At 38.6% G+C, this 144179-nt stretch overlaps 1 protein-coding gene across 3 annotated transcripts; it reads right to left on the reverse strand.

Moving 5' to 3' along the window:
* Window positions 1–277: 277 nt before the first annotated feature.
* On the reverse strand, window positions 278–100031 carry CTDP1 (CTD phosphatase subunit 1). 3 transcript variants are annotated; one of them, XM_018081672.2, is made up of 13 exons: window positions 99973–100031; window positions 87370–87453; window positions 83918–84011; window positions 82395–82523; window positions 80910–81060; window positions 75613–75703; window positions 74359–74525; window positions 71680–72774; window positions 63114–63255; window positions 60637–60867; window positions 54468–54633; window positions 32744–32922; window positions 278–727 (listed from the first exon to the last, which is right to left on the reverse strand). In XM_018081672.2, the coding sequence occupies exons 2-13, from the start codon at window positions 87408–87410 to the stop codon at window positions 586–588; spliced, it is 2628 nt and encodes an 875-aa protein (XP_017937161.1). In that variant the 5' UTR covers window positions 87411–87453; window positions 99973–100031; the 3' UTR covers window positions 278–585. The 3 variants fall into 3 exon arrangements, with proteins under 3 accessions (XP_017937161.1, XP_017937162.1, XP_017937163.1); XM_018081674.2 differs by lacking the exon at window positions 278–727 and adding an exon at window positions 34118–34160 and having other exon boundaries at window positions 32887–32922; window positions 99973–99992; XM_018081673.2 differs by lacking the exon at window positions 82395–82523.
* Between the last annotated feature and the right edge of the window lie 44148 nt (window positions 100032–144179).

A 144179-nucleotide genomic window follows, 5' to 3' on the forward strand; every position in this document is an offset into this window, starting at 1 on the left:
TATGTATCCTCTTAGAAGCAAATGACAGGTGGATCAAGTGCAGAGTTTACAAAGCTTGCATATTATGTTCTCTGTTTCTATACAAATATAAATAGTTCTTTTTTATTTCAAAAATCCTTTTATATTTGATAGCTTTATTTGTGGAAAAGGATGACCAGTTCATCAGGTTCCTGCTGTACTACCCAGACAATTCCATCTCCTTTCTCTCCTCCTTTTTTTGAAGACTGTAACCCATAAACAACAGCCTGAATTATTTTTAGAAATTTGATGTGTTTTAAATCAATCTTTGTATCACTGTCCTGTACATGAAGGTTCTATAGATCTCCTAACATGTCTTTGGCATAGCACACCATGTCCCACTTAATACTTTTTTTTGTTTAAAAAAGTATATTTTCCTTTAGTAAAACAACTTAAAAGCATCTAATTCCAATTTTGTAAAATAATGTGTCACCTCTTGTGTTGCTTTGCAAAATATACACACACATTTTGGAAAAACATTGAGTACTGACATAAGGGAGTCTTCTGAAGTCTGATCTGTTTATAAGAAGTAAAATATAATTACAAACTCCATCTTCTGCATGAACCTCACATGAAGTCATTCAATTCAGCTTCAAGTGCTGCTGCCATTTCATCTGCTTCAGAGCTGCTTCCTTCCTCATCTTCATTGCTGGATTCTTTACTGGAGTCACTGGCAGCATCATCATCATCTAGTTTGCGCTTGTGACCCCTGGAAGGGCAGACAGAGATAATGTCCATGAATGGAGGTACCTCAGTGTTTACTGAGAGACTCGTATTCAACATGAGAAAAAAATGAGGCTAAGGGACTCAACTTTTTTTCAAGCCTAGACAGAAAGTACAGCACTTGCTTTTAAATTAACAAACAGCAGTCAGTTCACAAAATTCATTTTTTAATCGCTGTCGTTATTGTCAGCTGTAGGTGTAAAGAACAAAGTACTGTTAATTTTGTTTCTTCCATCCTTCTGAACAAGGAATGAAAACAAAGTATAAGACTATTCGAAAATAATGAGATTTACTTTCCTCTCGCATCCCAAAACAAAGAAGAAAGCCATTGTGCGAATGTGATATTGCCAAAATACATTATATGTTGTTACATAGTTTTGAAATATTCAAGTGTCTGCTTTTTTTATAAAAATAAAACCTTAACTGATTAACCAAATCTCACTGCACCAGCATCTACACTTTCATACTTCCAAACTTTGGGGGTCTCATGGTTCCCTTTTGTGTCTCTTTGGATTAGTACTGCCAGACTGAACAACACATTTCTTCACATCTCCGGAGAATGAATTGGTTTAAACAAGAAGCTGATGTGCACCATACCTTGCTGAAAGAATCATGTTCCTGGCTCTGAAAGATCTCAAAGGAAAATCTAACGCTTCAACTGGGACATAGTCATAAGCAAAAGAATTTGGATTTGTGGAATCCTAAAATCTCTTTTCCTTGCCAAATGGAATTTTATATCAGACATGTACTTCTGAGACAAAAATAAAGTTGAGATTCTGCATTGCACAGAATTCAAAACGAGCTGTAGAAACACGTTCAAAACCCTTCCTGATCATTTGATCAAATTTCAAGCAGAAAAATATATGCAAAGGGGATATCTCTTAAATAAATGTCCTTTTTGTTGCTGGGTGGGGTTTCATTAAGAAGAGAGTGAACCCACTTGCAATAATGAAAAACTAATAAAATTATCTTCTATCTTTTAGCAAAAAGCAGTAATTTAACAATAGTTAAATTACTTTATTTCTGAGAGCATAGAAAAATAGCATACAGCAAGAAAGACCTTTGATAAATACTGACATGAACTATGCATATCCAGAAGAAATAAACACAAAGATTAACAGTCAAACTTGTGAGTTTGTAAGCAATGTTGAAATACAAAGTCATTTTTATTTATACAGGCATTCCTACTGCTGTTTCCCAAGACACAGGAATGCTCACTAGCCCAGACTACTTCATTTGTAGGCTGGTTGAGCGACACTTGGCCTCCCCTTTCTCAGCTTTTCAGGGAGATGGACAAGAGATCAGGAGGGGAGACCAAATCAAAATGGGAAGTGAGTTTTCTTTTCTGCTGCACCTGTGGGACAAAAAGATAAACTGATGCTGCTTTACAGTGTTTCCTCACAGTGATGTTATGTGGATTTTGCTGTTCAGTGCAGGGTGGTAGGAGTGATGCTCCTGGGAGGTAAGGCTGAAGCCCTGTGATTCAATCTGGGCTCTAAATGCCTAACAAGGAAAAACGGGATGAAGTGAAAGCCTTTCCTGAATACTTTGCTACTGAAACTCATATGTGGTGTGCTGAGGGAGTTTCAGGACACTAAATGCAGCCTAATTCACAATAAAAAGCAGTTTCTCAGGCATAACACTGATTATTTCCATGTAGCCTCTATTAGCATGCAGTTTGGACAAGGAAGCTCCCATACTTAAAATGCCCAGTTGGAAGAAATCTTAGTACATTTTCATTAAAAGCTATACAAATGTATGGAACTTGAGTTTCACTTGCTGGTTTCATGATGATTTCAGCCTTCAGAGCTAAAGCACTATTTTAGGCATTAATGATACCATTAGCCAGAGAAAAGCTAACTGGGAATTAAAGAAACCTAAAGGAATCTTACTCAGCAAAAGAAGAAACAAGTTGTGCATATTTAACAACTAGTGGATAAGAAGTATATGTATATATTTCTCAGTGTTGACTGAGAAATGAAGATAAATAAAGTCATGGAATCTATAGCACAATGTCCACAGCTGAAAACATTTGTATTCATCTGTTTGTAAGACTGCATCTATGGAAACTATGGTATTTATCCACTGAAAAATGAAATTACAGTCTGACAGCTATCAGTTACACATACGAAACATGTCCACTGCAGATGCTGTATTAAAGAACGTGTCAGGACAAGCAGGTTTTTAGAGTCATCCCAGATACTGTAAGTTTATCAAGACAAAAACCAATAGCACAGAGCCCGTAGAAAAAAAAAAAGGTCTATGAAGAAATAATATCTCACTGAAATAATATCTCGCTGTCAGTTGATTATGTTTTGAAAGTGTAGAACAGTTAATTTACTAAATAATTATGGCAAAGACTAGCAAATTAGTAATTTATGCAACAAAGCCACTTTTTAATTTAAATGTACTTCATAGTGAGGACAATCAACAAAACACAGGGATCTGAAATACCCAGTGTAACTAGTTTATTAAAAAATGGAGTTCTAGTCTACAAAAACACTTTCCAGAAAACCTGAAGGGATGGTACTTACATATTTTCATCCCTCATTCAGTTGTATTAAACAGTATCTTTGGAAACGCAAAAGACTGAACATCATCTATATTGTTGGTTCTTGTTATTTCAGCAAGGCTGGAATGACAGCTCTATTCAATCTAGATGTAAAAAATTCCTCACTCACAGGGAGGAAAAAGCCACGAAACAAAAAAAGAAAATGCAGCCAAATATTAGTCCTCTGCTAGAACCCCCCCAAACCTCTCCTGAATGTATTGTTTTTACTATGATATAAACACCTTTCAGTATCTGTGTACTGTAAACTGCAGCTTCACAGCTATTCCAAAAACATTGAAGTAAGTATCATGAAATCAAATGCAAAGCTAACTCTAATAGAAGTATGAAAGAAGAGCATCAGTAACACAGAGCTGCATTTTTTCTTTACAAATTCAGAAACAATTCTCCATTAATAAGTTCTACCTTCAGAGGAAAAGCAGTATATCCCCATGGCAGCATATCTACTAACATAACAATTTGAAACATAATATTTTAATTACATTTTTAATTATATTGTTCTCATTTTTTGTGCCCACTGCTTGTCATTTTCAGTTTCAGAGCCATAGTGCACAGCACTTCTGAGTGGAAAAGTTAAGCACATACAGGATTCCTTCTTACTATTTAGAGAAAATGTTTCAGTAGTATGCTGCAGGCTTCCATTAACCTAATTTGCATTTTTAAAAGGAATTTTGCTTGACTGCTATTAAAACCCAAACATAACCATAATAACTTTACATAACTTTTATAATCTTTAACTTTGCATATGAACAATTGCCAAAAGACTGAATGTAGAACTTTAAATATCTGACAATTCTGTGAAAAAACTTCTGCAATTCACATTTCCTTTCCCTTTGCACTAGTATTTTTCTTTTATAATGCCCACTACCAGGAGGTCCACCAATTCATGTGCTTGAGAAATCTTTCAAAAAGAGATTTACATTTAAAACCTGCCCACATATTTAAACTAATTATCAAGATATTTAAATCAACTATAAGTGTAATTCACAATGATATTAAAAATGAAAAAATATTTGTAATTATATATGTATAAAAGTGGTTTTAGGCAAATTTAATCTATAGAATGCTAATGAGAAATATACGTAGTGGTATTCCAAATGAAGAGACAGAATTACAAAATTGCAATAGCACATGGTTTATGCATATAAAAAATAGCACATGAAAAGTTACTGAAAATAAAAATTTATTCAGTTCTTGATCTCTTAAAATGATCACTAAAATACAATTGCAATATACAACTACAGGTCAAATGAAAACTTCATTCTTATAATTTCAATTTAAATTTAGTTCACTGAAAGAGCCATAGGGAACAAAGCAGTGAAAAAATGTTCAGCACCTGATGCTTCTACAGTCTTAAGGCCTTAATTTATAGTTTGTTGGAAATAAATAATATTTGGAAAAACACTTTTCTTCTATTAACTGAAAAGCAGATTGTGTTTGGTTTGTTCTGCACCCTAATGGCACTCCTTTAAGAAACAGTGCTACAATAAAATAGAAACATCTAAACTAGCAGAGGAACTCCAAGGGCAACATAACCCTTGTTTATAACAAAGCAAATGCAAAACTTTTCCAAAGCTCATTTTAAACCTGCAAAAGAAAACTATAGCAAATATTTAAAAAATTGTTCACATATCCTTTAAACTCCAAATATCCACAATCCCCAACTCTCTCTGTAAGATGTAAACTAAATTATTGCAAATTGACCTGATTTTTTTCAATAACTCCTAGAAGAGGTGCAGTAACAAAGTAGAGTCTGTAGACTAAATGTGTTTAGTCTTTTACAAGCAATCAGCTTACAGTACTGACATTATAAATCAGGACTTAAATTTGCTACCAAATACAGCCAAGTTGCTGTCTAATTGGAACACTCACAGCAGCCATAAGCAGTTTGAAAGGCAAAGGGCATTTGGAAATAGCATGCTGCCTTCCAACAGCATTACAGCCCTGCAAGACAGCCTACACTGCCACAGGCACACCTCTGAAGTTCAACGTGGAAGGTGTGTCCTGTTTTCGCACACACCTAGAGCACAGCTTTCTGTAAACTCCTTCCATAATGAAAAGAAGGTGATGTGGCATTTAGTAATGCAACTGGAAGTTGACTACCTTCCATAGTAATTTGACTATGGGAATGACTTATCTGGATAAACTAGTTCTGTGGCAATATCCTTCAGTTATGAAGAATTAGGGCTGGTTATCCAGGAAAACTGTTCTTCAACCAACTTTGAAGATGCCAGCCCAGTACTTGGCTAACAAAGTTAAAGTTCTTGAGATCTGAGAACACACAGACTGAAAATCAAAGTTGTGATCATTAATACGTTTCATGGGACAGACAAGATGGTTAAATTTTCAGGGAGATGTTCTAAGTTTTGCAGTTATATTTTCTTAATATGAGATACATGGCAATATCTTTTAAGATCCCTTCCAAGCCAAACCATTCTATGTTCTTTTCTATACACTTGACATGAGAGTGAGCAATTGTCCATAGCATGCCTGTAACTCAGGTGTCTGCCCTCTGGCAATTTCTCTCATTCATCTGTGCAGGAACATGGAATTTTCTGTCCCGGTGCTCTTTCCTGGCACAGCACAGCACACTGCCAAGCATGCTTGTTTTAAGAGCAACAAATAGCACTAGCCCCACACTGGCAAGCTGGAGTGTGTGTTTTCACTTTTCGCTTACGCTATGACAAACAGGACAATATTTAGTGTAACAGGAACAAATGCCAGACACCTCATATATTTCCTCAAGAACTCATCCAATGCTGTCGGCAGGATTACAGGATGATCCAGAAATCTAATATGCAGAAAAATGCACTGAGAATGTTTCTTGCACAGCACTGGGGTGCAGAGAGAGTCCCTGCAGTTGGAGGAACAGCACGCGTTTAATGCTGCTCACAAAAGCGTCTTCACAGGCACCCACCAATTCCAACTGACAGCTCCAAAGCGTATTTTAACTAACACAACAGTAAAGTGAGATCTAATTAAATTCTGTACAGCTTCAGTGCCTTTCTGCTTTAAAATCTAGCACACCTGTGCACAATTCTAATGGTGAGAAACTGTTTTGGAAACTGAAAACCATCTTAACAACAGCTTTATAGTTAGTTCTCTGAAGTAAACACTCAATGTATATCTAAATGGAAAGAGTTTTTAGAGTCAGGAAGTCACAAAAAATTTAAAATAAAAACAGAAATTACTACAATGTGTCAACAATGATATTTTGCAAATTTTGCTAAAATTGTCCATTTGACAAGCCTGTGTTTCCCTGATATTTATATCAAGGGGAAAGTTTAATAACAAGAAAATCACCGCAATGGTAGTTTCTTAACAATGTTTTCTTAATGTTTCCTTAAGAATGGTGATTTCTTAGCAACTAAACATTTGATTGGGATATTTCAAAAACAAACAGTGTAGCAATAAAACTTTAAAAGGAAAGGCTGATGTTCCCTGCACTGAACTAATTTAGATACAGATATTAATTAAATTGGGTAATGGAAAACTGAAAAGTTGAACATACAATTTTGCTTCTGAAAGATAAATAAACTGTGCCTCTAAAATATTACTTGCTATTTTATTAACTTCAAGTTGTTTAAAAATAATCCACATAGTTGTTACAAGAAGATATTTATGACACACAACATTGATTATTTCTTCAAAAGGCAACTGTGACAGTGGCAGTTTTATATCACACAACAAATATTCCTGTCGCTGATGTGTAGAAGACAACAGAAAATTAAATATCCTTTTGACTATGTGGAATGCCAGACTATTACCTGACACTTCCATAATGGAAAATGCACAGATGCACTCTGGCATATCACTTCTTAATTGTTTGCAGCAAATTCTCTTTCCAGCTTCTTCTAGTTTACAAGTATCATCCATTCTGACAACAAATGTAAGATTTGTAGCTCTGTAGAGATTCTGGGTAGCTCTGGGAGGCTGTAATAGGAGATACCAAGAGAGGAGATACTTCCTTCCCAGTGCCTGGATGGGCATTGTAAAGCAACTCTACTTGGATTTGGTTTGAAAAAAGTCTTTTGAAAATGGACTAATTCTTCAAACTAACTTCTTTTATAGGAAGTAGTGAGAGATAGTTTCAGATAGTGATGAAGAATAATGTTCTCACTAGAGATCTAAATATGAGAAATTGTTTTAAGAAATGGTAGCATGCAATAAAAAAATAAGATGAAAAGTGGGCAAAAAAATATAAGATGTATGGGCAATTTAGAAAATTCAAAACCATACATCAAAAGAAGGAGTTAGAAAAGAAACAGCACCTGATTTATCTGAGAAAAGTCAAATTGCTTTCATTTTTCTCACAGGAGCACATTGTACGTGCAGGTACCCCTGTGCCAATATAGTGGAGTACAACTCCAGTTGGAAGACCCAAGCACTGCAAAGTAATGCTTGGAATCCTGGTTGGATTTGCCAGCACGGCTCAAACATTAAGAACACTCTTCAAGATGCATTATTGGGCTTCTTAACAATTTAGGATGTAATTTAGCAGATAACACGCTGACTGTGCTAACCAAGGAGGTTGGAAGTGGGATTTTGTATATAGCAGCTTTCAAAAATAGATATTCATAGATTATCTTAATATATATGTTAATACATATGTTAAGGGCTACACTAAGTTATACTGTAAGATAAGATGATTTTGTCAAAACCTTTAACTCTGATTTTTACTAACTCTTTTATTACTTTGTCCTTCTTTCAATAAATCATTGAGATTAAACTGCAAATAGCTAAACTCCACATCCTTCTAGGATGTTCATTCACTGAGTTTGCTCATTAGAATATTAACTAACAATATCTCTGTTTCAACATAAAATATAAAAAATAATACAAAACAAATCACTGATTCCGTATGGATACTGGTAATAATGTCATCTCCACTGGAACACAAAAAAACCAGACTTCAAATTCCTTTAAAACTTTATCAGAAAACTTCAGCACTTCCAAGGGCAAGATATGTTATCCTGGCACTTCTTATCCCCACACCTCCTCCTTCCCCAAATTCCAAGCCCTGGCAGCTTGTATTTTTCTTTATTTATTGGTCAAAACTGTATACAATAAATCTTCTTTTCCATGTAGTAAAACACGTTTGTGAAGACTTTGTTTTGGAGACACAACAGCACTGAAATACAAAGCTACAAAGAACCTAGAAAATAATTTATCAGCATTTGGCTTCAGACATTCAAGCGTGCTTAAAGATGTTTTAGAAAAGCTAGTAAATTACAAAATGAAATTACAGTGACAGGAAGTCACTTCTTGGTAAAAGAAATGTTGAAAAATTTGTTAGAAATTGGGCTAGAAACTGCTAGGTTTCCATGAGAAACAGAGGAAAGTTGTAAGAATATCTCACAGAACTATGTGACTTCTACATCAGTTTTATAAGGTTTGCATAAATGATACATACAGCGTACCAATAATAAAATACATTCAAACCAGAATACTATCCATCTTTCTTTAAACGTGCACTACCATTAAACTCCCTAAAAAGTGGGTCTGCATTAATTAAATCTGGACCTCTACAATACTGGGTCATTGAGAGCCACAAATTCCATCTGGATCAAACAGGCATATGCCAACCAGCCTATCTGCCAAATGAAATCACACCACTGAGAATTCACCGTACCTGTTGTTTTCACACTATGACAAACTACCCGGTGCAGCAGATCGCAGCTCTTCTGCCTCACAGTCACCATCCCCTCTACATTCTGCTCCACAGTTTTTTCTGTCGGTATTTCTGGAATAAAATTGAACTAACAAAAGGCAGTTTATACCTGATCTGTACTTTCTGATGCAAAGTTGCAAATTTTTATGATGGTGCGGTCCAAAAACCAGATTCACAGTTCAGCTGCAGCCTTTCCCATACCACTAATGAATAAGACATCTGAAGGAGAAGATGCTCATTATCTATTATCAGTCCAGAGTAACAGGCAGAGTAACAGCACACTGAGCCTGTGTCCCAGTTACAGCTGGGATAGAGTTAATTTTCTTCCTAGAAGCTGTACTGTGGGGTTGGATTTAGTATGAGAGTAATGTCGATAATACACTGATTGCTTAGTTTTGCTCAGCAGTGCTTACCCTGAGCCAAGGGCTTTTCAGTTTCCTGTGCTCTGCCAGTGAGGAGCTGCACAGGAAGCTGGTGGGGAGCATGGCCAGCTGACCCAAATTGGCCGAAGGGATATCCCACACTACAGAACATCATGTCCATATATAAAATGGGGGGAGTTGGCCAGGAGGGGCCAATCCCTCCTGGGGGACAAGGCAGCAGGTGGTGAGAAGTTGTATTGTGCATCTCTCTCTTCCCTTAGGTTTTATTTCTCTCTGTCCTTTTAATTACAATTATTATGATGCTGTTATTATTGTAGTATTTTATATTTCAATTATTAAACTGTTTTTATTTCAACCCAGGTAAATTATCAATTTACCTGGATACATGGATGCACACAAGAGGACTGTGTGAAAAGGTGTTTCTCTGGGCTCCAAATGACTAGAGAGCCACAGCACTTCAAACATTTATCAAAAACTAAGACTGCCACAAGCAGTTCTCTTTCTAGTTGCTGAGAATGAGACAGCCACACTGATGCCGGGACAGGAGCAAGGTCTGACATGCCAGGTAGGGGCCCGGATGGAAGAAAGACCAGACACTTCTCTGTGTGATTTCAGGAATAGAACTATTTTAGAGGCCCATTCCCAAGTGACTGAACACACTTCACAGCTGACCTCATTCAGACATACCCCTGCTCCTTTCCAGCCTGCACAGCTGGGCGACCCTTGGGGGTGGGGGCAGCAGCGCATGTGTGCAGCCGTGGCAGAGAGAAGCCTGACCACATATCGAGATTTTGCACGCAGTTCTGTCCCCACAGCTAAGGTGCAGTTCACACACCCTTGCTAACACAAGGAACACTAAAAGCCTTCTTGTATTACCATTCCAGACACAGTAGTCTGAAGCAAACAGCAACATCAGCTGAGACACGTCTTATATTTCTGTTGATTGCATCTGCAAGCTCTACAGGTTCTCTGCCTAGAGTAGGAACGTACTTTGCATGAGCATTTAACATGATCTGGTTTGTCTAATGCTTTATTTCACAGTAACTGGCAAAACATATACTGTCATGCATTCAGTTTAGTTTTCCAGTAAATATTTACTGGGATAGCTAAAGACACACTCAAGCAACACTGGTAGTTTGAGAAACAGCAAAAGGAGGCTCTGGACAGGAGACATTGCCTTCAGGAAATGGACCTCTTCTGTGCAATGTGGTGGCAATATGCTTGGGTAACACGGAAAAGGACACTTTTTCCTGCTGTGACATCTACTGTTGGGTGGGGAATTAAATCAATCCATATTCTGCTTTTCATGTGCTTCGCTGATAATAATGCAGGGACAAATCTCCAAAATCGGCTTGATACAACAGTCTTCTGAAGTAAGCTCGAGTTTTGTAAAAAATATGACTTTGTTTTTCCCAATGGAAAAACCTACTAGGAGTTCAAATCATTAATAAACTACTAACAAATGGGAGTATCTACTCATTTTGATTCCTGGATTTTCTCCCCCTGCATTAAAAAGCAGCACTGCTCTTCTTCTACCAATGTTTTTAGCGTGTGCTTCAAGCAGGCACATTAATTGTTGATATACACTGCTGTTTAGCAGCCATTACAGACTTGCAGGGGTCAAGATTAATGCACATTAGTTATTATGTGGAATTTAAAGTACTTTTAGAATTCATTAGGGAAATGAGAGCTATTTTTCTTGATCGGAACACTGCTGCCTTACAGAATTCCTGCTAATGTCCTAGGTCTCAACAGTGGCATACAATGAAGGATTAAAAACCTTCACTGACAGTTGTTAATGTACTTCTTGGTTTCCTTACTCTCAAGAGATATGTAGATATCCACATATCTTACTAAGGAAAAATTTAAATTGTTTAATAGTTCATAAATTGTACTGAAGCATTCAGCCTGACTAAAGAAAAAAAAGATGCTGCCTAAATTACCTGAAAGACAACCCCTGGCTATTCTTTAGTCCTCATGTTAGCTTTCTTATCCACACACAAACTGAAGCACTATGTTTACTACTTGCCTCACCCTGAACTTCTGCTTTACATCTTCCTTATCCCACTCCATTTGCCACAGATGCAAAACAGCATTAATATCTATGGACTGCTAGAATGGGGCAGTGTGGGGGGGTGGTAAGTCCTTAAATAGCCACACAGTGCTAGGGGAACTGTTATGTGAGTGGGAGCAGGATACTGGAAACGGGTGTTGGTAATTGTTCCCGTGCAGAAACAGAAATACATCCAAAACAACCTGATGCTCAAGTTCCTTATGTGAATCCAGAGCCCAGAGGAAGGAACTGTCCCCTGTGTGTGTCACAAGTGCTTTGAAGACACCATGACACCTACTCCTCCCTTTGTGAGTGAACACTAAGAGATGAGGTTTTTCAAATTCATTCAGGTTTTTAATTCTCCCCTTATCAAGTCAATAACTCCCAACTCGATTCCTATTATCCTAGTTTCTTGCAGCCTTCATTTCTTTAAACTTATATTGTACTCTAGGCATTTATGGATCTAGGTAATACCTTAATGAAATGCTTCATCCAATAGCACCTCTCCCAGTTGGACTACAGAAACCAGCATTGGGTAACTGCACTTAGTGTGTTGTTCTGAAAACTCTTAACTCCTGTCTGTGAGATTGTTTTGAACAATCCCACAGCCAACAATCTCAAGGGGTAGCATTACACTATCAAGAGTTCTCCTTAAGTAGAAGGTAAACAGCCAGCTCCCAGTACACTGGGTTAGGGTTAGGCTGGAATGTTGTCAGCACAGGCTCTCCTCCTCTTTCACCTCATGCACCTCTGCTGTAGGCTCCTAGGACTTGCTCAGGGCTATTCCTACTCCAAGGTAGTTAATCCATATGCTTTCCTCCAACTCTAACCTCAGCTTAATGTTCACTTAATCATGATATGCTAATTAATGCAAACAAAACATTTGTTCTTGATTCTGAGACAAACTCATCTTTACTGCAGAAACACAAGAAAAACAGAGCTAGATAAAAAGACAAACGTTGACCTAATTTCTTCTCACTAGTCCAGATCACTGCTGAGGCTTAGGGCTAGGGGCCTGGAAGGGTGCCAGGATCCTCCCTGCTGCACACAGCTTCATCTCCAAACTGAAGTGCTGTTTTCCAGTGCTTTGCACTTTCTTCTTTAGCTTGTCTCACAGTTAAACAAGAATCTCCTGCTGGAAAGCACGTCTCTTCTCTGTTCTTTCTCTCTGATTATGTGAATACCTCTCATCACTTTTCAGCCCTCACTCTTCCCAAAATAATAGTAACAAATGATTTCTATAGTCAGCTTCTACAAAATCCAGCTCTTGTAGACTGGTGCTTCTTGCAGATATATTATAGAAAATTATTTTCCCTCAGGCTCTAGTCACTCCATTGTCCCAGGATGGAAGCTATTAGTTAATGGCTCTGCAGTGATAAAAGGCAATGACTGCAGAAAGACTTATTTCAAATACAGTGATGCATTAGTGAGAAATCCATTTCATTACTTCACTCAGAACTCTAAGTTATACACAGATTCACTAAATCATTATACACAGCAAGATTTAAAAATGAAAAATGCAAGAATAATGGCAATTCCTGTACATGCTTTGGCATTTATTAGCACATTTAAGAAGACAAGGAGAACAAGGTAAATACTTATGCCTGATGACCTATATTACGGTTCCAAACTTTTGCTTCTGTATAAACTAGAAAAAACTGGCAACTTAGATTCCCAGTTCATTTTGCAGGTACCAGCACACTTCTTACGGAAAGCACAAGGGAAGCCTATTTATTATAAAAGTAAATTGAGAAAAATAAAGATATATTTTAGCAGCACTTTCCCAATTCTAGTAACATACAGACTTTAAATTGCCTGTGTGTCCTTCCTGTGAAGTATTAAAGCTGCCAGAACTTAAGCATCACCTAGACTTACATGATGCTTACAATATTGAAGTAGGAAAACCCACTACCAAAAAATGGTATTGATGACTTGGTATATAGAGAATTTCATTAAAAACATACTAACACAAACTAGCTTTCAAATCTGATACTTAAAACAATATAAGAGAACTTTATGTTATTTTTCACTTTTCTGAAGACACTTCTCTTCCTGATCTCAACCGCATATCACTACATTAATTAACAGGCATAACAACAATATCACGTGCAATCCAAGTAATAATAACTGCACACACAGACACAAGTGAACTGAATAATACTGTATCATTGCATCTAAACAACTTCTAGGTATTTCCATAGCAGACAGTAAAAGAAGCTGAAGGCAGATGGCCATTCTAACTAGACTGTATTTCAAAGCATTTTCAAACTTCCCAACTGATGTGGTCTAACACAAACACAAGTTTTATAACCCAGCACTTTGTGACAAAAGCAGTCTTGTGCAGTTTATGTCTTTTGGCAATCTGCATATTGTGGAGGGAAATGTGATGATACCACAGAATTATGTTAAACTATCTCACACAAGTTCAAAGTACCACTGTCCAGCTTTTTAGTGAACGATGAAAAAATCTTTATAGTTCTGTAAACAACTTATTCTTAATGTAAAACTTATTAGATTTAGGTGATATTTTAAGTGGAGAACACCACACTTATCCCACTAAATGCTAAAGAAACTTGGCAAAAAAGCAACATCATACCCATATGGAGAGAGACTTTGGAAAAAAATCTCTTAGAAAAAGGAAAGAAGGTTAAAAAACTCAACTGCAGTTTATATTTTATATGTCTGATGTGCAAAAAAACCCCCTCATATTTGTAGATATGAATCTTACTAAGCAACCATTTATTCAAGTTGTTTAGGAATGCTGTACAAGAAAAATAGCTCAGATATTCTTTCCAAAAAGAATCATCCCAGTAGAAACCAGCAAAACCCATTCAGTCCCCCTGAACTTCAGCTATGTCACCTGCCATGTAAGATTTATGGAGAAAACTCACAGGTATTAGTGATAATACTGATGTTTACAAGGACAAGATCAGCATCACTGACCATGCAACAACACTGAGCAGCACACTCACATGCATTCCATTCTGCTGCTGCAGGTGTGAGCCCTCACAGAGCAAGTAAGCGTTGTCCCTGCATGCTAGAGAGCACAGCCAGCTCTCTTAGGAGAAGTGCCATGGACATAATATGCATACCCACAGCTCTGGTCATTTTAGGACTGTGGGAACAGCCCAGCTACACATTCAAGAGCTGCCTCCAGATTAATCCAGGCTCTAGTAATGCACAATATAATGAAGTCAGTTGGTTTTCCCATTAATTCTATGCCAAGGTTTGCTTGGTTGGGTCTGAGAACTTTTAGATTGCACATTCACTTTCTGAAGGACTTTAGGAGGATAAGTGTCTTCATTTTAGAGAAGGAAAAAAAAAGCTGCAATGGAAACTTAGCACCCTGAAACTCTGAGCAAACATGTTCAAGCTGTGTACTTGCTCCTTGTAGGAAACACAGAGAAATACAAGACCAAGACTGAAGTCTCATGATCGAAATGTGAACCAGCACCTTGGTTAATTTTAGCTGCAGTTAATAGTCTAGATGTGTGAAAGTTCACACTCTCACTGTTCTCTCCTGTGACTTTTTTTTTCTTACCCAGTTAATGATCTGAGGCTTTCCAAAATGCATGTTCCTCTTTAATAGATATTATATTAGACCTTTGCAACAATTCAAAGTATTTCAGAATTTGTTAGAAATAACTGTGAAGGGAATGATGTCCTTCTGTGATTTCTCCTGAAGCAGACTTTGTATCTATCACTTGTTCTGTGTGTACCAATGACATACATATGCCAGGAGGACCTTCCTCTTCAACAGTTGAATCGGCAAACCTTTTTTTCCCTATGGATTTATGTATTTCTGAATATAAAGCAGATGTAGTTAGACCTGTATTTTCTCAGCAACCTTTCAGTAATTTTCAGATTTTGCAGTAAACGGAGATGAAACCAATCAGGTATCTCAGCATCCTCCTGCACAGTAAAATTCCACTCTTCCTTTTTCACACATTAGTAATTTCAACACAGAAAAACTATTTTATCAAGGAGAAAGAAAAAATTCAGGATACATCTCTGACAAACAGAAAGAAGGAGAGATCTGTAGCATTTCATGCAAGAATACAGCAAAATGAGAGATAAATACAAATATATAAAAGAATTAAAATTGTTTCTCCATTTTGACATGAATTGTAAGCCTAGCTCAGTAGCTGGAAAAGTAGACTTTCAGGCAATTATATCTCAAAAGCTTTACTGAAGAACTCCCATTCAAACACATCTTTGTTGAAGTTTCAAAATCAAAAGTTTGAGCGTCAGGTGTCAAAGATCAGCTCTGGAATAATTTGTAATTCATGCAACCCCTTTCATTATGGAACAGTAACTTAGAAGAACAGGATGAAGACGTTGCTTCCACTGAAGTTCTAACTATAACAACCCATTTGTTAGAATCCTTAGTCTCCTGCAAAACTCGGTTTGTTACTGCAAACTCTGGATATGAGGAGCAGCTCCTTTTCATCTGTTCATCATACTAAAGTACTTTCAAAGCTAGGCTAGTACTTTAAACACTGTACTTTTCCCAGTACTCTGGAATTACTATTACCCACGCTATATAACAGCATTTTTTTTTTTAAACAAAAGGGGACTTGAGAAAAAATTACTATGCAATTCTAAGGTTTGTATCACCCTCTGAAAACTAGTTTACCCTGTGCTTACATCCTCCCCATCGCAGCATGGACAGTGACATGTTAAAGGCCTAGTCATGCATACACATCACTTCCATGACTCTACTGGAACTGTACCTTCTGGATAATAAAAAATCTGCACTTAAAAAAGTTTCCTGCTTTCCACAGGATTACGAGCATGCTTATGTGAAGAAGAAAAGCATACAAATGTGAGCAGTAGCTAGCTCTGTGTGTGTTGTAGCTTTGCATCTGCAACATTACCTTTCTATTTTAATTTAAAAACATATTTCTTCCCTGAAAACTGTTTGGAAAAACCTGAGATACCTTAAGGGGAAAAAAAATAAAGTATATTTTGAATTGATGTGTGCTTCCTCACATTGGACCTCTCTAGTGACCAATAATTCTTTTTGCTACTTTGTTTTTGAAGATTAGTGAAATCTACACGTTTCTCCCATTTGTCAAATAAATCCTAAGTAAATTCATCTGAAACATGATATAACACTTCAGAAGGCACAAATGTGCATCAGGGACAGGTAATCTCCCTTAAGTATTCCATAAGGCATCCATGAAGAATTTCTTATACCTTTAGCTTCCCTCACAGAATCTTAGCATAACTTTATAATAGAAGTGCTAAAGAAACCTAAGGCTAAAGGCTGTCAACATTGTTGTTTAATCTCTTAAATGTCACAATCAAGAATCACAGTAAAGGAAACTAAAGCAATGCATGCTTCCCAAATGAAGGTGCAAGCACAAAGCTTGCTTAATCACCCCACATACCTTTCCTAAATCCCCAGATTTTAACAGTATTCAAAATTTTCTTTTTAAGCACAAAGAATATACAAGATTACATCCCAGACAAACAAGTGAAATATATTTTAACAAGAACACACAATTTCCTACAAGATTCACTTATGAGTCCTCAGGGCAAAACTGCTAAGGTTGAGCAGCACAGATCTTTCTGTCAGACACACGTTTATCCCTCAGAGCTGACACCTGAGTTTTGGGGAGAGTTGCCCAGTTCCTTCCCCTTTTTATTTTTTTATATAATTGGCTAAGATATACTATAACTAAATATATACATATATTAAAAGCTAATTCTTTATTTATGTGGCAGTTATAGTATAAAAACTATTGCTTTTAAAATGCTTTATCTTCACCACGTACGTAAGATATAAATCACTTAAAATTTCATATAGAGATTGTAATTTGAACTTTTTTTTGTTAGTGTAACATAGCTTTATGTCTGTGCTGCCCAAGAAGTCATGAGTTTCAGTCTCCCTCTTACCATATTTTATGATGCCCAGATAAAATCAAAATACGGTTTTATCAATTGTCCTTTCAAAAATCTTAAAATTACTTCAAATTCCTTATGTAATGGAAACAGATGACAACTTTCTGAAGCCTAAGGAAAAAAAGAAGACAGATGACACTGAAGGGAGAAAATAAATGATCAGGAATTCAGAGAATATAAAAGCCTAAGCCGGCCAATGGGAATTATTAATTAATGTTTTTATTTATAGAAAGATGTTATGGCATATTCATTTAGAAGAGTGGCTTCAGAAAATGGGAAGTCTAACCAATTACAGAGCTGTAAAACACTACCAGTAAGACTAACTGACAAAATATCTAAGACAGGCACTTCTGTACTTAAACTCTTAAGACATTTAAAGAGTACGACTCAAACTTCTCTTCCTCCAACTTGGGAGTCACTGAAAGACATACCTAAAAGAAAATGCTATCATCCCATTATCTCTGAAAGGGATAGAAAGGGTGCACCACAGCAGGAAGAAACTCCAGTCATGACTCTGCCACACTACACGTATGCGGTGCTTTACACCCAAAGTACATAATTTTGATTTACAAGAGTCTATTTTCCTCTCAAATGTCTTCAGGATTTGATTTTGCCAGGTTCTCTTCCCTCTGATCCCTCCAGAACTATCTGGTTCCTTACATCAAGCTACCATCCCTGGCACTTCACATATTTTCTATTAGTTTCCCTAAAATTTTTATCTTCCTTTCTTCTTCTTGTGCCTTCTTTTCTAATTTAAACTCTCCCTCAGCATCACAAGAGAAACCTGCCTTTTTGCCAAGATATCCAACCATATTGAAAGTGATGAAATGGAAGGGATCCCCAGCTCAAAACAACATTGCAAAGTGTTCTGCCGGAAAGAAAAAGATATTCCTTGATAAGCAATATGGATGTCATAGGCATTACACTCTAATATTCATCTCTTATAAATTATACTTGTGTCCACAGCTTCTGCAAATAAAGCATCACATTAAAGTTCATATCTTCCTTTATGAACTGTGAAGGACATTAAATCCACGAGGAGCTGGAAGGAGAACTTCACAAAAATAGGCAATGGTAATAGTTCAAGGGGTTGTTTCCTTCAGTTGTAGACTGAAGGAAAACTATCTAGGCTTGAGAAAGTTTGTGTCACTGTTGTCGACCTCTTTCAGAAGATGAGCCTTTCTACTGAGAACATGACATTCTTTCCTCTTCTTTCTTCCACACTTTAATGCAATACGTCAATAGTATCTAGTGAAAGCTATTTTTATTGGGAACAGTTTTTAATAACTGGCTGCTATTGATCAAATATTTTTACCAGAAAACTATTCTTACAAAGAAATGTTCCTTAGTTTTACAGCTGTACAAAACAGGGGCAGCCAGACTCTATGGGGAGAGTCACTTCCTTCCCCTTCTTTCCAGCAAGATATACAAAGATCAGATCAACATCACAGGATAAGCTGGGTTATCCTTGACAATAGAGAACTCAGGTAAATCAAGTATTATCAGGTCCAGCAGCACAGTCCAAGAGACATCAAGCAAAATTTAGATCCATTGATAGAAGCTAGGGCACTGCAAGACCCAGATTTATGTTACTGCAGCTCCAGAGAATGTTCTCAGATGGGTGCAAAAGTAGTGGAATAAAGGAAAACACATCTCAAAATAAGCCCTTCAGAGATAGCACACTGGAAACATCCTATTTGTATTGCATGGACCTACCTCAGTTCTGGGGGCTTTATAAGCTACCCAAAAGAGACTACCCAGCTGGCAATTGTGCAGCTTGGAGGTGTCAGACCTGAATTTGTACTATGCTCGCTCAACTTCAGCATTTCAGTGTCCATAAGTATGCATCTAGCTCCTAGCTACCTTGGTCAAATATTTACCCCATGTTCCCTATTCCTTCACTGCACAGCATGGCCTCAGCCTTCCTCCTACAGCACTGCACACCACTGAGCTCAACCAACACAGAAGCCAGTGAGGAAAGGTGTTTTGCTGGATCTCATTCATAAATGAACAAGTGAGTGCTGAGGGAAGTGGGTGATGTCATTGTGAGACCACTCTCAGTCTTTAAGTGATTACGGTGATTGAGAGGTGCCTGATGACCAGAGGAATGCAAATGTCACTCCTATCTTTAAAAACAGCAGGATCAAGGGAACTACAAGGCAGGTCAGTCTCACCTCAGGCCCTGAGAAGATGAAGGAGCAGCTGATCTGGGAAACTATTTCCAGCCACATGAAGGACAAGGTGATCAGGAGTGGTGAGCACAGCTTCACCAACAGGAAACTGCTTGGTCAAACTCAAACTTCTATAATGAAATGACTGGCTTGGTAAATGAGGGGAAAGTAGAGAATACTAAGGACTTTGACACCATCTCTCACAAGATCCTCATAGACACTGTTGATGTAGGGATAGGGTGTGGATCTAATCAACATGTACAAAATCCTGAAGGGATAGTGTAAAGAAAATAGAGTTAGGCTCTTCTCAGTGGTGCCCAGTGACAGGACAAGAGGCAACAGGCACAAATCAAAATATAGGAGGTCCCCTCTGGACATCAGGAAACAGTTGCTCACTGTGACGGTGATTAAGCACTGGCTCAGAGAGCTTACTGAGGCTTCATCCTTGGAGATACTAAAAGCTGCAGCATCCTTGGAGATAATAAAACCCCGCCTCTCTAGCTCTTTTGAGAAATCCTGTCTTACACAGGATTGTCATCAAACAGCAGAAATTTCATGATTGCGCAAAGAGCCTGATGCAGAACAAATGCTAGAATAGACTTGCAGAGACATGAAATCATTCATCTTACCTGCTATGGGAGCTACTCCCAGTGCTGAGCACCTGGGCACCCATGTGAGGGCCAGAACTTGAGAAGACTGTACTCACCTCTGGCGCTCTCCCTCCCTTGCTTGTTCTCCCCATCTTTCACCCAAATATATTCCAAAACTTTTGGAAAAAACAGTGGCATGCTGGTTCTGCCTCCACCACCACAACAATAGAGCACAGAGATGGGCAGACAGCTAGATGACTTGCTATAATGAGATCTACTTTTCCCATAATTTTCATCCTCCATTGCCTCAAATACAACTCAAACCCATCCATTACATTCTTCCCAGGTCTGGCTATGCCAGTCATAATCAATCACTGCATAGTCTCCAGTGCTTTACAGACTGATGCATCAGGTCTCACAGAGAAAAAAGGATCATAGCTGAACAAATCTGGGTTATACATTACAAAGACAAGACATTAAGAGATCTATCTTTGCAAACCTGCTGAAAATTTGAATCTCTTCCTCCCTGACAACTCATGACACCAGAAGATAACAGAAAAATCAGAAAATAAGAACAGCTTCCTGTGGTTGGAAGGGTTTCCAGAGTCTCATCTGTCTCATTCTGAATTTGGGATGGCGGTTCCTTATGAATTCTGTAAAGGAAAAACTTCTCAAGGGATACTCGAGGTTTCTGGACAAAATCTACAGAATCCAAGAGACTTGCTTTCTAACTGAAGCATTCCTTCTGTTCACCTGGACATATCTATATTTGTGCCTACATTTTTGTATGTGGACAGAACACAATTTCAAGCAAGAACACACAACACTATACCATTGAAAACACTGGTAACTCATGACTCAGGCTCTACAGAGAACAGAGTGAATAAGTGCATCATACATTCCATTTTCTGATTTTCTCAATGCAGCAGCTCACATATCTAAAACTGAAGATGGTACAAACTGCCTGTTAGGTTCTCCCTGAGTGTGTAAGAAAATGTGTTTGTACACACTAGAAATAATTAAGCTGTTGGGCTGCTTGCTTTCCAAAGTAAGCATCCTGAACAGGAGAACAATCTTAGTTATTGCAGTTTTTCACCTTTAAGTCTTCCTGCAGGTTGTAAATACAATTCGTACACACAGTCAAGAGAAGACTTTGTAATATAAATCATAATTTTTCAGTGTAAGTGGATGACACTAGAGTCTTACAGACAACATTATAGGAGTAAAGCCAACTATAAAACTGCAGAGAAGACTTCTCTGAAAAAAAAAACTAGGCAAACTGCAATAACTTTTTTCTCTAACACGTTGAATATTCAAATTCATTTTCTCAAGTATTTTTCTTAGTTTTCTTGAAAACCACAGGCACACTGTTTACCAACAAGACTAATTTGCAGCTGCAAACACAACTGTAATTTAGTCTGCAACTTAACTGAAGTTATAGTAGGTATATTTTTAGTAACAGCTTGAAAATTTAGGCCATTAAATTCATTAACAAGCTTGAAGATATGAATGACTCATCTACTTAAGTGCTTTTATAAAAAACCTAAGCCATGCATTCATTTGCTTATATAGCTGATTTTGCCATTCATCAGTGTCACGCTTATAATTTAAGTAATTTACAACTTGAAATTTTAAAATAAAGCAATGTACTGCAATGTCCCAACATTTAAGGGATCAAGAAATAACTACAAAATTGTGTTCACTGTCTAGATATGAGACTATCAAAAGTGATAAAAAAAGGAATTGAACCCTGTAAGTGTATAGAAGTTTAAACAGAATAATTCCAGTGACTTTTCTACTATTGCCCTGTTGACACTGTATGTACTGAGAAAATACATTTGGCATTTATGCATGTGGTCATACAGCTGATTAAACTCAGAAAGAGGGTTTTACTCCGGACAAGCCCTCAGCTCATTTTGCAGATTGAAGATGTATTGGGGGCTGGTGTATGGAGTTAAACCCCAGCTTATAATGATCTAAAGGAAATTATGAACTCCAAGACCCCTCAGGGAGGCACACCAAAGTTTTGCTTCAAAGGTGCACTCCATATCTGGACTAAAACATGCACACTCACCATCATCATTTGCTTCTCTGCTGAGGGCTGAGTACCTAATACATACACAGGAACTTCATTTCCCATAACTGCTTTCAAACATTTACCATCACATGTACTATAGTTTCCCCCTCTGATTTATCTCTGAAGAAATCTGAAATAAATATCCATTTATTTTATGCTTTTGCTAATTTTGTTCTCTAAATAGTCACAGTAGTTCAAACTATACTTGATGATTCATGAGCTTTTAGATTTTTCCACATGAACTTTTCTATATGAGATCAAAAAGTTTAATTCCTTTAAATTAGGAAAAAAATAAAAAGCTTCTTTACCACAGGAGCATCAGAAAACTAAACACAAAAGCTAAAAGTGAAGGATACACAGACCAGGTCTGGAGGTTTAAGACAGTAATGTAAAGATCACTTCTCTTTAAAAACTCAACAAATTGGTACAGATTTTATCTTAAAAATCCCCCTGGGGAAAAGTCCTCTCAATCAGAGAGCATATAACAAATGAAGAAGAAAATTATTTTTCACCGAGTTTGTAATTTTGAGGTTATTTACTCGTATTAGAGAACTCCAATCAGTTTTTCTAAAAGGTAATGTCAACCTCCCTTTCTAACACCATTATCCTCTTCTGTGTCAGATCTCCCAGATACCCTTCCATTTGTAGAAATTATTTTTTTCTTTTCCTTTCTTTTTTAAATAGAAATGTAACATTCAACATAACAAACAATTTAGTCAGGCATGTCTGACTTTTTTCCCTCTACTATCAAATAAAATACCATATTGAAAATAGCACCACACATTCCTTAGACCACACCTATCTACCAGTAACTTTCAGCATCTTTCAACCCCTCTGTGGGTTTACAAGTGTCTGCATTTTCACTTTCTACTGACACCCCAATGCTGTAAAACCCTGATATAACTCTCATACACACATTTTTCAATCCAACATTTCCATATGGTTTAAAGTTACATGATATAACATGCCATAGATACAATTCATAGCTTTGGAGAAGGAGGAAAAAAATACAACCTCTAGTTTTAAAGGGCATTCATTATAGCAGAATGGAGACTTAACTAAATTTAATATTGAGAAAAAACTTGAAAATCACATTTTTGGCACACAAAAATCTACAGAGACCTTTCTATTAGTAAAAACTTCCTAGGAAGATTATACAGAACAAAGCAGAGCAAATTAGGTATAATCCTTTCGCAGCAATGGAATTTTGAATCTTTTGTGAAAAGCAATCTATATGAAGCATTATAACCCCTCCAATGCATCCAACAAAGTGAACACGTTAGCCAATTAAGACACGGCAAATGAGTAAAATATTTGTTTTGCAAATATAATTTCAAATGTTTTGTATAAAAGAGCTGGATGATTCAATCTTAAAGTCAAAAAGATTTCTTGAACGTTAAGAAAAGACAACTCAATCGGTAAAGTAGCTTTGAAATAGCATGTAGCATTAACACCTTAAACCTTTTACAAAAAACTATTTTCAAAGGAATTTCTCTCTGCGTCTATTTTGTCCAAATTCAGAAAACTTCTGAATTTCTCAGTGTATGTAGTTTTCAAAATATAATGTGAATGTAAAGTTGTAAGATTCTTCAATATTTTCCTTCAACATTGAGGGGGCTGTGTCTATAAACCAGGCACAGAAATACATATTTAACCCCTTAAGTCACCTGAAATGTAGATCTAAAGAGAGAATCCCTCGTGACTTTGACCAAGTCTGTGTGTTCCTTGTACTCCTTTCTACTCACATAAGAAAAAATCTTCAGAACAAAAGCAGACTTTAAACAGAAGTGAACAATAAATAGCCCAAGGCTGAATACTGTCTGACCTAGCTAGAAGGGACAGCACAGTGACCTCAGGAGTTAGTGGTATCCTTCATACTCTTAACCCTGTTCTGTGAGCCTGGCAAACTTTGCTGGAGAGAAAAATGTTAAGCTCCAGATAAACTCTGTTTGGTAGCTTTCTTACAAAATAGGTGTTCTCCCTAGCGGAAAAACACGGGAATGTTAAGCTAAAAAAGAAAACAGAACTGTGTAGTCCCTCCCCACAGGAAGCACTCCTTTTCCCTTGCTTGACTAAATGACTTGCCTGCAACAATACTGCTCTTGAACACAAGGTAACTATAACTTTCTGATATGAGGAGACACTGAAGAACAGCAAGTGGTCAGCATAGTAACTTATTTTCTGAGCCATGAGTAACAAACAGGCCTCACAGTTCTTTTGGTTGCTGCAGACATAAAAAGTAATTTTACTCTAACAAGTTGATCTTAGCATGGTGGAGGCAAAAAACCAACCCTTTGCCCTGCCCTTTCCCCTCTGACAAAAAACACAGATAAGCACTGCCTGCAGCTAACAGCTTGCTCAGGGCAGAAGTCATGCCTGATCTCCCATTTTTCTATAATAACTAGAAAGGAAAAAGCAAGTAAGTTTCTCTTACCAGTGAGCTTAAACATATATTCTGTAATACTTTTACAGAATAACTCAGCATTTTACAAGAATGATGCTTAACCTCATTAATGATGAGACAAAGCTTCCCATCTTCTAGTCACACTGTTATAGGACTTACATTGTCATAACCATTCTAATGGTTATTTTTGATATTGCAAAAGTCTTCAAATAGTCCTTCAAAAGAAAGACTGGCTTAGGAAACTGCCATGTTACTCTCACTTGCAAATGAAGCACAACCCATTACATATAGATAATATTTGTGAGGCCACAGCATAAGAATGCTATGATTTGCATCTTTAAGAAAAAAGAAATCTAGTCTAAAGATAATAAGTGGGGTGATAAACAGAAAGATGCAGGCAAGTAGATGCAGTTTTAATAGTAATATTTCCAGCTCCCGATTCCTCCTACTGCATTTTTTAATTCTCCACTGATAGTTATAAAATGCATCCAATATGATGTTGGAGCAGTTGAGTTTGTCAATGACTTCTCTCGACACCTGCAATTACATTCTAAGACTGTTGAACTTTTCTGATTCAAAATCCACTTAATTTTCAGGTTTCAGTTAAAGCTCCAGAGATCAATGAGTAAAGACACATGCAGAATAACTCCCAAATATTTAGTGAAACTTTATGATAAAGATTTCTATAGGGAAGGAATCACTTAAGAGCTTGGACAGTTATTTCACTTCAATCAAATCTACTTTTCATGGAAACAGCTACTCAAATGAAACTGTGGTCTGTAACTACACTTTTCAAGTATAAATATCCTTTGCACAGTTTGCCCTTAAAAATAATCTTTTCTACTTTATAACAAAGACAAGGGGCAAAGGGTGGGATTTATCTTAGCAGATGCAGACATTCAAAGTCATCGAAACAAAGTATCTCCCCAAACTACTTTTTCCTCTGAGGAAAAACGGGGATAGAATGCCTGGTTCGGAAATACGTGTATTTGGAGTGCGACCATTTTACCAGGAATTTGAGAGACAAACAAAGACAAATCTGAGAATCAACCTAAGCAGTATATCTGAAACAAAAGTACCAGCTGTCAAAAGAAATAGCGTTCTAACAACTTAAAGAATGCAGTTAAGTGTGGATGGGATGCACCTCAGTTAACTAAAGCAACCCTAGTGAGCCTCTGAAGGTGGTCACTAGTCAGATCCTAACCATATCAAAGACTGCGGCTAAAGGATGCCTGCTTTGCAGGACATCTCTTTACCTTTAGAATCCTAAACATTCTGGATTACAGAACTTTTATAGTTTCTCTAGCAGGAAATATTTGTTATTACTTTACTAATATCATAAAATGGGGATGGGCTAAAATGCGCTGAACAAACAGTTGGGAGAAACAAAATACCTGGAACTTTGCCACATTTGGACAATTTTCAAGAAGGTCTAAAAAGGCATAACCTTCATAAATAAAGAATCTATCAACTGAGATACAACACTCCAAAAATCAAGAGTTACCAAGCCATGTACATCTTATTTTTTTTTCAGTACAGCAAAGCTAGTATGGTTTTTTTTTCTTCTCCTTTCATATTAAACTTTGTCCCCCCTCAGCTTAAATGGCTGAATCTTTTTTACTCAATTCTTCCAAAAGCAATGAAGTGTAAAGCACAGAGCAAGTCTGAAAGTATTTTAGCTCTAACAGTTTGTCTGGCAAACTTAGATGCCAGTAAAATGGAGTTATGCAAGAAGGCAGTGTCAGGCAACTTAATGCTACTGATCTCACCTATTAAATTGTTTACCAAAAGACCATTTCTGCAAAGATAAATGCCTTCCATCACAACAGCTTACCACTTGCCAAACCCTTCATTCTGCCTGGTTTGCTTTTTAGCCCTTTTAATCTAAGTAAGCCCAAAAGGACCTCAAATTTAACAGGCTCGTAGGTGTTACAGCAGTGTGATTTCTACTTGGTACAACAGCAAAAAGTTTGGTTTGGATGAGTATTTTAAGTATTTACCCCACATGAAAAGAGAACCCCATAAAACCTTTACCAGGCTGCAGTTTAATAATTATGCAGTTGCTCTTTGCTACCTCCTCACACCCCTACAATACATTTTTACAAGACAACTGTAGGTACATCAGCAGTTACATTTTATAACCATAGGCATTTAATGACAAGCCTAACTAATTAGGAATATTCTGAGAATATAAGCTGATCCTAACATACTAGTAAAATAGTGTGAATAAGTGGAGTGAAAAAGGGGAGAGATACAGTATAAATACTTTAACATCAAATTTTCTTTATGAGAAAATGTATATACATAAACTCAAAAATATTTCTGTGCTAAGAAAAAAAGCAAAGTATCAAATACAAACACTCATTTCCAGCGTGTTTTTGATTTTATGGCTTAATAATAAGGATCTAACAACGCCTTCTGAATTTTTTTTTTGTTTGTTTCCCTTTATTCAATCCTCTAGAACCTGGATCTACACTTTTCTAGCTGGCAAACAGTGAAAGGAACTTGTTCATTCAACACAGTACAGAGGGCAGAATACTTGGGACTAGACACATTTAAAAAAAAATCACTTTTAGGGGAAAAAACATTAATTAAAATGGCTTAAAAAAGCTTTTATTATCCCAGTATTGATTTTCTCATGTGGAAATTCTGGGTAACACAACAGTTTTCAAGTAAAACCATTCCTAAATGAAAACTTACATTTAACGTTTACAGTAGACTCTAATTCAAAAATGATATTTAAGTACAGAAGCAAATTATGCTTTGCATGCCCAGAGTCCTCTTCCATTTTAGAGTCTTCATCAAAATCACTTCCAAACAGAAATGACATTAAAATTTTGCAGAACAGCCGGCTCATGTGAAAACAGCAAGATGTGCTGCCAACAGGAGTGCTTGTCTTTAGAAGCTGATCATGGACTTCAGTCTGGAGAGTTTCACAATTGCTTCCGGGAAAAAACCTAACTGAAACTGCAGTAATTTTTTAATTGCTTATGTGGACTACATCAAGGAGCCCATTTGCTTCCAAACTGTCAGAAATGTAAAGAAATTCAGTGATTTAAACATACTCCTAACTTGCTCCAGCTATGAAAACAGTTGCTGTAACAAGAAAAATTTGTGCCATGAGGAAAGAACAAAAATTTCCACTTTGGAAGTTGAATGCAATCAATAGTTTTGAGAAAAATGAAGTCAGTAGTAGTTTCAGTTCTTAATGCCTCAAAATACCCCTTTAAATAGCCTTTTAAACTTTTCACAAGAGTACTGTACAGACTCGAAATACATGGACCAGTCCAGGTGTTTTACTCCCTATATAAGTTTTAAACCCAAGAAAAAAGGAATTGTGGTAACCTTGCAAAAAAATCCAGTCAGAATTTTGTTCTGTTATGTAAAAAAATATGAACCACATTGTGTTATTACCTGAAGCATGTTTTCTTCTTCCAGATGTTTAATTTGGAATGTTGAATTAGATTGAACTTACAGCAACCAGATGAATCATGAGAGACAAATTTGGGCTGCTCTCTGTGAAATAGACTTGAATCTTCATAAGTGCAATAATTTATAAAATTGGAGATATCACATCATCTATATTGAGCTTCCTTTACTTGCTCCACCTTAAGAAAAGCGATTTCCAGGGAAGCACCTTCAAGCTGACAAATATCACTTATCACTGCAAATTCTCAGGGCAAACCAGCCTTTCCCACAACTGGGAGAGGAGATGGTTAACTGTCAAGGATCTCTAATTTTCTAGAGTTGAGGTCTGTTTTTTTCCCTAGTCAATAATTATACGTTCTCTTCAAAGGCTGAATGGGTTTCCTCCTTTGTTAAGGAGACATACTGGATCTCACTAAAATGGAGGGAGATGCTCATTAAAATGCAATATTTGAGTAGGAAAACTACATTTATTTACCAAATTACATTAAGGAACAACAATGAGTTGCTGCTCCTATCAAACATACTTTGATTGATTTGGGATTCATGATACCATTGCCAAAATCAATAAATGGGCTGTATTTGCTTCCTGTAGTTTTCCAGCAATCTTAACTCTACGCAGAGATCTTAAACCCCTTAACCAAGGCTGCAAGATTCAACCTAATTCACCAACGCTTAACTGAAATGCTGCCTCTGCAACACAAAGATAGATGTAATAAGCTTTGAGGGAACACAGTCTTTAAAGTGAGACATTTTCATCTGTAATCCCACAGCCACTGGCATGGCAGGCCCACAGCCAAAACCGTTGCAGTTCTAGAAATGAGCTGATACTCCAGTTCTGGCCAATTTCAACAGTAATAATCTCCTGTTCTTATAGAGGGAGTCTGAACGGGAGATTTTCAGAAGTGCCTCACTATTACACATGGCAAAACTCTAATGCTCCAGAAACATAAGTAGTTTAGAATGACCCCATATCACAGAGATTCAAACTCCGAAGCGATTACTTGGGAGAAGCTATATCAATGAGAGTAAAATAAAGTTCAATTTTCTTCAGACAAAATTTTCCAATTATCTGAAACAGCAAATAATTGTTTACTTTTTTTTTTTTTTGTTCACTCTGGAATCAAGGCTAATGTTTTCTGGAACATCCAAGCACTGACCACATACAGAAATTTTGACCCCCTTTCATTTTGCAGTTAGCCATCACTGAGCGTCCCCTTAAATAAAATCTACTCCAAGGGAAAGGAGCTAATGAAAGATTTAATTCTTAAAATTAACTTCATACAATGTATTTTTCTAGGGTGACTTTACACAGAAGCTCTTTAACAGACAGATTACTTTATGATGCTGATGCAACAAATGATCCAGGAAGCAGGAAAGGATGAGTTTAAACCATCAATAACTCTGAATTTAGATCTTCAGCTTTTCTATATCAAAACAACAGTATACTCACATCACCTAGACGGGAATTCTGGAAGAATATACAGTGTAACACTACAACTTTACTTGTGAAACAATGCAATGAGTTGTTTGGGTAAGAAAATAGATGAACCATCATTCTTTGGAAGAATGCTTGAATTTCTACAATTATTTCATCAGCCATATTTGAGATGTGCTGTTGGCTATTAAAGGTACTTTCAACAAGCCTTTGGCCATATACCAGTTAGTTCCTTAGTATGTTTTGGATAGTTTGTCACTGAAATTGTTTTGAAAAAAATCCCAGACTACAACAAATGTAAGTCTGACAGCCTGGGAAGCACTGAGCTGTAAAAACTTAAGTCCCAAGATTCTCAAAACAGAGTGTCTACAGACTGAGAACTGGAATAAAGTTACAGTGACAGTGAATGTACTGGTTCAATTAGAATGAAAGATGTCATCAACAAAACTTTGCACAGGAGTTTGCAGCAGCCTTTTCTGTCACTAAGAAGAAAGGAAAACTATCATTTCTGTCTTCTAGAGGAGTGACTGTTATAAGGAAGTCACTCCTTACATGTAGTATTATATTTGAAAGAAAACACTTGGGAATTAAAATATCACTGTTGTTTTTAAAAGTCTAGTAAATGGGCACAGAAAAGACAGTTGAGGGACTTCTGAGGCTCTGAGTTCAATTTTCCTTGATTATCAACTAGCAAAGGATGTAGGAAAATGATATGGTTTGAAGTTGGCTCCCTGTCAAATCTCCAAACCTCACCACAAAAACTCCGCCTGCCTCCTGAACCAAGGGAAAAGAAAAAAAAAAAACAACCAAGAGAACCAAAACAAGAGAGAGACAGCTAAAGCAATATATATAAGTATATTTACACTTATATTACAGTTATATACAATTGAAATATATATACACAATTTCAGAAGGGAAAGGGGAGGGGGAAGGGAAAAAAGGAACAAAACCAAAATAAAATATACACAATCGATAGCCCAAGATCTAGCAACTAAAAGAATTAGGAAAAGAATATCTCACTACTCTCCCTGGACAACAGAAAGTCACGCTGGCCTAACCAGGCCTCGCTCCCCAACACGGCAGACTCAACAGCAGGGAACCTGCACCTCCAAGCCACCGGAAGGAAAGAGAGCGAAGGCCTCTCCTCCTTTCTTCTTATAGCCTGGCTTACGTAAAAATCGTAGGGAATACTGGGTAAATCTGGGCCCTTCCTTGGTTACAAACTGGTCACCAAGGAAGGCCTAGACTAAACTACCACAGAAAAATACTGCATTTCCCCTCCCCTAGTAGCTATAAGTTTTCCCAAAGATTACTTTTTTCCTCCATGCTTGAGAGCTTCAAAAGTGGTCCCAATCAGAGAAATGATCAAGGTATTCTGTAGATATCAAGACTGAAAACTAACATTAAATTTAAGTGCTAGATTTTGTCTTATAAGTGCTGTGGTTCCAGTGTCACTAACTACTGGAGAGGTACAACGGAACAATGCTTACCAGAAACCTACAGCCTCTGCAGACCTCATCTCTGCTAGGAATGAGCTGAGCCAGAACAGAGGAGTACTGGATCGTATCTGGACTGTTTTTCTCTTGTTCATCTTTTGTTTTTCAGAGACTGTTACATTACCCTTCCTGTATGGTATCTCTTTAGCAGATACAACACTGACTGACCATGAAAACATCAATTTAAAGCTTCAAACTTGAAATGTAATTGGGATGACTGGCTCCTTTCTTATAAAGCAGAATTTCCTGCCTAGTAGACACTGGGTTAGCATCTGAACCAGCACTTTGTATGTTTTCCAGCATGTCATTCAGGCTCAATCCTGAATGCAATTTAACAAACTGACAAGGAAACTCTTAAGAGGTCAAAAACAGAAAAGTTACTTAAGAAGCTGCTCAAAGACTTTATCCCAGGAATAACACTACTATGTCTACATAGCTTCTGAGTGAAGAAGTATTGCCAAGCTTACTTACAATCTATCCTGTACACAGAATACAAGTTAGAGCAAGTACATTTGTAATTATCTTTTTACCCCATACATAGAGAATAGTATTAAGCAATATTCCTTAATAGGATTCTTTTTTCCTTTGTTTTTTAGAAATTGATGTATTTTCTACACAATGAAACATGACAGTAATACTGTCATGAATTAACAGTGACATGCCACCACCATGACTCGCTGCTTCAAATTACATTCAAAAAACACTCATCACCTGCTTGCTTCCTCTTCCAACCTTTATTTAGGAGATAATTTTTCTTCTATCCATTTGAGACAAATTAAACTCTCATACCTTTAGATTGACTTTTTCTAAAGAACAATCATCAGAAAGATTGACAATAAAGTAAAAGGTTGTGCAAGCTTCCCATGTAGCTCCTTCTCCAATAAACCCCTGACACACAGAAACATTGCTACCCCAATCAAAATCTCCTCATAAATCTTTATATACAGCATTCTGTCGCAGTTTTTGCAGTTTTTCCTCATACCTGCTTTGTGTGCTAGAACAAAGCTCAGAATAGTTAAAATAATGTAAATAAGTCGCTTAAGTCCTACTACTTATATTAACCTCATTAAGGAAAAACTATCAGAGCTTAAATTCTTACGGCTGGGAACAGAGTTCAGTTAGAGAGAAGAAAGGAATATAACACACATCTGAGTCATGTCTGCACTTTCAGCACCTTGTGGTATGGGATGATGACTCCAGCAATTCTAAATTAAAAATGCTATAATCTTCATCTTATTCTAAATTGTTAGGCTTGAAAACTAGTAACAGGTTGTAAATTCAGAACCATTCATTAACATTATTAAAAGAAGCACTTACTTGTTGACAGACATCATTCAACAGTCAATGCTGGTATACTAAAATTAATTTTGAAGAAGAGACTAGCAAGTTTAAATTTCTTTCTGAGTAGAGAAGCATTTTAAGAACCTCATTGTTATCAATAACCCATATAAAAGTATCTAAAAAATTCAGGATGAAAAAAACCACAGCTTCCCAAAACCACACTTTATTTTACTTAAAGTAACACTGCAGAGGACACAGTCCTATATCTGACACAGGATCAAGACTACTTTAAAAGCACAGTTGAGTAGACTTCAGTTCTTTCTGAACAGGTTGGTTCTCAACAGACATTTACTGAGATGACTTCCTTAAATCAATCCCAAAACATTGCAGAAATAAGCATGACAATTTCAGACTTACGAGAAAATGTTACTTACATACAGAGGTTAATGACAGATTGGACTGTCGAAAAGCATGCTGAATAGTGCCTAAACACAATAAAACATTAATGCTGTTTCTTATATTTGAAAAATTCATACCTGGGTATACTGCCTGTTAAGCTTCTTTCACTTGATGATGATGACGATGATCCAGGTCTCTGATCTGTTTTCCTTCCTAGAGTCTCTGTTGCACTAGTTTGAGGTTTTTCACCTTCCTCTTCTGGCTTTTTTTTTTCACTATCACTTTCATCACTGCCTTCTCCTAAAATGTCATCCACCTGCCAAAGAGTAGAGAGTCAGTGTATCTTCTAACAAACTACTCTGTATCAATCTTTCATAATAATTGGGTTGCTCTTTATTAATCATCAAGAATATGCTTCAACTTTCCTTGGCCTTCCCCTTGTAACAACTCTGGCAATATTCTGTTCAAATTGAATATATTCAGTTTATGCTTAGTTTAAGATAAATACATCTATACACATACATGATATAGTCACACAAAAAACTATTATAAAAGGAGTGCTGTCTTTTGAAATTAAAGAGATAGATATTTTATACTATTGTTAACATGTTGATGCATGTTTTCTATTACATAAATTTTATATTATCATAACATATAGAATCATTTGGGTATATTAAAATCTCTAGTAAGTATTCTTACATTTACAGGTATTCCTTGATGCATATATAACTTTAAAGAAGTCTATTCCTAAATAACATAGTATAAATGAAGCAATGGACAAACCCCATTTTAAACAGATTGTCTGCTTCTGCTAATTAATAAGGGCAAATCTAGCAAAAGGTTTACATATTTAGTTAAATAATTGTTTGGCCTTTGCTTCTGAAAAGTTAGCATAAGATTTGAAAATCCTCTAAAAACATACAAATTTGTTCTGACAGGTCTGGATCTGCTGAAACCAAATCATACTCATGAGCCACCCTGATGAGCTTCAAAAGGTTATATTCTCTTTGAGTTAGCATTCAATCTTCAGAAAGAGACAAAACCACGAGAAAACATATGTGAAGTTCTCACTGTCTCTCTATTGTTGTGAATGGCAGAAGACATGGAAACAAGCTATGTGTGAGTATTTCTCTACTGATATTTAAGAATTTTTCTTAGAAGCATCTTATCTCAAAATAAGTTAAAATTTGCTTCACAATTACTCTGTTCTCAGTAATCCTCACCTGCTTTATCAAGAAGAAAAACTCTGCATATGAACATGGACCAAGAGTCAAAAGTTGCCCTCTGTTTATCAAACTCATTACAAGGTATACTTGTGAAAAACTATTTCTTCAAATATCTATTTGTTTCAGAGTTCTACAACTCAAGCTAGTACTGGATTTAAAAATCCAGGCTATACTATCCTTGTCTTGAATGATTTCTACACAAAATGAAAAGTAACTTGCAAGATTCTTAGATCTACAGTTTAAGCTGTTCTTCTATTTGCCCTTGTTTTGGTACATTTTCACTATCTGAAACATTGCTGTCCAATGCCCAACTCTTTCACTGTGAAAGCTGCAAAGAAAGTATAATAAAAATGGAACCACATACCAGTTTAGTGTATCTAAACACAGATGACAGTTTCAGGTAGAAACTGTAGGAATTATTATGTCAAGTCAAATTACATTGGTCAAAAAATGTTTTTCCTATGAGCAGAAGTTGTCATATGCACAGAAAAAGTCTCAAGTGTTTAAGTATTACAGTTTGGGACAGGATGGCAGGGAGATGTCCCCTGTATAGTTTTGGTAGGAGACACTCAAAGTAGCCAACACGGTCAGCAATTGACAGCCCAGTGGCAGCACAGATCTACAGCTCTAACAACTCCTTTCCAGCAAGTCTTTAAAATTACACTGCTTCATTTCAAAAGCAATACTTTTTCGGATAGCCTTATGTTTAAAACTACATTCTCTCTACTAAATATGTTAAGCTTTTCAAAGGACAAAGTTAGGCTGATAGACATTGAGTGTTACAAATGCTTCTCTCATACTTAAGTTTTATAGTCTTTTAAAATCTACTTTGTGTGAAGTTTTGACAGATTAGCAGTCTAGTTATTGCCATGTCTGTTTTTCTTTCACTCTGCACAATGACAACTATCCATTTGAACTCTGAATTACCATTTAGTATTAGAATTACTGAGTTAGTTGTACACATATATGTTCCATTTCTCTGAAAGGGCATATAAAATGCATGTATAAATCACAGAAATATGGCAAATTTTGAAAATCATTGCATATGCAAACAGTGTGGAATGGTCCTTACAAACTACTTTAACTAGAAAGGTACCCAATACACAGATTCTGCCTAATTATTGACCAAATTGCAAATGTGCTGAAAAATACAAGTATTACATCTTCATCTTCCATAATTTTCAAAAGAAATGAAAAACAAACCATGTTTTCATTACGGCAGTGAGATTTAAGCCCTTCGCACTTGAAAAAATTAATAGGTAAAAAAAGTGCATTAACATCTAAGCACCAACTATCTATCTAGGCATCTATCTAACTAATTCATTTATTTAAACTTCAAAGAACAAGGAAACTTAATCTTGTTCAGAACACAACAGATGCTGATGTACCAAGCACCAACTGCAACTTCAGCTTATATGATTTTATACAATTAGTAAAATGGAACATATAACACTTCACAAGAAAATGCCAGCTAACACCAAATCTTACTGATAAGATAGAGCGAGGGGATGCTTACTGCTTAAACACTACCATAGCAGCCATCTTTAAAATAAAGACTTTTATAATCCAGCAAGAATGATTAACAATGAAAAATAATGATTCATCTCTTAAAAATGACAAAATTGTTCCATTCAGCAAGAGAATGAAAAGCCCGACAATTCTTTTAAACAGCCAATTATAAAAGCCACAAAAAGTCCTCAGCTGACAAAGACCAAAGAGCAATGAGATTTTCAGTCTCATTCTCTGATTGCAAGCTGAAAAGTACTTAAAGCTTTGTTAAAAAGAAAGTCAAAGCCTTCTGTAGTATTAACAAACCAGATCAGCTGGAAAATGTTTTTACTCCAGAAGTTGAGTTTACACATTCAAAATGAATCCAGACTCCAAGAAAATGCCAAAAAAGAAACCGTCATGAGCAACCTCAATTTGTTATAAAGATTTTGGCAATATTTTGGTATAGTATTTATGGATATGACAGAAACCTACAGTGATGCCTTAAGGTTTTTGGAAGTAGCAATTACATAAGCAGTAATGCAAATGGCATATTAGAAAAAGAAAGGAGGTGTGAATAAATTTCAATTCTTGTTTTTCAACTAGCAAGTACTTTAAAATCCAAGTTTTAATAGAACTGAGAAGCTACCTTAGCAACAGGACAACACTACTTCAGTGATCTCTCTTAAAAGTGGTACAACAGTCTGAAACAATTCTTTACTGGAATTACAGAAAATTCTACAAAAAGGAATAGGTTTCATAAACAGCTGTAAATTTTGTGCTCCAGTTCTGCACAGAAGATACACACATTTCTGCCCCCTCCACAGTCTTTCCAAAATGACCTTTGCTCCCACTGATCACTTAAATTAAGGGAAAATCAGAAAAAAAACCCCAAGTATTTACAAAGAGTTCTTTAGGTATGTTTCTACTGCCACAAAATGACTGTTCATTGTTAGCAATGTAAACAATTAAACTGGTATTGACAGTAAGCACAGCTAAAAATCAGCTCCATTTCAGCATGAAACCTGCATGTCCTGAGCATGTATTTGAGATTGTGTTGAATACATTGCATCTTAGGACGAACTCGCAAAAACTAATATAATCTGCCATCTGAATGCACCAAAAGGTTTCTATATTTCAATACCTTATATTCCCCCCACAGCATATCAAGTAATAAAAAATAACTTAAAAATGAAAATCAGATGTACACTCAAGTACACCAGTAATTACAGGTATCTTCATGTAAAACACAGTGTTACCTCACCATACTCTTTAGAGATACTTTAAAATGCTGCTGTGTTCGGTGCCAGGGACCATGATGCTCTCTTAGCAGTTATTAAACATAAAAGCCAGCAGACCACCAGCTCCATCCAATTAGTGAGTAAATGGATGCTCTGCAAACAAATACAAGACTAAAAAAGACAAAGAAGTGTTTTGTGCATGAATTCAAATTTCACTAGCTTTTTCTGCACTGCATTTCCTTTAATGCTCTTTCAATTACCTGAGTAAGTTTGACTCTCAGTGTTCCTATTCTGGATGATATACCTACATCAATAAATGCGACCAATACAGATTTCTTTTAATACATATCTCAAACTGTAAGTGTAAGGTAAAAGTTTATATATAAATATTATATAGATTATATGATATACACCTTGCTTTTCTCGTGGTATATTTTTGAGTGGGAGGTAATTGCCTTTTTCCTCTGTGAAGGGGCATTAACCATGTACAGCTTTCTTCAGTTTAGGTAGTAAACAGATTTCTGAGTTATACTGAAAATCAGGCCTTTGGAACGAGAACAAAACCAAACCTGTAACTTGTGCTTCCTGGTACTCGTGGTCTGGAATTGTTTTCATCTACTGTTATCAAACTGCACATTGAAATATTAGCAGCTCTTGGTAATGACCTACCAGTTTTAGGATGAAAAGCAATTATGTGAGAAGAAAAAGCTTTAAGTCTTAGCTCTATGCTGAGCATAGTTCCTACACCCAAATTTGAAAAACGGCAATTTAAAAACCACCATGTGCAAGTTACTTAGAGGAGCTCCCACTGCAGTTCCTGAAGGTTGGACTGAGACCCTGCTGGGAAATGAGCAGTGGCAATACAGCCCCAATAGCTGGAGTTCACAACACTGCTGACAGCACTGGCTACAACTCCTGCACATATTTTAATTGTAGCCCTGGGCAATAGAGCGTGCTCCAAAAAGGCAGATACTGCAGGAAAGAAAACCAAACACATTGCCTGTATTCATTTGACCACTTAACTTTTGGAAATGAAAAGGTACGGTAATTGTGACTACAGCCGTACAATTCACTACATTTGAGTTTTACTACTGCAGTTAATACTTTGACTAGAATGAAATGTCACTTAGAGATTACTAAAATGCAACACTAATAACAATCCTGTATCATTGCTCATGATTGAGACCTCATTCTTCAAAGAATGCCATTGAAAAGTTCTGAGTAACTCTGCATTTCCCACCTAGAAATAAATTCCTAGATTTGAGTAGAAAATTCATAACCATTCTTAAGAACATCAAGAAGTTCTATGGCCAGAACTTGAAACTGCTAAAAGAAATGTGAGGTAATTCTTGGTAATTAGGATGCCTCAAGTGCTGACTTAAGGACTGTAGGCAGGCAGTCCTTCTAAAACATGAACATTATTATAGGACAAGGGGGAATAGCTTTAAGCTGAAGCAGGATAGATTTAGATTACATACCAGGAAGATATTCTTTATTGTAAGGGTGGTGAAACACTGAAACTGGTTGCCCGGGGAAGTTGTGGATATACCATCCCTGGAAGCGTTCAAGGCCAGACTGGATGGGGCTTTGAGTATCCTGGTCTAGTGAAAGGTGTCTCTGCCCACGGCAGGGAGGTTGGATTTAGATGATCTTTAAGTCCCTTCCAACCCAAACCATTCTATGATTTTATGATTATTAGTATAATGAGAATTGCCATTTTCAATTAAATCAGTAACACTTACTGATATTGGAACTAGAAAAAAAGCCCATTCCTAACTACCAATTTGTGAAATATCAATTAAATTCACATGGACTAAAAGTTACTAATTGTAAGATTCACAACAATTTCTTAATTCAAAGTCTCTAACGAGAAAACATTTCAAGGGAGACAATACATGATTTCTCCAGAGTCTTCCTGAGTCAGTGACATTGCTGCAGCCTGGAAGCTATGGCTTTATCCGATTATAAAGCCATCCAAAACTCTAATCTTCTTTCCTTTATTCTGTTTTCAAAAGAAATCCTCTGCCAAAAGGTCATTAAATAGTAATAGACCTGTAAATCTACACTGTAATTTTTTTAAATGGTGAAATCCAAGATAAAGTAAAAATTACCACAATACCTATGGCCGGAATACAGTTGTTCACCCATCCAGGAGGATAGACTTGATGGGAGTCACTGAAAAACAAGGACAGCATTTCAACTCTGCCTTGTCTGTACACGAGCTTATGACTGGGATGGAAAGGAGAGAGAGCCTGAGCCCACTGGAGGCAGCAAGTATGGAGCTCTCTGCTTCTCTGGTTGCAGCATTTCTAAAATAAAGATAGCCTAGCAGAAATAAGAGCTCTGGCTGCTAAATGCAATGATTCTTCAACTTAGACTGCTGAAAATATCCATGCTAAAATTCCAGAAAAGGCTCCAACTACATAAGTTAAAGGCCAGCGCGTAAGAGGATGATCTACGGCCACCCTTCAAAGAAAGAATGTGTTTTTAGTCTGTTACTGACCATTACTTATGAAAAGTTCTGGCTTTAGGTAAGACAAAAAACAAGTAGTTGGAAAAGGTTTGTCCTGAGGTTCTTTGCATGGGAGCAATCCTCTGCTGACAAGGGGGAACAGAATACTGCCTCCTCAGCAGCAAACTGCTTCTCAGGTCACTTTCATAGCTATGAACAACTATGGGCTGCACCATGACCTTACTGGACTGAAAAGAACCCCCATAGTTTGAGATCATGAACGTTTTTTTCCAAATATGGAGAAGTCTAATAATTTTTAACTTACCTTTAAGCCTAATTTTTTCTTCTGTATATGAAAACTTTTCATTTTTTCCTCAATGAATTGAAAAGCTTTTTTACATATATTTTTACTACCCAGATACTTAGATACAGCTAGCTGAGGAGCAAGATACTACCATATATGTCTTCAAAAAAGCTAGAAGGTATTTTAGCATGCTTTTAAGAGGTGATGATGTGACATAATGCATGCATACAAACTTTCCTACAATATACATAGTCTGTATTAAGAGATTTGGGCTGAATTTAAGTTACTTTAAAACAAAACATTTTCTTATACAAAGATGTCACCGGAAGGACAAACTGCCTGAATTAGGTTAAGTTGTCCCTCAGTACGTAAAATTTAAGGGAGAATGTGTGATGTAACTTAGTCTCATTTCTTCCGAGTAACCTCAGAAGAACTTGCCTTTCACATTCTGTTTCATCTATTATTTTTCTCTGGCATTAGAGCATTTCTCCTCCTTTCAAATTTCTGACTTTTACAGTAACATAATATGCATTTATGCACGTTCTTCAATGCCCCTTTGTCTCAAACACTTCAAATGCATTTTTCACTGTTCTCTATCACAATTACCACTGGCTCACCTGGGCAGGTGATAAATCAGTAAAACCAGAAGTGTAACAAAAACCTAGTCTCGTTCATAATTAAAAAAACTCCCTATTTTTCCTTTATTTAAATATGCACACACTGAAAACTATCTCTGTACTATCCTGATTTTGATAAACGCATGCTTTAGGTTGGGATATAAAGTCTGGCAGTGTCGTTATACCTACTTTGATAGCTTGGAAAACAATTCCTGTAAACAGTTTAAGGAATATTACCAAACCTTAGGAAAAAACCTTCTATGAAATTTATTTCACATATAATTTATTTAGAGATTGTCTTTTATGTCCTGGATGACTACATATAAATTAAAATGCATTCTGCTGAAACAAAAGTTGGTAAAAAAAAAAAGCTATACATTTATATACTCAATCACGAACTACACATTCTTCAGTATCCGTTTCCTTGCTGAAAAATCACGGGATTTGTCTAGTAAACATGTTCAATACTTGCAAGCTTGAATGAAATGGAAACCATTTGAGTGCTCAGCATTTTCACTATGCAGAATATTAATTTTGCTTTTACTGTTTTAATTATCCCATCCTTTTTTAAAAAAAACCTGATGGGATAACTCAATTAGTCTGTAAACACCTAGAATCACAGAATAATTTAAGCTGGAAGGGGCTTCTGAAGGTCACCTGATCCACTTCCCTGCTTGAAGCCAGACCAGTTCTATAAGGTTACTCAAAGCTTTGTCCAGGAGTGGTTTGAGTATCTTCAAATATGAAGATCTAAGACCACTCTGGGAAACCTGTTCCAAAGTTTGATTACCCTTGAGATGAAAAGATTTTTTCATTATACGCAGTCAAAGTAATCCACGTTGCAATTTGTGTCTGCTGCCTCCTGCCCCACCTTTGGGAATGGTTCGCCTCCGTCCTTTTAAACTCTCATGCTGTTGTTGACAGATGCTAAACTCTTGTCACCATCATTAAATGAGTTGCCATGAGATTGAAAGAGTGCATTTTTTTTAAGAAAACACACTAGTTTGGATCTTGGTGGGGCTCTAAGCACGAGTTTTAATATAGCACGGTTTTTTCTATTAGGATAGACAATCAACCACTAAACTTTAAATATTCATTTCTGATCTCTGAAGAGCTGGTACTTTAATGATAATGGCAATAAAGACATCAAGACTATGAATTAAAAAAAAATAGGGAGAAAGTTGCATGCTGGAATTTAGCCTTATTTTCACAGATTCAAAGCTTCTAATTTGCTTTTTCTCAGAGAGCCAGGATAGGAACATTGAAATTACATGACAAAAACTGAGCAACAAAAGGGAAAATGAACTTAGATTTATCCAAAGGCTTCTTCCCTCCCCTGTGTAACACCACCCATCATCAAACAGAAACATGAGCTAGTATACCTTCAACAAATAAGTAGGTTTAAATTTAACTACATGGTTTCCTGGTCTTGCCAGATGAACAGAAGCAAGAAGGCAGAAGGATTGATACTTTAAACACCTTGCTGCTAGACTGATGCAACATCAGTTGAAAGCAGTTACTTTCAACTACTTTTTTAAGCTGGGTTATTTACTTAGCTGAACCACTTTCCTGTTCCACTTCAGTTTATGTCTACACTAACACACATATCATAAAAGTACGTGATAGCAGGAATAAACTGCTGGAAATAGACTTTGGATAAGCACCTCTATTAAATGTGTAGCCACAACCCGAGTAGTGGAAGACTGCAACAAGAAACTGAACAATGGCTTGGAAAAGTTCTGTTAGAAATACCTGCAAATCTCAGAAAACAAAACCAAAAAAACCTGAAACAGAACAGAAACTCAAGGTGCATGCTCAAGTTCAAGTGCTACACATTACTAAGTGCCCTGATTTCACCTCAGGCAAACCTTCACCTTAAAGAAGGCAGTGAGCGAATCCCCAGATAACAGCCTGTTGCACTCAAATTCTGTTGCACACTTTTTGTAGAGATAAGCACTATCTAAATATCCAGAGACCCAAATACCCAAAGAGTCTGTTGATGCTATACAAATAGAATACTAAGGTACAGAAACTCCGAGGGAAGGAAAAGGAGCACAGAAAAAATTCTTATACACCTTTGATGAATTTCAATGCAGAGAAATTACATTTCAGGTGTGCAAAATGAACAAAGACTAACATCACTAATTTTTCCTAGCCAACAAAGACTGGTAAAGACTAGTAAATAGTAAAGACGAGTAAAGACTGGTAAATAACTATTACCTTTTGTTTAACACAGGTTTACAATTCAGGGATTTCAGCTTGCTGCATGCATGCATTAGCACAGCTGTCACCTTGTAAATCTTTATAGCAACAGGTTAAAAATTCATAACAGTCTACAGTAGTACTGCTCAACCTTGTTCTAAAACAAGGCAGTATCATACTTTTTGTTCTCAAAGTTATTTTTTATACTTGAAATAAAATATATTTCGCTAAAATGCAGCAAGGAACAGCTTGTCTCAGAATTTTGCAAGACTAAGAACTGTCAGTGTGGCTATTAACTGAGGCACAGTTTTGCCAGAAGTTGTCATAACTTTCTTCTTATTCCTAGAGATTTAGCAAGAGACATGCACAATCTAGATTTTTTTCAACATCAATTAATCTAATTTGCTAATGAAAGAACACCTGCACAAGTTGTTTAAATACTGCCACAAAATACCATTGACATATTAGGTTACAAATCTTAACACACTATTAAAAATGACACATGGCAATTTGGGAAGGCACAGAGCCCAGGCTCTGAGTGATCTTTTCTGACATCTCACTGCCAAGGGGAGACATCTGTAGGAAGATGCTAATGAACTGCTAAGGGCAGCATGATATCAGTATGTTAGTATCATGGAATTAAAAAATTTCTGAGCTCCTAATTTGGTTTTATATTATTTATGTTATAAAACATAAATCTGTGTAAAAATTACTTAGCATAGGAATACTTAGTCTACTTGTATTGCTTCTTAATCATTACCTCAGGGCAAGCTTTCTTTGGACATAAACCTCATTTTACAATAATTTTTTGATTAAAATATTTACAAATGCCCTCTTAAAAGCATCTACTGTCATGAAGTTCCACTTATAAAACACAGAAGAAAAAAATTTATGGATGCTCAACACATCTATTGTAGCATTTACCTTCATGAGCATTTTATAGAGGATAGTATATTGATGGCCCAAACCTAGTAAGCAATGGGATTCCCAGGTAACAAATTAGAATAAAGTGTCATTTACTGCTAAAGCTCACTCCCACTCTGGCCCAGCTGATTTAGTTTCTTTCTGACACACAGAGGCAGCTTTGAAGAGGTGTGGACAGGTTTCCTTCATCACTGCAGCTTGTTGTCTGTCCAAATGGCTTTTAAAATAGGATGGGACAGCTCTGAACACATATTCACTATTTTATCTGGAAATACCTGCTGAACTGGTGGAAAGAGTTTTAAAATAATTTATTTTTTTTTTTTAAATATAAGAAGTGATACAGGTTTTTTCAGCCTGCATTTCTAAACAGAAACAGTCAGCTTTTATGAAAAAAGCACTAGGACACTAATCTACATATTCTCTTTCAAGTCATCCCCAAAGGCATTAGTCAATACTGCAGCCAACCTGCAAGTACACTTAGCACATTATCCTTCAAAACTTCTGAGAAGCATTTAGGGCTTAACCCATTTGATTATTCCATTAAAATGAGAAATTCCAAGAGCAGGAAGGAGCTTGATTTGAACTAATTTTCAATCATTTCAACCTGAATTACAGATTTAGACTACATTTGAAGCTCTAATGTGCTTCAGCTCAGAGACAAACAGTAAACTTCTGAAATGCTGCAACTAAAAATGCAGTGTCTTACTGTACAGTGTCATGATCAGAAAACATTGCCTTCGTAGAATAAGTCACAACTGTGGACTTCACTTGAATAGATACAAGAACTCAAGTAATCCTCACCCTAAAAAGAATATATATACAAGCACATAAAATTTCTGATACACAAAATATGCACACAACCCCTCCATTTTTTAGCACTTCAGCTGTTTCAAAGCTTTCTCTCAATGAATCCTTGTTATTAGATGTTTTAATAAGCCTCTTAGCACAGCGCTAGGTTTCACCATCCCAAGTTAACTGAGAGCATATCTTTCACTTAGAGAGACTGAATATTCATTGCTACATACATATTTCAGAGAAAAATAAGATTTTTTTTCCATTTCAGAGGTTGAACTCCTGAACTTCTTGTTCAGCATGATATGAAGCTGTTCAGAAGTCACAGTCTAAGGGAAATTGAAAACACTATGGTGAGAACAAAAGACTGGCAAAAACTGCTTTGGTTTACCTGCAAGTGTAAGCTTTCTGCAGGTATCACAGCTGCAGAGGAAAAACTACCGCCATGTAGAGCAACTAGGATACAGTAGGGCTTGCTAGCTCAAAACCACTGCTATATAAACATATGCTGTGTGCAGTATAGATTTATTCACTCATACCATGAAGAAATCTACTCTAAGAGGGGTGAGCCAGCTTGAATCTGCCATGACTTGCTAATTTTAACTTAGCATTGCCAGACATCAGCTGGCTTCATGAAGCATTATTCAGTTGTCATGAACTTCCCCTCTTCAGTAAGCCCAATTAGTTCGGTTTCATTATCACAAGAGCCAAGAGACACTTATCGATGTGTTCAAGCTAACAAAGCCACCTCAAATAATGAGCAATGGAGAAAACTATTTCTGAACCGGTTTTACGAGAAATTTAGGGATGACAGTGAAGACATGGCAGTTCTGAAAGGGTTTCTACCAAACTGGACAATGGGACTGCAAACAGACTCTGCACAGGCAAGCATGCAGCTTTTAAGTGAAGTAGTATAGAAATATGAGCACTGCGTATGTGGAAGTGTCCTGCATACCTAGCCTACTCAATAGCCAGAATTAGGCATGGAAGCAGTTAAGGGGGAAAAAAAATGAAAAACAATCCAAAACACTGTGAAAAATAAGCCTAGCAGCTGAAGAGTGGTCAGTTTCTACAACAAGCTCAATATTAAGGTGATGAATACTATGCAGGTTCTGATATGATCTCTGTGTCATGGTATGACAGCTATATACAGTCCTCAATACCTCTGTGATGAAGTAAGTTTGATGTTGGAGCACTGAAATATCTGGGATAGGCAGCTGCCTGTGTTCATCTCAGAGAAAGCAGTATCATCATATTTGCTAGGAGGAGAATATTGTCCACAGTTGACTGTGACTCTGGGCAAAGAGAAAGTGCAAGCTCATATACAAAAACTGCAATACAGAGTAACAGTGATGTTGTCTCAAAATCTGAAATTAACACCACTAGTGTAGACATGAAAAAGTTATAACAGCATGGTCATTTGTGTAATCATTCATTTCGTGACTCATTGCAGCAGGGAACTTTGTACGTCAGTAGAGGGCTGTGGTTCTGCAGCTTTTTGTAACCTCTGTTAAAAGTTGCACATGGAATGGATATCTTCTTAGTGGTGCTGACACAGGAGCTAGAACACTGGGACCTGACAGACTTTCACACCAGGGCAGAGCTGAGTGACTGTATTCAGTGTGTTCTGAAGCTGGTGCCTGACAAGAATGAAGACCATCAAAGCAAAGATGTTTTCCCTTGAAGATGTCTTGGAAATGATGGATTACAATTATGCATAAATTGAATTAAAAAATAAGTCACCTTAAGATAACTGATCAGGAACAGTTGATTGTAATGGTACAGAGTAATGGTACACATTCAACGCTACATTTAGAAATAACCCGGCCTTTTTGTCACCAAAATGGACTTGCATTTTTATAGCCCCAGAATTCCAAACACAAATTAAGTCTTCTAGCAGACTAGCTTTATGCTGATATTTGTAAAGATTATAGACAGCACTTAAAATACATTACGATATACTGCATATTCATATTTCTTTGTATGTTGAAATATAAGAGCATCTTGATAAAAACAAAACAAAAAAAATCATAAGGAAACAGTTCAGACTTAGACCAGGACTTGAGCAGACACCTTTAAATATCACTCACAGAGAATATCAGCTCAAATTTAAATGTAAAAACATGTTAGACTTGTGATGAGGCTCAATCAGGCCCTGTATGCTGCTGCTCAGAATTATGTTAGGGATCAGCTTGCAAATTGTTTAACATGGCTCAAGCAACTCATTTTTAACTGTGGCCAATTAGTGTTGACAGCCTAGCTGCATTTCATTTAGCGTATGGAGGTACAAGTATATGTTAAAATGAGGTTACTGAACTCTATTTAGAGAGATTTTGCCCCATTTTCAGTGAGTAAACAAGCCGTTGGAAAAGGTTTTCAATTTCTCTTTACTAAGGCTAGGCTGCAGATACACAATGTACTACTAAAGTTGGTTGAAAAACCTTCACAAAATGTATGGAAAAGCCTTCTTCCCAACAGGATAACCAACCTTCAGTTTTTTAACACCTTACACCTACATTCTAAAGGTGGAAGTTTTATAGAACTATGTTCCATTTCATATGGAACAACATTAGAATAGCACATTTGCTATAAAACCAGGTAAACTTTAAAAGCCAGAAACATTGTTCATATCTGCAGAAACATACACAAAGCTTAAGATTTAATCTTATTTGTATAATAATTTTTACTCTATACTTTGCAGAATGATAGTAACATGGAAAAAGAAGCTACTTTTCTAAAATCCCAAGTTACAATGGAACAACTTTGTGATCACCTTTGGAAGAATAGCAGAGTATAATATCGCATTTTAATTAACAACTTGTCATGACTGCTATCAAAGTAATCCTTATATATCTAAGTAATTTCCACTTCTATCTACAAAATGCAGATATTTATAGTGTGCCAAGCAAATGCCAAAAGGTTACAATGTGTCCCCTATTTCCTCATGGCATACAAATTAAAAAAAATAAATCTAAAACGAAAATAAGACATCCAAGTACACCATTTTTATGCTTAAGCAACCTGTGTAGAAAAATAGAAGAGATCCAAAGTTGATTGCCTACTTGAGATAATATCAACTTAGATAAAAATCCTTTTCCTATTTTGGTAATCAGTTGTCTCCTTGTAAAATATGGTATTACTTAAAAAAAGCCTTTTTCCAAACACTTAAAAAAGCTGCGAAGGCAAGCTTGAACCATGATGCCCTCTTAAAAAAAAAGAATCAAAAACTAGCAGATAATCAGCTCTATGCAATTAGTGCATAAACTAATGGCCTGCAGAGAAACATCAGATTAAAAAACCCAGGAAAATATATGTTTCACATTTTGCTAATCCATTCGAAACTCACAAGCCCTATCTACACTGCAAGTCTTTATATTAGCTGAATAGCAATCAAAGTGTCAGTATTTATGGTCAGGATGATTTAACTTAAACGTGACCAACACTGCTTTCCAAAAAAATATGTTTATATCTTCTGTAACTAAAAACCAAATAGAAATGCGTTGCTGCTTTTTAGAATTGTTTCTATTTTTAAGTAAAAAATGAATTCTTCAAAGCAAAACAAAGAAAGGCAGAAGCAAACAACAGATACCCAGCTTCTCTTAAGTGCTCGTCTTTACTCTCGCTATGTCACTGTACTGGTATCTAATGCTATGCTGCTGATTCTCACTGCCAAACTATTACAAATACTATTGGAAAACTCTACTTATTTCCCTGCTAATCAGATGAGATATGGGCAAAATAATTGCTTTAACATTTTAATACATTAATGTTTAATTACTTGTGTTATTTAACCATATTAGAGAAGGGTCAATGCCAAAATCTTAAACATGAGAAAGCAGTAAAAATACTGTCCTTGGTATACAACAGCTTTAAGCTATGCTCCTTACAAAACAGTGTTACATTTCTTAGTGCATCAGCCAACCAGCCACCACACCATAGCAAGTGCTTCACAAAGACAAACCAGCACCCTGATTCCTGGCACTGTAGCCTCTCCATTTGTCTCCAGAAAACTCATCTCTCAGTGAAAGCAAGCGACACATTTAGTCCTGCTGGGTTAAGCCATTCCAGAATAAGCACTCCAGAATAAGCTGTCCAGAGCACAGGGACGAGAGGGGACACAAGAGTCAGCATGTGAAGGAAGGTGACAAAAGGGCAGTAGGTAAGGAAACAACAGCACCAGGAAGCATCAAGGCTCACAGCAGACCAAGGCCAGCCCATCTGAGAGTTCCCAGGTCTGCTTTTGCCAGAAGATACTTTGACAAGTTGTTTTCATCCAGTCTCTTACTGTCTTGATGAAGAGCAGCATGTTTACCTTTGTTAGTGCTCCATGTGTTTTTTCACCCACAGTTACCTCAAAAAATTTTTCTAAAGTGCGGTTTGAGTGGAAGCTGTGTAATAACTGCAAAGGAAGACTTCATCACTTCTGAGGGCCAAGGTACCTGGATGGCAACCACTAAAAACAGCAAGTGTGCACAAAGCCTCATCCTTTTAGCTTCAAAAAAAGGCTATAATCCATAAAAAGGGATTGCTAACCAAGTCCAGCATCTGCACAATTTGTTACATAGTACATGCTAAGGTGTCACACATGAAATTTTGTAAAAGAAATGTAGTTGTAGAAATTCAAAGAACTGCTAATGTGTAATGCAGTATCCAACTGAGCCCCAGGCTGCTATTATTTTGCTCTAGAGACCACATCCTCTACATTAAATTAGTACTTTTTAACTAACCAAGAGGCTAACAACTTACTGAGAATAGTTTTCACCAAATTGAAGGAGAAAACCCCTGCTTCTTAATTCACTGCATGGTACAGTCACTAACTTGAAATAAAAAACAGAATTTAAGGGATAAATCTGCTTAGATAAAAGCAAAATGCAGAGTGACAAAATGGTCTTATGCAGGAGCACAATGTTGCAATTTCAGTCTTTATACATGGCACATAAATTCCAACTTAGTTAAAAGGAAGAGAATGTGCAAAATATGTCCCAAATCAAGAGAACCATGTTGAAGCAAAAGTAGTTCATTAGGCAATTCCCACTCAAGAAAAATCTCTATACTTAAATGCACTGGTGCACAGAACATACCTTTGCAATGTGGTCACTTTGCAGCTGCTGAGTACATATCCCAACCAGATGGTAAGAATCTTTGCAGCTCCACTAACTGATGTGAGAGATGGGAAAGCTGGAGGTCTGACTGGTATCAGATTCACTCCCTCTCTTCTCCTCTCCCAAGTCCCAAACTGAGAGGAATTTAAATCAGCAAAATATTTTACCTTAGATGGCAGAGATGATGACACTTGACAAGATACAGATGCTACTCTCAAATACCCTGACAAAAACACAGTTAACAAACACAAAAACATAAGGATCATTCAACTAGTAAACTATGTGCACACAGTTGTTCCAGGACATTAGTAATCCTGGGCCATCTTGCATGAGAAGGCACCACAAATTATAAATAGAAATCTTTCTGCCTTACTGAACTTGATCTTATTGCCTTACTGGAAAAGTTCCTTTTGAACTTCCTTCTCATCAGTGAAGCCCATACTGGGGTATCTAAAAATTGGTCCTGAAAGCACTGACAGATATGAGTGCCTATGGCTGTCTGACTTCGACTGTTACTTCCACTCTACTGTGGATGCAGCAGCAGCCTAGATATGAGCAACTGAGGATAGAATCTTGAGCTCAGTTCAGGGTAATTTCTTTTTCCTTCATCACAGACATTTTATAGGGGAGCATCTTGGAATCTTTCTATGCATTTCTATTATTTATATGGACTGGTGAATTAGAAAGCACTTGAAAAATAACATATGGGAACTGTACTGACAGCCAGAGAATCATTTGTAGCCAAAAGAAAGAGAGGAATGAAAACTCTTGACCTTGTTTACTTATTTCATGGCCAATTGATTTATCATACACAAGAATGTCAATGTAATTATGAAAGGGACACTGATTAAAAAAGGAAAAGTCTTTAAGATTATATAAAGCTGACTCAGTTTTTAAAAGAAGCTAGCACAATGCATGAGGCTAAAAAATCACCTTTTGGGTCTGCAACAGATACCCACAGAGAAAGAACACATTTACAGAAAAGCGAAGTCAAGGTCCATCAGAAGGTCCATCAGAAAGCAAATAGTATGTCAAATCAAACACAGCTTATTAATAACACATAGCACATGACAGCATTGGGATTAGATCAACCTCACTAGGTAACTACACGTAATACTAGCCCAGTCACATAAAGGTTCCCTCCAAATATAATTTAGGAATACAGATTTAGGAGAAAACCATCCTTAATGAAATGGAATTAGCAATAGCTTAAACAAAATAAAAACAATTTCTAAATCAGCATGATTAACAGAGTTTGTTAAATATTGACCTAGTTGGCCTTCTTTAAACATATAAGTAATTTTGTCAGTGCAGAAAGGAATCAATATGCTGGAAGTTCTCAGGAGCAGTTCTCAATGAATTTTGAAGAAACATCCTCACAAAATGATCCATGAGTAACCTCTGGCAATGAGAACTGCATGGCATCCTGGACTGAGACAACTGGTTAGAATGGAAAGACACACGTACATCTTCACATAATTTGTATGTCATTCCCGTCCTTTGTCAACTTGCTTTAGCTAATCAATCTTACTTCTGGAAATCAATAGTGTCATCTGAAGCCTGGGTTCTACCTTCTGGTTTTTGTCAGTAAACTACAGCAGATCCACAGCAACATTGTAGTGAGTGGTAAGTCAGCAACTTCCACCTAGCCCAGGGGAAGGATGATGATGTCACACAATTATATCAAGGGTTCTGTATCTCTGTGGTGAGCAGGTGAGCAAGTGGATTCCTGGTGTAATGGGGGATAAGAAGAGCTGCAGACAGCCTCATCCTTTCTCCCTAGAGACAGGCTTCTGCAAGTTACTTTCCAACAGTCACTGAAAGGAAAAGTACTATCACTTCCCTGTAAGTGATAGTATTGGTTTTGAGAAAACAAAAATCATCCTGGTACAGCTATTATGGACAAGAGAGATTTCTACTTAAGTTATTGACTGCATTTAATTGTTTGGAAACCACTCTTTAAAGATTTTTAGGTGGTGAAATATAAACAGCATTTTTATTACAAAGTCATCTTTTACAGGTTACGTAGAGGATAACCAGTTATTTAGAAACAAAAAAAAATTATCCGGACCTTTAAAAAAATCACGATAAGCAAGCTAATTTAACTGGCAGAATTAAATTCTGCTTCCCTTTACCTTTCTGTAACAGAGACAAACAGCATCAATCAGTTGCAAAGTACCTGTGTCTAGCTAGCACAGAGAAGAAAGGAGCAAAACATTCTCCTGACTGTGAGGAAGCAGCATTAGCAGGCTGTGTATTTCCTAAGTAGGGATATATTTCTTGTGTGCTTACCCTCATTTTGCAATTGCCTTTGAACTGAATTCTATTACATTGAATACTCTTGTGCTTACACTTCCCTAAAGTTCAAACAGTCCTTTGTGTCAGATGGAAGAAAAGCCACCATTGGATCTGGTCTCCCAGATCTCTGGCACTGAAAAAGATACAAAAGGCTAAGTGACCTTTAACTGCAATCCAATAGCTGAGATGTTACTCATTTCCTTTGATTTACTTGGTATCCCATAGCACAACTACAGCTAAAATAATAAGAGAAGGTACAAATCCACATAAGATCAAGTTTTAGTAGAGATGCCTATCCATGGTAGTTCTTCCTCATGGAATCATGGAACAGCTAGTGCTTTTTTACTAGAAAAAGTGACAAATATTTAAATAGGTAAAGGATGGAAAGGGATTTAATTTGGGAATATATCATAATTAAATTCTCTTCAAAAGCTTTCATTTTGATTCTTCTAACAAAACTCTCCCAACATATAAACTACATGCAAATTCTCTATTATTTGGGGCTGTGCGACCTTTCATAGATTTTTGCAAAGAAAAAGTAAGATTTCCTTTAGATGATTAAGTGCAAAGAAGTTACTTATTGCTAATTATGTCCATAGAAACAGTATATATGAATGCTTGCATTCCCCATTTAATTTCATTGAAAAAAATCCCAGTGCCTAAAGCTAAAAGACTCCTTTTGATCTTATCCGAATTTGCAAGGGAATTCAGTAGAAATACTGAGGATGCAGTTTTAAAGCTTTAAATGCAGTTCTGCCTTCACTGCTCATTCCCAGCTCTTTCCATCTTCTGCCTGCTCCTAGCACTAGTACTCATGCAGCAGCAATGATGTGTTATTTCTGGAAGCTGGAAATCATGAAGATTAACCTGGAAAGTGATCTTTTCTGCCCCAAACAGCTCCCTCAGCTTGCCTGCTGTATGGTCCCATGACTACCAGCAGTGTAGGGGCAAGGACACAGCAGTTGAGACTCAGGTTGGCTTACATTGCAGCAAAGGCACACTGGCTTCACTCCTCTCGGACTGCATACTCCTAACCCAAACAGGCTCAGCACTGGCACATGTAGCTGTGGAGCAAGACATCGCTTTTGCTCTGCCAAGGCAGTCTGCAGTCAGCTGCAGATCTTGTGGCTGCCATAAGTACTAGAATGGATACAAATGAAGCAAAAGCACTTTTGTGGCAGAAAGCAGAAATTTCACGTCGCTTAGTGACATGATTCCAGAAAGGTTCTTACCCTTTAACATGTTTTGAAAAAGAATGAGCTAGGGGCAAACACTTTTCTGTGGAAAGTAAATCAGTCACGGTGAACTGATATTATGTCCTGTGTGCAGCCTTCCTCTATGTCTCAGTGCTAACATTGGATCCTTGATCTAGAAATGTTGGGAAGCTAAAAGATCAGAAAAATCCCCCCCCCCACTTCTGCACCAAACCTAAAACATACCCCCCCCACTAGTTCAGCTGCCCAAGGAACAGAGAGTGGTGGAAGGGAAAACTTCTGGCAGCACCTATAACCTCAAATCATACTCCTGGAACCAAAGCTAAGTCAACTATGAAAACAATGCACTGGAATTTAGGCTTCATTTGTTCTGAAGTTCATATAGTCTAGTTTCCAAACACAAATATGCAGCTTAAGTAAAAGCCTAATTTAAAAACAAATCATAGTAATTTAAGATATATTTGTAGGATAAGTAGAAAAACCTTATTTTTTTTTAGTCTTAACTGTAGCAGTACAGAGAGCAATCAATCACAAAATGAACAGTGCCAAAAGATTCAGATTTTTTACAATGTTCCTAAATAGTATCTTTAAAAACAGAACAATAAATACTTTATATGCAGTGAGTCTGGAAAACATGCACACTTCCTTTTGGCTCAGTGCACACATTGCATCAGCAATTCATTAATATTTTCCAAAATCCACACAATTAGAAAAAATGTTAGTACATAAAAACATGAAGGCAACCTGTAATAAAAATTTCCTTTAACTACCACTGATAACACAGATGGAAGGCACAGATGGATTCAGGGACTGGTATAATGACAAGAAGAAATACTATTTCTGGTAAAAGTTTGAGATAAAATGGGAAACATACTTCAGAATAAAAACCAAAAGAAATCAAAAGTTGTCAGTTCCAAGAGTTACCAGTTAAGTTAAAGCTTGAACTCACCTGAAATTCAAAGTAGATCACCACAGTAGTTGAAAGTTATTGGACTTTTCCCTAGAATACTAGCCCAAAGTTCTTCCAAAAGTCCATATCAAAATTACACTGTGCTGTATACATAAACTCTTCCCTTGGTGAAATATGCAGTTTCCTTCTCACAATTTTATTATATTTTCTGAAGATAACTCAAGGCCTGTTATGGCTAGAACCTTGGAACGAACTTACTGATGAGAACACGGAAAGATATATGCTCCTGTTCCCACCCCAGTGAACCATCTAAGCTCAAAGATGAATTCAAGCTCCAGGGCCACTAGATTTTATAGTAAAGTCATACACAGGGTTACAAATTCATGAAAACATAGTGCACAACGATAAGTATTTTTATCTGTATGTATCATTTAATGTTATTTAAGATGGTGGCTCATTTGAAGAAAAGAACACAGAACAATAAGTGAAAAATAAGAAGCTGCTAGAGGTTCATAATGAATTTCAAATAACATGCTTTTGTATGAAAGATGTACAGTTCACTAACAGAAATCCTCCTTCACCTGCAAAACCGTAATAGCTACAACTCAACAGCACTGCAATTACATGTCTACAGCTAATGAGACCTCGTGCTCCCATTTGTCTCCCTGATCTTCTCCACAATTTGTGCCTTTTATATCTGCAGACCTCTCTTCTCACACCCCACCACTGATTTTTGTCCAGATTATTTTGAGATATACTTTAAAAAGCCAAACCAAAACAACTCTAAAGTGACACAAGGCAAAGCTATCCACAGAGTAAATATGATACCATGTTTTGTGTGAAAAAGCTATACTTAAAAGAAGTTCTACTTTAAAGGCCTACTTACACACCAGAGTATTCTTTTCTGCTTTGCAGAACATAACTGCATTTTAGCCTGAGCTGTACTTTTGTCTGCTATGGCTTTCATTTAAAGTTACTATAGTGGCATACAAGGTCAGTTCATGTACATGCATAATTCAACAGAAGTTAAAATTGTTATGAATAACTAACAATCATTATGTTAGAAACCTGTCAGAATAAGTTACGCTCACCTCTTTATCCATACTCTCTAAATCCTCTTTACATAGGGTGTACAGGGGCATTGTCTCAGACATACTTGGCTGGCGTTTCCGCTTAGATGGACCAGGCTGCTCCTCGTTTTCACTTGCTGGTAATTCTTCTTCTTCAAACATCTGCTGCTGATGCGGCTGAACAACTCTGAAAAATTGCAGGGGTCCCATATAAGAAAGATTTACTTAATTTACAGTTTGTTTAGAAATAAAATCCTAGAAACCATTTATGACTGCCATGTATCTATGACTTTGCTTAATAAAGTTCTGTGCTCATCAACACAAGATCTCCTGCTGAATACTTTGTTCAGTCTGAAAGCTTAAGCTTTTATTCTACCTTTGACAAGGTACTCATTCTCCTGCCTTCTCATTGTTCTTATAAGTAACCATCAAACCTTTCTTGATACCAATGCTTCAGTATCTGCAGATGCATTGCCCTTAAAATACTTTAACATCTGTGCGCAAGTGGAGTTTCTCCATCACTTGATACATTTATTATCCAGGAAGCAATTCCTACATTCTAACGCATTTTTTGTGATCTATGTTATGCTTTAATTTTTGAGTCTCAAAGTACACCTTCTATTTCTCAACCTTACAGACAAGAGTTCTGCAAGTAGAAAGCTCAGCTCGGCAGCATCAATTTTTACTTTAGATATTTCCCAGATGCTAAGTCTGGATAAGATGCAAAAGAGACAGTATTTCTTTTTGGCTAGTGTATTCAAATATGGAAGCATCTTCTTTTAGTCTGTATTTTATTACCTTGTTAGTTACTGTATTTAATCCAAATATGTAGATAAAAAAAGGAACGTCAAAATGTTAATTAAAATAAAATAGTCATAACTTCATGAGAGTTGCTTTATCATAGTAATAAGAAGTTAGATTACATGTAGAACAACTTTTACCTTTCTTGTATATATTTTTTCTGTGAATATTACTTAGGTATGGAAGAGTTGCAGAAGCTAAAACTACCACACAACACAGTTTAACTACAAGCATTGGACCGTCACACTAACTTCCTGAAACACGTTACAGCAGCTCAGCACCACCCGGAACTCAAAGGTCACAAATTATTTATGTTGGTCATAAGGCTGTGTGTGTGGGGGGGGAAAGACTACCACAAGTAGGTATAAAAGTATTTGAAATCACAAGCTGTTTCCTATTGCAGCTACCAGGTGAGAGACCATCAAGCTGTTTCTGAGGGTGATGGTGACTGAGAAATAGTAAAGTTGACAAGAGTTTCTGCACAGGATGGCTACTTCTCATCAAGCTGGGATTTTCAAGGAACAGCTTTAGACCAGGAGTCCTCCCCCCAAAAAAACCCATTATTAAGCTATGCAAATCCAGTCACAGGTAAAGTTCTACAAAATTGTTTCTCCTCTTGTGAATTTAACAGCTTCTTAGAAAGGTTATCTAAATATCAACATTTATCTACATTAGTACTTCAGTTCCAGAATGTATGATATCTGAAAGTCACCCAAAGCTGTCAATTTTGCTCATTTTCAGGGCTCATATTTCCCAAATACACATCTCTCTTCTCTCAGATCCCATGGATAGGTGCAGGAAATTTCAGTTGGGGGTGGTGAGAGAAAAGAGCCCAGCCACTGCTGTGCTACCCAGACGTGCACCCCCATCAGCACAGCAATATTCAGCAGCACAGCAGCCATGTGCCCCTTCGCAGTCTCTTGATTCTGTACAGTGGAACAGTTTGGATGCTGAGGAAATGAACTAATCAAACTGGTTTTTGTTAAGAGTTTCTCACCACAGCTAATTTTTCTGTTCCCCCCCCCTACTGCCCCCCCCACTACATGTTTTCTATTTTAAAAGACCATTCTTTTGCTATTAAATTGCTCTCAGACAGTAATTTTCATAGGTAAAAGAGGAAAACAATACAGCATTCCACTATATTTTCCAAAAGGACATTTTAAAGTACGATTTCCATACCTTTTTAATAGGTACCCTAGCTAAGAGAGGTGGTGATGCCATTTACATTCTTAGTGAAACAGAGAATGACAAAGAAAAGCTATATGCACCTTACACAACTCTATTAAAAACATAAGAAGCTTGACCATGCCAAGAATTACAGAGAAGTTATATGTAGCAGGGCAGCCAAGCAGACTTTCTTAGACTAGAAATAAATCTAGCATATTTTTTAAGAACACATAATCATACTGATGACAAGAACTCCTCCTCTTATAGAATAAAATCTGAGATCATACTTGACTACATTATTACACACAAATATTAACCGTAAAATAACTGTACTAATAGGTTCTAAAGACTTCTGTCAGATGTTTTATCCACTGTTTTCCAACTGCTACTAGGTAAGAAACACTAAGCCTTCTCATGAAAGCATTCCAAAAGCAATATGAAACAAAGACTTCTTTAAGGTTTGTAAGACATTTTTATTTCCTCAAAGACATTTTCCAGGCTTTACATTTTCCACTTGCCCGTTAAGTTAAATAAAAACTAAAGACGTACAAATGCAGGAATTTACATTTACTTCTAATCAAATGAGATTCATGAGTACTTTTTAAAAAATAATACCATATTCAACCCTGCAGAGGTTGGTTGGTGCTTGCCAGTCTTACATGCACAAGGAAATACATATACTAGGTTGGTTCAACACTTGTGGAAGTAAAAAGCACTTCTGTTGATATAACACAGAGAGAAAGCTAAAATAGCATTATCATCATGGAAATGTTAAAAATATTTAAATTCAAGCCATGTATTCAATTTGGTACTTTATATTTTTGCTGTCATAACATGACTTGTAACATTAAGTAAAGAAAAACAGTAAAAATGAGCATGTAAATTCAGAAAAATTTATTAAAAAATTTATAAGCAAAATTAGTTTATAGAGGTCCTCAAGTATGGCTTCAGCCACCAACACCTGCTTGACACACCTCTTCAAACCAACCATTTGGTGCATCTTAGCATTATTTAAAACAAGGGTTCCATTTATAACTTCTTACATGTAAATTACATCCATATTTTAAGCCTTGCCTCATCTGTTAGTGTATTATTAGCATTCACTAAAATTTAACTTGCACCATTATTTTTCTTTATTCTAGTCCAAGATGTCATTAGCATTTGTATTATTTTGAACAACACTACATTACACATCTCATGACCTGTTACAACTTAAGTGTTTACTGCAACGCTTGTAGAAAACTGTTTCTGTATGAAAATGCAAATTTGTTGAGATACACGAGGCATGTCAAAGCTCTGACATGAAGGTTATTTTTAAAGAGGAATCCTTCCTGTTCTCAGAGAAGAGCTGCTGGTGCTGCATTCCCTTCCCCTCTAGTACAGCTGCAAACTCTTTGTCACCCTTCTACTCAGGCTGCAACAGCCATGACAAAAAGCAGGTTCTCATGTCTCACAGAGCCGAGCACAATGGCAAGACCTGTGCCTGTCACTCGAAATGCTGGCTACACTAACTGAACCACCTGTAATTCACTGGTAACAGTTTCACTGGACATTGCATGTAGATATTTAAACTGATTATATCCCATTTTAAATTATGTTTCAAGTTGAACCACGGAAACTGAAAATGTTGAACACAAAATAAAGAGAGAATTGAAAAAGTTCTTATGAAATGGTACTTGGATAACTAGAAGCCCTTTTCAGTAACCAGCCTTGCAAGCAGGAGGTTATGTCCTAAGCCCAAGGAGGTCTATTCTTAGAATAAGAGACCAAGTACCATTGTTTTGCCACATGCAACTACCATGTCCCTGAGGGTTTCCTCTCACAGCAGTGCAATTCTGTTTCCCACTATCTGAAATTCAGAATCAGATGAAGATTTGAGAAACTATCAAAGATTATTGGAGGCTTTGACTGCACCCACCCACAAGAGGAGTGGCTGTGAGTGTTAACAACTTTAACTCTGCCTAAATTCAATGGTTTAGTTACAAATACTCTCATCTTTCTATAGGAAGTAAACATATGAGCATGTAAAGTCTGTCAGGACACAAAATACATTGCCCTGTACCAAGAAATTGCTGCACTAAGGTGGTTTTCTCTTAAGACCAGTATCACATCACGTTCTAAAGTGGATGTGAAGCTTTTTTAAAACCTATCATTGATGTATGCATTAAGACAAACCATACAGTACTGCCTCAGCTCTTCCTCAGTCGTAACACAGCAAAGCTGTTCCTACTTGGCTTTTTGTTACTTCACAGTCTTCGAGCTCTGCCTGCACTGTACTTCCTATCCACTGAAAGTACCTAAAGCAGTATTTGGTCACTGCCCTGCTTTGCTCCTAGACTTTACCAAGACTCTCCTCAGCATCTTAACTGAGGATGGTGGAACTGCTCTGAGGAATATATACATGCCCCAATTAAGACATCTGCATTCACAGGTCACTAACTTCACCATGAGGACCAAATCAACAGGAAACGGTCATGAAAATACTTTTTTCAGCATATATCTTATGCTCATGCCTTTTCTTACAGCTGCTTAGTTGTGGGGTGAAGTTGCAGCACAGAGTAATTGGATTCATCTTCTTAGACTAATACATCTCAACCCTGAGCATTTACAGTCAAAAAAAATGCTGAAGTGAAAAAATGGGAGTAGCAAGGCGACATAGTCTCACTCCAGGCCCAAAACCTCTCTGTAGCTCTATAAAACTCAACTGAGAGGGCACCTGAAGTACACTACTCTCCTTTTCAATAAGATGCTCAAGTTAAGAGGTACCTCAGCATCAACAAAAAATAGGCTTAGGTGAGGACAAACTCTTGAAGTTGTTGGTAAAGGTAGGAAAAACACTGAATGATGCATTAATATCAACATAACCCATTATACTGAAGAATCTTACAAGTGTTATGACAACTATATGTCATAAGAACATAAGAATGTGTATGACTTTCCCAGCTCTATTTCTAGACAAATTCCTTCCCACAATAACTGACAAAAAACCTGGAAAGCTTTTCAGCTCCTCTCTGGATAGATGCTATGTCTTGATTATTTAAAGTTTTTAATGTTCATTTACAATGTCATAGTAAAGTAAAATACAGATTTTAAAAGACACAGTTAAAAAGGAACTGAAAATGAGACATCTTCACAAACAAGAGAGACTCAAAAAACCTGTGTTGACAGCAACAGGGAAGCTGAAATAAAAAAAAGCCTATAAACAGATAACAACCGAGAAAAAACAAGTTGAAACTTCAATTTAATAACAGGAAGATAGAGTGGAAACATAAGCTACATTAGTATACTAAACCTTTACAAGTGACAACACTGAAAGTGGCAGGGAAAGGAGAAGAAAGGTAGAAAATTGTGCATTTATAGTTGTGATGTATATTTTTGGAGAACTGAATTGCTTTGTAACAACTGCTCTACTCTGATCATATCATTAAAAGGAATGCTCATTGCATTTTACAAAGAAAAGCTTTGGCTTCAGTTGGATACTTTTTTACCACTGGAGTCAACAAGCCTTACTAAACTTGTTAGTATTCCAGAAAGTTGAATCTTTTATGTAGATAATTTGGCATGAATTTTAGGTATTTTACAAATCCTTAAGAGACAAGTGGTGTTTTTGCAGCTTAACACAAATTTTGACAAAGTCCAGATGCCTTTGTATTTCAAAAGGCAGGTTGCCTCTTCCTCCTGCTGCTTTAGTGTCTTGATTTAGTGATCTAAGGATTATTAACTAGCAATCAGCCATATGGCCTTATTTAACAATACTCAGATAGCTACACCCCTCTTCCATCACTTCTGATATTCCTCAAAAACACAAATCAAATGCCCCATTTGAAAGAAATTAGATGAAGAGGAACATTTTATAAAAAAGAGTCAAATGCTATCAGATATGTTTTAGAATACTGGATTGTTTTCTGTTTAGAAGACCCATTAAGAAACATTAAGCTTCAGAGATTAGTTACTCTAGCATTCTTTAGAGCACACAAACTACACACTGAATTTATTTGATTTGAGGATTCTAGTTGCACTTTGGTGAGGAACAAAAAGCACCTGGAAATGTAGCATCCCGATTTCACTTCAGCTGACTATTCACTTTCACTGTTTTTCTTGGTTTTTTAGAAAGCAAACAAAGTAAAGCAAAGACGACAATTTGATCAAAGATAACAAGGGTTAAATTTACTACAGAATCTAAAAATATAGATGAAGTGAGTCTTAGCTATGCTTTAGGTACCTGAAGGATGAGTGTTCACCATGGACTGGTAAGGTGATGGGAGGAGCTGGAGACTGGATGTACATTGACTGCCCAGATGTCTGTGTGCCTTTCCTGATTAGCTTTCCAGTGTTAGGATCATACAGTCGAACTTCAGGACCAGGCTGAGACTTCGGATGGATGGGTGTTGGGTGAAACAGAGCTGTCTGAAATGTGCTGGGTGTATCAGGAAACGTGGCAGGGCTATTCTCTCTGTTAGATGGAGTTCAGAAAAAACGGCATTAGAAATTTAAATGAGCTATGTAACCAGAACATAAAAAATTAGCATTCCTTCTTTCTACAGGAGAAAGAGAGGAAATGGCTTGGAAGATCTCTGAAGAAACATTTCTCCACCCCCATTAAAGTCTCACTGAATATAAAGCAGAAAAATGCAAATACACAGATAATGTCATATCTACATTATTAAAATATTATTAAATGTGCCTTAAAAGTTCTAAAAATATGAAGTTTGATGTGGCTTCCAGGTAGTTACAACTGCACAACTTGAGTAGCATGATAATCTGCATACACGCACTAAAAAGAAAAGAGGGCTATTGTACCAGATCTTTGTATTTGCTCTCCAAATTGACTCTGATAGAAAATAAACATACAGTATTCATTTGCAAGTCACTCAAACTAAGTTTTTAAAATACTAAGCTGCCTATGATGCATTTTAAAACAATTTTAGAAATGTCAGCAGAAACAGAGATCAATCTGTAGGAATCACCATTATGACATACTATCCAATTATCATGAAATGCCACAAAAAAGAAAGCCAATTGAATAATTAAAAAAATCAAATAAAACAGCATGTTATGTTCCATTAAAACAACACTATATTAAAAAAGATCCAATTAAATTACATTGTAACAAATATTAGAAGTGACACAAAAATGGAGTTTTTACCACATGCTTTTATGGACATTTCTGAAGTAGTCATGTAGCATCAACATTTAAGGTCAACCAATCCCAAGTTTGCATTTTTTTTTGCTGTTCTTAACTTCATTTTATATGCAAATATTTTCTCAGAGTTCACCCCCTTCCCTAGTTTATAAGTGCCTTGGACCAGGAATCGTTTCCAAAGTGGTTGCACATACTGGGTTAAAATGGAAGTATTTGCATTAAGATACATGTGTTACTGACTGAAGTTTGGGGGTAGGGGAAGCATGAAGTTATGCTGTATTGTATTTGAAATGCAGAAGTAGGAAAAAATATCATGTTTCAGTAAAATGGAAGAGTAAATTAAGATAGGTAGGAGGATTAACATTCATTCTAGACATCAAAAAATGATGTTCGCAATTCACTGTCCACATCTGACAACTCAGCAGTGTCAGATCTCTGAGACAAATTAGGCATCCCATACAAGTATTCCAAAGTCTGATTAAAAAACATCTGACAGTACTTTTTAAAAACTAAGTATTCTAGTCAAGCCATAAGTAGGCTGCATCTCTTTCCTCACTTATAGGGATTTCATGTCTCTACCTAGTCTGCCATTTGATAAAAGGCTTTACTTCCAGATGTTTCTTCTTTTGGCATCTTTGAAGCATTTGATGTCTTGCACACACACATTCTGCCCACAAAGGGTGTTATTATCTTCTGAGCAGAAAGTCAATCACTAGCCTACTCAGTCACACCAACATCAGTTTAATACAGAAAACCCAATATGCTATGCCCCTTCCTGCCTAAACACTTAAGGGAGGGTTCTCCATTAAGCTTCTACTAATGTGGATCTATCCAAACAGGTAAGTCAAGAAGCAGAAGCTGGCTATACGATATTTTGTCATAAGTTATTTCAGCCATGTCACTTTCCTGAAGGGGACTGCTATTGATAGCCCTCTGACTTCCTCTGTGTTAGTAAAGTTTTTGGCTGCCACTTCTATTTACTGTCATACTAGTGCACGGATTATTTTTTACCTTTTCTTTTTCAACACTTTTCCTTATCCCAAAACCATCTCTCACTACTTCCCTTCTTCCAGTTTTTGCTTCTTCATGTCTTCCAATTCTTATTAGAATTTTCTGTGGTATTTTTCTGTTTCTCCCTTTCTCCTCACTACCAAGTGTCAGAAAAAAATGCCATACTTGACCAATTTTTCACGTTGTGGAAGTGTGTACATTTTTTGGCAGCATGAATGATCCTGCGCTGTGGTGACATTCCCTGTGGTTGAACTGACAAGGTCAACTTCTCCAGCTGAGAACAGCTAGCAACAGTAACTGCTAAAGAAATTACTGTTACTAGAAGTTTCTCCCCATTGTGCTACTTGTGGAACTGCCTCCTCATCCCTTGAGAAGTCCTCAGCTTAAGCAGAACAGAAATGGACAAAAACGGGGAGTTTTTCCATAAAATCCATAAATATCGCACACCATTCTGAATTTGTCGGAAACCAATTTCATAGCTGCCTTAATAAATCAGCATCACTGTATGAATAACCTATTTTCATAGCCCCCAAGTTACCACTTACCTGTGTGTTTTGATGTAGTCATCCTTCAAGGGAAAGAGCTGTTCCTCAACCTTGTCCCAGCGCTCCAGGCAGCTCCACAGCCAATCTGGGTTTACAACATGGAGGTCCTTGCAGTCCTGAGCTTGCCGTACTTTTTCTGTGCCTATTACAAAGCCAAACATAACATTACAGTGTTCCCAGAAACACAGAAGATAAACCAGTGTATAGTCAAAATTAAAAAAATTTTGTGATCAATCTTACAGGGGAAAAAAAAAAAAAGCAAACATTCTTCCTGAATCCAAAAAACCAATCCCAACTAATAAAAGTGAGAATCTAAATAAGACATGACAACCTGAGCCTCGAGATGGATGAAGGCAGCTTCGTAAAGAACTGGCACTACGGAAATAGTCCACTAAAATTTACACAGAGAACCTCTGCCTCTTCAGAGTTTTTTTGTTAGTAGTTTTTTGTTAGCTCAAAAAACAATACAAGTGCACTTTTGTATTTAATCTCCTTCATTTACATTTATCATAGTTTAAGCATAAGCAATTTTTCAATGCTGTTAAAGCCTCATTTACACACAGTCCCCTGTTCATACAGTATGCTACCTTTTAACAAGCAGCCATCCCCTCAACCTCCATTTGCCAGAAGTGGGGGCAAAAGCAGACAATTTCATTCTTTTTTGCCAAAAGAGGAACAAAGAATGTGCAGTTAAATACAGAAGGCTAGCATGAAGCCCACATAAAACCATCAATAACGCAGCATGTGAGTAACAGGTCATCTCAAATTCTACTCTCTGGGGATGCCAGAACAAAAAACCTCAGTAAAGTTGCTATAAATGTTTGCCAAGAAGCATCAAAACCAGTGTCATGGTTTAAGCCCAGCCAGAAAGTACAACACAGCAACTCACTGACTCCTCCTACCACTGAGTGGGATTGGGAGGAGAATCAGGAAAAAACTAGTAATACCAGTGGTTTGAGATAACAACAGTTTAATAACTGAAACAAAAGTAAAATATAATAATAATACTAGGAGCTCTTGTCTGTTTTCACACATGTGACTTCAGCAATGAAGCCTCCAGAAAAAAACCCCCACCAAACTTCAGAACAATTCTGACGAGGAATCAAGTGATGTATCATGGTTCCCCAGAGTTTCATCTGCATGATTGTAATTTAACAACATGATTTTACTTGTTTCAATTAGGATGAAAATCTTCAAGTACTCATACTCCTCCATGTAATTTGAAGATGAGAGGAAAAAGCTAATCGCAAATACTCAATGCACTTTGTACAACCTGAACTACAATCTGCTGGGGTACAGATGAACTGAAATGCACCTGAGGATTGACCTAACTAGTTAGTTAGACAGTTCAGTTTTAAGACTTCTATAAATTTAAAGGAGTAAATAAACAGAAAGGGCAGGAGATAATTGTCCTTCACCAAACTGCTGAAAGCTTACATTATTGAGGTGCTGGAGCAGGTCCAGAGAAGAGCAACAAAGCTGGTGAAGGGACTTGAGCACAAGTCCTATGAGGAGAGGCTGAGGGAGCTGGGGTTGTTTAGCCTGGAGAAGAGGGAGACCTCCTCACTCACTACAACTCCCTGAAAGGAGGTTGTAGCCAGGGGGGCATCAGTCTCTTCTCCCAGGCAACCAGCAGTAAGACAAGAGGGCATGGTCTTAAGCTCTGCCAGGGGAGGTTTAGGTCAAATATTAAGAAAAAACTTTTTACAGAGAGAGTAATCAGACATTGGAATGGGCTGCCCAGGGAGATGGTGCATTCACCGTCCCTGGAGGTTTTTAAGATGAGACTGGATGTGGCACTTGGTGCCATGGTCTAGTAACCATGGCAGTGTTGGATCAAGGATTGAACTTGATGATCTCAGAGGTCTTTTCCAACCCAGTCGATTCTATGATTCTCTACTTTTCTTTCCCCAAACCCAATAGGAGTAGGGCTACATTTTCCCCTAGATACAAGTAAGTTTTTTCTTGGATTGAGATTAACAATAAAAAAATGTTTTGTGCCCAAATACATTTCTTCTATTATCAGCAGTAAATGCAAGCAATTCCATAGTTCAGGATATAAGAGCTGTACATATAAAGCTTTACTCCACACTAGTATCTTTGCAAAAAAAAAAAGTTTAAGAATACAAGATAAATGCTAATACAAAAATAAGTATTTCAAGATAAGGCCCTTTCCAAACCACAAATTATTTAGACTTGCTATATTTTAAATTCTGCCATGAAATAAAAATAAAACCACCGTCCAAAAAAGATTCACTGAAAACAATTTTAGAACTCCAACTGTTAATCCTAGCACACCTTTGCAGACCACGAGGTTTTTAACTGGCTAAAAAGTAGAACTCTAGTAAAGGAGGTCAGTGCACCCTTATCATTCACCCTCTGATTTAAGAAATCTGTTTTCCAATTAGTTATCAGTTACAAAAGTAATCAGCAACTCAGAGCACTTTCATGCAACAGTTCCTGGAAGTGAGCCAGTTTACAGTGCCAGAGGGAGCCTTCACCAGAGGTATTATTAACATTTATATAACCTCAATAGGAATTTTAGAAATTTCCTAACCTGCAGTTAGGAAGAGTTAAGTTTAAAGCTGCATTTAATTTTATACACAGGGTGTGTTTCAGAGGAAAGAAAGCAGACGTTCTGAAAGAGAATCAGGTTAAGAGATCTGGGAGAAAAAGAATTGAAAAAAGTAAAGACCTGGCTTGGAAATTGTTTTCTTTTGAGAGTAAAGGAGAAAAGCAATGACAAGAAAAGAAAAACAAAGAGGTAAGAAGACAGATGTTATAAAGTGGATGACAAAATCAGGTTCACAATCATACAAGTTTCAGGGGAAAAAGCAACAAGAGCAAGAAGTCCAGTGTAAGTTTAGGTACTTGTGCCTAGTATTAGATACCGAATCAATTAATCGGACACAACTAGCAATACTGTCCTGCACATAACAGCTCTGGAGCTGACTGAATACAACATACAAAGTAGTAATTTCACTACTAAGCACACACAACAATTAACCCGAGCTGGTGATACAGCCAGATAGATAGACTGTGCTGCTTCTTTTGGACTTCATCAAGGGAAACCTGGACAAAACCACAGAATCGCATTCACCTCATGTTAAATCTATGAAGTTACATGAGAAGATGGCTTCCTCCAACTGTTTTTAAAGCTGATGTTTTTCTGCACTGATGATGTCAGGTGCTTCATTTTGCTACCCCTTCCTCCCCACCCCCACGTTCTGCATTCACGCATATCCGATTATTTCATACCAGATGTATTCTGATGAGTCAAGTAAATTCTTCTTCTAGTCAACAGGATCCTAACAGAAAACTAAAACACGAAAGCTAAAATGGTACTATTACAGATGAACTTGTTACTGTTCTGAAACAACAGCTCTGAAAGGTATAGGCCATTAACATAAACTGAAGTTGTGCAAGAAAGACATGGACCTGCTGGAGCAAGTCCAGAGGAAACCATAAAGATGATCAGAGGTCTGGAGCACCTCTCCTACAAGGACAGGCTGAAAGAGTTTGTCTTGTTCAGCCTGGAGAAGAGAAGGCTCCAGGAAGACCTCACTGCAGCCTCCCGGTACTTAAAGGGGGCTTATAAAAAAGGGAGAATAACTTTTTACAGAGAGAGATAGTGGATAGTGATAGAACAAGGAGAATGGTTTTAAATTAACAGAGGAGAGATTTAGATTAGATATTAGGAAGAAATTCTTTATTCACAGGGTGGTGAGGCACTGGAACAGGTTGCCCAGAGAAGCTCTGAATGCCCCATCTCTGGAAGTGTTCAAGGCCTGGTTAGGTGGGGTTCTGAGCAACCTGGAAGCTGTCCCTACCCATGGCAGGGGTGTTGGAACTATATGATCTTTAACATCCCTTCCAACCCAAACTATTCTATGATACTATGGAAGTTGGTGACACGAAGACTTGTGTATAACCAAACCCACCTCCCGAGGGTCAGAAGTCAAGTAAGTGTTTCTCACCTCTGCAACATCAAGGCTTTCTGCTTCCTCCCCATTTCTAATGCACTGCTGCCTATTGCACACCCCACCATACTGAAAACTGAACGAGGCAACACATCAGTCTCTTCTCAGGGAGTGCTTTCTATTCCTGGCTGGTATCTTCACAAATTAATATTTCACATGTATAATGTTCTTAGAGCTAAATTTGGTGAAACACCAAATTTAACCAGCTAGGAGAAATAGTAGTGCAATACTTAATATGCTTGCCTTCTCCTCTCCCTTTCCCCAGTGTATCTTCTCCTTTTGGAAATATGCTTATTAAGACAAAACAGCAGAAAGATACAGTCCTTCTGATGCAATTAAAAACATCTGAATTATCCAGCTGGGCTGAAAATCACTTCGAGAAAAACTGTTTACCTGGACCACTTTTTTTGCATTGTTGTCTAATCACCTTTCCCTACTTCAAATTGAAAAGTCATTCCAAAAAGTTATAAAGGCACACAAGACTATGCACGTGAAGAAGCTACGGTCCAAATTCATCACATCTACTCCCTTGACAGATACAGTCTGAAGCACACAATATTGGGAAAAACACAATTTTCAAACATGGGGAACGTACCCCCATTGATTGTACTTTTGATCTTGCAAACAAAGGTTGAAAACATCCTCCCGCTAATGCTGTCAATTCATTACTAAAAAAGCAACAAAAATCAGTAACACAACAATAAAAACTTCTACAGCTGTTTCCAGGACACAATTTTCACTAGAGCAGTTTATTTTGTCTTACCCTAAGTATGGAACACACTTGGCACTTAAGCAACATAGATAAACAAGAACTAACCTGTATATTTACAAAGACTATAAGAACTGTCATACCGCTATTTGGCTTATGTTCACATTACCACCTAGTACAGCCCAACAGGGAGATCTTTCAGGGCAAAAGGGTGCTGGAGGAGCCATGCTCAGGAGTTTTCCTTTGGATTAGCTCTGCCCAGTCCTGTGGGCCAAATGCCAGGGAGTGTTCAGTTGACTGCAACCTCCAATTCAATCTCATCCATGAGGAACTCCACGTGCGCAGGGCTGTGCGAGGACAAACCAAAGTACACGATGGGGAGCGACCACCAGAGACACTCAGAAAACACTCTTCTGATTCCAACACTCCAAAATCAACATATCCTCATGGCAGTTTGTAACCAGGTTGCCAGACATTGCTTGGAAAATCTGATCACTAAAAGTTTATATTTCTCTTCTGATAATTTTTATACATCACTCTCTATTTACAATCAAATCCTGAAGCTCTTCTGCAATAACACTAACCTAAGACAAGGTAGACTGACCACAGTGTTTTGTCTAACAAAAATTAAGGGATCACAAAATGGTGGTATACGTGCTGTTCCAAGGTTACAGCTGAAGTCCAGCTTTAACACTGCACTGTGCTTTACCAACAAAAGCAACAGGGTTACCCGGTCACTGACTGAATTTAGAGTAGTGCTTAACTGGATTTTTTTTTAAAGACACAGGCCCTGAAAATATTTTTAAGAAAAAAAACCTGTTGACACATCACAGCTATGGGAAATGACATAGAATCAAACAGATTTTGAAAAAGAAAAGAAAAATTCAGGGCCCCAAGTTGACATATTTTCATCCCTACCACACTGCAATAATTTTTGACTGATCTGAACAGCTTTATCTGCTCCACCAGCAAAAACTCAATACAAAAATCAACTACAGTGTCTTTCACCTGTTCAGGAAGGAAAATAACAAGGTTTAAGAAATAGTGTGGTAACTGCTTAGCCAAGTGTGTACACAGCTATAACAACTCATCATACAGTGCAGTTTACTGATGCTTAAAGCAAAGACCAGATGTTTCAAAACCTGAACTAAGATTTAAGCAAGTGGAAAGGACTACAGAGTAGCCTTTTCTCAGTCACTCAGATTTATGAAAGGTGATTAAATGATACAGAATTCCTTGTGTTTTACAGTAAGTCAGGTAGATAGTATTCCCTGCCCTATATAATGAAGAAAATCCTAATTTTCTCCAAGAACAAGGATTTATTTAATTTCAGAGTTCAGAGTACCTGTGTCCACAGAGAAACAAGCTGCCCATCTCCAGAGAAAGAGACAAGTATACACAAAGGACAAAAGAAATTTAAATTATTTACTCTAATATGCTGGGAAGGATGCTGTAAATGCAACCTAAAATGGTTTTCAGTAGCTATTCATTTCAATACAGCAAGCTATGATGAGGTCACTTTGCAGGAAGAAAACCCATCACTTCAAGACCTCAGGGGCACATTGACTTCTTCCCTTTTATGTCCTCTGACAAACTCTTCCTTTGCCTTCAAAATGCAAAAGCTTACCCCCCAACACTGCTGCAGGTTAAGCATATGTCATTAATTACATCTCAGCTAATGCAAAGTAAGCACGCAAGCTCTACTGCTTGTCGCAGTCCCAAGTCTGCCATTGTTAGCGGGGTCTCCCAGAAACAGTAAACTAATAGGTATGTTTGGATCACCTTTTCACAAACACATTAAAAAAAGAAAAGGTTAAAAGCAGCATAAGAACACTGTCTGGTCTCATGTCTTTGAATAAAACTCAAGAAGGGACATGCTTTTGTAGACATCAAGCAGTGCCTCAGATGTTTGCCATGGGAGTCAGAGATGTGATATTTGTATGGCTTAATGGGAGCAAGAGAATTTGCTCTCTAACCACACAAGAATCACTATGAAAATCACATTGACAGATGAATTATCACAAATCCAGCTGTGACAGGACAAACTTACACCCTTTAAATCTCTGATTAAGTAGTTTCCTTCACGAAATTAAGATGATGCAGCATAAATACTCTCACCTAACAAGAGGTGAGAATAATATAGTCTCAATTTGAAAAAAGCCAAAACCCCATCACAAAACCAGAACCACAGTCAATCCACAAGAATCCTACAAAGAAGGGTTATTGAAGAATACAGTTTTTTCACTTTAAATCCCCCTATTTCACTGTCAGTGTTACAGATATAATTACTAAGTGATGATGGAAGATGGTAATAGTATTGCTCATTAGGCAGAAACAACTGCCAAGTTACCTCTTCTAGATTTAGTGCAATATGTAATTTAATCAAAGCAAAGTTTAAATACTTTTTTATATTCAGAAGTACTTTGGTGAATGATTCACTAAGAATGAGCAAGTGGTAAGGAATTTACTCATAAAAATGGAACACAATGATGTATATATTTATCTACATAAATACACAACCCTCCTCACACTGTACATTCCAAAATCAAACAAGGAAAAAGTCAACTGTTTCTCATCATCACATGCTGTGTACCATAATATGTTATTCAACTCTTTTCTCTAGAGCAATGTATATGTTTGTGAGGGTTTCATTTACATGTATCCTATCAATTTTAACCCCTCGCACGACAGTTGCATCTGATGTACAACTACATTCAAAAGCCATCAAGTGCAAGGTAGACAAAGAAACTTTGAATTGAAGCATTCTAAGATTTGAAACTGGAAAAACAGCAGTTATATGGACAGCTAATTTCATCTTCTAAGCTTTAGGTTGTTTTTACTACTAAAATCTCCATCTCTGTTTTTATCGTATGTTTTTACTCTTTAAATGCCTCCCTACATACACACTATCTACACTTAAGGTCATACGCACTTCAAGGAAAGTATATACACGAATAGTATAGCCAGTGAAAATATATCTTTTTTTAAAAATACAAGCCAATGAAACAAAGCTGCTTCTGATGTACTAAAACCTTACATGAACATGAACAGCAGTCAAGAAAAAATAAGCAAAGAAATCAGCCCCCTATGGGGTTATGTCACCTAAACATGTCCTAAAACTACCCATAAGTTTTAGATGATTTAAAGCATGCAGTTTTACTTTTGGATTTCATGGGTTTGATAATCAGATATTTAGATTCCACGTAACTTCAAAAGGCTAACAAAAAAAGTGCACTAGAAGTTAGTGCTGGTCTGTTAGCTCCTCTGCAGCAGCTACCAAAGGTGCATTCCTACCAGTTATAGCCATGTAAAAACAGGCAGCTTTGTCAAAGACATCCCAAAAGTTACACTATGCTCTCTTGCATCTCCCTTGACAAAAATGTACAGGTTAAGCACAGAGCAGTGACAAGGTACCATCAGTCTCAAGATAATTTGTTTGAATTCCATACCAAGTGAAACTAAACCATGAGAAGTTAGATCTGAGAAACTGTGAAAGAGAGCACTGCTAGAACTTTATAGCAAGACCACTGTAAACTTTTCTTTGACACAAATGTTGAAAGTTTCTATTCAACAATTTTAATAGTCAAAGACTCAGTATCACCAATTCTTAGCCAAAAAGTGAGACATAACACATTACATCAGAGGTTATTTAGTGCATCCTTCTTTTAACAATTAAAACCCACACGATTAAAAAGACGACAAAAAGAAAAATCCTTTTCAAAAGGCTTCTAAATCAATTTAGGAAGAATCTTTCCTTAATTTCAATTCAAATCTCTGTTACATTAAAGCCTGTAGGTTATACAGAAAAACAGCTCAAGGCATGCATGAACTGTATCAGCCAAAAAGCTGCTGGAAAACTCAAGTCTCAAATACCTACCTGTCCTTGCTGCAATGAGATGTGTTGCTTTATCAGGATCATCAGCACTCAGTACTAGATTCTTCACAATTTTAGCTCCAAGTGCTGTGGCATGATAGTGTTCCCGTGTTTTCTCAATGGGGAAGTTTGTTGGGTAAAGTCCACTAAATATTATGGTTACATCTGACAACACTTTACTTTTTAGTTCTGGTACTATTTTTCTGATGTCTGGAATTTCCTCAATCTCTTTTTTCAGGTATTTGTCATACTTTGTGTAATAATCAGTGTGAACTCGCACAAGGATCTCTTCAAGATATATTAAATGGTCGTCGTCATCTGTATCATCCTCCTCCTCTTCCTCCTCCATACTCTGGTCTAAGGACTCACCCATTGTAATTCCAGACTGTTCGCTATTCTGGGATTCTGTTTCAGCTTCTTTCTTGTCTGTACACCCATTACCTAAATCACAAAGGCTTTCCTGTTCACTTTCTTCTTGTGCTTCAAGATCAGTTTTGTCCTGGGTATTTTCACCAGACAGAGATTGTGTGTCCCCAGAATGGTTCACTAGACCATCCTTTTTCTCACTCACATCAGTGCAACTCTCTTTCTCCTCTTTCTCCAAACTGTCATCCTGCAGAGGTTGTTTGGATTTCTTCCAGCTTCTCTTTTCCTCATTCTCACTATCTGATACAGAAGTGGATGACTTTCTGGTATCCAAACCACCGTCACTTTCACTGTCGCTAGACAGTTCAAAGTCCAAGACATTTGTTGTCTTCTCTTGGGTTTGCTGCTTCTCTGTAACTGTTCTATCAACTTGTTCGGAAAAAATCTGAGATTCTTTTGTATTTGTCAAATCATTAGTGACCTCACTGTCCATTTTGTGATCGGTGCTATCATTTAAGGAGTCCTGGGCATCAACTTTATCATGAGAGTTCATATCCCCATCAGATGTTCCACTGCTTACAGAAGTACTTCCATTTGCAGTGCAAGTGTCCTTTGCAGCTTTCTTGAGACCATTGCTTTGTTCTTCTACACATAAAACATTCTTTATTTCTTCAGCATCCTTTGCTGATGTCACTGTTGGATCCAGTGCCTCTGGTTTTGTAGAGTGGTTTACTAAAACACAGGCAAGAAAGAAAACATATATATTCTCATTCTTCATGTGGGTTTTTTTTTAAGATTAATCAAAATTTAATTTTCTTTTACCTTAAACACAAAGTTGACATATGGAGTCAGACTTCATTATGTCTGACATTCATCACTAGGCTTTTGAAAGTTGTTAACATATTCTAGGTATCAGTGAGTACTAGAAAGAACTGGAAAATCTAACAAACTTTACTTTTATAAAGAAGTTATGTAACCAGTTTTTTTTTTCTTTAAAACATGCAGGTCATAAGTAATTATTTGTTAACTATGCAAACATTAAACGATTTACCTTGTAGCATAAGTTTTATGATTGCAACTCAAGGAAACAAAAATACTGCAATGGAGAGAAAAAAAAGGGGGGTGGGGTAGAATTTGCTTCATAAGGTCCTAATCCAGAACTATAGTACAAGAACTTCCTTTATAAACTTCCATGTCTTTCAAATATGACCTACTTTTCATAGCAAAGTAATTGCATTTTAATACTTGAAAAGAAATACATGTTTTAGCAATACAAAGATGCCATTCAAACTTCATTTGAGACTGACTGAATGCAAGTAAATGGGTAAGAGTCACAGACAGAAAAGTAGTTCTAGGATGTGTCTGCAGAATGTCTCTTCTGGAGACAAAGAAATTGCAGATATCCAAAAATTTGCACACAAACATTCACCAGGAACACTGTGTGAAGTCACCCTACTTTGTCTCCCTTCTGTGTGCATGTTCCTGTCCTGCAAGTAACAATGAGAGTCAAGTGTAGAGGTCCTACATCACAGTGACCTGATTCAGGCTGAGTACATTATTCCTGTTTCCATATTGGACACCTCTAGTTCAACAAGGGAAGAAGAACAATGTCACATGCAGTAAATAAAAAAACCAAACAAAACCTTGGCTAAAAAAAAAAAATCCCTGCAATTCTTTCCTAAGACACTGTGTTTGAAATACATTTTGCCCCCAAATTATTACTAACTTAGTGATACACACCTTCTAAATTCATTACGTGTATTACACTGCTGAGCCTACTGAACAAAAGGTTCTTGTGTTAAATGCTGGAAAAACATGTTAAACAGATGCTAAAAATCCCACATTAATTTTATTAGCATAATAAGGGAGGTGAACAGAGATCAAAACATTCATTTTCACAATGTTGAGACCAGAGTTTAATAACTATTACTTCCAAGTCCCAAGGGCAAGGAAGGGGACCAAAAAGGAGAAACCTACAGAAAGCAAATAACTGAAATGTTTTACATGGGCATGTGGGAAGAAACTGTCCCCCTCTACATGTTCTTGAACAGTTTGGTGTATTGCCAAACCAGCTCTCAGCCATAACACTATTACCACTACTCCACTTCTGCTGTGGTTGCCTGCCAAAAGGAAAGCTCTCAAAAAAACAGCCTAGTTTTACTGAACTACTCACATTTGAGCTGTCAACTACAGTAGTCTAGGATTTCCCATCTGAGCATAACTGCAATACCACTAAAGACCACCACAATGACTTTTATCAACCATGTTTTAAAAGTGGACAAAGTTGTAAAGGTGGTTTAAAACTAATCCAATTACCTTTCTTCTTCATTTGCATTTCTCTGGATCCAGGAGGTGCATTAATATCTCCTATGCCCTGAAAGTATACATACTTCTTCACAGTTATCAAATTGGGTGCAAACTTCCAAACATCCTCTCTATCATCAATGATGCAAACCATGGAATCCCCACATGGAAAGAGATCTCTAAGAGACAGAAGAGTTGATAAAATTGATCCAGTTTTAGAAATTTATATAGCAATGAAAGTAGTTTCTGTTGATGTTCTGGTTTATTATGAGCATGTCTGCAGAACATGATTATTCATTAACTTACAAAAATCTCAGCAATACTAAAATTACAGAATTCAAAATACAATATTCAAACAGATTAAAATTAATAAAAAAAGAAACACCTATTTTAAAATCTTTATCCCAAAGGCTAGAAGCAGAAACCAACAAACCTCTGCAAGAACAAAACATTACAACATTTCAGTCTAGTTTTCACTGTTTTTGTTGACAAACAGCCTGAAGCCAACTATCACATGGCCAATACACTACCTATATATAAATAGGAAAAAAGACACAAGAAGAGTTTTTAAAGAGTAGGCTCATCCAATCCAAGATAAAGGAAGCAAAAATACTAATATCACCTCTCATGTAGGTGGAGGAAGAAGAGTACCTAAAGTGCATATTAAAAAACCAGAGCAAGAGAAGCAAAAAGTTTCTCATTTGCTACAGACAGATGCAGAGAGGCAATAATTTTTAGTATTTCATAAAGCTAGATGAAACATATCTGTTTTTATACTCTGAAAAACGTGTGAACGCGAATTTAGATTACAATATGAATTCAAGGCTCTAGATGACCTAATTTCAAGAAACACTAGAGAAGAGAACCTGCTTATGGCACATTTGAAAGCCAGAATACTAGATATCCAATTATAAATTAACCTCAAACTGAGATTTTTGGTTTAATTAAGAAAACCCACAACATACAAATCATTATAAAGATCACAAGACAAAGTGGAAATGTGGTTGTTGCAAGAATAAAAAGTGCAAGTGAAAACATGATGCCATTGCTTCACACTTTCACTGTTCTGCCACCACAGAACCCATTAAGCAGATGAAATAATGCAATGCCATAAATCTCAGTTTTACTGAGATGGTGTTGATATTTAAGAGGCAGATAAAGGACTATAAACATGACAAGTACAGAGGGAGTACTTTTTATTTTATTTAGCATATTTTCTCTCCTTGTTGTCCTGTTTTGTATAATGTTTAAGACCTGTATACATACCTAAGATTCCCAGTTTTAGAAAATGGATCGATACATTCATCCCTTGACAATATCCGATGGGAAAAAAGCTTCTTTTCAGGGTCCAAAAATCCTTTTGGAAGAAGAAATTAAAAAGTTAATGTTCAAGATGTTTGTTCCTTATTGACGTTCTACATAATTCATCTCTTTTAGTCTGCACAACAGCAGTTTAACAGACAATTTTAAGGTAAGAGGTTATATGGGAGAAAGTACAGCGGATCAAGTATTTGTAGCTAATTCAGTTGGATTAATTTTAAAAATCCCATCTCACTGTCTTTCAAGATGGCAATAAAACTGAAACGAAAGTAACTTAATTTGACCGCCAAATTAATAAGGCTGAAAGAGATATGGCAGGTGATAGATACACATGATTTTTGCAACTTACATTTATTTCTCTATAGCTGGTTCTTTAAAGCTAAATGCTCTCCTTAGCTCATTATTCCTAGGGACTGCAGAGAAGTCTCAAGAGTCGGCAATGTGCTGCAATACTTAAGCACAGTGGGCAAGTTAAGGGACAGTTCCAGCCGGAGCTCTTGCATTTGTAGGTTTTAAGTTGTACCTCTAACAACTACTTCAGTACATCTACGTATAATAAACATATCCTGGGATTCCTAGAAATATTTAGGCCCAGTTGCAGTAACTTTTCTGACTGCACTCTTTAAAAAAAAAAAAAAAAGACAAACCAAAGCTGAAACAGAAGCTGTGCTAGCTGATCTTAAAGCAAGGTAAAATGCCCTTATTTAGGAAAGTGGTGATTTGGGTGTACAAACACACATGCATATGCTTCTGAAGTAGTCTCCAATAATAAAGTTCATCCTCATGACCAGATCAAAGTCACGTAATCGCTTAGAAAGAAACTGGCATTTTACATGCTAATCTGTATTTTCATTTTACTGAATTTGTACTGAAGTTAGCATCAACTTCATTCTTATGAATAATACAAGGCAGTCAATACTTACTTGGGAACAATTTTTTAAAGTTTTATTTTCTTTTATTTTAAATGGTGGTCATCTTATTGTCAGAAACAGAGTTCAAAATGACCACAGACTCTAAGGACCAACTTTAATTTTCTTTCAAGGAGCTTTGAGATTTTCACAGACAACACGTTCAAGTCTTTTTAGCTCTCTAGCTCCCAGGAGTATGTTAAGTTGGGAGTTCAAAAACAGAGGGTATAAATTAAAAAAAAAAATACAAAAAAAATCAGTCATCATGTCTGAAAGTTGATCTTATATGTACTTAATATTAATGTGTAATTGGAATAACTTAAAACCCATAAAAGCAAGAAAATTCCGAGTTAAGGACAGAGGTTCAACCTTAACTCACCCGACTATGCTTAAGAATTGCTGCAAACTCGAAGAATCATCCCCTGTAGTGAGACCCTTGCAGTACCTAGGCATAATGAATTGAGAGAATTAGCTACAAAGATTTATTGCCATACACACAGATACTTTGACAAACTACATAAGCTGTCATACAAGTTGCTGTTCTTCCCAATAAAATTCTCTTCCACTAATTGTTTTAATACACTAAATTGGACAGGAGTGCACTGATTACATGGTAAAACCGCAATGATGCACTCAGTTACAGTGTTGTCTAGCTAAAACTGTAAGAAAAAGGAAGCTGAACTAAAAAAGCCCAAATGCAGAAACCCTGTCTGCCAAGGATTAGAGATGAGGTAGCATAACAAAGGCAATGTTTGGTGAAGGTTTATCAATAAGCTACTACACTGAGGATACCGCTCAAAGATCCATCTGCACAGATAAAAGCCCACCTTAACAGAGTCGGGTTTTTCAAAGCTACTTGGATAACACAGAAAACAGTACTGGTCTTTTGAGAAAGTTCTTTACAGGTCAAACTGTTTGGTTTCTTTTAGATCCTCCCTAGTCAACTAAATCAACATAACAAACAACCTTGATGTTTTCGCATCTCAGGGGAAGGGCAGATAAGATTTTACTCATCATACATCATTTGTTTTCAGCAATAGTATGTTAATATAATCTTTAAAGCTTGGAAAAGGCTATATTGGTTATTCACTCTCCTATTCAGCAATTCTACTCCATGCAAGAGCAAACAAGACAACTAGTGAGTAAAGCACATACTCTTATAATAATTGAAACATTAACTTTTAATTGGTATATGACAGCAAATAGAACATAAATCTGACTAAAATCGTTACATTAAAAATAAGTAGATGCAGGTATTTCCACCAAGATAAAACTAAGCAGAGGCTACAATTGGCCAAAATAATTATGTAGTGGTGAAATACTACAGGAAGCTCTAGATTATAAAATCCAAACTCATCTTCATAAACATACTACTAGATACCATTTTGTAAATGAGTCAAACTAATAAGGGGTTTAGGATAAATTATTTCAGCAGATATGAATGGTGTTTACAATTATCAGCTAATCCCATTTAACAGATGATAGAAGGCAGCTGAGATGAGAGAAAAGGACTGACAAGATATTCTCTGTTTGCAAAAGCCTTCTGGGACATGAAAGGTGCAGCCCAGAGTTCAGGTTTCACAAAGAAATATAGGATGTATATACAGGACATAAGGAAACAACCTTCTTCTTATGAGAAAAATCCCCAACATTTTGTTACAAGTTCTTTCTTTATGTAACATAGGAATAACGATAAAATATCAAACTAACAGGTCTCTGAGAAATCATTTAACCAATACTGCCATCAAGTGTTCTCTGTACGTATCAGCTATGTATTTCTGTTACCGCATCTTGGTTGCACAGAGACCAAAGACTGTATCAACTGTTTCTCCACAGATTTCAACTGAAACTATCACCATTACTGCACAAGTAATTCACTTGCAGTTTGAATGCCTTTGATGAGGTTAACTTCAGGCAAAAATCCAGAAGTCTGGGGATACAGGGAAGCAGCAATACCCTAACTAGCTCATTTGGTGGCCATTTCCTCTATAGAATAATGGAGCAGCTTGAGTATGATGCCCACTAAGAGGCTTGTAACATTTCAAGTATCAGTCTATCCTAGCATGGGGACTGTAAAGTAATCCAAATTTTACCTCAGAGATTAAAATGGGCAGAGGACCAAATCACACATAAAGAGAAGATTGAGCACTCCTATATTATGAGTTAACTACCTCTGCAACTCATTCTTTTCCCTGGCTCTAAAGCTTATTTGCTATACATCTTCTGATTTTATTTGGTATACATCTTCCGGCCTTAGGCCACATGCCAGATTTTGGTACACAGATAGAGGTGAGGAAGATTGTCCACCCACTTCTAAATACCACACAGGTATTTAAATCTAGTGTATGAGAAACTATCCCCCTTTTGTTACACAAGATAAAAACAGATTCTAAGAAGAACAGCTGGGTACAGAAGTGTCAATGCATTAGCAGTACACAATGTATAAACCAACAGTAAGACTGAAAAAGCTTTAGGAACATTCTTCAAACAATAGTCAATAAAGACTGAGTAACGTAGAAATGTTCACTTGGATGGGCAGGACAGGACATGGCTCTCAAACTTTCTTTCAAGGAGACTTAGCTGCAGACTACTGATGCCTTAAGCCCCTAATGTTTTTTTTATTTTTCTAATATTTGTAAGAATTGTAAGTTTTATAAGTAAGTTTTAAAAGCAGCAACCTCCCTCCCCCCTTGTCCCTTGTTCCTTTCCCTCTCTCTAGTACCCTTGTTTATACATTCCTTAACCCTCTTACCCCATTCTATCCTCCCTATATCACTTATAGCCCCAAATATAATAGAAATGTTTAGTCTTTTGTCAAGGCAATGCCTAGATGGTTGACAGAACAGCATATCTGGGCCTAAACCACAGAATAGGTCAGGAATTAGGTAACTATGTACCCTTTGTGTTCTGATGATGATGAAGATGGGAAGAAGGAGGGGTCCCAAAATACCCCCAGACCCATTTCAAGGAGGTGGACCCGGGGCAGACCAGAGTAAAGGTCACAGGGTGGGCACATCTGGGATTGGATGGATGGTATTATAAAATGTAACCTCTCAGGCACGGCCTGCGCGCGTCCTGTAACATCTACTGCCTTGGTAGAATAAACCCTTTCTTATCTCACCCCTAATTAACTGCTCCTGGAGATTTTTTCAGCACCAAAATACACCAGCAACACTACAAATAGGCATCACATTCTGATTACAGAAATATTGTATGTTGTCATTCAAAAGTCTCGTATTTGTCATTACAAGCCTTTTCTGTGGTATTCAACATGCATAGAGATTTGTTTACTTATATATTTTTTTTCTAAACTGTTTGAAAGTTAACTAGGATAGTTAGCTCTCTGACTATTTTGGAATCTTCCTCTCTTGCTGAGAAGTGGGATAACTGGGACAGTGTTGTTCAAAGCACTCCTGGCAATAACACAAAAAAAGTAGATGTGAAAGACAACTTAAAAAAAAAGCTAGGAGACATGGAACAGCAGCACGGACAATTTGACATGCAGAGTCAACCTAAAACATTGTTAATTATATTGTCTTAGACCAACAGACTTGATAAAGATAATGCTTGAGGAGATAATGCTATTCTGCCAGGGTAGACTAAAATTGGCTTTCACCCCATCTTGACAGTTTAAACATATGGTCACATTCCTAACATGATTCTGACCCATATCCTTGCATAACCAGGGCAGTTTTCTTTTCTACTTGGAAAAAAATTTCATTCAGTGACCCACACAATAGACTACCACTGCTATAATTCAAATGCAAGTTCTCATTTACTAGGAGAAAATATTTCTAAGTTCTTGAAAAGAATATGTGAAAATTCTGCTAGACTTCTGTTTTTCCTGAAGTAAGTGCATCTCAGCTCCAGGACATAAATAGAACTGCTGTAAACTGTTTTATAGCAGCAAAATTTCCTTTGGTGGAAGGAAACAACGTGGGGGGGTTGGTGTTCCCCACAGGAGGAGATAATCTCACATTGTTCTTTTTTATGGAATGGTTACTTTAGATTTTTAAGACAAGTGATTTTGTAGATGATTTTTAGAGCCCATCGACGTAATTCCTTAATTCAATAAGAAGGCACAAGTTGTCATGCCACAATCTGATTCTCTAAAGCACATCTGATGGTGGAAAAAGGTTATTTCTACTACTATTACAGGCCATACAGGCACTGTCTTGTAAACAAGCTAAGAATTCTACTTACAGGACTATTTAGGAGATGGCTTTGCACAAAACAAAGAACAAATACTTAAAAACAACCACAGAAGGAAAATTAGTCATGTGAGTATGAAGGCTGAGGATGCAAATACTGTTAAAACGTAGACATACTACTCACCTGCAATTGTATGTGCATACAGTCTGCTGCCAAAAGTAAAAACATGTAATTCATAGAGCTTGGCAATTTTCTCCAGGAATTCCTTACAATGAGGACGCAAACGCGTGTGCAACATTGGCTCACCTCGACCTAACTGGAAATGAAATATTCCCTAGAAGAAAAAGCATGTTGAATGTTATCAAAACAGTAAAAAAAAATGTCAGCATTCCAGAAGTGCCCTCTTCCATGACTTCCACTACCTTTATTTGGTCTGACTAGACTAAAGCAAGTTTTGGCCACAAGATTATGTGGATGAGTAAAATTCGAAGCACATTTTTGCTCTGTGCCAGGCAGTCCAACAGTAAGGTTTTCAAATGCAGGAAGCTGTACTGTTGAAAAGGTTATGATACAGGTGTGGCTTTCAATCAAATCTTTACTAATGGCAAACTAATCCGAGAAATTTCTCAAGCTGCTTTTTTCAGAAAAGTTCAGGATCTCACTCCAGTCAGTATCTCTCAGTGAACTTCACACATATACGTACTGAGCTCAGAGAAAGACTTTGTTGGATGAAAAAAATATGATGTCTATGCAAATAAACCATCAGATGCAAACCAGGAAGGAAGCTTGTAGATAAAGATCCCAGTCAAAAATCTCAATATTTTAAAAAGTATTTTTCTTCAAACCATGCATTTACACAGGCAAAGGCATAGCCTTTCAGGTAAAAATGGAGGGTTTTTTAATCCTTAAGTTGAATATTCACGGTTCCCTTTCCTCTTCATTGCAATGTACGTTGTTTTTTGCTAGGAAGTGTAAACACGTGTTGAATCTACTGGACATGCAAGAATGTCAAGAGGAAAGAAAGAACAAATAAGCAAACACAGTTTGCATGATACTGACATTTGAATTTGCATCCTCTGGTTCAAAGGCACGGTAGACACATTTCAACATGCTTCTGGTTTTAAAGTTTCCAAATTGGAAATGTTACAAGCTAACAGTCCTTATCAGCTCAATGACAAGCATTTAATGAAGAAATTAAAAAGTAACACACAACCTCTCCCTCCCCACCCAAAAAATCCCCAAAGAGGATAAAAAAACTAGACATACTGAAGGAATGACAAGCATAGCAACACAGAGAATTGCTCAAAAAGGGACTTTGAACAGTAATTCACTATATCCACCTCAGACTTGGAGGGAAAATAGTTTCATTACCGAGTACTCAGTTTGTGAATTGCAGAGAAAGGAAAGCAGAGATTAAAATTAGCTACCTGAAATTTCTCTCTTAAAGTGATTAGACTGAAAAAGTGCAGGAAAGCTTGAATGGAAGAAAGAAAACTGTCAGTTTCAATGTAGAGAGAAAGGAACATATTTCAGAAGACTTGTTTCTCATTTTCTGTTATTCTTTAATTGCAATTTTATCTAATCACAGCATGTTCTCTTAAAAAACCATCATTTAAATGCTAGAAACATTCCTGTTGTTACACTGGTTTGAAAGTTACCACCAAATACCTTGTTGGACATTTGTTGGCAGTGCTGTTCTGTAGTATGGATCAATGTCTGGTCCAAATCTACCATGAGCACCAGTTTTCTATTTCGATGTAGTCGCTGTTGATCTTCCCTTCCTAGCTGCTCAGCTTGCTGTAACAAAAATATTCACTGCTAAGCTTAACTTAAAACAAATAGAATTAGGTTTGTTGCCTTTTGTCTATTGCAAACTTGGGAAGTAGTTCTGCTACAAACTAACTGCATAAGAAGCTATGCTTCAACATAACTGTAGCAATGACAGCTTTGCCAGCAGTTTTTCTACAGAAAAAAACCCCACTCTCAAAGTCTACTTTCAGATCTTTGTGACGCTTGTAACTCTTAAAATTGATAAGTTCAGCACAACTTTCAAATTTAATAAATAAGTAAACCATCAAATTAATTTAAGACCTAGTGTCTTGAGAGGAAATAACAGTAGCTCTGGGGTACACAAACAAAAAGTTCATCAGTAGGTCTGAGAACTTTAACTGCTACGTTCAGTAATTTTGCATCAATTAGGTACAATCTGGCTGACAACACCAGGGTGAGTATAAAACTGAAGCTGCTAATGACAGAATCATAACTGTCAACTTCAGATTAAAGAATATGTGCCTTCAGACATATTTAGTTAAGATTATGTAGTCCTATGTGGGCAGTATTATCAAATTTCTTATACTCCAGTAAAACTGAGAGAAGTTTATTCCTCTTGTCCACATTTACAAACTTTCAAACTACCACAAGTGTTCGCTTGACCCACTTCTGATAGCAAGTTGCAGTGTTACCCTCAAGACAGATAAACTTAAAAGCAAAGTTAAGTTGGAGCATTACAAAGCAGCAGGAGTCAAGTGTGAACTGCCCTTTCTAAGTCTCTATGATGGGGACAATTCCAGCTGCTTATATCTTCACAGTTGCTCTCACTGGTGTTCTTCTAAGAGTTACCAGGAAAAAAAAGCAAGCAGCAACATAAAGTAAAAAAAGTATCAAGCTGGTAAGGAAGACAAACAGAATGTTTATCTTCAAAATAAACATGCTTTTTCCCCCTTAAGAAACTGAGGGACAAACAAGCATATTTTGACAACTCAGATTAACAGAATATTTGAAAAATAATGAAACAATTTTAACATACAGGCAAGTTGCAAACAAACGAGCTTCACTATACCTAGTGGGAGCAATTACAACGTGAAGGGTAAAGTTAGATTTTAAAGATATTGCAAGTTTTGAATAAATTTCAGCTAGTGGAGTTTTCCACTAACTGCTCATTCAGAGATAAAAACATTCCACCAGTAAGTTTTCAGGCTGTCACAGATGTGCCATCTTTTCAGTACCCAGCTCAAAACAAAAAAAAAGAAAAGTATAAAACCTGAAAACAATCAATCTCCATGAAGTTAATACACAAAAACCATAGGCTACTGATGTTTAACCCCAAACTTTCTGTGTGAAGTATAAATTAAGTTTCTCAACTGTGGAGCTACTGTGAAAGGTGTGAATAAAGCAAGCATGATGGTACTTACCTCAGAGCTAACTTTCAGTTCTGGGACACTGTGAACCATTGACACGGTTGCTGTGGATAATGGCACATTCTGCTTTCCATTCCTGCTTCGTATCCTAATCACATAGGAAAAAGAAGCATCAAAAGAGAGCAACAGTTTAGTGAAAAGTTGAACATGCTAAAATCTGTAGTTTCAAACCAGTCCCCACCAAAAAACTATGACTTAAGAGAGCTATTTTGACTAACACACTTCCAAATTCTTGTTAATGCAAGTTCCTAGACAAAATGGATAGAAATCAAAGGAGTTCACTAGAAAAAACTCTGCAAAAAGTCACTATAATATGTTATACTTCCATATGGTTATTTCATGACAAAGGACACTACGATGAAACACACATCTGTGTATTGATTTGCACTAGAAAGCAAGCTATAAACTAAGTATAACCACCAAATCATTCAAATTTAAAACTATTCCTTTCCTTTTCTTGCAATCACTCTGCATGCAATTGTCTACTTTTTTCCAAGCCAGACTATGAAATAAATTTAAGCTAAGGAAAGGCAAAGTTACTCTTTACACACAGTAGAGTGACTTACAAGTGACTGTTGCTTCAAGAAAAGCATCCGAAAAAAAACCCATACGTGCTCTTCCCATTGGCACAAAGAGAAGAGGAGCTACACGTATGCATGTATTTATTTTCCGTGTATGTTATACACGTAGCCTTACTCAGGTATGTATCCACACGTACACAGATACATACTAATACACGCAGAACAGGCATCATCCTTGTGTGTATATGTGAGAGTGTGTGTGAGTACACACACAAATCCAAAATTCCTCGAAAATTGACCAAGTAATCCTACGGATCATCAGTATCACTAGCTTCCAGCTTACACAGATCACTTTATTTAAAACTTTGAGATCTAATTTATGATTCAGAAACATTAAAAATATTACTGTACAAATTTTGTTCTGTGTGACACATGCACATCTTTTAATTCTCCCAATTACCAGTCCTGCCAAGAACAAGATTTGGTATCATATCTACAATGAGAGTTAAACTTAACCCAGATTTCACTTCACAATAAACAAGCTGCTGAGGAACAACTGTTACTGCGCTGTGTTGAGGCAGACACAACCACAGACAGATATGCTTTTACTGTACCCTAGCGTTTGGCACCATCTATGCCCAAGAAGGAAAGATATTTCATTTGGTCCAAAGTTTACATTTTAGCATCTTACATCCTTTGCTTCAGAGTTCAGAACAACTCAGATATAATCCTGAGTGACATTTTAAACAAGCCTTCAAAAACAACCATTTTCAACCATTAGTTGAATCAGCATTAAGAATTGTTTAACAGGAAGGATGCAACTGGCTGTATGCTTTTCTTTAAGCAAGAAAAGCATCAATGTTTTTGAATTGCCTTCTGATGTAGGTTCAGCAGACGTAACACATTATTTCAGATGTTTAAGCCATTTTGTATAAAATGAAGACATGGACACAAAGACACAGTAAGGAGTATTAAGAGAGAAAAATTAATTCACTGGATACATTGAATTCATCTGGATTTTTAATGAAATGATAGCAGTATAGCAATATTTAGATGTGACTGTATTCAAACCTCAAATCAAGTATTCATTCAGGGCAGACAAAGCCCTGTTCATAATTATCCTTTGTTAGATTTGCCAAATTATACTTGTTTACAAAATATTAACATTCAACTTCTTATTAAAAGTTATATCCAACCATTGACTGAGTATGTATTGCATAACTTTCTCAACATTCAGTCCACTTGCACTAGTTTATGGGATAATGCTCATAACATAAATCTTAATAATGAGCATGAATTAAAATGAAACCAAAGTATTTCCTGCCAAACAAAATGAGCATGTGACATTCATTTATAAAATCCAGGCAACTATACAGCCCATTTTGGAAAACAGCTGTTGAATTAGTAATTTGATATGCATAAGAAACATTCTCTTTACCAACTGTATTAGCAATGAGACAGAGCAAAGGAGAAATACAATTATCGTTCAAATTTGCTTTCTTTTTTGGCTTAAGGCTTAAATTCCTTTAGTTCCGTGGCAGAATATTTCACAGAAAATTGAAAACAGTTCTAACAGCCTTAAATTGAAAGCACTGGAGACAAGCTAGCTCCCATTCAGACACAGTACAAATAAAGTAAGGTCATATTAACAGGACTGCTATTACCTCAGAGCTATTTATACCTGCACAGGTGTAAATAAATTCTCAAGTTTATCAAGTCAATGTTGACACACCACACAACTCTCAGCCTCAGCAATAAGTACATGGAAAGCAAAGTAGGATACAATGTGATGAGAATTTGTGTCTGTATGCATGCTCTTTACATCTTCTACCTAGGGTACTAAGTTACCCTACACTACCTCCACAGAAAAAGAGCATGCACAGGTATTAAGTCCTAAATTTGTAACGTGAAGTGTAACTCAAGTACCCTTATGGCATCTTATTCACTCATATTCCTAGTTATAAGTCCCTGTAATGGCTAAATTGAAATGCAGTTCCAAATAATGTATCTGTGACTACAGTGTCATACATATAAGGACAAAGAGGGCACACATTCAAAAATTTCAGAATGACAAAACAAGTGCCTTGTGTAAATTGCAAAAATAAATTAAGACACTTGGCAAAACTGGCCTAGATCTTGCCTTTTCATGTGTTGGTTTTATCCACAAGGAACACAGATTCCTGTCTAGAAGTAGCAATTTTTCAGTAAAGAAATATGATTACACTATCAATCATGTGATCAAAAATTAATATATTCAGACCACTCAAATTTAAGCAACAATTTAATGAGCCAATCTCAAAAGACACAATTTTTTAAAGGAAATGTGAAAGAGTACTCTATGCTGAAATTTAACTTTAGAGGAAAACTCCCTCTCAGATTTCCTTGTAGGAGTGCTACTTCTGTCAGAAAGTATGAATACTGTTCTCCCCTTCCACTACTACCTACCATTTCACAGTTAATATTACAGGTATGATTCACAATTACCAAGACCTGGAAGAAAGCATCAAAGGAGATGTTACAGCAGAATTCCAGTGCCTGAAGGCCCTACAAGAGACCTGGAGAGGGACTATTTACATGGGTCCTTGACAGGACGAGGGAGAATGGCTTTAAACTGAAAGAGAGTAGGTTTAGATTAGATATAAGGAAGAAAATGTTCTCTGTGAGGGTGGTGAGGCACTGGGACAGGCTGCCCAGAGAACCTGTGGATGCCCCAGCCCTGGAAGAGTTTAAGGCCAGGTGGGATGGGGCTCTGAGCAACCTGGGCTAGTGGAAGCTGTCCCTGTTCGTGGCAAGGGGGTTGGAAGTAGACGATCTTTAGGATCCCTTCCACCCAAACCCTTCTACGGTTTTATTAGATGAGAGAAAGAGCTTGGACCCCTAATCAGAAGCAAGGCAAAGTTGGAAAAAAGAGCTGACAATACTTACTGAGTTAAGTCCTGACCACATTCTGCACACAAGCCTTTCATAACAACAGGATGGCTGCACCCTTCCAGTCTCACCAAGACAGTCCTGAAAAAGACGTAGGTATTCCATTTATTGCAGGTAGATTACAGACACCTAAATTAGAAACTGCAGATTGAAAGAATTCTAAGAATAAATTCTGGTTATGATTTGAGTGTCAGTCCCTTAAGATATATGCTTTTACAGCAACATGAGGAAGAAGACAACCAACTAAGTATTCAAATTATTCATTGTCACAACTTTAAAAGTCACTGAAACATATATTAATGACAGTTTCTAACCTTGGTTTAGCAAAGAAGTTCAGTAAAAACAAGCACTGTTTGTCCAAAGATAGTTTATATTCAATTAGATACAACTCTCCATTAATACACTACTGAACTACACAGTAATGAAAACCAAATGTGGAAACTTCAAAATCATGGAAGGGTTCAGGTTCTCTTCTCTAAAATCAATGAGTCTAATGAACCTAACACTGCCAAGTCCACCACTAAACCATGTCCCTAAACACCACATCTGCATGTCTTTTATGCCTCCAGGGATGGTGACTCAACCACTTCCTGGTTCCAGTGCTTGACGACAATTTCTGTGAAGAAATTTTTCCTCATATCCTGTCTAAACCTCCCTTGGCACAACCTGAGGTAATCTCCTCTTGTCCTATCGCTTGTTACTTGGAAGAACTAAGCAACCCTCACCTGCCTACAACCTCTCTTCAGATAGCTGTAGAGAGCAATAAAGTTCCCTGAGCCTCCTTTTCTCCAGGCTAAACAACCCCAGCTCCCTCAGCTGCTCCTAATCAGACTTGTGCTCCATCCTTCTCCAGCTTTGTTGCCCTTCTCTGGACATGCTCCAGCACCTCAATGTCTTTCTTGTACTGAGGGGCCCAAAATTTAACCCAGGATTTGAGGTATGGCCTCACCAGTGCTGAGCACAGGGGCAGATGAGTTCTATACAGACTTCATCTTAGCTTATTATTTTCTTGCATCATGGCAGAAGCATATATTGCTTCAGTCTTCTCACAAAAATAGTTTTGTTTTTGATCCTTAAGCCTTGCATTTCCACATTTTAAAATAAAGACATAAAAAAGGATATTTTATTCTTTCTTCCAAACAATAGCTAAATCAAACCAGAAATTAGAGCTGGAAACCCAAGGTGAAACATTCATATTCCAAACTTTTTAGAAGACAAAGTATGCTTTTCAGCTGAGTAGTCCAATTAAAGTATTCCTTGTTTAGTTATCAAAATTCCAGGTCTTAAAAATATAATCATTTACTTTTTCTCAAACACTTGAACAGTCATTATAAGATACTTTTATTTTCTTCAATACAGTTGGAGGAACCGATCTTTCAGACTTATTTTTAAAAAATTCTAATAAGCAGACATAATTCAGCTACTACAAAATTTCACCAACTCTGATCATGAGCTGCAGCATCTCCCTAATATTTTTTAGAAAAATAAAAAGTCAAGTAAAAAAAAGCTAAAAACCATCCCCCAAAACCCACCAACATCATCCAGGCTCTTTCTATAAGCTGGCTGTAGTGGTTTTTCTGTAGCTTTAACCTGTACCGCAATAAGCAGAATGCACCAAAAAGAAAACTGTTTTGCATGCTTAAATGTCTCATTTGTATCTGACTACCAAGTGTTTGGCAATTCCAAACAGAAATCCACTTTTTAAATGATACCTCCAACTGCTTACTTGCAGTGTGTCACTTGTTCCTCAACAACCAAAAGACTGATGACTCTAGCAACAAAACTGCAGTTCATGCCCATGTTGAGGATTTTTTCCTCTTTGAGAGCAAAAACTAGATTCAGGTCCGGTTTATTTCATGAGAAGTCTTCACAAGCCATCAAACTACCAGTACTGCCATTTACAAAAGCGCAGATTTATGTCCTTCTCAGTGGCAGGCACTATCTGCTTGGAAATTACACCTCCTCTTCCTGTGTGAGTAGTTTAGATCTTTTTTAAACACGGTACAGAGTTCACAGAAAACAAATAATAATTACTCGGTCTTGATTTTTTAAAAGAACTGCACAAGTGAACATATTTTTGTGGCCTTTCACTGTTGACAATTCACTGTTTGATTACTTAGTTCTCCTTTCATCCCCCTACATTTGTATTACTTTATGTGACTCTTTTCCCTGCTCCCTTTGACAATACGTTTTTCTTGTTGTCTTTCACCTTGATTTACTGCTAAGCTCCTTTTTAGGCTACCAACTCACACTAATAACCATGTCAGAACTGCTCATCTTCACCCTGTGTTCAGTGTATGAATCTGAAATTACAGACACCTAAAAAGTCAAAAAAACCCCAACCCTAATGATATGAGCTACAGAAACATATGAGATTACAATGACTGAGTTTTTACCTCAAATTAATTGGTTTTCAAACCACAATATCTCTAGGCATTCTCTACTTTGCATCCAAGCTAACCTCACACTCCAGGTATGCAACAGGAGGAGCTGGCATACTCCTGGGCTGAGGTATGATTCAAATTAGGATATGCAAGAGCAGAGATTCTTAAAAGAAGGTTAGAGTTCTAAGTTATTAATTGATACTGTTCCTAAACAACACCTCTATACTTGGTCTCATACCGAACATCACCACTAAATATCAGGTTTGCCCCTGTACATCTAAGTATGACCACAGCTGCCACGTTTAAATGTGCTAGAGATAAAAGGTACACAATACCAAGCCCTCTGTCATACTGTTCTCTGTGCTGACATTTAACCCAAAGGCCAGAGGAAGAACTCCAGAGCACCAATGAACTTCTGAGCAACATATAATCAAGTGGTCAAGTTTCAAGTACAACTGTAAGGATCTTAGGCAAACTTCTGCCAGGAAGAAAACCCAATACTACTTAGTGCTGCAGAACACAAGCCTGAACTCCACAAAGACTTAAACATACTTAAATTTTAGTACATATGCTTTAATGACTAAACAGCAACAAACACAGAACTCAAGTAGAATGAGTTGTGAATTTCAGACCTCAAAGCTCTCCTTTTACTGGTGAAGTGAGGGATTTTCAAAATATAATGGTCAAGATCCAAGACAATTATCAGACAAGAGCAACCTGAATCAAAGGCATTTTTAAATGGCTGCATATACCAAACAGAGGTTCAGGTTTCTGCTTGATCTCTTCTCTGGGTCATAAGTGAAACCCACTTATAAGAATAGAGCCTTTCCCTACTCCATTTCTGCAGAGAGGAAACAGATTCCCCACCTGCTCTGCACTTCAAATCTGAAGAATTCCAATACACTCTACTGCTGGCAGCATTAAAAGCATCTTCCTCTTCTTCCCCAAACTCCTTCAGTACTGAAGGATACAAACTCCTTGGGTACTGAAGCAGGGCTCATCCCCTACTTCAACAAAAATGTTCCAAGGAAAACTGCCACAAATGATGCAAAATCTTTTTCCAGTTTTACAAACTGTCACAACAGTGCAGGTGAGTTGGGGGAAGCAACTGGGTAAGAACCAATTGGGTTATGGCAGTGGGGGTTATGTTTTGGGGGTGGCTGTGGAGGTGGTACATCACTCCAATACCCAGCCTGAGAGCCAAAGGACTGCAACAGGACCACAAACTGCCCACATGGTTTCTTTGTTCTCTTTTAAGTAAAAAAATACAATGGGATTTAAGTGAAACTTGAACTAGTAAATAAGGAAACTCACTATGGGATCTTATTCACATTCCTTCCAGATGTGCTTTCAAACAAACAGACACTAGGTGTGCCATTATAGCCAAATCTTACTTTGTTTGTCCGCAGTCTCATGAATAGGGACAGACATTTACTAAAAGCGTCAGAATGGAGATGATCATAAGCCTGTCACTGTTCTCCCAATACTTCCGTACTTATTCTGTTTCCAAACCAAGTCTTTTAACAATATCTGCTTTGAATTGGCACCATGGGACAGAAAAAAAGGGAAAGCTTTAGTGAAATCCAGTATGAGCATTTTGCTTTTATTAACAGAGGAAGTCAATGCCCTTGCTAATTTTAGGGCGTGGTCATTAGTGTTGACTCCAAATGAAGAACTGTGTATCAAGTGTAACCAGGCTCTGGTTCCTGGTAAGTTAATTACATTGGGAAAGCCAGCACGGAGTTCTGGTGTCTATGGTACTCCCCAGTTGTAGCAACCAGTTTATGTCATCACTGAAGTGAACAAAGTGCAAACAAAAAGCAATCCCCTAAAGGTTTTGTTAGGTTTTTTTTGGTTTGTTTTAGTGTTTTTTTCTTCTCAGCATGATCTAACACTTCCAGCAAGGAAGAACCACAGTAGTAAGTGCAGGACTTAAAGGGGAACAGGAGCAAGAACTTCTTGAGATAGCCTATCACAGAAGACAGCAACTCCATGCATCAGGAGGGGCTGGCCAGCTGCAGCACAGCTGCAGAGTACAGTGGCCATGAGACAGCTTTACTGGAGACACCTAGAAAGAGCTGTACCTTAAGGGAACCTAGGATAACACAGGAACAGAGAGGTTATCTCTGTTATTCATAATCAGTCTATCTTGACTGTACATTAGCCATGTCCTTTAGTACAGCTTGGCTTCACTACCAGAAGCAACTACTCCAATAACATGCTGCCAAAGAAAGGCAAACTTCCTCCCCACCCTGAGGTTTCCTCTGAAAGCCCACCCCCTTCTTTGGCACTTCAGTACCCTGGAAGACAGAAGAACTCACCAGGCATATCCAAGTTTTCTGCTGGGTTTAGAGTCAAAGCAGCAGATAAAAGCAGTCCAGCAAGGGTGACTGATAAATGCTGCAAATGTTTTAAAAACAGTGCTAAGACTGGGGAAAGACACAGGCAGTTTCAACAACTCACATTTTCTCCCCACAGTGACCAGGCTGCTTTGTTAGCATTTATTTTGCCTACATATTTGAGACTAGCTTGAACATCTCCAAGTCATGAAGACATAAGTTTTACGTAAAGTTTGTTTCAAGGAACCACAGAAAATGGTTCCTGGTATAGAAAATATAGTGCAAAAATACAGTGCAAAAGTTACAAGATGAAGCTACTGCTCTGCATTCACTTGTATCTCATGTGAGTCTGCCAGCAGCCAAGAGATTGCTGAGTTTCCTCAGATCAGTTTGGGATAAGGACCCACATCAAATACCACAAGAGACACATAGCCCAAGTTGTCACTGTGATCACTTAAAGCTGGTGTTCTCAATCTGATGCCATGTACCCTTGCAATTAGCATTAGAAGATGTAAAACTGTACTAATGCAGCAAAATGAGACAAAAGTCCCTGCCCTGGTTCTACAGCACGCTCATGGGTATCTCAGATCAACTGTCAAGGGGTAGAAATACCAAATGAACGTATCTTCAGATCAATGACTATTAATACCAACCCTTATTGAATGAACCAACTGATCTAGAACAAGTAAGAGTACACAATCTTTTAGCTGTCAGATGAAGTTAGATTCAACTTAAAGCCTGCTTCTACAGTTTAATGTACTCCAATTTCTGAAACGCTGACATTTTTGTTAGCTTACACTGGAACAATATGTTGCGGTGTGTGACTGCAGCATTTAGAACCACTACTAAGAGCCCTCGAGACCAATCTGCATGAAACCACAGCCTCTATAACACACAGGACTCCAGTTTTGTAGCAAGGATTTTTTCAAATAAATCACCTTGATATACCATGTAAGAGTATTTAACCACTGGATTTATATTTATTTAACCCTCATTAATATCTGGAAGGAAGCAGAGAGTCCTTGAATAATTGATTAAAAATACCAAGGATCACAGGGACACATGGCCCTTGTTCATACAGCCTCTTTAAGATGTTGGAAGAAACATGTCTCAGCAGTTCACTACAGAAGCCACTTGACTTACACTCGAGGACAAGCAGAGAAGGCTGTATTTCAAATATGCATGAGCCCCAAAAGCCTCACCCAAAAAGCCAGCCCTTTAAATAAAAATAAATTAAAAAAAAACCCAAACAATACCCATGCCCTATCCTAGAATGATGCAGACATGAGGGTAAAGACAACTACAGAAAAACTGCTGCGAGCAGTAGCTCACAGAAAACATAATTCGCACTTCAATGCATCATCTCAATTCTCCAAAGCTAAGGTGGAAATCATGGGTCTTGAGATTCCCCCCCCCCATTAAACACAAACTATTCACAATTATGAGTTTAAGTGTTGTGAAATTTTTTCTTGTACTTTTCAGGCAAGATATCTGTTCAAGCTTAGACTTCGGTCATGAATGCCAAGAGAAACTTAGGTCCAGAGTTTCTCGATTTTATTTATAATCCAAAAAACATCTTAAGCTTGAAGTAAGTCTATTTCCATTTGCAAATGTGCAAGGCTTTAAGTATTTCCATTTATTTCTGGAGAAGAATTTGCGCTACAAGCAAGGAGGTAACCTTCTCACCTTCCATGCACACATCTGTGGACAGCTTCCTGCATGTTACAAAAAGCCACAGTTAAAAGTTAACAATAAAAAGGTATAAAAAAAAGGCAAATGGGTTTGCAGTACACATTATATAAAATCTAGTAAATTTTTCAAATATGATTTACAATGGGTTTTTCAATTTTATTTAGAACATTTTAAGCCAGAAGTATTATTATTTGAGAGAATCTTAAAAAGGTGAAGGTAAGAATATGGTTTTCTATACTTTTATATAAACCCCCCTCAAAACAATGAAGTTCATACAGAATGAATGATGCAGGTTCTTAATTCTTGTTTCTTTAGTATTAAGCAGCACTTCTTAAAATAATAGATGAAAATAGGCTATCATATCTCAACAATTCACTAAAGCAATAACCAGTCTGCAGTCCACTCCCCCCCTTATTATTGTCAGCTACTGACATTACTGTTTTATGCATTTGCATTTCTATTGCCACCTCTCTCTGACTGCAGAGTTTGTAGTCAGACAGCAGTTCCCAAATACTTGCCACAAAACTCTGCCTTAGAGTTGAGGAACATCCATCTGACAGCAGGATAAAAGTCACCCAAATCTATACATAGCAAATACATACATATGTGATGAAACCTGCCAACCTAAGTGGCATTTATTCAAATACTTGAAGAGTGGTAGCTGTATACCCTTTTAATTGAGAGCACAATAATCAACCCGAACCTGCAGTTTTCTCAAACCACGCTTCAGCTTTTACAACAGTTACTACAGAATGTTATTCACAGATGAACTGCTGCAAATCCAAGTGACAGTCTAGCAACCTAATCCCACCTCTAACACCTTCCCACCCCCAGGTATACATTTCTCGTTCAGGTAAAGGCACATAATTTCCCCTTATCTCAGACCAGCTTACCACTGCATTCCTCCTACTCAGAGTCAAGATCACCGGTAATTACCTGAACAAATCTGGTTTGCCTCCTGCACCCTTAGGCCCACATGTAGAGAAACAGCTACATAGGAACAGCAAAACAGCCTGGACACCAAAGCAGAGAGAGGTGACTGAGAAAGGGTAAGTATAATAAACAGCTGTAAAATTAATGAAGTTCCCTTCTTGTCAAGCAATGCCTTCCCTGGCTAGAATCACCTGCCACCCCTACTTCCTGTGAACGGGAATTCATAGTTCATTCCACTAAGCTTGGACTGAGATCCTTTGCCTTTCACATCAGTTGAATGATGCAAAATATTAGATGTGATTTTTAAACTAGCAAGCAAACAATGCAAACAGTTCTACTCTAAATGTCTAAATCGCTGCCTTAATCTACAGTTTTTCTCAAAACACTTGCAGAAAAGCAATTTTAGTATTGTTTTGGTTTTGTTTTACTGGTGTAATAGTGGCCTCGTGATATCCCAATTCTTTCCTTAAAAAAGGACATATTCAGAAAAACTGATGTATTTGTAAGAAGTAATATACATGGTATACTATCACCTTTCACACAATAATGCACTAAGTAAAAAAATGTTCTTCTGGATCAAAATGTTTCTGATGAATGATATATTTTGCATGAATCACCCAGCACCAGCCCCATTAGCCTAAATCTAAATAGTTTCAGTCCCATCATATGACTAAAGAAAAAAATCCCTCCCCATTGCACTGGAAAACACAAAAACTTTGCTCTTAGTTTGAACAAGTGTTACTACAGACTATCATACAAAATGCCATATTGGACATGTACAACCTCAATAATGTTATTTCCCAGTGCCAACATGTCATTTATTCCCCTAATGACCCTACTGGCATTTACACAATCACTTTGATCTGATCTATATATAGGCTACTGCTGAAAGGACAAATTACCCTCCCTTTCCCAACACCATACTTCTGTTGCAGGAACTGAACAAAATGTGGGAATTGATTGCTATGGATGATTTCACAGGAGGTTGGGCGGGAAGGATGGAAAGAAAAAAAGGATGACAGACCAAGCCATCTTTAGCTACATGACTTCCAACACCCTACTTAACGGAAGCTAATGGTACACAGAAGTTTGAGCATCCCTTCCAGTCAACTCTTGTATTAGCCTGAAGCAACCAGGAAAGCATGGTCCAAGGAAGCCACACCGAGAAAAACTGCAGGCACAAGGCTCCTACAACCACATTACTGGTAACTTCCAAGCCCGATGCCTGTTTCCAACCAAACTTGACTGAATAGTTTATTCTCTTAGACAAAGAAGTTCCTACAAGTTTTGTGAAAACACGGTCATGTAAAGAAAAGTAGCTTTGTCCTCTACTGTTCAACGCAATGAGCTATAGTGTGAGCTCCCAATTTGTGGGGTGTCAGAGAACTAGAACAGGAGAAAGAGAAAGTAATGAAAGACAAAACCCCCTAATTTAGAATTTGCATTTTTTCAATATCCAATTCAATTAAACACCAGAGAGAAGCATTAAAAAGTAGGCTTTCTTACTATCACACTATATGGTGGGAAGGAAAGGGGAAAAACATAAAAAAGAGAGACAGTAAACAGGTCAGAAAAATGAATACCAAAACTTACTACATAACAATAGGATGACTCCAAGCATACAAAGGAATTCAGCATGAGATAGAGTGAGCTGGAATTGTTAAGTATTATTCAACAGTACTCAGTGTTTGGCAATAAGGTTTTTTCAAGACTTTTATAAGCTCATTAAATATTTGTCAAGATAATATGAAAACGTTTGTGTTTAACTGAAAGAACAAGTTGTTTTTCCTGTAGTTTGTTACAAGTGTCATCACTTCAAAATAAAGTGCAATTCATTAGCATTTTATTCCCCTTAGAAGACTGTAAGATGCAAGGTACTGGGGTCTGGGGTTAAGTGTCCTCATCTTGGGTGGTAAGCTAAGCCCTGAGGCTGCGATATCAGGTAAATATATCAAATATGTCTGAGGAAGATATATTTTCTTCATATAATCAAGTTTCTGACACAAAAAACCACTGAGCAACACCACAAAAATCTACAGTTTTAGAGAACAAATTCCCACCTTTTTCCTGTTATCTTCTCAAAAAAGAGAAAATACAAGTTTTGCTTCACTACAATCCAGACAGGTTTAAACAAGATTTTTATTACATATGCTTTGTAGAATAATGCAAGTTTTCATTATTAAAGCTATGTGATAAGACAGAAAGACATCCAGGTAAAATGTACAGGTAATAAATATTCTGTAATACTCTACTAATGTGAACCAAACTAGAGACTTGTGATAATCTTATCCCATCAGCAGGGCCCAAAAGCAGATCATCATTTTATATTAGAAATGCTTATATAAATATTCACATAAAACATTAAGGATGACCCAACCCAGAATCCTGACACACCTGTAGCAGCTTCAGAATGATTAACACTGATGGGTAACTGGCACTAATAATACACAGAGCAGTGCAGCATTTTAGACATTTTATTTGTTGCTCCTGCCAAGCATAGAAATTATGCTTCATTAACATCAAAGGCCTTTCGTTAACTGCTTACTGTCATCCCTGCTATCTGTCCTAACAGGTCAAACATGTTCCTCTCTCAAGCCCCAGTTTAACGTGTGATGCAAGCCTACCTCTGCTAAAATAAGCAAAAGTCACCTCCTGCCTGCCTTGGGCAGGCATCCTCTCCATCCTCTGCTCTGTGGACAGTTTGCATGCCTGCCAATGCTAAAAAGTGGGTAACCAAACTACAGGAAAATTAAGCGCTATATTTGTGCAAAATTACTTTCACATAGCAAAAGATTTCATCTCATGCCTGATATAAAAGAAAAATAGCTAAAAGTTGGAAATGTGTCTTCTTAATAGGGAGAGACTTGTGCTAAAAGATGTCATCATTTTCAGAAATAATGATGACCAAACTGACATAGAAGAAACCTCAGATCACTCACACTGTATACTCTCAAATAAGGAGGTCTGATGAACTTATGTTTTCACTTTCTGACGGGAGGGAAAAATACATGACAGAGAAACAGGGTTTCCTACAGTGTTTCAGGACTGGACAAATATTTGCAAATATTTTTTGGTTATAGAGAATGTGGGGCTAAACTGACAGAGTTGACTCTTCTGAAGGTAGCATGGCACCTACCATCCTGAATAGTCTGGATTAAAAAACCTGGTATTTTCTGGAGACAGCTATGTTACCTACTTAAATCACACCTGTATTTCAAGAATGCACAACATGAACAAATATTGAAATAGTGTTGATAAGTAATGAAATATTCTATTACACAAAAAGGGAAGCCACAGGCAAGAGATTATATGCTCTCCCCCCAAAAAAACAAACACCAAAAAACAAAACACTTTTAAGTGACCAAAGAAATGCAGTTAAGTCTTCAACTGCTGACCAGTTCTACTACCCTTAGGTCATGCTTATTCTGTCTCTTCACTTGACCTTTTCTTTTGCACTCACATGGTAAATACCACTAAAGCATGCAACACAGAATGTACACCGAAAAGTCAGAATTCCAGACGTGTAACGACTAGCAATGTTCAATATCAAATACTAACTTCTAGTGGCATACAATAAAAATGTTTTAGAAGCCAACAACAACAGTAATAAAGAACACAATTTATTTTCTAGTTATCTCAAAGCAAGGACTTGCAAATTATAATCAAGTGACTCAAGAGCAGACAAATCCAATAAGATCACTGTATAAAAACTGATGCATTCAAGTCCTGAAGTTTACACTGAGAAAAGCTAAACCTACAAGGTGGCTACATCAGAGCCAGACTACTTTAAACTGATTATATTTACCATACAGAATATTTTTATATTTTGTTTTTCCTCCCAAATGCTTAGCTAATACAACAAAAAGACAAGATAAAGTTATCTCCCCTTCTACTCGGCACTATCAAGATGAATTTCACAATGCACATGGTGTTTTAAAATTTTAGTCTATATTCTTAACATGTGTTTTAGTCTGACACAGTACCTTTGTTCTAGACCAGGTATTAAAGATGGTCCATGTTGCACTAGATGCAATAGCAGAACACTGATGTGGCACAAAAGGAAAGCCACAGTCTTATCTCAGAAAGAGAGATCTCTGTAGCAAGAAAAGCACAGCTTGTATCTCATCTATAGCACATTATATTATTGACTGATATAAAAATGAATCAGACTGGTTTTTTCCTAACCTTTGAGAGTACCCCCATACACAGATGTTTTGCATATACTAGTGACTTTCAATCAAGAAAGTTTAGGCCTGGTTGTACCCACCCAAAAATCAAGAGAACTGCAATAAAAAAAAAAAAATAGCTTGCTAGAGTTTTTCATTAGTTTCCTGCTGAGGAAAAAAAAAATCTGCTTGAAGCACAGCGTAGCAAATTATTAGCCCAAATTAATCTAGAAATTCGAGAGGCCCACTAGCTATTAGGCAATTAAGAATTTAAAAGTCAAACAACATCAAGACAAACCCATTGCAAAACTATGGAAAAAAGTCTCATTTAATTCCTTGCTCTTCTGAGAGTTCAAATTACACTACCTCATTTATATTTGTGAAGCCTTATACATTAAAACATCTATAGTATTAAAAGCATTTAGGCTGCTGCTATTAGATGTATGGTATTCAGTAATTTTAAAATGTCTTTTCGCACCACTATTAAAATTCCTGCTATTGAGTAGGAAATAATACATTTGCTATCTAAGTTTTGCATCAACCTAAGAGTGAACTGCCAAACTAAAAAAGAAAAAAAAGTATTTTAGGACAAGAGGCAACAAGCAGAAATTGATGCACAGGAAGTTCCACCCGAATACGAGGAAGAATTTCTTTACTGTGTGGGTGACCGAGCACTGGAACAGGTTGCCCAGAGAGGGTGTGGAGTCTCCCTCACTGGAGATACTCAGGAATCGTCTGGATGCAATCCTGTGCCATATGCTCTGGGATGACCCTGCTGGAGTAGGGAGGTTGGACCAGATGGCTCACTGTGGTGCCTTCCAGCCTGACCCGTTCTGTGATTTCCCCCGACACAGCCGGGAGATGCGCAGCTCTCTACGACAGGGCCCACAGCGAGGCGCTCCGCTCTGAAACGCGGGACTGCAGCACGATCCCTCCCCGGCCGCTTCCTCCTCCTCCTCCTCCTCCTCCTCGCACGGCTGCTTCCCTGCGCAGAGCTCCTCAGGAAGGCTCTTTGTGAGCAGGGCCCGGCCCGGCCCCCTCAGGATAGGCGCGAACGCGGCGGGTGCCGCCCCAGCCCGCACTCACCCTGGCGCGATGACCGTGCCCGGGCCGCGCACAGAGCTCCCGCCACCACGCCGGGCCGCTCCGCCCGCAGGCCTGCGCTCGGCGCCGCCGCGCTGCGCCCGCCCGGGGGGGCCGCTCCGGCGGCGGACCGGCGGCGGGGCGGGCGGCGCAGCGCGCGCAAAGCGCCAGCACCGACCCGTCTGCACCGCCGCGCCCACCGACACCTTCCACTCCAGCAGCCGCAGCGGCCGCGGGCCCGGAGCGCGGATCTCCGCCACCGCCGCAGGCCTTCCGCGCCGGGCCCGCCGCCGCGCTCCTCCCGCTCCTCCATCGCCCTGGGCGGTCGTCGGAGTGGCCGGCGCTGCGTCCGGTCCGGACCGGGCGCTGCCGCCGCCCGGGTTTCGGGGGCCCCCGGGAGTCTCCGTGCCGCGAGAGCTGCGGGGTCACGGCGGCTGCGCCAGGCGCGGCGCGCGCGCGCCCGGCCGCGTTTAAAGGCACAGGGCGCAGCGGGAGAGGCCGCGGGGGCGGGACTACAGCTCCCGGCAGGCGGCGCGCAGGACCCGCCGGCCGCCCCGCGCCCATCTCTGGCCCCCGCCCCCAATCCCGAACTGCTTTTGAGAATCCCGGGAAAAAATCGCACCGGGTGCCCGACGGTGTTGTTTAAACGCCTCTCGAAATCTGTCAGGCTTAGTGCCGTGACTGCTTCCGTGGGGAGCCTGTTCCAGCGGCCAGCCATCCTCTGGGTGAAGAAACTTTTCCAAATATCCAGCTGTCGTGTTTTAACCCCAGCCAGCAGCCAAGCAACACGGAGCTGCTCGCTCACTCCCTCACCAGCAGGATTGGGGAGAGAACCAGAAAGGTAAAAGCTAGGAAAATCATGTCTTGGGATAAAGACAGTTTAATAAGCTAAGCAAAAGCTGCACACACAAGCGAAAAAACCCAAAGATTGAATTCACTGCCTCCCCTGGGCAGGCAGGTGTTCAGGCATCCCCAGGAAAGCAGGGCCCCATCACACAACAGTTACTTGGGAGCACAAACGCCATCACTCCAAAACTCTCCTTCCTTCTTCCCCCTACTTTATATACTGAGCATGATGTCATATGGTGTGGAATATCCCTTTGGTCAGTTTGGGTTACCTGTCCCAGCTGTGTCTCCTCTCATCCTCCCATGCACTCCCAATTCCTCACCCAGCATGGCAGTATGGAAAGCAGAGAAGGCCTCGGCTGTGTGTAAGCATGGCTCAGCAATAACAAAAACTTCTCTATATTATCATCCCTGTGTTCAGCACAAATCCAAAACACAGCCCCATACCAGCCACTATGAAGGAAATTAACTCTACCCCCGTCAAAACCAGCACACCAACCTAAACTTCCCTTGACTCAGCTTCAGGTTGTTCCCTCGGGTCCTGACACTGGTAACCAGAGATCAGTGTCTGCCCCTCTGCTTCTCCTTGTGAGGATGTTGAAGACCGCTGTGAGGTCCCCCCTCAGTCTCCTCTGAGCTGAACAAATCAAGTGACCTCAGCCACTCCTCATACAGCTTCCCTTCCAGACCCTTCACCATCCTCAGTGCCTTCCTTTGGCTGCTCTCTAACAGCTTCATATCTTTTTTATATTGTAGTGCCCCAAACTGCACACAGCCCTCGAGGTGAGACCACACTAGTGCAGAGCGTGGCAGGACAATCACCTCCCTCTGCTCTTCACTGGTGCTTCCTCAGGCCCCGGACCCTGCAGAGCCCACAGAAGCTCTGTGTGCCCTCCGTGTCTCCCCCGGGTCAGAGGGCAGGTGGAGAGAGAGTGTGCCCTTGCCTGGTGGAACAGTTGCTTCCCCTGGACTCTGGCCCGTGGTCGCACCTCAGTGCGCTGACAGAGCAGGGAAGAGGAGGAGCAGGGGTGTCCAGCAGAGAGGAGCTTGGATGCAGACAAGTCCAAGCTGCATGCCCCTGCGCAGGCACAGCCTAATGGAGACACCTCTGCTGTTCTCCACAGGGCTCTTTGGAGCCGAGGTCAGAGGTGACCCTAAGGGCAATGCTTGTGTCTCCATCAAAAGAGGCCAAGGGCACACTTTCCACCCATGGCAGCCACAGTGCAGGGTACATTTATTTCTTCAGCCACATGCCAAGGAAGGACACCTCGTGGAGTGTGCCAAGCCTTGTGCAGCCTGCCAAAGAGGGACAAGATGCTTTGAACATCCATGGGAATACATGGCTGCCTCCACATCTCTAGTGCACTAGCAAGTGTGCCAAATCTTTTTGCCTCATTGATGCTCCTGGAATTAATGTGTCTCGACCTAGGAGCTCAGAGCAGCAGGCACAAGGGACTTCCACAAGAGTTCTTTCCCAGAGAGTGACTACTTGCTAGCAGATAAGATTTTGACAGGGATGTTGAGGAATACGTTTAGTGCTGGTAACTTGGTAGTTCAGTGTGCAGCTGCAGTTCAAGCTGCAGGTTGGGCTCTGGGTGGTGGGAGCCCAAGCCCTGGACAAGAGGCATAACAAAGGGCCCAGGGACCCATGGCCCATCCAGGGGACTGGACACTCAGAGACACAGCAGGAGCCAACAACCCACAGACTTTCCTACACTTAGACTGTGAGGGTACAAAAGCCCAAGGGTTCCTTTGTTCAGGGTCACTCCTCAGAGGCATCAGCTCAAGCTATTATTTTGTTACTGCATGATGAAATTATTTTAAGGATCAAGATGTCTGAGCCTCTGCAATGGGAAACCTTGAGTTGAACTGGTAAGGAAACCTGGTCTGACTGTGTGAATGTGGGGTACGTAGCTACAAAGGGGCCTTGGTCTCAGCTCAGATGGTGTGAGAGTGACTGCCAGAGTGGCTCCTGGATGGTTGAACAGGGAAGTTTCCTTAACAGGGAGAAACCTAACAGCACACAGTCTATAGGCAGTTTCCAAACTGCAGATTCTCCTGAGTTTTTTCCTCCTAACATTAGTAGAGATACCTTAAAACAAGAACAGTCTGGACTGGTTGGGAATTGGGCCTGCAAGATATTGCTATGAACATCATGATGAGATTGGGTTGTGAGGCAGCCACCATCACCAACAACCAGAGATTGGGAAATTTTGAAGTGAAAGTTGCAATGCCTCTTTTATCAGCTCCTTGTACACAGGCACAATGACACATTGTTCCCTAGTGTGTATTATTTTTAATATTCTTTTAATTATGTTATGTGCAGGCAGTAAAGCTATTTCATAAAAGGTGAGTACTTCCCTTTTTGCATACTATTCCTTCCTTTACAAGGCTCCACAGTTCTCACTGGGGAGACTGGTAGTATTTCTCTACTGCATATGTTGTGTTGCTCTATTTGTTCTTTCCTAATCTGAAACAAAAATCATCAGCACTGAAGAAACATGTCCACATCGTTTCGTTTTGCATGTGAAAACTGAAGTTTGCACCAGCAGTGACCACTGACGAGGCCACTGGCACACTCCATCAGGAAGTCCTGACTTGCAGCATTTCTCCTCAACTCTCATCTCAATGTCTTTGTGAAATTTCCCTCACACCCAGGGTTCTTTCTTTTGAGGGGTGGATTGATAATTTTTTGCTCAGGGGCAGCTGGCTGAGGTCTGCCTCAAGAGTGCAAAGGAAAAGAGATAGCCTTAAAGAGCAGAATTCATCAGGAATGTCACTTCATTAAAAATTTCATAGACTTCCAAGTCTAGCAAAATCTGGTTCCATCAAGAGCGGTAGTCATAACAGTCAAGGAAAGACTGAAATAATTGCTGAGGTGGGAAGGGACCTCTGGAGATCATCTAGTCCTTACCCCCCCGGCTCAAAGCAGGGGCAGCTAGCAGATTGCTCAGGGCTGTGTCCAGCTGGGTTTTGACTGTCTCCAAAGGTGGAGACTCTACAGACTCTCAGAGCAACTGTGCCAGTGTTCAATGAACCTTACAATGATAAAAACTTTTTCCTGTGTTTAACTGCAATTCTGTGTCTTTCAGTTTGTGCTTGTTGCCTCTCATCCTTTCACAAGGCACTGCTGACAAGAGACTGTTGTCTTTATCAACCCTCCCTCACTTCCACCAGATGTTTACACACATTGATAAAATCCCTCTGGAGCCTTCTTTTCTCCTAGCTCTTTCTCTCATATGATAGATGCTCTAAGCATTGTAATGCTGTTGTGGCCCTTTGCTCCTGTTGTTCCAGTATGTCCATGCCTCTCTTGTACCTGACCCAGCACACCGAATGTGGTATCCCTAGTGCTGAGTATAGTGGAAGGAGCACCTCCTGCAAGCCTATGGGGATGCTGTTGTTTTCTTTGCTGCAAGGTTTACATTTGCGGGTTCAAGGGGAGCTTGGTGTCCATCGCAGTTCCCAGGGCCTTTACTGAAGAACTGCTTTCTGGACACTTGGCCTTCAGTCTATCCTGGTGCCTGGGTTTGTTCCTCCCCACAGGCTGGACTTGGCATCTCCTTTTCTTGAACTTCATGAGGTTCCTCTCTGCCCATTTCTTCAGGGTGTCAAGGTCCCTCTGGATGGCAGCACAACCATTTAGCCTGTCACCCTCTCCTCCCAGCTTGGTATGACCTGCAGACTTGCTGAATGTGCCCTCTGGCCTCATTAATGAAGATTTAAGCAGTATTGGCCCTGGTATTGACCCCTGGGCAAAGCACTTGTGCATGGATAACTAGTGACAGGATACTCCTAGCAAAGTATGAAGCACCAGGGACAAGCACCAGGAATTTATTTTTTTTTTTCTCATCTCTGCCATGGAGAATAAACTCTTTAAGGAAACCAGGAAAGACTGTCAATTTTATCCAGATTCCCTGAGTGTAATCTTGCCTTGTGTTTGAAGATTAGCTCAGTTAAACATTGTTGGTACTGAATGTCCCCTATATTGTAGGTGGAGAAGATAGCCTTGGCAGCAGAGCAGAACCATGGCACAAAAATGATGTGGCTTTGTTTATTCTGCGCATATTTTGAACTGATGATACTCTGTTTTCCTTTTACCTGCTAATCCCCCCCACTCAAAGACGTACATTTAAGGTGGTGCAGCCATTTTCTTGAAAGCTGGCCTACCATACAGCCTTTATATATTTCAACATCATATCTGTTCTACCAGTCCTCCTTGGATGGATAAGGATAGAGAATATTTGATCCCTCACTGGCATGTTTGATGCATGTGAGAATGGAGTGACTGAAATAAGGGATGAAGTGAGAAAAGCTCACCTTACCAGTCCTAACATCTTAAATCTTATCTCTGAAACAAATCAAAGATGTGCTGCAGCTTCTACACTACTACTGACCTCAGGAAGCCTCGGCAGCCTCTCCTTCCACAGGAACTACTTTGTGATTTTCTCTGCACCTGTAATTGTGGAGTTGAACAGCTCAGTTGGGAGAGTAACAGCAGAAATCTACATAATTATTATTGTTTCTGGCTACTTTGGTTGCACAGAGACAAGGCTTTACAAAATAATTGTGCCGATCAGTCCTAGGTAGGTGCAGAGGAAAATCCCCAAGATGGTGTGTGATAAGAATATTAGGGGAAGAATCTGTAATGCTCTTAAGCTAGTAGAATTATAAGGAGCGCACCATGTTAAAATGCTTGACTTCATGTCTGGTTATACCAGATGGCTTCCATCAAGAGACAGATGTTTTCTCCAGTCTTCCCCTCAAAAAAGGACATCAGAATTTAACCACACCTTTTTATTTGAATACGTAACATGAACAAAAGCATATGGTGTCGATATCAGCTTCATATAACTGTTGACTGAAAGCACTGGGGTGGTAGATACAGCCTTGTGGGAAAGCATTTCTTGAAGGGAATAGATTTTTAAAAGTACGTGCATTGTAAAAATACAACTGACTTCCAAAAGATAAAGGAGATAATCTGCAATGTATTAACTTAAGGTGGAAACATGCTTAGCTAAAATTTCTTTTAAAATAAAAGACATGTAACTCTGCTTTGTGTATTCTAGCTTTAATGAAAATTCAGAATGCATTATATAATGCCTCTTAAAGGTGACTTGGCTGAGTATTTTCCTATTCAGACTGATGCCGTAAGTCTGTCACAGCAAACTTAAACTTCACTAATTCCTGTTCCATAGTAATTTTTGGGAGTGAGTAGAGCACAAGGCGGTCAACCTCCCAAAATCTATAAGTGGCTTACAGAAATCTGCAAATGGGTGGGAGCCACAAAGTGCACGCTGTGTACCTCACCTCTCCCAGGAGAGCTGTGGGGTGGTTTGCAGACAGGACGTGACAGCAGCTTGCCAGTGATCCACAGACCCTGCTCCATCCTGAAGCCCGGGCGTGCAGCTGCGGTGCAGAGTGTCTGGGCAAAGACACTCTTGGCTTTCCCTGTGGCTGGGGATTTGAATGAAACAGCCCCGGTGCTAGACAGCCCCGTTTCCAATTACGTGATGTAATGTTATTATGAGAGCTGTTGCTGAACTACTCAGAAGTGATGCAGAAGTTGTTCAGGAGTCACAGATTGGCCAGTCCCTATGGCAGGGAGTTTATAGCTCTTTATATATAATTCCTCAGTGCAAGATGTCTGAAAGGTGGTATCGCATTTAAATATTACAATGAAATATGGAGACATTCAAAAGGTCTCACAGCTCTCCTATACCCAGACACCTCATTGGATCTACTGTGATAACCAGTGACAGATTTCAGTTGGGGAAGTGAAATAGCCTCATCCTGTTTTTAAGTATTTCCAGTAGGAAGGGAAGATCTACCCACCTCAAAAGCTGGCAGGACTTAGTAGTAGAAAATATGTAAGCACCCTGTGGAAAAGAGGTTTGGGTAGTTTCCATTGTGGAAATCCTTTCCTGACTCTAAACTCTTGACTTCTCAGCCAAGGACCTTCTGCTGGAGTTTCTGCTGGCTTTTACAGAAGCAACCCAGAGAATGACTTTAACACACAGAATGCAATAAAATGCATATTGGGGGCTTGATCCCACTCAACACTGAACTATCACAAATTCTGTCAATTGCCTTCAAAAGGAGACAATGCAAATTCTTAGCATCACAATAATCAATTAGTAGACGGTTTAAATTACGCTGTCACCAATTTTTACATTAGCAAGCTCTTTGTGTCTGAAAATGCAATCTTCATGTCCTGTTAACAGAGCATCTTTTTTTCCAGAAAATACCTTTGGCAAATCTCTGTGGTCCTCTGTGGAAATACAGCAGAGACTAATTTAGCTTCTCAATTTTTGTTTTTCTTGGGCAACCTGAAAGAAAAGGATGTAAAGAATAAACCATTTGTGAATGTTAGTGTTACATTTTTCCTGCAGTTCCTTCTCTATGAGTGGGGTTGGTTTTGCACTGATGGATCTGCACAGGTGTATTTTCAGCAGTGCAACTGTACATGCATATTTTTCTGTATAGCAGCATAAAAACTGGCTCATGCCACATCAGCTGCACAGGAGATTACCACACGTATATCTTCAGGAGTGGGGCTGGCTACAGATACATGTCCCAGCATAGACACATCCTTTTGGTCCTGCTCTTGAAAACCCTCCAGGTTGCTGTCTTTACTCATAAAGTAAACCATTATTTATTTTGTTAGGGCTACTTCCATGGTGTCTTCACAGCCACACTTCACATCTTGAAACCCACATAGTTTTGAAATGCTTGACTTGGAAGCATGAATCAACATTTCTCCCTTTCCTTAGCAGCGATGAATACAACTTAACATCCCTTACCTCCTCTGCACAAGAAGAGTATGTCTAAACATTTTCATTTCAGAAGAGAAGCTGATGACAGTTTCCTGTGCCATCACAACAGAAGTTCATTCAGATGCTAGACTGGGCCATCAACCAGAGAGAATAGTGAATTTTATAACTGAGGCTGTTTGTGACTGCAGAACTTTAGAATGGTGATTTCCAACTTGTGTTTTGCAGGCTCCTGGGACTGGCGAGTCCACGGATGATGATTTAGAAAGATACTGTGCTGTCTAGTAATCTACAGCTCGGAAACTTTTTCCTCCCCTCACCTCCATGGAAAATATATAAAGATGAAAACCAGCTAACAGCCAAAAAGGTCTGCCATAGTGAAACATCTGCTCTTCTTATCAGACTTGTGTGAAAGGTTTATTCAGAGCAAAACTTTTAAATTTTCACCCTGCTCTTCCCTTTGTGGAAGGCCAAAACTGAAAAAAAAAAAAAAAAAGAAAAAAAAAAAAGAAGTTTTTATCAGACCAGAACTTTTTGCAATGTCCCTGGCAGGTGGCAGGGCTGAAGTGCTCCTCCAGCCTGGGAGGACTTGCCTTTCTCCACTGTCTTCTTTCAGAAGAGTGTCACAGGGTCATTCATAAAGAGAAACAATGATGAAAATACTTACTATGACAACTCTTACTTAAACAAGGGAAAAAAATATCTATTTAGATCAACGGGGGGAAAAAAGCCACTTAACTGGGAAATAGAAATCGTCTTGTTTCTTCTGCACAGGCAAAATGGGACAGATAAGATTCAAAGTTCAGAAGAGGATTGAAGGTAATAATTTCCTGGTTATAGTGGATCAGGAAAAGTTCAGAAAACCAAGCAGGAATGTAGGGTAGGAAGGAAGAAGCTGTCAGTAGTGATTTTTAATCAGAGACAAAAGTCATAGCTCTGCAAAGAAGATGAGCAGAATCAAAAGTGATCAATAACGGAGCTGTTGATAGAAGGGACAAAAAAAAATCATTTGGTCTGGTGCCTTGCTGAGGAAAGATGTGCTGGAGGCAGAAGTCATTAACAAGTGAGAACAGGGTGAGGCAAGCACCATTTTTTTTTTATTCAAAGCAGGGATGAAAACAAATACATCTGAAGCGGAAGGGGGAAGGTGGTACAACCACATAAATGATCAAAGAAGACATACCAAACACTGTTTTAGTGTAAGAGACAAGCATGGTAGGTTCAGAAGCTGATCTTACAAACCATAAATTATGACAGTAGCATTAGTTGTGAGCGTCTGAATTGGTGAAGGCGAGGTTCCATACACATTATTAAGAAACCCATAATCATGCATTGAAACAAGCAGAAACAATGTGGTTGTCTGCACAAACTGAGAGCTAAATGTTTTTTCCCCTTTTACTTTATCTGAAAACTTGCTGTATGGATGGTGCTGAGGCTTTTTTTCCTATTATTTCAGGAATATTTTGTGGGAGAGATATTTCTGTATTCTATTCTCAGGAAGGCAAAATTTGAACTCCCCTTCATCCTGCTGATGGGCAGTTTTAAAGCAAAGGAGAGAAACTGTTAGCAATGGTCATGAAGGAGCCTCAATCAACATCCTCTCTGCTCCAGGTGTCAGCTTCTTATAACTTTTGAGGCATCACACAGGGGGAGAGGCCAGCTCTCGGTGTGCACAGTCCTAGTATATGGAATTGTTTACAAGATTAGTCCCCTGATGGAGACAGCAAGAACTAAGAAGCGACACTATACTGGGGCACTCCATCACTGGTTTTAGGAGAAATCTATGTTTTGTATTCATCTCAGTTTGACAAAAATACTTCTGTCTTAGAAATGCAAGTGAATAGGGTATGTATCTGGGGTTATGTTTGGTATACTAAATGCACATTTTTGTAGGAGCAAAATCATAGTCTAGTAGGAAAACAAGCTTCAGGTGTGATAGCTCAAGTCAGAACCATCCTCATGCAGAATTCAATCGTGGTTAAGATCTGGTAACATTTTACTTTTCAGCTGCATACTTTGCACATTATTTGCGTGACATCTCCTTTTCTCTCTTTCTCTTGTTGGCTGACTTTGTGCCCTTTTGGCTTGTCCCCTTTTTTTTTTCATTTTTAAGCCTAGTGGTGATTCACAGGAAAAAAATCCATTTAGCCAGTGAGGAGAAATTTATGACCTATTTACAAGTGAACTTCAGTATACTTTTCATAGGTCAAAGTCAAGCCCCAAAGCACCCCCAGACTGCCCTTTAAAACTGTGTCAAGTTCCCAGTGACTGCTGAGGGCTCCCCTCCAGCCCATCTGTGCTTACCTCATCTGGTCTGCTGTGTCAGAGGTGCTATTCCACTGCTCATCTATAATATTTTCCCTTAAAAGAACCTATATTCTTGGAAATGGACTGTATGTCTTCTGAAAGGTCTCTAGAACATACTGCAATGCAGGAGGAATAATGAACAATAATGACATTGGAGGTTCTACTGTGCTTCTTGGGGTAACACCCAGTGTAACTCTTGGTCAATGAGCTGTTCCTAGCTCTGCTGCGAAGTCTGCGTTTCCGAGAGGATAACCGCGTGTCTGTGAGTAGGATAACCTCATGTTTTCCTAACATTCACCACAGGATGGCAGTGCAAGATTTTAATTTTCAGCCCCTGTTTCAATCGTACGTGTATGTGCCTTGTGCGTGTGACAGTGTAGTTAGACAAAATTAAAACCAGTAGTGCTTTCTTCCACTTAAAAAAAAAATAAATATACTAACTTCTTTTCAAATAGAGCTGGACTGTGAAAACACGGAACCAATAAGGAAACAATGCTGCTGCTGCATGTGAGGTGCTACCATAAACGCCACATTTCAGAAATGCACCTCAGCTTTGTTCCTACATTGACTATACATTTAATTAATTTACACCTTCCCCCGCAGTATAAAACTTATATTGCAAAGATTGTTTAGATGATGTATTCTAAGTGGCTTTTGAATTCAGGGAGCTTTTGTCCTGACATTGCATTTTTGGCCTGTGTGCTAAGGCATACTTCCTGCTGCTGATAGGGCTGTGAGCAGTTGTCAGAAGGTTTGTTCAGCCTTCCTCCTCTGTCTCCAGTTTCACCTTCCCATTTTCTTTTTACGAGGAAAATCAGGAAATTTGGATTGTCTGAAAATGTACATAACAAAACTGAACAGTTTTTAACCTGATTAGGTACCCACTTTGGCTTGCAACTTGAGTGCCAGCATGGGCAAGAGGAGGCAACAGGAAGCCTGGGATAATTGCTCTGGCTGCACCTCACGCCCAAGATGGTTTGTGAGATGGCAGAGCTTAAGAAGGCTTTCAGTCCTGGGCTCTGCTAGTTGTTGATTCAACTAGCTTGCCATCACAGGTGCTATTTTCTGGTTTGGTGTTCACGGTGAAATGCTGATGGCATAGTTTTCTCCATGACATTTTTGTCAGAATGCAATACAGTAAAGTGTCATCAGGTCTATACTATTGCAAAGCACAAAGCAGGATTTAAACAATTAATCCTGCTTTGCACTGCTGCTGACACACCCCCATACACTCAACTCCTTACTGATGCTTATGTCTGTACTAGTGCAGTGCACTCACTGACTGCATGGCTAAAATCTCTACAAAGATCATGCAGGTGAGCTCCAGGAGACTGAACACTGTATTGTCAAGTGTCATAATTTCACAGTTACTGTGATTATATGAGCACCTTGTTGGTCACTAAAAAAACTATACAGTTCAACTGGACGGTTGACAATATGAACTCTCTGAGTCAAAAACATGATGGAACTATTTATTCATAAATCCATCATCTTTATGGTAATGCTGAGGATCTGCTTCGTGATTTTTAATTTTTGTCAGTTCTTCCCTTCTGCATCATCCCAGTGGCTGAGTGAGGAGTGGTGTTATGGTCTTGGTTTGAATGCAGAGAAGTAGATGCTGGACACTGAGCTCTGAACTCCACCACTCCTGTCAAGGAGAAACTCTGAGATGCATAACTGACACAGGGGTAATGGTCACCTATTTGCTCAGACTGCTGCTGTAGAAAGATAATTTGATAAACAAAAGTTAAAGGGTTCTTTAAGTGGCAGCTATGAGCCGATGCCACTTTTTAAAAGCCTATGTACGTGTGTTTACTAGTCCCAATAGTCCACTGACATATAAACAAAACATACAGTTCAGCAGTGCTGCTGGAGGTGTGATAAAGGCTCCACATAAATGCAGCAGAGCAGCACTTACTTCTCTTTTCTTCCCTTCCCAATAAAGGGCAGTTTTATGTTTCAGAAGGTTTCTGAGATGACTAATATGATCTGATACAGAACCAGCCTGTATGTAGCAGGAATCTACACTAGAAGACTTAATGGAGGAAAAATGCATTTTCCATAGCTAGTAGCACCCAACAGTCTTAGCCATATCTGAGAGAAGTGCTATTCTTACACTGAGTGTCAGTCTTAGACTTCAGCCTGTATCAGTAACATTTCTGACATCTGGTATTTTTCTTTGCAGAATAACTTCAGGAACATGTCCATTTTATCTAAAGAAAAGACTATTTTTATATTTTAATTTTTTACAGGACATACCTTTCTCTCTGTCTGTTCTTATGGTATAGTGGGAACTGAGAAGTGGACAGAAATGCCTATTTAGTATAAGATGTGGCTGCATTGTCTAAATCAAACTGAGAAAAAAAAAATCTATGTGTTCACTGAGAACTATACAAAAGCTTTTACCTTCTTTTCCAGATGTGATACAATCTGCGTTTTCTTCTTACTTAGAAACAGTAATACATAGTAAATGTGTGCATGCAACTGCAGTAACCATTCAAGAATAAACCTTTAGTGCTACAGCTAATATTCTCATATGTTTCAAGATGCAGTATCCTAAAACAGAGACACTGCAAGTTCACAACTGCACAGACTCCAAGCATGTCACATGGCCTGTAAGAAGTTAAGCATCACCAAACCTCTGTAGACAAGGGATGGTGATGATCTGTATTTCCATTGCAGGCAGTGAGTGGGTCCAGCTGCAGCTATGGTATAAGCCATGAGCTGGTGTGGTGTGCTGGGGGGGGGGGAGTGGAGTTGGGAATTAGGGGCAGAAGGGGAATGCGACGGCATCCCTGTAATCTCTAGGCTTGTTGTCCTACAAGCCCATTTAAGAGTAGTTATTTTCTTTCAGGAGAGTTTGCAACATAAAAGAGACCAGACCAGTAATGTGGAGGGGGCTGCAGCACAGTTATCAGGAGCACTGATACCGTACTCTCTGTCACACGTGTTCATCCATGTGTATGCACTTCACAGTGCCTCTCTCCAAGCACTTTCCTTTGGAAGGGGCAATTTGGGGCTGGAGAGGGGAGGGGAAGAGATGGTCAAAACCAGAACCAGAAGTGTGCTAAGGGAAGAGGAGTATGAGAAGAGGGAAGGAAAAAGGAAGAGGGCAGGAAACACGGAGGGCATGGAGACTTTAGGTACCAGCTGAGGACCTTCAGTGGTGGGAGAAGGTCTTGAAAGAGAAACAGTAATCAAAGACCAGCAGACCAAGTGGTATTTCTTGTACATGCACATGTGCTCACACATATGTCAGAATTGACAGGAAATGGGTATTAGGAGGAAGGGGACTATCTCACTAGAAAAAAGCAGGGTTAAGACATCTGTGGCTGTCCTGGTTAAAAGAAGTTCCCAAAAGTTTCCTCCTCCGCACTCAGTGGAGCTGCTCTGGGAATCCTGAGGCTCTGGAGGTGCTCACAGCTGCTCTTCCAGAGCATCTCTCCAAGATGCATCCTTCAGCCGAGCAGCAGGGCAGGTGGGCAGGTGGGCAGGTGGCCAGTGGCGTGGTTCTCCGTGGCTGCTGGTGAGCAGGCAGGTTGAGCCATGCATTTGCAGGAGCCAGGCAGTGCTGAGAATAAACCCCAGGTTTCCTGCTCTTGAGCTCTATCCATGAGGCTGTTGCTTCCCCACACGCTAATCTGACATTACAGAACGTATGGCAATGCAAAGCCACAAAGAAACTAAATTAAGAGAGTAGTAGGCGTATGACTTGCATGCAATGTTTCCCTTTCACTGCAAATTTCTCGCTTACTGTTATTTTTGCATAGGCTCGTGTGACTGAATTCCCATAAAGTGGTCTCCCACACCTCAGGCAGTTGTTAGAGCAAGAGGCAGTCACTGGACCAATCCATGCCTGAAAATTAGAGAGACACAGACCAGGCATCTGAAAAAGAGACTGCGGTGTGGGAAGGGATATATGAACCACTCTGGCACAATTCAGTTGTTAGGCAAATGATTAAAACTAAAAGGGAGGAAAAATGAACTGCTTCCCAGGTTGTATTTATAAGCTGGACATTTGTGGAGAGTGAGCAAGTGGGGTAGTTATCAACAATAAAAGAGTAATAAAAAGATAAGATCTTTGCATTCCAATTAAAAGAAAAATCATTGCAAGAGGATCAGATGTTTTCCCTGGCAAAGAGGAAAAGAATTTCTCTCCAGGCAAGAGACAAATACCTACCTCTTCCCTTTTATCAAGTAGTAACCCGTAGACCTCTGATAGTAAAAGGCAGAGAACCAGCACAGGGATTTCTATTGCAGATGGGAAAACATTTTTTTTTTCCTTTTTTTTTCTCTTTGTTGAAACTTGAAGAAAGATTGGACCAATGAATCAATAGGGTGGAGGGAAACTAGGCAATTAGAGATTAACATCAGGGGAAACTTTTGAGCAAGATAGCTTTTCTGATGGAACTGAGTAAGAAATTAAAGAAACAAATATCAGCTTTGCTTCCCCTTCCTGCTGTCTGCACATTAGCCACATCTTCGCAAAAAACAAAATGCAGCATGTGCTGCTCCAATGGCAAGGCTCACTTCTGCGAGAAAGCTTTTTCTCACTGAGACTTTCAAATCTCCAAACAATGAAAAAAACAAGTATCAGATGAAAAGATCTAATGACAAATTTGCAAGATTCAGTGGTGAGGTAACATGCGTACAAATACTTGAGTCAATGGAACAAAAGTAGGTTTGCCTTTTTTGTGCTGTTTTTTCAAGACTGTTCCAGCTAGATTGGTGCCTAAGGGTTAAGTACACAATTTACTGAAGACCTTCAGAGGCCACATTCTGGCTTGTCTTCTCTTCATCAGTGCCAGGCAGGTAGACAGATAATCAGGGAGAAAGTTCGTTTCACTGATTAACCTTAAGAATCCATTGTGGAGATTGCTGCTTTTTATAAAGTCAAGAAATGCCATTGATATAACTCCTTGGGAAGCCTGCTACCTTCTTAACCAAGAGGTTAATTTTAGAAATTATTTGAAAAATTGAAGTGCTTAATAATTTACTATCAACTACAGTTTTAAAATCCAATTGTTGCTTGTTTTTTTCAAATCTATTTTCACTGGAAGACTGAGTTTTTTATTCTGTGCATGTGCAGTGTAGACCTGAGAAGTGTATCTCTTTATTACCATGGAAAATATTGAATGTAACTGAAAAAGCAAATGCCTGAAAAAATAAGGAAATATGCCTAAAAATATAATGAAATACAATATTTTGGCCAACATATTCAACCAAAATTATTTCATTTGAATGTGGCACAGTGAATATCAGAAACTCTTAGAAAATTAGTAACTCTTAGAAAACGTAATGCAGTGACTTGGTTTTCCTTTTCTCTTCTATGAACAAATTTCCTATTCTGGCTTCAGCTCTCACAGTGCTGGGGGAGGCATGTTCATGCTGGGGACATCTATACCGAGCCATAGGAGTTGTGGACTGATGGGGAAACTTCCTCGGGCAGGTGGAACTTCTGGCCTAAAATGAGATACTGCAGTCAGATTTATACATCACGATTTTGAAGTTATTGCTCCTCTGCTGGAAGATGTCAATTTTCCAGTGGGAAATCTATTCTCCAGATTTTCTGAGCAGAACTTATGTTTATCAGTCTCCTAATTCCAAAACCTCTTCTCCAGCACTTCCTTTTCTTTGACAATCCACTAATAGCTTCATTCCCTTCCCTATCATTGGCTCATCTTTCTTCTTATCTGCAAGCGTAGATGAGCTGAAACATGTATATCTCTTGTCTCCTTCCAATAGCAGTTTGATGCTTTACATTAACCTTAAATTTAAAACATATTGAGGAGAAAGGTAAGAGGCTTCTGTACCTGTCATTTGTTTCAGTATTGGGAACTAAACAGAACTTCATTACATCCCTCACTTTTAAGTTTTTTTCTATACATTATAGAAAATATTTTAACAGCATTTGGTAGAACAATTAGCCAGTGAACAGACCTTCCTGATAAATATTCACAGGTTCAAATCTGCAAGCAGTGGGATGAATTATTGTCTACACTTATCACATATGTTAAGTGGGATGTCGTGGAAGCACTTCAGCAAGTTTCTAGTTCTTAGTGGATGTGTATATCTATCTATATCTATATCTATATATAAATCCAGCTGTAGTTCCAGACAAGATTCCTCATATAGGCACTCAAGTGGTATCTTACACTCATTCCTTGTGGTCAATGAGTATGATGTGGCATCCTTAGTGGCAAGATGACAGTTACTTCCTCATGCCAGGGAAATACCCAGAACAACATTAATAGATGTCTGTTGCAGGAAAATTATCTGACCCATTTTTTGCAGAGTAGATAGCTGCTATTTATTTAAACATTTTTAATGTCCCATATATTTCAAGAGGTATGTGTTTTAAAAAGTGGGTTTCCAGTACTGCACGAAGTATTTGTCTAAGTAACCTTAGTTAGCAAGTTTAGGAAACACCTAGATCCATCTTAATATAGGCCAACAGGGAGCTTCTAAAGGGTACCTGCTAACCTAGGTATTTCTAATTTACCCTTAACTTAGAGCCCTTAGAGCCTAACTTAGCTTCCTAGCTTAGGTATCTGAATACGAACCCTCCCTCCCACACAGTTTTGTAGCTTTGGTCTCAAACAGGGAGTTGAACTTGGTCTCTCAAGTTCAAGGTGACTGCCTGAGTGACCGGTCTACTGGCTAATATGGGGTGAATCTCTCATCTTCTCCTGTGAGGGGCACTCCACTTAGGATCAACAATTAAGTACTTATTTGAGAAGGTATTTGAGATCTGAACTTTGCTGTATTTCCCAACTAATTGGCTAGAAAAGCAGGGTGTCTTCTCTCTCCCTGCTATCTTCCCTCTATTTCAATTTCTAGACCAGTGGTAGTTAATAGTTTATATGAAGTGGAACATTTCCAACAGTAAAGATGGAAAGAAACCAACCCCTTGGTAGATATTTCAACCCCAAGTTGTGTCACTAAGGAGAGATTTGGAAGAAAGTGTTTGGATGCAAGAACTATTTGGATGCAAGAACAAGAGTTTGGATCCAACAAAACTTTTTGAGTTGAACTTAATACTCTTTGGGGTTGATCTTTATCTACCAGTGCCCTTATACTACCCTGACTCTTCCCCATATAGTGAATTTTGGGGGAAATGAGAGAGACTGAGACATAAGACTACCTATTAAAAGTATTTTTAAAAAAATGCAATTCTGAGATACATACTGCGACTCTGTTGACTTTATACTGTCTTTGAAAGATATTACTAAATCCACTTTCTTTAGTACATTTTAAATGTTATATTCCCCTGGTTATTTCTGTTAACTATGTTTCCCTAATTTTGCTTTTAAAATACTAAATTAAATATTAAAAGGTTAAGGTTTCTTTTTTCTGCTTTCCTCCTCCCCACCTCTTCTGGTCTAGCCTAAATGCCAGCAGGAGAAAATGCATTCTCAAACTTAACTCAGCCGCTAGCTCTAAATATTCTGTACTAAATTAAGTACAGAAACAGATACATGGTACTCTGGAAATATGGCTTTAACCGACAGAATTGTGATAGCTCAGGAAACTGCACTGCCAATCAGCAAGAGCTCTATCCTGATGAGTAACGGGGAAGATTTGTCATTGTCTTCTCACACCCAAGTATTTACAGATGAAATCTACTTTCAGAACCAATTAGACCAATTAGACACATTTTCCTGAACAATAGGGGAAGGACAAAGTTTTGAATTAAAAAAAAAGAGAACTTCAGATCAATCATGCTTATTTTCATCTTGCTTTAAACATGCTGTTTCCTTTTTTTCTTTAAATAGTTTTCTATGTGGTTGCTGAAACGTCTGTGTAAGTAAAGCTACAATACTCACGAGGAAAGTCCCTGGTGGTTTTTAAACACCATTTTTATTGAGATTTTATAATTAAAAAAAGAAAGATCTCATAAGCACCTCAGTCATAGAAACCCTTTATCACCATGACTACTGTTTAAATTTTATGAAGCGTAACAAAAATTACATCTATGCCACGGGTTAGTCTATGGAGGTGTCTAAAATGGTTTGGGAAGGTACATTCTGAAGGAAACATTTTTCTATGCAGAAGAGTTAGATCTGAAACCATATTTATCAGGCAAGGAGTTTAGCCATGCAGATGAGCATTCAGATGTGTAACTTGTGTTAATTATTGCACGATTATATAATTTTTGTACAATTACCCCACATACAGCCCCACCAGCAAATTAGTTGATTAGCTGCAAGAAACATAAGCCTGTCTTAGAAATATTGTCCCCTTGTACATCAGTTTTCTCTAAATAATGATCTAATGATTAAAGCTGATAGTTCTGGAGACTTAGTTTTAGTCCATGCCCACTAGGTACAACACAGATTTGACAATCTCTCTATATCACTATATAGTTTTCTCAAGAATTTCTGGCAGACCCTTGAAAAGAACTTTGAAAGAACCAGAAAAGACATTTTTCCTATGAAATGCATTCACAGTACTCCACCAAACCCTTCATAATATTGGGAAGGACCCCAAGATGTTGGTGATGGTAGGTAAAGGCACTGACAGAGCAGACACATACATTAAAGATCATGGTTATGTACCTTTGCAAAGTCTCTAGTGTTCATTTTGTAAATTTAAATACAGGTTCCAGTGGGTGGATGAATTCTGTCAAACCATGTTTCCTCCAGATAGGACAGTAAGTCAGACTTTCTAAACTATGCCAGTTGTCACTTTTTACTGTACAAATCTCAGCCTGATTCACAGGTGGTAACTTTTACAGTCAGGAAGCAGAAGGTAAATATGGTACTGGAGCATGTCCAGGGAAGAAAAATGGAGCTGGAGAAGGGCCTGGAGTGCAAGTCTGATGAGGAGTGGCTGAGGGAGCTGGCCTTGCTTAGTCTGGAGAAAAGGAGGCTCAGAGGGGACCTTATTGCTCTCTACAACTACCTGAAAGGAGGTTGTAGCTGGGTAAGGTTTGGTCTCTTTACCAAGTAACAAGCAATAGGACAAGAGGAAATGAATGACCTCAAGCTGTGCTAGGGGAGGTTTAGATAGGATATTAGGAAAAATTCTTCACTGAAAGGGTTGTCAAGCACTGACACAGGCTTCCTAGGAAAGTGGTGGAATCCCTGTCCCTGGAATTGTTTGAAAAATGTGCAGGTGCAGTGCTTAGGGATGTGGTTTGGGGGGGTACCTGGCTGTCCTGGGTTAATGTTTGGACTCAATGGTCTTAGAGGTCTTTTCTAGCCTAAATCATTCTATGACTCTATGAATTCCAGAACTGTGTGAACAAAAGACATTGTGTCTTTTGTATTTCTTTTTTACCACATCACAGTTTAGCGCAGAAAATCTAATGACCGAGATAACTTTGAGACCCAACTTTCAATAGAGGTAAAACCATACCTATTAGGTAGCTTTTGATGACTATGAGATATTGATGACCTGACTGCATCAATTAGCCAGGCTGTGCAGGATCAATTCCTCTCTGTAGTGTTCTGCCAGCTGCTCAGTACCCAGCAGTGGGGGTCAAGCAGTTGAAGTGGACCAGAAGAATCTGAGGAATGGCTTAAGGAGGAGCACGTCTAGAGGCTGTTACCTGTATGATGGCATCTGTCCTATTGCAACTGGTTTGATGCAAGGGTTCCAAACAGTTGTCTTTGCCTTGCTTCCCCTATCTACAAATTTAAGGTGTGGTCAGAAACTACTTCTTTCAACTTGAAAATGTTGGAAGATGAGGCCTTCACATCTCATCACAGGAGTTCACATCTAGCATTACTGTAAATCATAGTATCTTGGAATCATAGAATAGTTTGGATTGGAAGGGGCCTTAGATATCATCTAGTTCCAACCCCCCACCATCATCAGGGATGCCATTCACCAGGTCAGGCTGCCCAATGATCCATCAAACCTGGCCTTGAACACTTCCAGGGATGCATCTCCAGGCAACCTGTAGACTGCTCTAGTGGGGGTTGCCATGGCACATGGGGCTGCCAGGCAGAGCGTGGGTGATGCTGGGTGTAGCAGGATGACAGCATGCAGCACACCAGCTGTGAATCAGCAATGCTGCACTGCTTCAAAAGCTGTGCTAAGTACTCGCCTCTAACAGTGTTGACAGCAAACACAGCTCAGAACCATTGTAGCATGCAAAACTGAAAACAACAGCAGGCAAATCTGTGGTGTTGCCTGTTGACCTGCTCCTTACTGTGGAAATTAAGACCAGACGAGTAGAAAGATGAGCCAACACTGAGTTGTTGTCACCCTCAGGGATATCTGAAGCCACGCAGTTGATTTCCAGTGATTTTTAACTGTGCTTTTTCCACATACATGTGCAAGCAGCCCAGATTCCTTTCTTCTTCTGTATGAACTACTTGGAGTTAGGGACCAAGGGTATTTAAGTGTGTGTAAAGTTGCTAGATGCCTACTTTAAACACATTCAGATACTCTGGAAAGATTTTATCTGCCTAGAAAGACAGGATAAAATTATGATCATTCTGCTTACTGGACCAGACTGATTTTTTCCTTTAAACTCTTAGTTTTAATTATATTTGAGCTAAGCACTCAGAGGCCTTAAGGCATGAATCCCTTCTTTACTAACTTATAATTAGCCCTAATTGTTCCTTTTTGTGTCTGTTATGAGCAGGAAGCACAGAAGCTCAGAACATGTATCGTTATGCGATGACTATTCAGCGTCTTTCCAACGCTGAAATAGCACAGTCTCCTCATAGGACAGCTGATTCAAATATATAGTGTTATGCCACCAGAGGAAGAACTCTTACTTATTATTAAAAGGCAGCAATGAGGCTGTCTAGGTATTAATTTCATATTCCTCATAATTACTAAGTGCTCGCCTCTGCTTGCGAAAAAGGTAGTGAGTCACGTTCCAAAGCTTTCAAACCTTCCTCTTCCTGTCACTTAGGCCCTGTGCTACATCGTTCTCAGTTCAACAAGAAAAAAATAACCAGGCAAAGCTGACTTTCAGCAGTGACTTCTTAGGCTTCTTTTACAATGAGGCTGTGAAATGAAATCATAGTGTTTTGTTTTCTTAACTTTCCTTCAGTCCATTCTCAGTGGCCTCCTTCAGTGTGCAAATTAAGCCTGGCTCTTGTGGTTCAGCCTGTTTTCAGCATGGTTGTAGTTAGCAGTTGGCTGAACACCCAGCACTGTCACTTTGTTTCATAGCTTTGCCACCAGCAAATGACAATTATAAACCAGTTTTTTTAGCTCGTTCCCCAGGTGCCTGCCTGAGACTGGAAATCTAGTATTTGAATCAGTAAGATTTTTTTTCTAAATTAGCATCCCTAAAAAAAACCCCAAACAACAAAATCATGGCCACAAAACACAAAGTTTCTGAGCTTGGTTGTCTGAGCTCACATGCTCTGGTAAAGGAGAGCACTCTGTTAGGACACAGGTGTGAGCGGAGCAATCAACATATGGCAGCAACAAGAGGTGCATGTTACTTCATGAGCATTAGACAGTCTTCATGACAAACCAATCTCCTAAAATATTTCTAGGGACTGGAAAATTTTAAAGTTAATAGATTTTTGAAGGGTAAATGGAACAAGTATCATCATATCATGGGGCCTCTAAGCACAGTTTTCACCTATCCTTAGTGTTGGGCCCTATCACTGAAGCTGAACTTGAGTATTGGTTCAGATTGATAAGACTTTGTCTGTAGCACTTAGAGATCTCTAGGCATCTGCAGAGGAGCCACTCCTCTGCTGCCTCTGTCCCATCTCAACACTAAAGCACAGTTCCAAACCTTAACTTCTCCCATGTATAAGTAGCTCTTGGACTGGGACAGAGATTTCAATTGGGTATATGCTAACCAGATGCTAACCAGATGCTAACCAGATGCTAACCAGATGCTAACCAGATGCTAACCTGGCTTCACACAGCTAAGACCCCTTTTATCATGCAGTGTAACTGTATATGCATCACCAATGAAGATGTAAGTAAATCTGTCTTCTGTCTGCTTCCTTGGTTTGTTACTGCTCCTTATCTGAGTATCATTGCTGGCAATATGAGGACTCTGTGTCTGCTTCACTGCAAAAGAGAAAACCACCAAAGGTGAACGAGATCATACCATTAATAATTTCCAGACAGTGCTTTCCAGTGACACGACTTACCTGCTGGATCATCAAAGTTACCTGAAAAGGTTAGATTAAAAGAATAAAATAAAAACATAAGCAAGGAAGTGTCAGCATTAGGAGATTTGTTAAATTGTGATAGTGGAATTAATGAAAGAATTAATTTCCTGAACTGATGAAAGAAGGGACACACAAAAGACTGCCTGTCCCTTCTCCTCTATGTAATCTCTTCTGCACAGAGGACTCTTCCTCTCTTTATCTATGGTATCTGTGGGGGCTGGGAAGGGGAAATGTTCAACTTGCTCTTCCTTTAAGTCCCAGTAGAGCTAGATAAGAGATTTTGTAAAGAAAAAAAAAGAAAGAAAGCAAAGCCCACAGCACATTTAAGCACTCTCCAAATTGAGATGCCTGTTCTGGAGTGTTATATCTCATATTTCTTCTCCCCAGCTTCTATGCACAGAATGGGCACACACTATGCTCCCGTTGGAGCTCCTCCATTCTTTTTGCTGTCCTGTGACACAGGGCAACACCAGGGCTTTCCTCCTGGGCCTGTCTCACAGACTGACCTGCTCCTCTTCTATTTCTCCCATCATCAGCAAACAAATTGCCTTCTTCTCTTCTTTGTCTTCCTGGTGTTATTTCAATATTCTTGATTTCGCTGTTCCAGACATTTCATTTAATAGAGTGAAATTTCAGAGTGGATGAGAATAGCAGTTCTTTAATATGTCTTTCTGAGTGTCTTTGCACTGAAAAAGTGAATCTTATTTGTGAGTGTTGGTGTAAGAAACATGAATGCAATTTCCTGAAGTTTTGCATGAGACGTGTGGGAGCAACAATGTACCTTTCATATCCTGCCAATTTGATTTCATAAGGAGAATGCCGACCCTAGGGACAGTTGATAGCCAACTTGTTATTTTGTATAGCTGATAGTTATGTGACATTTACATGAGCAGGCCTTACTGTATGTATACAGCATATACATACAGCAGCATGCCTCTCCCTCTGCTCGTGGCCTAAATCCTTCATAAATGCAAATGCCCTACCACACCCTTGCTTTAAAGACAGTTGGTTCTGTAGCAGTTGTCCATCAGAGTAAAAAGGCTAATTCTTAAATTAATTACTTCTCATTTAGAAGGCCTAATAAGTTTAACCAATACTCTTCCCCTTCACCTCATATCAGAAAACAAAAATTACTGGGTGCTAGGCAGGAAATGCAGCTGCTAGCATACTTAGAAGGAATGACAAAGCTAGATTAAAAGTAGTAGGTGCTATTTAATATGTGTCCCATTGCCCTTTCTCCAGATCCTCAGTGCTTTATAATTAATAAATTTTTATAGCATCCTTGTCAGGCAGGTGGGGAGACAAATATTATTATCCTTATATTACAGAATGAATGAAGTGAGGGAGAGAGGGTCTGAGGATATGTCTCTACTAATCATCCTATTAGTATAGACATAGAATAATTAGTATACAGTAATTCTATATTAATATAAAATGATAATAAAATTATGATAAAATGGGCTATTGCCAATTCCTTGACACTGACATGACTGGTGCAACATATTTTGTGTCCATACGACGGTGAAACATTTCAGCCCAAACAGGGGTGGCCACTGTCAAATTGCCTACCAGGAATGATTCCTAGTCTGTGTTTATATCCAAAAAACATGCCTGCAAGTTGTCTAGGAGAATGTTAGCTGGCTCGGGTCAAAATGCATAACAGATAATTTCACAGTATGCCCTGCCCATAGTTTGTGAGTACAAACATAACCAAAAGATCTTACTTAGTGCCATGCAACAGCTATATTGCTGTTTTGGCATCAACTTTTGCTTCTGCCTCTGTTCCTCTCCTCCTCTTCCAGCCTGGCTAGGGTGTGTTGCCACTGGGAGGTAGATCTCTAGAGCAAACAAGCATGTTTCTTTCTTTCAGGCTCTCTTCTAACAAGGTAAAGAGCCTTGGCAGTAATTTGGCATTTTGCAGATGTTTCTACCAGCATTTAAGTTACGATTTACTGGAGTTCGTATTTAAGGACTGGATTCTGCCACCTATACGACCTTGAAGTGGCACCTGTGCGCAATCCTCTGTTGAAAGCAATAAGGCTCATTGTTAGAAAGGATGGGAGATTGTGGCCATAAAGTGTTATGTTATAGAGGAAAATAAAACCACAGAAAAAGTTCAATACAAAGTGACACACCATACCTCTGCCACTGTCTCTGCCAAAGTCTCAATTTTGAGCAACTGGAAACTGGTGCAGCTCTGTATTGAATATGTAGGAATCCTACAACACTGTATTGTAAGAGAGCTTCATATCCTTAATTACGCAAAGCGTGTGCAACGTGGGCCAAATTAGTCTCTGGCTCAGTTCTGTCCAATGCATTAAAATCCCTAGGTTTATTAATTAGTCCCAGAGCTGAGTATTTTTCTACCATTATGTCTACCACTGTTGAAGCAGCAAGATTTTCATTAATTTTCATGCAACACAGCAAATTACTTCCTAGAATTTAAATCCTCATTTATCTTGTAAAAATCAGGGGCCTTTGATGATTATGGGAGTGGAGCCAACATTAGTGGGACATTATATCCTGAAAAAGCTGCGTGTAACTTGAGGTGTACCTTTCTATATACAATTCATCTACTACTGTGGGCAACATACAAGTCTGTTATAGTGGATTTGAGACCCATTGAGACCCAAACAAAATCTCTGTGCACCCGTCTTGCAGACAGGACAGATGAAACAGAACATTCACTTGCTGTCCAGGGTGAGAATCAGAATTCCTGTAATGGTGGGTCAAAAAGTAAGGGGAAGTAACCTTAGGTACACGCAGGCAGTCAGAGCAAACTCCTAACAGTTGTAGAAAAATGAAATGCTATTCGTTCCATCTCCAGAATGTTTAATATCGAATCACTTCAGTGCACTAAACAGCCATCACATGTGCTGCAGTTCGAAAGGTGCGTATGTATTTTAATTTCCATCCCACAATTTGTGATCTACCTGGAATAACAAAAAATTCTTCTAAATGGAACTTACTATGCTTCTTCACGGTCTTGTCACCTCAAGATTAGCCTCCTTTAATATGCTTTTCTTTAGGCTATTGCTGGAGATCATTCAGAGCCTGAAGCAAGTCAGGCATGCAGCAGTCACACATTAATCAGATCTTAAATTGGCAGCATGTCACACCAGCGCTCTCTGAGCTGCCTTGGCTGCCAGCAGGATTGAAGGTATTGGTGCTGACCTTTAAAACTCTGGATGCAGGCTCTCTTCTCAAAGCACGCTACTAGAGGGCCATCAGCAGAGGCATTTGGGAGGCAGTTTAACTGATGGCAACGACTGCCAGTGGGGCATGGTTTGCCAAAGCCACCTTGGCTCAGCATGTTGGCTCACTGCACTAAACTGCCAGACATGCTGCTTAAGCTTGGTGTTTCTTTTTTTTTAAAGAATTTGGAGAAGGATGATCTGAGGGATGGACTGTCTTTTCTCTTTTGTGAGCTGATTCCAAAGCTTAGTATGGATGTACCCGGTTTCACCACGCCTTATAAAATAACCCTGATATAGATTAAAATGCACCTGCAGTTAGCACCTGAGATGCAGGCTTACTGTACTTGCTGGGTTGACATACCCATCTAACCGGAACCTCTGTTTTACCTTACAAAGTACTAAAGAGCAAATCTAATTACTGTGCTTCAATGAGAAATGTTTGTATCACGTCAATGGGACACAAGAGACAAGCGCTGAGTGCTTGTTCCAAACCTGGCCTGTGGAAAAACAGGACCTAAGCTAGTTAATGTAAAGTCCAGTTATAGCACAGTGTTTTCTCCTGGGTGCTAGAAACAGCCGAACATTCAAGCATCTGTATGTTGGCAGTAAATGAATTGTGTAAGTGACCCTGGCTATAACACTGGATTTTACCATCCACAGTGCTAATAGAAAATGCACTGATGCATATTACTGAAGGAGGGTCCTGAATATGAAGTAGCAATAGAGTTAGAAACAATCCTCAGGCAGGATTGTAAGAGGCAGGAACTGATAGCAATATTGGAGGTTTCTGCTCCCTGAAAGGGGCTTCTCTTCAGTGACAAGTGAAGTGCAGTGACAGCTGTGTGCTGAAGCACACATAGGGACTGAGTTATGAAGCAGAATTGAAGTGTGAAATTATACCATAAGCTGTTTGGATGGTTTGGAGGAGATGGTACCCATAATCTCAGGTTGTCTTTTGAGAAGGCTCAGGAATTATGCAGCTCTTGTTCTGCTCTAAGCAACGATCGTGTTTGTAAAAAAATAATCATGGATTCTCTCTATAGGGGAATCACCGCTGTTCTTTGCAGTGCTCTGAGGCTTCACGAAGAGGTTATAATTTGATAACTTTTGTGCCTCTTACTCATTCATAGAAGCATGTGTTAAAGCCAAAATTTAAAACACTAGAATCTGTTAATTTTTAAAATTCTTTGTTAATAAATAGTTGTTTATTCCTACATAAGCGTGCACTCAGAAAGCTATTTTTTTGAGAGAGCAGATAAGTATAATATTTGAAAGTAAAGCCACACAGAGGCAGTTTTACCAATGACTACCTACTCTAAGAAGTTATGTCATTCTAAACAAATTGATGACAGTGACAATGGTGCCCAGTAGATCTCCTGCTACTTTGCTATACTGACCTACTGAATATTTTTCCACATTATACATACCTAGCCTTAAAGACTGCTTGTAAATGGTCTTTCCATTTCAGAAAATAGTAACCAAATATCACTGACTGCATCCCCTGGTCCTTAGTGCTCATCCAAATGACTTTCTTATTCACAGTTATCACTATGTCAAAAGTAAAATATCCATTGCTATGGCTTTTACTCTTATCTGATTGCCCTATGGGATTACTCAAGTAGGTAAGGAATGCAGCAGCAAGTCCAAAATCTATCTCTTTCTGGTACAAAAGATTAAAAAAGTGGGAAAAAAAAATAGAAAAAAAAATTATGTTCTGTGTGACCTCTCCTTCTAACACCACTGGGAACTGAGAACACTCTGCACCTTTGCAGGATTAGGTCCTGTGGTGGAATGTGCTTCTGCAGTAAGAGGAACTTTTTGAGAACCCCTCATCTACACGTCTCAAACTTGATCAAGAGGAAAACACATCTGTCAAACAGTACAGTGTTTTGCTGAAAACAGAACAAGATTCTCTGTCTGCAGACAAAATCGATGCTCAACTATGGGCAAAATTGTGAAATTTTTTAGTTCTAGACTGTAGCCTAATTTTTTACAGAGATGTTTCCCTATTTTTGTAGCTATGGAAACAGCCTTTTGTTTCTTTAGAAATAAGCCAAGAATTAGGGGCCAGGCCACAAAATATTTTGTTTTATTACGAAACCACCAAAACGTGATTTCTCACCAGTTTAACTGGCAGAGAGAATATTTCACACAGCAGTACCATGTACTGATGCTCTCTTGGGGAAGCTGAGCAGCCATAACTTTGGCTGAGAGTTAGGACTATTTTTGGAAGCTTCAAAAGTATCCAGGGAAAGTACTTTTCACTTTTATTCATATAAACAGTATCTCTATTTATTAAAAAGTGAGAAATGGCTTCTCTTCAACGTCAAATGGCTTTGACAATAAAATTCTGCTTATATCAAGGTCTTGGGAGACACATGAAGCCTTGTGACAAATGGGGTGTTTGGATGATGAAGAGATGACTTGAAGACTCGGGAAGAGATGCTTCAGACTCCTGCCCCTGGAGCACAGTGAAATAAAGGTGAATGCACTTAGATCCCAGCTCTGTGTCGCATACCCCTTTAATCTCTTGCATGCCTGCATGGGGATGGACTATGATAAACTATACAGTCTTTTCCATCTTAAATTACTAAAAGGCTAAGTAAGTCATTCCTGCTGTGAAAAGAAGAAAAAAAACCCATGTAAATGTTTAGGTTCCTAAGTACAGGCTTAAATCTTATTGAAGTCCATAGAATTTAAAGTGCTTAAGTGTTTTGCTGAATAGGGATATGTTCCTGAATCATGGCCAAGACTTCTTAAGCTGATGTACTGTTACCCATGAAATTACTAATATGCTCAATATCAACCCTGTACTTAAATGCATTGTTAAAGGGGAATAGACTTTTTCAGGCCTTCTGATTCATCATCTGCAAGAGCATCTGGTTGAATCAGGGATTCAGAATAAAGTCAGTGAGTAAAAATATTAGAAAATATAGAGCTTAACCAGAGCAGGAAACCGTGGGATGAGCCAGGGCAAGATTTTCTAGACAACTATGCTGCTATTGACAACTTTAATGTTCAGTACACTCTGCTGTGGTGTTACCTCTCATTCTGAAATTTGCTTTCCATTGAACAGAAAGTTTGGGAATTTTACTGGAAATGTACCATCTTCATTGATACAAACTGTCTGATTTCCATCCCTTTGTGTCCATTGCCTAAGGATATGCCCAATTGTTTCCATCAGCAGCAGGCTAAAGCTCATGGTATGAACAGGAAATAAAGTAGATTAACAGAGTTTGTCACTGCATAATAATTTCCAGTACCCTTTTCTAACTTTCTTTTTCTGTCTTCCACTACTTCTGCAATAAACTGTCTGATCCACCAGTGTGTTAAACCTGCAATATACTCAGATGCTCTTGCTGCAAGGTGTGTGTCAGTGTATCTGTTTGCAGTTAAGCATATATACACTGAGAGGATTTACTGGTTAGGGCTGGGGTGATCAGCAGTGAAGAGATTAAACCAAATTTTTTGAAGAAAACATCAATGAGGCTTTACACATCAAAGATGGTCTTCAACACTTTGTCTCTAAACTTCAAGAAATGACCTGGTTTGAGGTTAAACATTGCAACCTTGGGCTGTTCAAAAGCTGTTCAAATGAAAACCCACAATGAGGTGGTGTGTCTGTCACTCCTTATCAAAAGCACCAGTCTCAGCTGTGTGGCAGTACCTTTTCCCATTCTGTCAGGTGATGCATTATTCTTTGCCCTCAGTATCTCTCTGTTTTGGCATTTGTGAGTTTCTGGAGGTCAGACCTCACAAAAAAATTGTTAGGACTTGATTTCTGAATCCAGGCCATTCAGAGAGCAAACCCACAGTGCCACCACCACCAGGGTCCCCACTCACCCCCCAGCCTGGAGCAACCACCGCATCCGTGCCCAGCTCCGTGCCGAGATGTACTTTTGAAAAAGAGCAATGGGAAAAATGCTGCACTTCAAATGACTGCAAGCCATTGTCCGCTGTGTGGAAACAAGAGGCTCCAACCAATCCCTCTTTTCATTGCGCGCTCCTCTGCGCTGGAGCACTTTTTGTTACTCTTTCAGTAGCTTTCCTTTGCCAACAAATAACAGGCATTAAGGATAGAAAAACAATAAAATTACATGAGGAGAGAGCAACAATCAGTACACAAAGATAAACATCAGCAATAAACACTCACAGCTGCCAGCCCTACAACATATACAAGTGACAGAAGGGTGTGGGTGAGGGAAGGGAACAGAAGTGGTGCGTGCAGATCCAGAAAGGGATGGTGTAAAGGCTCCTGGTAGGAGCTTGGGAAAGCCCATGCAGTTCAGGAATGCTGGAACTAGAAATAGTCTAGGCAGGAGAGCTGACTATGTCCAAATGCCACATCACTATGTGTCCTTTTGGCTTCTTGGAGTTGAAAATTGAGCTGTAGGATTAATGTGGTGTGTCAAACGTCCAGGAAGATTTTTTTCTCTCTATGATATTGAAGTCTAGTCTACAAATATAATAAAATGCTCTATGTTTATGGGGAAAGAGGAGCTTTGCTAAGTACTTGCTAGAGGTATTTTTCACTGTCTAGTATTCACTTCTAGGTGGCAGGTCTTAGCTTTTTCATTCTCCCAGTTTCAATACTGACCAGCCCACATCTCAAGTTGCTATTATTTTGAGACCCTAGGGTTAGGGCCATGAGAGGTACTTGAGCCCCGGGTGGGTATGGGGGCTGTAACGGTTTGTTTGTTTGTTTGTTTTTGGCTCACCTGTGGCTACTGCCCAGGTTTGGTATGTTCTGGATATATTTGTTACATTCTGAAAGGGTGGTCAGGACAAAGGCTTGTTTCTGAGTATTTCCTTGGGACTGAATATAGGTAGACAGGTGACAGAAAAGTAGGAAGTGAAAGACTTGCCCTAATTGCTCTAATAGGAATGAAGCCTGTGTACCCCTATGTGGTTGCAAGCTATGCTGGTGATGGTACATGCCTTTGGTAGGGTCGTCCATGCCAGACAGGTTAAAATCATAGGGCCAGATACAATACATCCTTGAGCAGGAGGAGCTCGTTAGCCTTCCGGCAGTCATTCTAGGAGAAGGACAACTCTAATCCCAAACCCGGGCAGATGGAGCTCGCTTAGCCCTGTAAGGCCATCCATCTAAGAGAAGGTCACTCTAATTAAACCTACATCCTGAGGACCTCACTGCCACCGTCCAAGCTTGCTTGGCCCTGGCAGATGAGCATTAGGATTAAAGGGTGGGTTCAGTTCCGCGCATACTACATCTCACCTTAAAAAAAATCCACTGCGCAGGCTTAAAGGCTCAATTATTTCAAGAAAGAAAATTTTTAATCCAGTTAAAAGAACAACACTTCTTGCAACAAATTGACTGGAGAAAAAAGAACTTGCTCTTTGGTGCTGTTTTGAGATCTGGGAGGTGGTCCACCAGAAGAGGAATGTGATGGACTGAATGCAGGTGAAGTGGTGAGGAGCACATGCTGAATTCAGTTTGCCCAAGGTGCTCTGTAGCTGACAGCTCAGATGGCCCCTGCAGCCAGAACCAGAGTTTCTGGGCCAGCTCTCTATTTTTTTGTTTTTTTGTTTTTTTTTTTCGTCTTCTTCTTTTACCTGTTGGCGCTAACACACAGTTTCACAACTGTGGACAATTTCAGCTTAACTTTATGCATGTGGGAAGTGATGGCTGGCAACAGATATTTGCTGGGATACAAAACTCTGACAACAACTGCTCCCTGAAGTGAAAGTTTGATGTTTTAACTGCTGTTAAAACTGATGGGCACTCAGCTTAATATCACTCTGCCCCTCTTTGTCTAGAGTTACAGCCCAGACACTACTATTTTGCAACAACCAAAGACTGTTTTGGAATGATTAATTTATTAAAGGGATTAAGGGAAATAGCTACTACAGTTAGGAGTGATTTGACTTGGTGTCCAAGAACCTCCTTTCTAGGCAGATACAGGCCCAATGTGAGTGAAGAGGCACTATTGCTGAACAGGCCAGCTGTGTTTAACTGTGAGGATCACTGCAGATGGTGTGGGGCAGACATGGAGATCCTGTTGCTCTCCAAATAGCTAAGTCCTATTTTCCCAACATCTGGAAATTTAGAAGAAAAACTGAACTATCATCCACGTGACATGGGGTTTGTCATGTGCAGACTTTAAGTGCAACTTCCATGGAACAACAGGAGGATTTCATCTGATTCAAGGAACCACGTGCAATGGAAAAGCACTATAGCTTGTCCAAGTCAGAGCAGTCCTTTAGCTCAGATTGTTGCTTTGATAAAGAGGGATGGATGCAAACTGCAGAACAAAACCTGCCATGTACTTTAAAGAAATACTAGAATGAAATGGAAAAAGTAACTTCTGATGACATTCAAGAATTGTCAAAATGGGGAAATATTTTCACCTTTGATCAAATAGAAATAGTGCTTTTCAGTGCTTGAGACAGATACAACTAAGATTGCACAGCAGCAAACTGGAGAGCAGTTTTAAAATACTTCAAAGAAATTATCACTCTTGGCTGTAGAGCTCCTTTAAATGTATTTCTTTATCTCTGAAATGAGGCTTTTATCCATTTTTTTTTTCAAGCTGGTACCTCAGAGACTTTTCTAGGGTTACAAAACAGATCTGTGGTAAAGATGAAACGGTATCCCAGTCCACTGATCTCCAGGCCTAAACCACCTTTCCTATTCACTCTTTGGGGATGTTACAGCCTCCTAGCTAGCGCATGTTGCTCATTTTTCTCCAACATTATACTAAGCATGGAGTGACAAAAACAGAAGTTACTTCACATATTGATTTGTCTTTATAAACTGGAAGTTGTTTCAGTCAAATCTTCAGAGTGTCTGTTGGTTGTTTGGGGGTTTTTTTAGCCTGTTGACAAGATTTTTCAGCTGATCCAGTGTCCTAGTTTTAGCAGAAGCCAGTGGCAAAAGCAATACTGATATTAAATGGATTGTTATAGACTGCAGGATGCAGTCCTATTCCTGCATGAAAAACTGCCAGTCACTTCATTTCTCTGTGGATGTCTGGTGTAGTACAGCAACATCTGAGCTAGCTTTAAAATTACTTGAGTGTGATAGCATTAGCACTTAACTGCAGCAGCACAAGTCTTAGCACCGGGTGGGAAGCTTATGTTTGGTAATGAATGGAGCCCTCTATACTTGTGGTGAAAGGACCCTAAAATTAATATCTCCATGTTATAAAACACTGTCCTTAAAAGCTCATTATACTTAGTACTGCTGGATAAAACTGGATGCATGTCACATGCACTTCCTTTTTGAATTTGGAAATGGAGAAGTTAGTACAGTGAAAAACCAGCTAAGAAACTGATGATCTGATGCTTCAGAAAGCCAGCACACAACACCTTACCCTTCCTTTCAGGTCATAATTAGTATGAGACTCTAGGACAAGCCATTGATGAGTAATGTACACATGAGGATGTCGGAAATATTCAGCACTGCCTCATCATTTGCTATGCACCCATGTTGAGCATCATTCTGTTTAACCATACAGAGCCCAGCCTAGAGTACTTTATTGTCAGGCATCAGGAACGACTCACACATAAGGAATCTCATTAAACTTTTCAAACCTCAGATTAACATTCAGTTTGGTGCTCCTTGGCTGCATTTTGCAATTTGTTCTCTTCTTTAGAGAGAGGCAAAATGCTCATAAGTAGGCTCAGTCAACCTTCAAGAATAATGAGAAACCAAGACCAGCTTTATGAACCACACTAGAAGAAAGACCAACAGTAGCCCATGTTTGATAGTCTCTTCACACACTCTAGTATGTAATTTATGGCATATTAGGATGATCTGTGAAATTTAAGCCTGGCCAGTTGTCAATAGACCATCTGTTAACAAGTTACAATAGTTCCAGTTTTCCCAAGTGAACTTTTTAATAAATGCTTCCTCCTCCCAGTGAAATAAGTAAATAAACAAACTGAACTTACAATAGACATCTTTTAGAAACACGGACAGTAAAAGAGAATTACATTTTTGTCAGGTACACCCTTTGTCAGTGGGAGAAAAGGCAGAATCTCTCTCATTCACTCTCTCTCTGCCAAAATGTCCTGTTTAAATGCTGCTGAGATGCATGATTTAACAAAGTTGTTTTATCCCCATCAGGGAAAACTCTTATCTGTACTGGAGGTCATAACAACTCCTTGAAAAGAAAATAGACACGATGTTTTCAAGCTGCGAGAAAACACATCTCATATTTTTTTACTAGCTCATCAAGAGAGTTTAATACTAAAGTGATAATGAAATGACCTCATAACTCTTTTCTCTTGGGTTATGACAGGCCAGTCAAGAAAATTAAATAGTTCTACTATCACATGGGAAACAATTCCTGCTTTATACTAACTGGAAAGAAACACTATTATTAAGTGTTCAAAAAAGCTGCAGTTCTACAGCAAGGAGCGTATCTACAACCATAATGCTTTCCAGCAGAAGATGTGGCCTTGGTGAGTCCCTCTCTCAGGCCTTCTAGGTGGTCTTCAGATCTAATGATAGGCCTGTCAGAGTAATTTATGGCACTTGTCCATGCCTCTGTGTTTTTTGCTCCTCATCTTTGGGTCAGCTCTGCTCTCCAGCTCTCTGTGGTTGTTCTTAACACATATTCAGTAATTGCACAGACTGAGACTTTGTTTTTCTATATTTGTGTTTTCTTTCATTCCACCTGTCTTAGAGTTTTCAATAACATTCATCACCACGGGATTCTACTTCTATATTTTATCCATCAGTAAAACTTAGCTAATCTGCTGCCACGAACAACCCTCTCTGCTGATTCATATTTACACACATGCACATAAACTCAAACTAAAAATGTATCATTGCATTACTACTAGTTCCAGATCCTTGTGGCCCCCATGCTTGACCGACATCCCATTAAAATCATTAGGAAGTTTACCATAAATTTTAACAGGAATTTTAATAAGCCCACTTTACCTCATGTGGGGAGGGACTGAATTCTTCTATGTGGTGCACAGACAGAAATAATATAGCACATAAACCCATTTCCATGCTTCTCCATGCATGCAAGTTGCACTAACACGAAGAGCTGGTTACTAGTTTTTGGGAGAAATACACCCTGAGCAGGGCTGTGCCAGGAAGAAACTCTCTGCTCCACATTCCTGGGGCACTTTGGTCACCTCATAGCATGAGCAAAATTCCTCCAGGACTTGGGTTGCACACCCCTGCAGAATGAGAGAGCAGCAGCAAGTAAAATGGGTGAGAGAGCCCATAGCTTGAGACTCCTTCGGATGACCATCTTCCCTTATACTTGGCTCGCTAATAATAAATCACACATCATTTGCTGTATAGACGCCAAACAGGGCACCACCCATTCTTTTTTATTTAGCAACTATATCTGAACAGTGCTGCTTTATCTGATCACAGCTCTAAAAACCAAAACATCCCCGAGACAGATACTTTTTACAGGATCAGTAAAATATTGGAGGTCTACATAGGGTGGTCTAAAGCATTTCCATTGAAAAACATATAAAATTCTGTATTTCAGTGAAGGAACAGGCAGATAAAAAGAATTCAGGCTGCTGTGTTAGTTTAAATTAAACAGAAGGAAGAAAGGGCTGTCATATGGGTTTTACAGACAGAATAAAATGCTACAGCTTTTCTGTAGGTAAAAATTCATCTCAGGTGAATGTGAGTTTTGCCCTAGCTGCAGAATCAAGCCCATATTTACATTTCTTTGCATGCCTGAGCCTATATTTCATGATTAAATAAAATTCCACTGAATGGGACCTCTGTCTGATCCTCAGTGGTTACCCACAATGTCATTTCTCCCTATCATTTTAGAAGAATATTCATTTTGGAAAGCAACAGCCATGAAAAGAAATAAACAAACAAACAATTAAAATAGATAGGAATACAACGGTCATGGTGTTTTATCCAAGATGTTTCACCACCACCTAGGAGTCATGTTCTGCAAGAAATTACATTGAAGTAGCCAGTGGAGAACAAAGTGCAACTCAGAACAAATTATGAGCTAAAATTTCCAGTAACTGTCTATGATTTGTTTTGTATTTTAACTTGGATTGTAGGAGAGATGGTAGGAAGTTTAGTTAATTTTCAACAGGAAAAAAATAGTTTATCAGTAAAGAACCTAGAAGATACTGTATTTTCTAAAATTTCTGAGACATCATAAGAGACAAGGAGCAAACCAATGTAAAACACCTCGTGCAATGGTGTTAGGGGTAAATATATCTGTCTGAGACAGCACAGTGTTGATTTGTGAGCACAAAGATGACAGGATTTTTCTATTTGTACGTGACTGACAATGGACAGGAGACCTTATCAATGAGTAATCCTACCTCAGTTTGTGCCTTTTCCATAATTACTCCCATTCTTGTCCTAGAAATACTAAATGTAAACCCTTCCCTCCTATGAGGTCTAGCTGTCTCAGTCTTCCTATAGATGAGAAACAAGACACTGTCTCATTCCAACACTTTCCATAACTCATAATAAATATCTTCCAGCTGGACCCAGGAAGGAAGACAACCAGGGAAGTAGGGGGTTCCCCTGTGCAGGACTAGCCAGGTATGAGCCTGATGGCTAATGGCTAGCAGAACACTATAAGAGGCACTAAGTTTTTTGGTAAACTTGCACAGGTGCCATACTAAGCCCTGACACCTGACTCCAGTTTTCTTCCATCAGAGCTAATTAAGAGAGAGCTGTTGCTCTCAGGGTAGGGGTAGCAAACTGAAAAATCAGAGATATTTATCTCAGAATTTCCATACAGTTTTCTCTTCAGGAGAGGCAACAGGTTTGGAGGTTCCAAAGGGGTGACCTTGTTGAAATAATATTCTTGAGCATTGTGGTGAACCTCTATTTACCAACCTTTGCTAGCATTTTGGAGCTGAGACTGTCTCTAGGCAGCAGTAGGATCAAAGACTTCTGTGAGATGGTGGGAAGAAGCACAAGAAGGAGGTAGTACCCTCTCCCTAGCAGGAATTACCAGTAATAGCATCATCATGGTTTACCAGTCTTCTTGCAGCTGATAGTGCCAGTCATCCAGCTCAGATGTTGACCTCAAACATCAGGAATGACAGATCACTGTGTCAATCCTGTGATCAGGGGTTTGGCTGGGCTCCTTCTGAAAAAACCCCCAGAGAGACACAAACTGAATAACACTACTGGACTAAGTAGTACTTAGTGTGCTACCAAGAAGCCATAAACTCCAAACTGTGATGAACTGCAGGGTAATATTACTTGACTTCAGACTTTATGTCCCTGCCTTTTGGAAATCTACTTCACTTAAATAACGATATTTTGGTTGGAGGAGCTATGTGATTTTAAAAGCTACCTAAATACAAGTGAAATCCAACCGTTTCAGGAAGTGACAGACTACAATGACAGAGTACAGGATTTCCTCTAGCACAATGTTAAAATGGTTGAAACACCTAAGTGACACACATCTATTTTGCTGCCAGTGAACCAGTGTGGAAAGTATTCGGGGATTCCATGCTTTAGCAACACATGTATCCAAATCTGCCAGCTGGGAGGGAGAAAAGGGGACATCAGTAAAGAGATGTCAAGAAAGCTGTGTTGGTTCCTTCCAGCAGTTGTCACAGTGGCACAAATGAGTCCAAGCAGGTTTTGAGAACATCAGAATAACAAGTGAGAACAGGAATGAATGTCTACAAGAAAGGTCAAGAGGTTGGAAGGGTGCAAGATATCAGAGGATGGTTTGGGAGAGGATAGTCAGTGATTATATATGGATGGTCCAGCTGTATTTGTCTGCAGACAGGTATTCAATCACACATCCCTACTGACATTACTAAAACCACGAGTCCTTTTCTTCACACATCATTTTCAGACATTGCAGCCCAGACAGGCACTTGATACTGCTTATTTCCTTTTAGCTGGCTGCTGTTTTGGGGAGCTATGCCACATCAGAGAGACCCACACTACTGGGCTTCAGGCTCTGTGCCTTGCTGGTATTCACATGTGTGACACTAAACCAGCATTGGAGGCATTCCATCCCTGCAGGCTGTACCCAGGCAGAGTTTTTCGGGTGACGTACCAGTTCCAAACCCTGGTAATGTTGCTGGATATACTAAAAGCAGAATGTTGTTTGTAAATATGGGACCTACTCACTTTCCCTGTACATTAGTGGCAGAACTGCTCAACTTTTGTATTTGTTCCTATCTGAACCTTTACAACCTGCTGAACCTTGTATAATCAGCTCATGGCAATGAAACTCTTGCTCAGCACATCTGGAAAACACTTCACTGGAACAGTTTGATAGCACTCCATAATTTCATTGAGGCCTATTCCCTGCACTTGTTCCTGTGGTCAGTTGGAAAATGTCAATTATGGGGAAAAGGTACTTTTTCCTTTTCTTCTGTGTAATACACAATTGCATTAAACTTATCACTTTATTTTGAGAACTGTGCTCGAGATGAAACAGACTCTTGGGACTGTAAGTCCCCACTTAGTGGCTGAGGAGTTTTTTATAGCCACCATGGAGGCTAAATTGCCTGCTGTTCTCAGAGAAGCAGGTGCTTCTATACACAAGAGGTAGAGGTTACTGAGAGGACAACTAATAATAATGGAGCTACTTGTGGAGTGCATCTGGCATGTGTAGTTACACATGTGAGGTTTTTCGTTCTACATCTTTCTGATTTCCAGGCAGCACTAGTGGTTTCTCCTCTCCAAGCAAATAATAGTTAAAAGAAAAAATTAAAAGTTTGCAGTACAACAGCGATGTTAGTTTTCTGCTTTTATAATAGACAGAGCTCTGGATTTGTGAAGTGTAGCAGGTCATGAGTAAACGAGCTGCATGAGCATAGACTGTCTATCATGGCCTGAGAGAAAGCTGCCAAGGGGTTATCTTCCTTCAAGTAACACTTCTCTCCAAGAAAAGACTGAAAAACATACAAAACTTAGAGTGGAATGAGGAAAGAAAATGCATGACTGTGAAACATATCCAAATGAAAGGGAGCTTCCATAGCTTGTAATGAGTTATCAGATTTTCATTGAACTCATATGCTCTGAACAATTGTTTGAGGATGCACATAGCTTCGGCTTTGGAAGAATTTTAATCCCTCTGGAATACCAAAATCTCATTGGGAACTGAAAGACCCAGCATCCAAGTTCCTTGCTGTGGTGTCTGCTGTGCTGAATAGCAAGGGATAATTTACAATCCATTCCAAAACCGCCGAGTCTAGACCATGGCTTAAAGAGACTCTTCATGGAAACACTAGTCAGCCCTGGCTGTGTTCCTATTCAGGATGGAAGAAAGGAAAGCTGCCCAAATCCAAGAGACTGAATAAAGGTTTCCCTCTAATGTGAATTTTTGCAGTGTGTCAGGGGTGTAAGTGACTCATACCATTTAGCGTTTGCCATGTCAGCAGATAAGTGGGCTATTCTCACCAAGAACTTGCACATGAACTACAGGGGTCCTAAACACTGTCTGTGTGTCTTGCATGAGCATTTCCATACGTCAGAAAACACTGAACTTAACCTGATCTCATTGAATACTGAATTGCTGCAACTGCAGACATGAGCAAGTCTGTCCATTCACTGAAGTTTCCTGGAATAAGTGCTGGTTGAGAACGCAATTGCACTTCTATAATTAATTTGGAAATAAATCTTCTTTGTTATGCATTGCTGTTTATGGCTGTATTAATTGTCAGATGAACAATTAAATAAGATTAGAAATGTAAGGTTAAGTGAGGATGTGCAAAGAAGGAGGATCCAACCAGGGGGTGGGAGGGAGGAAATATTGAATTCTGTGGCTTGTGACAACATGAGAATGGGTCACAATGAGTCACCTTGTCTATGGACAATAATGAGCGCACTAGGAAGACAACCCTGGGAGAATATCCCAAGAGACAGTAAGAAAAAAGAGGAGACATTAAGATCAAAGGCAAGTGTGATACCAAAGTAGAGATGGAGGGAGTGAATTTAGAAAGAGAAATAAAGAAGAAAGAGGGGAAATGAAATGGAAGCACTGCAGAAGCAGTAAATTAAGGACAGGATTTTCAAAAGTGCCACAATGTCCTAAAAAGTTGTAATTACTTTCCCATTGATGCTAGCAACAAAAATAAGTAGAGGTGACAGTCACACTAGCAATGAGCACTTTAAGAAAACTTCACCTTAGAATTACATTGCCTTCTTATAACTTCTGCCTGCAACAATGGCATCAAGCAGTACTCATGGCTACCAAATTACAGCTAATGTCCACTTAGATATTCTGGGAAACCTCAGATGTCTGCAGCATTAAGACACCCAGCAGCAATTACCACACAGGAACTTTTTGAGGCCCTCAGAGGCTGGTTAGAAAACTCACTTACTTTAAATAATGTAAAAAACATATATATTATTGTGGAGCTTAGAAAAATCTGTTTCTCAGGATAATTAAAATGAAAAATCCCTGAAAGTCAAATTGCATTTACAAATGGCTTAGGCTTCTCTGCACCCTTTCATTATTCATGTTTATTAAGTGTAGCACTCAGTAAAAGTGCCAAGTTTATGTCTCTGTGGACTGGGCTTCTCCCTGTTTATCAGAGCCTGATCAGAGAGGAGGGAGCGGCATTGTGCTCTTCCCAGCGCTGCCCTGCCGCCAAGCCCCAGCCCTGACCTGGAGGGACCATCACTGGGCGTGAGAAGGCTGCTTGGGCTCCACACCTTTGAAACATTTGGCATCTTTGCTGAGCCTCATAAGAAAGCAGCCAGTACTGCCAGTGATATTTGTGATGTGTCCTTTTATGCATAGTAGACTATTGCTGTTAGTTTCTTTTCACATTTTGCTTAGGTGTTTGAATAACTTCCAGTGGGGACTGTTTGGCCACTATTACCTTGAACTCAGTTCATACCGGTGCTTTAGTATCTCAATGTTAATCCCTGGACTCAAATGGGCAGCAAAGACTTTAGGGTCCTAATACATAATTCATTTGCATTTCCACAGGGATCAAACTTTTAAGTCTAACAAATGAAATGTTGTACCACTTGGACATCTTGGAAAGCTCAGATCCATATGTTTATTAGTTCAGAGTGCAATAATTATTAGCTAGAGAGAAGCACAACTACAATCAAAAAGAAAGCCAAATAAAACCCACCTACACAGATTTCTCACACTGGGCTCTGGGCATGACTCACTGGTTATGTATTAGGCGTTGTGGGTGGGTACTCTAATTTGTATGTGTTCCATTGTTTAGATGTGTTTTGTACATGTTAATTTTGACTTTCTGTTTTGGCAAAATCTTACAAAAAAACCAAACCCACCACCACCCTTTTGGGTCATGGTCATGAGAGGCAGCTGCATTACCTCACCCACCTATCTTGGGATCAGGGTGGGCTCTGGAGGGAAAAAGGATCAGTGCTTGCTCTGGCTGCTAGGAGGAACCATGCCACGTGCAGCCACAGATGCTACCTGGCCATGGATGACCTTGTTCAACATCTTACTGTGCTGAGAATCATTTTGCATGCTTTTCAGGCTGCATTTCCAAGACCAGAAAATTATTTTGGTGCTTTAAAGCATTCACAGGAAAAATAAATTGACCTGTAGTTTGCAATGAATTTTTGAGCTCTGACACACCAGCAGGCAAGAATATATTAAATGTTAAATGGTGAGGACTTTTAACACTGAAGAGAAAGTGCATCCTTTCAAAATATGCCTGTGCATGCCTAAGCATAAAAAAAAATTACTAGGTAAAGTCATTAGAAAATGAATAAAACTGAAAGTATTTTCTTGGCATTGGATCATCAATAACCATCTTTATTTATGAAGCATGAATTAGAAATAGAATTCAAATAGTAATTATATAAATTATAGAATATATGAATTATGAATGTATATAAATATAATACATTATTTCTATTAATAGTAAGATTGTTTACTTGCACTTGTCACCAGGAAGCGAGAGAGGCAAATAGGAGAGCTTGAAGAATGAAGTCTGATGATGACTAGAAAGATATGGCAATATATCTGGGAAGCCAACTGGAGCTGCTAACCATTTTGGTCACTTGGGATAAATAGAGGTTCTCTCCTGCTTTCACCTCAATATGCGTCTCTGTGACAGCCCAATGCATGTTTCCAAATGCATTCTCAGGAAAACTCTCATGGCTGTGCTGTGAAGTTTGGCAGGTACTGTCAGCTGTGTAAACTACTGTGACTGCCACTGTCATGGAGTAAGCCTACAGTGAGTAAAATAGACACTGTGTCACTGTGGTAGTTATCACACCATCACTGGGTGACAGAGGTGGAGAGGTCTGCCTTCTTCTGAGAGTTCATGCACTTTCAACAGATGGATGGCCCATTAAAACATAAGCAGAGAGACCAGAAGAGTCAAAACCCTCCTGAAAACCAGAAAGAGCTCACAAAAAACCACCAGTGCAAAGCGACACCCTCACAGGACAACTGAAGACCCAAATGCTCTGACCCATGTGCCCCTTGGCTTCTCTGAGCTTCCCACACCTCTGTAACCTGGCACCCCCCAGGATGCTTCGAACTTTCTGGAGACCCCACAGCTGCAGCTGACCTTGCTGTCATCCTTGACAATACTGATGGCCAACTTTGCAGGAGACAGAGGCTAGATCAAAATCATAAGTCTTGATATTCCACAGCTACTAAAAGGAGGTACTCAACACACCAACATTTGCTTTCCTTGTTTACTTCACTCACAAAATATGCAGCTTTCTTGACCTTAAGTACACTCCTTAGGAGTGTTCAGGCTGAAAGGGGCTCCACATCAGCCAAAAATAAGCATGGCTGACCTTAATGACTACTTTCCTTCAATCACAAGGGAAACACCAATGCTACACCAATGTGCATCACTTTTCCTTTAACGCCTACATTTGCAGGGAAAGAATTGGGCAAGTTAACTCCTTCACTGCTGCTACCAATGCAAAAGCTTACAGGTTTGAGCAGGGTTCTTAACAGCTTTTCAGGTTTGTTTTCAAGGGGATACTTGTGGGATAATGCAAGTCATTCAAATTTTCCACTACCTCACAAAATGACATTCGTGCCTGTTCCCACTATTTGTTTAAATATAAACCAGCACTCAACTTTCCAGCAGCAGCTTCCTGTTTAACAAGTATTTAAATGAATGGCTGAGTAGGTTTTACCAAGCCCACTTGGCAGCACTGGAGGTGTGCAGCTCTGTGTCTAAACAGCAAACAGGGCTTGTGGGTGTTGATGAGGCAAACAGCAGGTAGATGGGGCAGGGTGATGATGATGGCCCATGAGTGTTACAGGCAGGGCTTGCTGGCAGGTTGTCTGCAAGGAAACAGAGGAAATCACAGAGGCATAAAGCCAGGAAGGCCAAATGGCCCAAAATGAATCTAGAAGAGGAACAGCAGACTTCCCCCTCACAGAATTTCACATTATTCTGAGTTGGAAGGGACCATCTAGTCCAACTCTTAAGTGAATGGCCCATACAGGGATTAAACCCATGGCCTTAGCATTATTAGACCATGCTCTAACCAACTGAGCTAATCTCCTCACTCAGGCAAAGAAAGAAGCTACCTCATTGCTCAGACACCCCGAAGTAGATGAGTGGGAATAAAATGCTGTCCTTTATCTTGCTGTTCAATATTAACGGGCTTCCACACTGGCCTCTGAACTGAACTAAATAGGCAGGGGTAGGTGGGCCTTTGGCCAAAAGGGATGATTTTGGCTTTTCAGGGTGAGAGTTTTCTGTGTTTCTCACTTTTATATCCAATGTGATTTATGTGAAGTCTCTGAAATTATGTCAGATTTAAAAGAGGTGCAATGCACAGCAGAATTTCATCTTTACTATTTAATACTGATTCTTCTTAATTAATTCATTATGCCAAGACCAAAAGCATGCTAGGTGCCTGTAAAATTCTCATTTACTTCTCTATTTCTTAAAATTTTATTTCATACTGCAAAAACATTTCCTGTAATTGGACCTCTGGATACCTATTGACTTTCCATAAAACTGGCTGAAAACTACCACTCTGTTCTTAAATTTTCACTGATATTTATTCAACTGTGGGTTCCTTAATGTTTTAATTGGTTGCAGCAGCTCATATATATGAATGGCTCTCATGCAGAAAACATTCTTCCAATGAAATTTCATATCAAGGCAGTTACTGCACTGGGATGAGATCAGAAGCCTTGTTAGAGGTATATGGAATTCAATTAAATGTAAAATATATAATACTTTACTAATTGACAAAATTACAGGGACAGAGCATAGCATCCCCTTGATGTAAATAATAAGAGTAGTGAAGTGGCAAACAAAGACCAGTCTAAATTAAGATAAGTGTCAGAATTTCTAGAACCAAAATGAGATGCAGCACAATATTAAATGAGTATGGTCAATTATTGCATTCATCACTACAGAGTCTCACAACTCACCACCTAAATGATTTGCCATTCAACATCCCAGAAGACAGAGCAAGGTTTTTATTCCATATCACTATGATGAATTTAAGCTGCTGAGAAATAAAGGGCTATATTTGGTAAAGCAGCCATTGATTCATGTTGTCTCTGGTGTGATTAGATGCTTTTTTTGGTCTGATATTAGCAGTTTTGGGTGCTAAGAATTCCTCTTTAAGTTTCTGGAAGAAACCCACAAGAGATAATAAAAACCAAATGAGACTCCAGAGCCCCTGACCACATGGTTTGAACTCTCAGGATAGCAGAAACTATGAGTGGACTTGTCTTTAGCTCATTTTGCAGTCAGAGAGGACTGAGATCTGTTTAAAATCAAGCTGCAGTAAGTTTCTTACCACTGGTTGCACAGGCCTAGAAATAAAGTTCTGATTGCCTACCGTCTTACCATGCCATTCAAAATTTTGTTGAGCTAAAGTGTCTGTGTAGCTGTCTGATTAAAATACATTAAAACCTTTGTGAAAGGGGAAAAAACCTCAGCCTCTAAAGTCTTATCTTTAAAATCACTCATGCCTTCTGTTTTAAGTGTCCATGGGCTGAAGCATTGTTGCTCCTGCGCTGGCTGACCACAGGAGGTTTCCCATGACATCTTGTAGCCTTGATGGTTCAGAAGATGGAAACTCTATGCGACAGGGT

The sequence above is a fragment of the Manacus vitellinus genome, unplaced genomic scaffold (assembly GCF_001715985.3).
Source record: "Manacus vitellinus isolate BGI_N305 unplaced genomic scaffold, ASM171598v3 scaffold_55_pilon, whole genome shotgun sequence".
Taxonomy (NCBI): domain Eukaryota; kingdom Metazoa; phylum Chordata; class Aves; order Passeriformes; family Pipridae; genus Manacus; species Manacus vitellinus.

Coding starts and splice junctions, on each gene's coding strand:
- CTDP1 (XM_018081672.2), bottom strand. CDS start 87,410: ATGAAAGGCTTGTGTGCAGAATGTGGTCAGGACTTAACTCA. Junction 72,775..74,358: donor AATGCAAATGAAGAAGAAAG/GTAATTGGATTA, acceptor CCTGTGTTTTAG/TAAACCACTCTACAAAACCA. Junction 54,634..60,636: donor GGTGAACACTCATCCTTCAG/GTACCTAAAGCA, acceptor GCAATTTTTCAG/AGTTGTTCAGCCGCATCAGC.